The 133,938-nt window shown below is 37.8% G+C and overlaps 1 protein-coding gene across 6 annotated transcripts; it reads right to left on the bottom strand.

Annotated features, from left to right (window-relative positions):
- Nucleotides 1-6,625: 6,625 nt before the first annotated feature.
- On the bottom strand, nt 6,626-114,767 carry CENPC (centromere protein C). Of its 6 annotated transcripts, XR_004959958.1 has the most exons (20): nt 114,709-114,767; nt 113,534-113,604; nt 112,768-112,862; nt 110,698-110,803; nt 100,079-100,364; nt 98,750-98,965; nt 97,121-97,728; nt 89,789-89,980; nt 81,414-81,705; nt 72,248-72,394; nt 71,004-71,086; nt 64,976-65,035; nt 60,217-60,321; nt 58,851-58,979; nt 44,650-44,745; nt 42,964-43,118; nt 32,739-32,829; nt 12,936-13,091; nt 7,845-8,038; nt 6,626-6,738 (listed from the first exon to the last, which is right to left on the bottom strand). XR_004959958.1 is itself a non-coding variant. In XM_036264618.1 (18 exons), the coding sequence occupies exons 2-18, from the start codon at nt 113,586-113,588 to the stop codon at nt 13,076-13,078; spliced, it is 2,754 nt and encodes a 917-aa protein (XP_036120511.1). In that variant the 5' UTR covers nt 113,589-113,604; nt 114,709-114,767; the 3' UTR covers nt 13,002-13,075. The 6 variants fall into 6 exon arrangements, 3 of the variants coding, with proteins under 3 accessions (XP_036120511.1, XP_036120526.1, XP_036120501.1); XR_004959960.1 differs by lacking the exon at nt 12,936-13,091 and having other exon boundaries at nt 7,845-8,041; XR_004959959.1 differs by lacking the exon at nt 7,845-8,038.
- Nucleotides 114,768-133,938: the final 19,171 nt, after the last annotated feature.

Below are 133,938 nucleotides of genomic sequence, written 5' to 3' on the forward strand. Positions count from 1 at the left end.
AGTCATTTTTAAAAGAACAATAAAAACTATGGATCAAACAACCCGAAGTTCAAGTTGGAAACCTTGTTTTTATCTGTTTCTTCATCTGTAGAATTAACAACTAAAATTAGAACTAGGAAGTCTAATTCGTGGGTTGGACGAAAGACATAATTCATATAAAGTACGAATTAACATGGTACACATGGTGGGTGGCTATTAAATATCAGTTGTCAGTATCAGTATGATTCGGTTCACTTTCTGTTTGCCTCAAAGTACTGAAAAGTCTACTCTATGATTTTTTTCATGCATCATCCTTTATTTTTCATGTAAATTTTAAATTATATTTCAACAGGAGTATCGATAAGTGGTTTAAACCTTGTACTTTGAAGTATATGCTGAAAACTTTAGAAAATAAGGTGAGGGAAACTCAGAACAATCTGAAATTCTAGAAAGTTCCTAACCATGACAGTGCAGAGATGTATCCTACCCCTCCACACCAATGATTACATAGTAAGACTCGGCCACTGTGGAAATCTCAAAATCACATGAAGCACTCTGGCACTATTTTAAAAATTGAGACCTGCCCTGGCCAGTTTGCTAAGTGGTTAGAGCATTGGCCCTTAAACTGAAGGGTCTTGGGTTCGATGTATAGTCAAGGGCACATATGTTGATTACAGGCTCCGGGGGTTGTGCAGGAGTCTCTCACATCAATGTTTCTCTCTCTCTCTTTCTCCCCCTCCCTCCCTTCCACTCTATCTAAAAATCAATGGAAAAATATCTTTGAGTGAGGATTAATAAAACAAACAAACAAACAAAGGAACCTGCGATTACAAGTATCCCCCTTTCCAAAAGTGGGAGATACTCTTCACTTTGTGCCATCTTGGCTTATGAAAAGTCTCATAGGAATTCTCCACTCTCAAATAGCAGGGGAAACCTGTGTTGTAGATAAAATTAGGGTAAATCACCCTATACAGTAGTATATGTTGTTCATGAAATCCTGAAGGCTGATTACATGAAATTACTATTCAATCTCTGAAGGCAAAATACTAGAATCCTTTGTTGTCTAAGAAAATTCAACTCTTGGCAGAACAATTTAGTGAAAAGTACAGTACAATCAAACAAGCACACACAAAACAGTTTGAAGTGTGGGACTGGGGAATGGAAGATGGATGTTTTGTAACCTTGTGTTAAGCACTCTCACCTGACCTGGGGGAGGGGCACCTGGCCCACCCAGGTGTACTGGGTAAAAATAAGGGTTTGTGATCTGGTGGCTTCAAGAAAATGATATAGGACGGCGTCCAGAGTTCGAGAGGCTCCCTCTCACTCCAACCAGAGTGTGGCTGTAGGTTCATTACGATTGCACGAATCCCGCAGGCCGAGAGACGGCACTGAAGTTCACTTCAGTTGGAAGGTGAAGTGAGATTATAGCAGTAGTAGGCTTAGAAAGTTCAGCTGTTCTGGGTCAGAAAATTGCTGACCTGTTAAAATGGCTAAACAGTGTGATGGTGCAGCTCATGCCTGCTCCTAATATAAACAACTGAGTTGCTTTTTTAACCATATTTTCATGTTCTTATAGTTTCTTAACATATTGCACCAAAGTTCATCTTTAAATGCAGAAAAAGTAAATTGTACTTTTTGGGTAGTTGGGGAGGTATAGCTCAATCTTGCCCACCAATAGGTCAAAATTTTCTTAGCAATTTAAGTTTTTGCTTCGACAATTTACTTGAATTTTTCCTTCTATATCTCTGTGTAATTTTAAATAATGTTCTACATATTAACAGGGAACAACTTGTATCTTATTGGTTACTAAGCAAGATAATTGTTTATCAATTCTGACGAAACTGGTACAAAATGAAGAGAGCAGACGCTACATTCAGGTGTTTTCTCTGTCTTGATTTTGCAAGCATTGTCAGTTTTTGTGTTTTTAAGGACATATTAACGTGGCCAAAATATTTTACCATGTCAGTGTAATCACTACCAAGAGACACTCAGATGGTCTGGGCGTGGCCCCAACTAGCATTTTCAGGCATACCAACTCTTTCTATTGCGGCTGTAACAAAAATTCTACAAACTCGGGACTTGAAACAACAGAAATGTGTGGTCTTACTGTTCTGGAGGCTAAAAGGTTGAAATTAAGATGTCAGCAGGGCCACATTCCCATGGAAGGCTCTCGCAAGGACCTTTCCTTGCCCGTTCTGGTTTCTGGTGGCTGCATCCTTCTTTGGCTTGTGGCAGCGTAACTCGAGTCTCTGCCTCCATTTCACATGGCCTTCTCTGTGTGTCCCTGGGCGTACTTTTCTCTTTGATGAGAATGATCTCATCTTAATCCTTACCTTAATCACATCTGCAAAGACCCTGTTACCAATAAAGTCACATTGTGAGGTTCCAAGTGAACATGAATTTTAGGGAACCCTATTCAACCGAGTACACCAATGACGAGAATAGGCCTTGCCATCAGATTCGGATTCAAAGTGCCAGCTTTGCCCGTCTGACCCTCTGGCCTTAGCAAGTCATGCATCTGGGTCTCAGTGTGGATCCTCATAGATAAAGTTTAATTAGGTTGCATTCAACTCTGGGAATATTAATTATATGTGTTGAAGTATTTGGATATGGCTTTAAGTATATCTAATAACATACTTTAAAACTGAGAAAAACCAAGTAGTGGGAAATGGACAACTCTTCATGATTGATTCTTTTTTAGATATTCTGAACAGTTTAATATTAAAAGTTGTGATATTCTGCCCTGGCCGGTTAGGCTCAGCGGTTAGAGCATTGGCCTGCGGACCAATGAGTCATGGATTCAATTCCGGTCAAGGGCACGTACCTCGTTTGCAGTTCGTCCCCAGCCCTGGTTGGGGTCATGAGGGAGGCAGCCACTCAATGTGCCCCTTTCACGTCAATGTTTTTTTTCTCTCTCTCTCTTTCTCTCTCTCCCTCCCACTCTACCTGAACAAAAATGGAAAGGTGTCCTCAGGTGAGGATAAAAAAATTTTTTTAAATGTGATATTCTGGTCCTGCGGTAATACAGATAGGCTACGAAAGACAGTGAATGTACTGCTGAAATACATCACTTGGAGTCAATTGGGATAATAAAATTAAAAAGAATAAATGACATTATCAGGGTCATCAAAACTGTTTTCAGCTAATCTCTCATTTCAAATCTTGTTGTGAATATATTTCCTCTAAATAATAACCAGTGTGTGCCCGCCTGTGTCCAGGGGCTGTGACCCTCAGCAGCAAGAGGACGGGTGTTGAAGGAACTCAGTGTGGATGTGAGGGGCATGTCCGAGACTTGGCCTGGTTTCAGATGGAACATTCGTTCCCATCTCAACTCACAAGCTCCCAGAGAAGCATTTGGCCCTCTTGGAATTTCTCATAACAATTCCAGCTATTCCAACTGTCACTTCCAAGCCCTGCTATTTTTCTAACAAGGGTCAGAACGCCTGGGGTACTCCTTCACTCTGAGCCCACTCCTCTGTAAAATAATAAAATAGAAAATAACCAGTGTGGAATGGTAGTGTTTTATAGTCACTTTTGTGAGCTGAATTGTGTCCCTGAAAAATTCATATGTTAAAACTCTAACCCCCAGTACCTCAGAATGTGGCCGTATTTGGAGATAAAGCCTTTAAAGAGGTAATTAAGTTAAACTGAGGTCATTAGAGTGAGCCCCCAGTATAACTGGTATCCTTATAAGAGGAGGACATTTGTATACAAACACACACACAGGCAAGACCAGGTGAAGACACAGGGAGGAGATGGCCATCTACAAGACAAGAGACCTCAAATGAAGTCAACCCTGCCAACACCTTGACCTTGGACTTTTAGTTTCTAGAATTGAGAAAATTTATCTTGTTTAAGCCACCTAGTCCGTGTTACTTCGTTATAGCAGTCCTAGCAAACTAATACATTCACCATTTATTTTTTGTGCATCACACTGAAATCTGATCACATTCAGAATTTTTTTTTTTAAGATCAAGAAGCAGCATATCGCCCTAGCTGGTTTGGCTCAGCGGTCAGAGCGTCGGCCTGCGGTCTGGAGAGACCCGGGTTTGGTTCCTGCTAAGGGCACGTACCTCGGTTCAGTTTGTCCCCAGCCCTGGCAACCACTCAATGTGTCCCCTTCATGTGGATGTTTCTCTCTCTCTCCCTCTTCCTCTCTCCCCCTCCCACTCTATCTGAACAAAATATTGAAAAAATGTCCTCGGGTGAGGATAAAAAAAAAAAAGCATATCATTGTCCACCAACTCCACTCTGAATAAACAGTGTGGATGGTAATGTAAGCACCATCTGCATACACAGCTGGTGCTTCATTGAGCCTACCTTGTTTCCCAGAACAAAGGGAACTTTGCCATAAATATAAATCTAAGTCTTTAGGAGATAGATATAACACTAGCCTTGACATTACTTTCTTTTTTTTTTTACCCGTCTTTCTTACTAAGACTCTAAGAAATTCCCTAGGTCTTATCTTACGCAGGGTCACGGGGGTTCAGAAGAAGGAGGACTAACATCTGGTCAGGGGATGGGGAATGTTCTATTTAAGGGGTGGCATTCAAACCAGACCCCTAAAGACAAGAGAGATAGGCAGCAGTTAATAGGCAGTGTACCCTAGTTGGAAATAAAAGATTAGAAAAATCAATCAAGTTTAGAAAATTTGGCATTTAGAGAACTTGGAATGACCTCACTTCATTAAAGAATGTGTAAGTGTAGGAAGGTGGTGAGTAGACTTTTAAAAAAAGTATTCTAGAAACCAATTATAGAAAATTATTATAATGCTAAAGAATTTGGACATTAGCCCAAAGGACAAGAGTATTTCAACAACTCACCTGGGGTGTTTGTTAAAAATGGTTTCCTGAGTCCTATTTATGAATAAATAAATCAGAATATCTGCCAAGTGACCTCCAGAACGTGCATTTGTAGCTAGCCCCCCATGTGCTGTTTATCACACTAAAATTTGAGAACGACTGCAATTGGTGGTAGGCAACTATTAAATGGCTCTTAAATTTTTTGAGCAATGGAATAACCAAGTTATGCCTATACCTTGGCATGATTAATCATGATTAATCTAACAACAATAGGTGGTGTGGATATAATAAAGGAGAAATTATAGGCAAGGCCAGAGGTAGACTTAGGAGGCTGATGCAAAGTCAAGGCAAGAAACAATAGATGGGTAAGAGTGGATACAAAGTGGTCTATTTTGTCATGTATTTTACATGACAAAAGTAAGAGTATAGGATCTGATAACAATCATACACAAGAGGATGAAAAAAAGGCAAGCAACTAGGAACACTAAGCTTGCAAGCCTAAGTAGTTTAGCGTTAATTAGAAGTACTGTAGTCATAAGGAAAAATTTGTTGGGATTTAACCTGAAGTACATGATGGATTAAGACTAGAACATGTTGCGTTTGAGATTCTGGTAGGACACCCAGAGCAAGACATTCAACTGGCAGTTTGAAATGTAAACAAGTCCAAGAGGAAAGTAAGAGCTCAAAATACAGATTAAATATGTATCTGGATAGAGATGATAGCTGAAGCAATCTGGGTGGATAGCACTTGGCTGTTGTCTAGCCAACACAGGCCCTAGGGGGAACACACACAGCAAGTTTAATGAGAATTTGAAGTTATAAATTGAAATTGTATTACTAATGATATCATTTCTTGCATTGTTAAGTTTATGCGAGTTTACATTATGATCTGTAACTAAAATTACATCTCTGGGCCCTCTACATAAATTTATTTTAAAACTAAAACAGCCCTCATAATGTAATTATAATGAATATTATAATAATTTTCACTGTAGAATCAAGTAGAGAAACAGTCAAAAAAAGTGTCACTTGAGACATTTTGATCCTTACTATTTATAGTACCTTGTGTTCATCTTTGCGATTTTTTTTTCTGCAATAGTCTCGATTTTCTTCATATACTGTTCATCAGTCCTAAACTTTTTGAATAACTTCATTTTGACCATCTATCTTATGCTTGATGGTGTGGCTATGTATACATTCTAAGTTCAAAATCATTTTATCTCAGATTTGTCTTATCCCACTCAGTACTGTCAATGAGCTGTCTGAGGCTGTTTCTCGTTCCTTTGTAAGGATCTCATTCTATTTGTCTGAAAGCTTTTAGGATTTCCTTTTTATTCTTAGACGTTCAGAAAGCATTATCAAAATGTTTCTAAATGTACCTTTTTAAATTTTTTTCTTCTTGGCTCTTAGGGGATTCTTTCGATGTAAAGTCTCTTTCTTCAGCTCAAGAAAACTGTCTTCTATTATTTCTTTTCTCCTTCCCACTGTCCCTGTTCTGTCCTTAATACCTATGAATGTTGTACCCACTAAATCTACTGTGTCCCTCAACTTTTTCAACTCTTTAATTTCTCTCTTTCTTTCAGATTGCCAATTGATTTTTCACCATGTCCTTTCTAGTATTTAGCATGCCTACTGAATATTTAAATTTCTAAAAACTGTCTTATCCCATGAGCTTCTTTTTTTGTTTTTGGTTGTTGCTGCTTTTGTTTTTGTTTTGTTTTGTTTTTATCAATAGTCATGCTTATTTTATGGATCAAATTTCTTCTTTTGTACTTCTAAAGACAGTAATTAAAATTTTTATTGTTTACATTTTTTGTTGTTGTTGTTACATTTTCTTCTCTTACCTGAATTGTTTCTGTCGTTTTCAGTATGGTTGTATGCCAATTCACTGTGATCTTTTTCATTCTATTTCTTTTCTCCCAGTGTGAGTTTCCTCTGCAGTGTGGTGTTCTTTCATCTGAAGGGGAGAATGGGTTTGAGGTAAGGGCATGACCCTTGTCAATAGGCAGGCTTCCCGATGGGGTAGAAAGCCTGGGAACCAGCCAACATGCAGCCAAGGCTGCCTTTTGACAAAATAAGGATACAAAGTATTTTAACATTTTATACCCATGGATGCAGCTGCCTATCCTTTTAATTTTCCTCTTCATCTATTTTTGAGGACTCAAGTTCTGTTCTACTTCTTTCTCAGGATCCAATATCCAAACCAGGAATCTTTTCATGGATGTACTCCAATTCATTGCAAAAAAATGGTGCATAGTCTATTCTCTTGAACTCAAAATCTCTGAATTAGTTTCTTAAACTTTTAGCTAGCAGGCACAATTAACGTTAAATAATATTGAGAAACTGTGCTTTGCATTTAATAGAAACAACAAAATTATCTTGCTGCTGCTGCTGCTGATGATGATGATGAAGAAACTTTAGAGTAGTTTTGGGTTTACAGAAAAATTAAGGGGAAAGTACAGAAAATCCCCATATGCTTCCTCCCCTCCTTACATATCACAGTTTCCTCCCTATTAATATCTTGCATTAGTGTGGTACACTTTTTACAACTGATAAGCCATTACCTTTTTATTGAGGTATAATTGACATATAACATTATATTACTTTTAGGTGTACAATATTTATATGTTGCAAAATGATCACTACAACAAGTCTAGTTAACATCTGGCATGATACATAGCACAACATTTTTTTTCTTGTGATGAGAACTTTTAAGATTTACCCTGTTAGTAACTTTCAAGTATGCAATACAGTATTATTAACTATAGTTACCACACTGTACATTACATTCACAGGACCTACTTATTCTATAACTGGAAGTTTAGCTTATACCTTTTGAACAACTTCACCCATTCTGCCTATCCCTCCCCCCACCTCTGGCAACCATTCATTTGTTCTCTGCATGTATGAATTCAATATTTTTAGATCCTATATACAAGTAAGATCATACAATATTTGTCTTTCTCTGACTGACTGGTTTCACTTAGCATAAAAATTACCTGTCTTAATAGTAGCAACAAAAACAAAGTTAAATAGCATATGGTAAATTGCTAAATTATTTACCTCTTTGCCATGTGACTTTGCAGTTCCTCTTACCAAAGAAATAGAGGGAATCTTTTTCCGCCGTAAATCTGGACTTCCTTTTGGTGACTTGCTTTGGCTGATAGAACAAGTCTAGGGGTTTTGGAAATCTTGAATGTTATGGCTTGCTTGCTTTTTTCCTTTTGCCACTGTCTAAAGAACAGGCCTGGGATATCCTGCTTGAGGCGGAAGGACATATAGGATCGTCAAGTTGTCCCAGTCCCCCAGGCAAAGCAATCCTAGACCAGATAACGGACATCTGACCCTCAATGAGCCCAGCCAAGATCAGCAGTCTCCTAGCCAACCAGCAACTGATCACAGACAAGCCAAACCAGTCAAGATCATTCAATCCAAGTCCAAATTAGCCAATCCCTATTGACTCACATAAGCTAACTCTCTTGAGATTCTGACCATGTGTCCCTAAGGAAGAGTATTGAGAGTATTCTTGCCTCTTGGGACTGTTGCCAAGAAGAGCCATCCCAAGAAGAACATCTTTGGACTTTGACCAAAACTTAACTTTTACTGTATTGTTACTGATATTTTTGGGTTGTTTGTTATCGAAGATAGTCTATCCTAAATAATATAATATCTAAGACCAAAATGACATTCCACAATCTTCTGCCTGTTTACTTAAATTTAAAGACAAAGCACTCAGAACTTTATTATTCCTTGACTTACATATATTCATCATGCCTCCTGACTTAGACCTTTCAATACATACCACTTTTTATATACAATATACAGATTATATAGACCTGTTATGTATTATAGATATATATTCTTTGAAAATAATTTATATATTGAATTTATATTGTATAATAATAACATGATAATAATGAGTCCTTGAGCTTATACATTCTAATGTACTACTTACTCACAACAAAGAGTTAGTAAATCATTAAGTCCTTGGGCTCAAAGGGCTTGGTAAGTGCCAAGTTAAGACAAGAGAGTGGGTGTAATAGGCTAAATCAAAAATAAATTCTCAGAGCAAGCAGTTATTGTGCACTTACTAGATGCCTAGTCATAAGATGGATAATTGGAAGATTCCAAGAACTGTAAGAAATAGTCCTTACATTGGCATATGTATAAGTTATTTTCCTAATTAAATTTAAGCTTCTTATAGGAGGTAACTGAGTTTTATATATCATTTGTATTTTGTAGTTCTAATCATCAGGCAATAAACCACTAAGCCGCCGTGTCTGTACACAGTTTTCCATTAGAAATGATATGTTCTACAAGTCCTGCAACGGCATTCATTACTTGTAAATCAACTACAAATAATCACAACACATTTGAAATTTAAACTAGGACTACTCATGAAAAAGAAAGTAAATTGAAAAGAAATGTGGACAGCAATTTATAACATGCAAAATTCAAAATCAAGGTAAGTAGAAAAAAGAATCTGTTACTCTTTTGACATTGGTCTTGGGGATTATTTCTTGGATGACACCAAAAGTGTATGTAATAAAAGCAAAAATAAGGACATCTGTAATACTTTCAACAATAAAAAATAAATAAAAATTAAAAAGTGGGGCTACATCAAACTAAAAAGCTTCTGTATATCTATGGAAATAATCAACAGAACAAAAAATGAGAGAAAATATTTTCAAACCACATAACTGATAAAAGGTTAATATTCAAAATATATAAGAAACTCACACAACAAAACAAAACAAACAAAAAATGGGCGAAGAACTTGAACAGACATTTCTTCAAAGAAGACATAACAGGTATGTGAGAAGGCCAACAGGTATGTGAAAAGATGCTCAACATCATAAATTATCAAGGAAATACAAATCAAAGCCATAATGGACTATCACCTGTCATCTGTTGGGATGGCTATTACCAAAACACAAAAGACAAATGTTGACAAGAATGTGGAGACATTGGAACTCTTATGCACCATTAGTAGGAAGGTAAAATGGTGTAGTTCCTATGAAAAACAATCTAAAAGTTCCTCAAAAAACTTTAAAAATAGAACTAGCATATGATCCAGCTATCCCACCTCAAGAAATATTTCCTAAGGAAATAAAATTAGGATCTCAAAAAGATATCTGCATTACTATGTTCACTACAGCATTATTTACAATAACCAAGATATGGAAACACACAAATGTCCATCAATGGATAAATGGCTAAAAAAGATATGGTATATACAATCAGTGGAATATTACTCAACTTTTAAAAAGAAGGAATCTTGCCATATATGACAAGATGGATGAACCTAGAAGACATTACACTAAGTGAAATAAGCCATCACAAAAGGTCACATTTTGCATGATTCCATTTGTATGAAGTATATAAAATAGTCAATTCATAAAATCAAAGATTGCAATGGTAGTTGCCAAGGTCTTAGGGGTGGTGAAAATAGGGAGTTGCTGTTCAATTTACCAATAATATATCAGATTCCTCTTTTTTCCCTTTATCCACCCAGTCTCACTTTATCTGTCTAGATTGTCAGACCATGCTCTACTGCCCATCCATGCCATTTTAATTGTGCGAGATAAATCCACTCTAGAGATCTGCTGTACAACATAATGCCTATAGTTAACAATACTATATTGCACACTTAAAATCTGTTAATAGAATAGATCTCACGTTAAATGCTCAGAAACAAAATCTACCAACCAAACTAACCTGAGTGTCTTTATCAACCTATGGTCATTCAAACTTAAGAAGCAGGGCTCTGCAACACCTGATAAGTGCTAGGTTATTCAATTATCAAATAAATTCATTATAACCTATTGTCATGTGGCAGAGAAAAATATGAAGAAAAAAGAAATGTAAAAGACTGTAAAAGTTATCACAGAGCCAAAGGAGAATATATTTGCAAGGGGTGTGAAAACAACATTAAGACAAAGAGTGAGAAGATAAAGGGAATAATACTCGAAAGTTGTTTTTTTTTTTTCTTTATTAATTTTTAGAGAGAGAGGGAGAGGGAGAGAGAAACACCGATGACAGAGAACATTAACTGGCTGCCTCCTGCATGCCCCCCCATTGGGGATTGGGCCCATAACCAGGGCATGTGCCAACAGGGAATCAAACAGGTGACCTCGTAGTTCATGGGTTGATGCTCAACCACTGAGCCACACTGGCTGGGCGAAAGTTGTTTTTACATCGCAAATAATGGAAACTCAGTGTGAAGTATATGGAACTCTCTATTATCATTATAACTTTCCTGTAAGTCAAAATTGTTCTAAAACTTTAAAAGTTCATTGAAAAACAGTTAATAGAACACTTTTTCAAATTCCATCAGGCTGTAGTACAAAAATCTCATATTCTTCTCACATGAAAGTTTGATTCCTTACACTAAACAAAGAATTCTGAGCTTCTGAGAGACTGAAGGCAAAGATAATATGGCATGGCTAGTGGAGGGGAAAAAAAATCAGTTGTATCGTAATCTCCAGTTGTAGAAACAAGGCCAGTAGAATATTTTTTCCTTTATGTATTATGTATGAATTTTATTTCCACTGCCACTCTCTCTCTTTGTGCTCGTTACCTTTACAGCACATATATTTGGTAGACTATTGGTAATTAACTTTACCATTTAACCCTTGAATTGCAGAATATTGAGATAGGGTCATTATAGCACTCAAGGAAGAATTGAGATTACCTAATTAGATTGTGGTCCTTTGGATAGAAAGAATGTATTTGTAATATTATGAATAATCACATTGATTGGAATAATCTTGTAAGTTTACAACTGGAAAGATGGATTTATGTACCTATCAGAGAGCCAGAGTTTGGTTGTGTGCTATACTTGAGCTTTAGGAGCTGGCTATTTCCTTGATTTCCAAAAGCTCAAATTTTGGTCCTTCTGCCACTGAGTATGGTCTTGGCAGTTTTAAGTACTCAATGCAAGGTCCTGAGAATTGAAGGTAAGACCAATGGAGTAGCAGCAATGGCAGTAGTGGTGGTGGGATTACTAGAAGCATCAGTAGTAGCAAAGATTTTACTGTTTAGCTCTGTGTCTAGAACAGGTATTATTCTTTATTGAGCCTAGTTCACCGGGTTTCTTATTTCTAAGCACTACTACGTACCTACTACCCTTATAATGAACTCCTCTTCTGTAATATGAGAGTTGTTTCTTTTATTTTAATTTTTTAAATATGTTTTATTGATTTTTTAGAGAAAGAGGAATGGAGAGATAGAAACATTGATGTGAGAGAGAAACATCAATAGGCTGCCTCCTGCACACGCCTACTGGGCATGTGCCCTGACCAGTAATCAAACCGGGATCTCTCAGTCCATGGGATGACACTCAATCCACTGAGACACACCAGCTAAGCAATTCTATTTCTTTTAACAAAAAATCTATTTAATGCCGTAATGAACATAGGTGTGCATATATTGCAGTGTTATTTACAATAGCCAAGATCTGGAAGCAGCCCAAGTGTCCATCAGTAGATGAGTGGATAAAACAGCTATGGTACATTTACACAATGGAATACTATAGGGCTAAAAAGAAAAATTTTACCCATTGTGACAGTTTGGATGGACTTGGAGAACATTATGCTAAGCGAAATAAGACAGAGAGAGACAAGTACCATATGATTTCACTCAAATGTGGAATTTAATGAATTGAATAAGCAAAATATAGACAGATTCATAGAGAGCAGGTAGACAGCTCTGGTGAAGGGGGTGTTGCGGGGGAGGGTGGAGGGATTGAGTGAAAAAGAAAAAAAGAAGAGAAAGAACTCATGGACACAGACAATAGTATGGTGATTGCAGGGTAGAGGGGTGGGGGGAGGTGGAAAAGGGTATGGGGGATAAATGTTGATGGAAAAAAATAAAATAATTAAAAATCTATTTATGGTGTTGTAAAATAAATAAAAATAGATGCTAGATACAGATGTATATTATATATGTCTCATATAGACATATTTGGAATATATATTTATTTATATATGTGGAAAACGAATGTATGTCATGCACAAAAAACAAGGGAAGTTATTTAGCTTCAATATGGGTTTCACATGTGAATGTCTTGCAATTTTCCCTAAACCCTAAATATATGTAGTTATCATATAGCAGATTCTTCTTTCTCACCTTTATCCACCCAGTCTCACTTACCTGTCTGGATTGTCAGCCAATGCTCTACAGACTATCCATGCCAGAAAGATATTTGCAGATGTATAAGTTGTCAGTTCTTGGTGGCCCCGAGTATTTGGCTTTGCTCTAAAGTTTCTATTTTCAGTTGATAATATAGCACTTCATCTTGCTTCCTTTCTGAATTGAAGGGGGGAAAGACCTGGATAACCGTCAGTTGACATGAACTGTGCTGTATGACAAATTAGCTCTCAGGAAAATTAATGATCCTTTCACACATAAGCAATTTGATTCCCCTTCTTCTACAATGATAAAATGAATGAACAATGATATTTTCGAAGCAGTAGTTGACAAATGCATCTGTGTTTGCAGGACAGACTTTAAAACTTATTCACAAGGTCTCACTTCCAATGTTACTACCCATATCAACATAGATTAATCAAGGTTCAACTAGTTTAATATTCACAGAGAAGACAGTTCATTCACACATACCATGGTAGTTGTTAACACCAAGAAATTAGTTACAACTAATTTCTTATATCTAAAACAAGCATCATGTTCTCTCAAATAAAGCATGGCACTGGTAGTAGTCTCCTTCAAAATGTCCCAATAAAAATACAAAAAAATAGTGAAAATAATGCATCAGCATCTTTTTTTTCTAATATTTCTTTCCTTTCCTTTCTTTTCCTTTCCTTCCTCCTTTATATTAGTTAAAGAATTATATTGTTTACTTAAATTATGTATATGATAGCCCTGGCCAGTTTGGCTCAGCGGTTAGAGCATCGGCCCACAGACCGGAAAGTCCTGGGTTCGGTTCCCGCTAAAGGCATGTACCTCGGTTGCCGTTTGTCCCTGGCCTCAGTTGGGGTCATGTGGGTGGCGACCAGTCGATATGTCTCTCTCACATCAATGTTTCTCTCTCTGTCTTCCCCCCTTCTCCCTCCCACTCTATCTGAAGATAAATGCAAAAAAGAAAAGTCATTATCTTCCTCTAAAAGGGAAAGATTTTTAAAAATTTTTTTAAAATTATGTATATTATAGGCTGCATTTCTTATGAAATTTTGTTTCAAGGTATTAAAGGAATATAATATTTTGTTATAAAAATGGGGCTTTTGGTGTTATGAACACTTAAGGTCTACTCTCTCAGCAAATTTCAATACAGTATGGCTAACCATAGCCACCATACTTAGTCACACCGATGTTAGATCTCCAGGAGGAAGGAAAGGACAGAAAGGCAGGAGTGGGGAGACCGTGTGTGCTCCACAAAAGCCTAAAATGTTTACCATCTGGCCTTTTGTTTCTGATCTTTTAATAAAGCAGTTTCTAGACTACTTTTACTTCTACTCAGAACCTTCCTTTTATAATCTTGGAACTTCCTGAAGCCATTTATTTTCATTTAGTCTGGTACATTTCATGAAAGTTATGGGTAAAAATTGATAGAACATACTCTGTCCTGAGAGATAAGATATTTTCATTAATGTAAAATCTTAGAGAAATAATTGAAAAAAGATGGTGGTAGGCAGGACCAGAGGGAATGTGTGTGAGTGAGCAAGTGTGAGAGAGACTGAGTGGACATGAGTGTGGATGAGTAACCTCAAGCAGTGCAGAAACACGGGGCAGGAGATTCCTGTGCTGTGGACAGAGCAGCCGGCTACCACGGTAAGCAGCTCATCAGGGCGCTTCTGCCTGTGCGGCCAGGAGGCCCCGCCATTTTGGAAGATCCAGGTCTTCCCTGGGAGGAGGCAATGGGAGCAGCGAGGGCCCAGCAACCTGAGCCCACCAGTGCTCCTTGCACCTTCGGATCAGTGGACCCTGTTATGTCAACACAGACCAGTGCACAGTAACGGCGCTGTCAAGGTGCCTGCTGTGGAAGCCACAAGTGACCGGGAGCCCACCACCATCCCTCACAGCAGCAGCCTGTTCAGAGCCAAGACACACATCCAGCAACAGAGGCTCGGGAGCAGACATCCATCCCCAGACAGCAGCTGCACAAAACGGCAGCTAAGACCCATCCCCAACAGCATCAGAGGAGGCTGAGCCCCACAAGGCAGCAGCACCCTCCAGCCACCAGCGGCCGGACCAGGGCTCTAGGCAGCCCTCACGATACAACTGCCTGTGGCACCAGCAGAGACTGTGATTTCAGTGGAGCCTGTGCGATATAGCTGCCTGTGGCACAGGAGGGGCCCATGACTCCAGTGGGGTCCACGCGATCCAGGAGCAGCACCTACCAGGAAAAAACCAATACCAGCCGCCAGTAGTGAATCCTCCAGAACCCACAGCAGGCAAGAGGTGCCACATACCAGAACAGTCTGGGAGACACAGCAGCCTTATTTGATACACAATGACCTGCCTACACATCCCGACATCCCTCACTGGGTCTAGAACTACCAAACGGCTAAAGTGGGGAGACAAAGAAACAACACCCAAATGAAAGAAAAGGAGGAATCACCAGAAAAAGAACTACATGAAATGGAAGAAAGCAACTGGTCAGATAAAGAATTCAAAGAAATGATTTTAAGGGTGCTCAAAAAATTCAGTAAGAACTACAAGTGAGAATTATAGAGAGCTCAGCGGGAACTACACCAGCTTTGAAAAAGAGGTAGAAGCTATGGATAAAAATCAAGAGAAAATAAAGAATGCCATAGCTGATACAAAAAAATACTTTAGAAGAATTCAGTAGTCGATTAGAAGAAGCTGAAGACCAAATCAGTGAGTTAGAAGACAAGGTAGAAAAAACTCCCAAATAGGGCAGCAAATGGGGACAAATATTAAAAAACAGGAGAGTTTAAGGGAGCTTTGAGACAATACAAAGTGTAACAACATTCACATCATAGGGGTACCAGAAGGAGAAGAATCAGAGAAAGGAATAGAGAACCTGTCTGAAGAAATAATGACAGAAAACTTTCCTAATTTGGCTAAGGAAAGTCACACAAGTCCAGGAAACGCACAGAGTCCCAAGCAATATGAAATCATAAAGACCCACAGCAAGACACATCATAATTAAAATGGCAAACATTAAAGACAAAGAATCCTAAAGCAAGCAAGAGACAGAAAGTTACCTACAAGGGAGCTCCCATTAGCCTGTCAGCTGATTTCTCAATAGAAACAATGCAGGCCAGAAGGGAGTGCCATGAAGTGTAAAAAGTAATGTAAGGCAAGGGTCTGAATCCAAAACTACTCTATCCAGCAAGGTTATCATTTAAAATTGAAAGTGAAATAAACAGCTTCACAGACAAAAACAAAAAACAAAAACTAAAGGAATTGATCACCACCAAAACAGCACTGCAAGAAATGCTAAAGGGACTGCTGCAAGAAGAAGAAATATATAAAGAGGGAGGAACACAGGCATAAAATAAAAATGTCAACTAATAAGTACCTTATCAATAATAACCTTAAATGTAAATGGTTTAAATGCTCCAATCAAAAGAGACAGAGTAGCTGATTAGATAAGAAAACATGACCCATATATATGGTGTCTACAAGAGACCCGCCTCACAACAAAAGATTCACACAGAATTAAAGTGAAGGGATGAAAAAAAATTTTCTAGGCAAATGGAAATAAAAAAAAAGGCTGGAGTAGCAATACTCATATCTGATAAGATAGACTTGAAAACGAGGGCCATAATAAGAGACAAAGAAGTTCACTATATAATATTAAAAGTAACAATCCAACAAAAGGATATAACCCTGTAAAGATATATGCAGCAAGCACAGGAGCACCAAAATATATTTTAAAACTTCTGGAGGACTTCAAAGGATGGATCAGATCCAATGACACCACTGGTTAGATCTTCTACACAAAAAATTAACAGGGAAACACAGTCCTTAAATGACTGACAAGATCAGCTGGACTTCACTGATATTTACACAACATTTTACCCCAACACTGCAGAATATACATTCTTCCCAAATGTACATGGAGCATTCTCAAAGACAGACCACATGTTAGGACACAAAGTGAATCTCTACAAATTCAAGAAGACTGAAATCATATCAAGCATCTTCTCAAATCACAATGGCATAAATCTAGAAAGCAATTACAGCAAAAACACTCAAACACATGGGGGCTAAATAGCATGTTATTAAACAACAAATAGGTTACCAAGGAGATCAAGGAAGGAATAAAAATCTTCCTGAAAACCAATGAAAATGAACACACAGCAACACAAAATCGATGGGACACAGCTAAAGCAGTCCTGAGAGGGAAGTTCATAGCACTACAGGCCTACCTCAAGAAATAAGAAAAATTCCTAGTTGACTTTCTAACCCGATAACTCAAACAACTAGAGGGTAAACAAAAAGAAAAGCCGAGAGCAAGTAGAAAGAAATAGTGAAGGTCAGAGCAAAAATAACATAGAAACTGTAAAAACAATTCAAAAGATCAATGAAACCAAGAGCTGGTTCTTTGAAAAGATAAAAAAGATTGATGGACCCTTAGCCAGATTCATCAAGAAAGAAAAAGAGAAGACCCAAATAAACAAAATCAGAAATGAAGGAAGAGAAGTAACAACTAACACCACAGAAATACATAAGATCATTAAAACATATTATTTATTTTTTATTTTTGTGGTGGTACATGCCCCTAGCATTAACCGAAGCCGGGACTCTCTGGTCCACAGGCTGACGCTCAACCACTGAACCAAACTGGCCAGAGCTATATCATTAAAACATATTATGAACAATTATATGCCAACAAATAGGATAATCTAGGCAAACTGAACAAATTTCTAGAAACATAGTCTCCCAAAACTAAACCGGGAAGAGACAGAAAACTTGAATAGTCCAATAACAACTAAGAAAATTGAAGATGTAATCAAGAAACTCCAAGCAAACAAAAGCCCAGGCCCAGGCGGCTTCAAGGGGGAGTTTTACTGAACATTCAAAGATGATCCAATACCCATTCTCCTCAAACTATTCCAAAAAATCCAAGATGACGAAAGACTTCCAAACACATTTTATGAGGCCAACATAATTCTAATTCCAAAACCAGATAAAGGCACTGCAAAGAAAAAAAACTACAGGCCAATATCCCTGATGAACACAGATGCCAAAATCCTTAACAAAATACTAGCAAATCAGATTCAGCAATACATCAAAAAAACTATTCATCATGACCAAGTGGGATTCATCCCAAGGATGCAAGGCTGGTACAATATTCGCAAATCAATAAAGGTGATACACCACATAAAGAAAATGAAGAATAAAAACCACACGATCAAATCAATAGATGCTGAAAAAGCATTCGTCAAAATCCAACACCCATTTTTGAGACAAACTCTCAGCAATGTAGGAATAGAGGGATCGTATCTCGACATAATAAAGGTCATATATAAAAAACCTATAGCCAACATCATACTTAATGGACAAAAACTACAAGCATTTCCCTTAAGAACAGGAACAAGACAGGAATGTCCACTCTCACCACTTTATTTGACATTGTACTGGAAGTCTTAGCCTTAGCTATTAAACACGAGGAAAACATGAAGGAATCCAAATTGTAAAGGAGGAAGTGAAACTGTCATTTGCAGATGACATGATACTGTACATAGAAAACCCTAAAGACTCCATCAAAAATTTACTAGATTTGCCCTGGCCGGTTTGGCTCAGCGGTTAGAGCATCGGCCTGCGGTCCAGAGGGACCCGGGTTTTGGTTCCCGCTAAGGGCACGTACCTCGGTTGCAGTTTGTCCCTGGACCTGGTTGGTCATGCGGGTGGCAGCCACTCGATGTGTCCCTTTCACATCGATGTTTCTCTCTCTCTCTGTTCCTCTCTCTCCCTCCCACTTTACCTGAACAAAAAATGGAAACATGTCCTCGGGTAAGGATAAAAAAAAAAAAAAAATTTACTAGATTTGCACTGGCCGGTTTGGCTCAGCGATTGGAGCATCAGCGTGCAGACCAGACAGTCCAGGATTCAGTTCCCGCTAGGGACGCGTACCAAAAAATTTTAAATAAAATAATAAAATAAAATAAATGTTTGAAAAATTAAACATGTTAAAAAAAAAAAAAAAAAGAGGAACCTGAAGACCAAATCAGCAAATTAGAAGACAGTGTAGAAAAAATCAACCAATCAGAAAACCAAAAGGAAAAAAAAAGATTAAAAAACAAGAAGACAGCTTAAGAGAACTGTGGGACAACTGGAAACATAATAATATTTGCATCATAGGAGTCCCCGAAGAAGAAGAAAATGAGCAAGGATTAGAGAATATATTCAAAGAAATAGTGACAGAAAACTTCCCTAATTTGGTGAAGGAAGAAGTCATTCAAGTTCAAGAAGCATAGAGAGCCCCAAGTAAGAAGAACCCAAACAGGCCCACACCAAGACACATAGTAATTAAAATGCCACAAATTAAAGACAAAGAGAGAATCCTAAAAGCAGCAAGAGATAAGCAACAGGTTACCTACAAAGGAAACCCCATAAGGCTCTCAGCTGACTTCTCACAAGAAACACTACAGGCCAGAAGGGAATGGCATGAAGTACAGTGATACCTCGGTTCTCGAACGCCTCGGTTTTCGACCAAATCGGGATTCGAGAAACTTTTGTCTCGGAATCCGAACAAATATTTGGAACTTGAACTTCCGAGATGAGCCGAGTTGAGCCGAATGGCGTTCATTCGGCCCAGCGTGCCTTGCTTGCGTCATCAGTGTGAGTGCAGAGAGAGAGTCACGCTTTGTGGAGTCACGCTTTCCTATTGGGTTTCATTGCTTCGGTTCTCGAACAATTCGGTTCTCAACCGTCCTCCTGGAACGAATTATGTTCAAGAACCGAGGTATCACTGTAATCAAGGTCATGAAAACAAGGATCTGAATCCAAGACTACGCTACCCAGCAAGGCTGTCATTCAAAATGGAAGGTCAAACAAAGAGCTTCCCCAACGAAAAAAGGTTAAAGGAATACATCAGCACCAAAACAGCACTACAAGAAATGTTAAGCCCTGGCCGGTTTGGCTCAGCGGTTAGAGTGTCAGCCTGCGGTGTACAGAGACCCGGGTTCAGTTCCCGCTAAGGGTGTGTACCTTGGTTGCAGTTTGTCCCCAGCCCTGGTTGGTCGTGCAGGTGGCAGCCACTCGATGTATCACTTTCACGTCGATGTTTCTCTCTCCCTCTCTCTCTCTCTTGCTCTCTCTCCCTCCCACTCCATCTTGACAAAAAATGAAAAAATGTCCTCGGGTGAGGATAAAAAAAAAAAATAAAGATATGTTAAAAGGACTGCTGTAATTAGAAGTAGGAAGAAAAATATAACCAAACTAAACAAAAATGGCAATAAATAAGTACATATCAATAATCACCTTAAATGTAAATGGTTTGAATGCTCCACTAAAAAGACACAGAGTAGTTGATTGGATAAGAAAGCATGACTCATCTATATGTTGCTTACAAGAGACCCACACCTCACAACAAAAGACTCACATAGGTTGAAAGTGAAGGTATGGAAAAAATTGTCCAAGCAAATGGAAAGCAAAAAAAAAGCTGGGGTAGAAATACTCATATCTGATTAAATGATTTCAAAATGAAGACCATAACTAGAGACAAAGAAGGCCACTACATAACATTGAAAGGATCTATCCAACAGGAAGATATAACCTTGATAAACATTTATGCACCCAATATAGGAGTACCAAAATATATTAAAAATCTTCTGGAAGACTTCAAAGGAGAAATTGACAGCAATACAATGATAGCAGGGGACGTTGACACCACTGGAGATCCTCTAGACAAAAAAATAGCAAGGAAACAGACACTCTAAATGAAGCACTAGACCAAATGGATTTAATAGATATTTACAGAGAATTACACACCATAACTACAAAACTCACATTCTTCTCAGGTGCACATGGGACATTCTCAAAGACAAACCACATGATAGAACACAAACTAAGTCTCTACAAGTTCAAAATGATTGAAATTATATCAAGCATCTTCTATGGTCACACTTGCATGAAACTAGAAATCAATTGCAACAAGAACATGCAAAGGCATTTGAACACATGGAGGCTAAATAGCATGTTATTAAACAATAAATGGGTTACCAAGGAGATCAAGGAAGAAATTTAAAACTTCCTGGAAACCAATGAAAATGAACACACAACAATACAAAATCTGTGGGATGCAGTAAAAGCAGTTCTGAGAGGGAAGTTCATAGCACTACAGGCCTACTTCAAGAAACAAGAAAAATTTCTAATTGACTGTCTAACCTACCTCACAACTTAATTAAAAAGCAAACAAAAAGAAAACCCCAGAGCAAGTAGAAGGAAGGAAATAGTAAAGATCAGAGCAGAAATAAATGACATAGAGACCAAAAAAACAATTCAAAGGATCAATGAAACAAAGAGCTGGTTTTTCAAAAAGATAAACAAGATTGAGTGACCCTTAGCTAGACTCACCAAGAAACAAAGAGAACCCAAATACACAGAATGAGAAATGAAAGAGGAGAAGTAACAACGGACACCACAAAAATACAAAAGATCATTAACAGCTACTATGAACAATTATATGGCAACAAATTCGACAATCTAAGCAAAATGGACAAATTTCTAGAAACACACAGTTTCCCAAAACTGGACCAGGAAGAGATAGAAAACATGAACAGACCAATAACAACTAAGAAAATTGAAGAGGTAAACAAGACTCTCCCAGCAAACAAAAGCCCAGGCCCGAATGACTTCACGGGGGAGTTTTACCTAACATTCAAAAAAGAACTAACACCCATTCTCCTCAAACTATTTCAAAAAATTCAAGAAGAAGGAAGACTTCTAAACTCGTTTTATGAGGCCAGCATAATTCTAATTCCAAAACCAGAAAAAGACACTACAACGAAGAAAAACTACAGGCCAATATCCCTGATGAACATAGATGCCAAAATCCTTAACAAAATACTAGCAAATCGGATCCAGGAATACATCAAAAAAATTATTCATCATGACCAAGTGAGATTCATCCCAGGGATGCAATGCTGGTACAATATTCACAAATCAATAAATGTGATACACCACATAAATAAAATGAAGAATAAAAACCACATGATCATATCAATAAACGCTGAAAAGGCATTCGACAAAATCCAGCATCCATTTCTGATCAAAATGCTCAGCAATGTAGGAATAGAGGGATCATATCTCGACATAATAAAGGCCATATATGAAGGACCTACAGCCAATATCATACTCAATGGGCAGAAACTAAAAGCATTTCCCTTAAGAACAGGAACAAGACAGGGATGTCCATTTTCGCCACTCTTATTTAACATTGTGTTGGAAGTCTTAGCCACAGCAATCAGACATGAGGAAAAAATAAAAGGGGTCCAAATTGAAAGGAGGAAGTAAAACTGTCATTATTTGCAGATGACATGATATTATACATGGAAAACCCTAAAGACTACATCAAAAATCTACTAGACTTAATAAATGAACTTGGCCAAGTAGCAGGAAACAAAACTAACGTCAAGAAATTGACAGCACTCTTATACACCAATGATGAACTCACAGAAAGAGAAACTGAAAAAACAATCCCATTTACCATCGCAGCAAAAAAATTAAGATACCTAGGAATAAACTTAACCAAAGAAGTAAAGGACCTATTTCCAGAAAACTACAGGACATTGAAAAAAGAAATAGAGAAAGATATAAAAAAGTGGAAGCACATACCTTGTTCATGGATTGGAAGAATTAACATCATTAAAATGTCCATATTACCCAAAGCAATCTATAGATTCAATGCAATCACCATCAAAATACCAACGACACATTTCACAAAACTAGAACAAATACTTCAAAAGTTCATATGGAACCAAAAAAGACCCCGAATAGCCACAGAAATCTTGAAAAAGAACAAAGTAGGACCGATCACAATACGAAATATCAGGCTATACTACAAAGCTATAGTAATAAAACAATCTGGTACTGGCACAAGAACAGGCATATAGATAAACAGAATAGAGAACCCAGAAATTGTCCCAAGACATTATGCTCAATTAATATTTGACAAAGGTGGCAAGAGCATACAATGGAGTAAAGACAGCCTCTTTAATAAATGGTGTTGGGAAAATTGAACAGCTACATGCAAAAAAATGAAACTACACGATCAATTTACACCATACACAGGAATAAGCTCAAAACAGATAAAAAACTTAAATGCGATTCATGAATTCAAAAATATCCTGAAAGAAAATGTAGGCAACAAAACTTCAGATATCATACTCAGCAGAATTTTCACCAATACAACACCTAAAGCAAGGGAAACAAAGGAAAAAATGAATAAATGGGACTACATGAAACTAAAAAGCTTCTGCACAGTGGGAAAAAAAAAAAGTATTAAAATGGAAAGAGAACCTACTATATGGGAGAGCATAATTGCCAACAAAACATCAGCTAAGGGGCTAATTTCCAAAATACAGAGTACTCATACAACAACAAACGGAAGACAAGGAACCCAATTTAAAAATGGGGAGAGGCCCTGGCCGGTTTGGCTCAGCGGTTAAAGCATCGGCCTGTGGTCCTGAGAGACCCGGGTTCGGTTCCCGCTAAGGGTGCGTACCTCGGTTGCGGTTTGTCCCCGGCTCTGGTCAGTCGTGCGGATGGCAGCCACTAGATGTGTCCCTTCACGTCGATGTTTCTCTCTCTCTCTCCCTTCCTCTTTCTCCCTCCCACTCTACGTGAACAAAAAATGGAAAAATGTCCTTGGGTGAGGATTAAAAAATAAAAAATAAATAAAAATAAAATAAAAAAAAATAGGGAAAGGACCTAAATAGACACCTCTCCAAAAAGGACCTACAAATGGTCAAGAGCCATATGAAAAAATGCTCAATGTCACTAAGCATCACAGAGATGCAAATTAAAATGATTATGAGGTATCACCTGACACCTGCCAGAATAGCTGCAACCTACAAATCATCAAACAACAAGTGCTGGTGAGGGTGTGGAGAAAAGGGACTCTAGTACACTCTTGGTGGGAATGCAGACTAGTGCAACCACTATGGAAAACAATATGGTGTTACTTCAAAAAATTAAGAATCGAACTGCCATTTGACCCAGTGATCCCACTTCTAGGAATATATCCTAAGAAGACTGAAACATCAATCAGAATGATTATATGTACCCCTATGTTCATAGCAGCACTATTTACAATTGCTAAGATCTGGAAACACACCAAATGTCCATCAACAGATGAGTGGATAAAAAAGCTGTGGTACATATACACAATGGAACACTATGCAGCTGTAAGAAAGAGATCTCTTATCTTTTGAGATGATGTGGAGGGACCTGGAGAGTATTATCCTAAGTGAAATAAGCCAATCAGAGAAAGACAAATATTGCATGATCTCACTTATTTGTAAAATATAATTAATGCAAGCTAATGAACAAAATAGATCCAAAGACACAGAAGTATGATACAGACTGACAAACCTCAGAAGAGGGGGACGGGGTGGGGGTGGGGGGTGGGCAAGGGAGGGAAGAGATAAAAACCATAGAACTTATATGCATGTATGCATAACAATGGACATAGACAACAATGCTGGCGGGGGGGGGGGGATGAGGAGGAGGGTGTCAATGGGGGGGAGAAATATCTGTAACAAAAATAAATTCATAAAATAAGAAAAAAAAACCTTAGATATAAAACATAATCCAGTATTTAAAATATATTCCCTAAAATGTCCAGTTTTCAACCAAAAATTATTAGACATGCAAAGAACAGAAAAGTATAAATAAAACATTCTAAAGGAAAAATGTGGCAGTGAATAGGAACAATTTGTTTGGGCTTAGATGTTAGTTTAGCGAAGATTTCAAAAAGATATGAATAAACATGGTCAAAGAATTAAAGGTAAATATGTTAAAAATAAGTCAACACAAAAAGGAATCGCTAGCCCTGGCCGGTTTGGCTCAGCGGTTAGAGCGTCCGCCTGCGGTCTGGAGAGACCCGGGTTCGGTTCCCGCTAAGGGCACGTACCTCGGTTGCAGTTTGTCCCCGGCCCTGGTTGGTCATGAGAGTGGCAGCCACTCGATGTGTCCCTTTCACATTGATGTTTCCCTCTCTCTCTCTTTCTCTCTCTCCCTCCCACTCTGTCTGTACAAAAAATGGATAAATGTCCTCGGATGAGGATAAAAAAAAAAAAAAAAAAAAAGGAATCGCTATAAAAAATATAAACTATGAAAAAGGACCACGTTTATATTCTAGACTTAAAAATCATAACTTAAATTTAAAATATTTCCTATCCACATCGAGTTGAATCAGACACACAAAACTTAATCCACCTCATTAAATTTTGTATATCAAGTTTTATTTTTTAGTTTTCTTTATTGATTTTTAGAGAAAGAGGAAGAGAGAGGGAGAGAGAGAAACATCAATGAGAGAGAACATTGAATGGCCACCTCCTGCATGCCTCCCACTGGGAATCTGGTCAAGTTGTGGGCCTAATCCCCAGTTGGGGGGCATGCAGGAGGCGGCCAATCGATGTTCTCTCCCATTGAGGTCCTCTCCCTCTCACTTCCTCTCTCTCTCTAAAATCAATAAAGGAAAAAAAGGCTATTAAAAAAAAAAAAAAAAAAAGACTTCCCTGTCAAGATGGCGGCATAGGTAAAAGCGGTATCACATCCTCCCACAACCACATCAGAGTTACAACTAAACTACAGAACCACCATCATTCAAAACTGCCTGAAATCAAGCTGAATGGAAGTCCTACAACTACGGAATTAAAGAAGCAGCCACATCCAGACTGGTAGGAGGGGCGGAGGCACGATGGGCTGGTCCCACATCCACGTGTGGCAGGTAAAAATTAGGAGGATACCTCAGGTGGGAAGGTCCTCCCTGAGGACAGAGTGGTCCCCATCCCACACCAGGCGCCCCACTCAGGGTTCCAGTGCCCGGAAAAGAAGTCCCCATCACTTCTAGCTGGAAAACCAGCAGCAACTGAGGCTCAGGGAGGCTGAGGCGGCTGGAGCCCCAGGCAGATCCTCTTAAAGGGCCCACGCATGGACTTATTGTACTCACTCCCTTTAAGCTTAGAGGGGAGGCAGCTCAAGGGGAACCAGAGACATACAGGAAAGAACTGAGTTGTTTGGCCTTTGTTCCTTTGGTGAGCCCTTCCCTAGGGCCGCAGACAGCTACCATATCTGGGACTCCAGCAATCTGGCTCACACTGGTTGTCCTGCCCTGGTGATTCCCAGAGGCCCTGCCCCACCCAACTTTCAGCCCACCCAAGCTGTTGCCACTTGCTTAACTATAGGATTGGCCTGTCTTGGATCCTGCTTCAGGTTTTCCTAAATTCTTTCAAACAAGCAGCATCTGGTCTCAGCTAGCTCCATACCTCTCATTAAGTAATACACAGAAACAAACACAGGGAGGCAGCCAAAATGAGGAGACAAAGAAACAAGTCCCAAATGAAAGAACAGAACAAAACCCCAGGAAAAGACAGATGCTGAGTTCAAAACACTGCCTGTAGGGATGCTCAATGAACTTAGTGAGAACCGCAGTGAACTTAGTGAGGGCCTCGAGCATAAAAAAGGACCAGTCAGAAATGAAGGATGCACAGTCAGAAATGAAGAAGGCACTAACTGAAACAAAGAATAATTTACACAGATTTAATAGTAGAGTAGGTAAAGCCAAGAAGCAAACCATGGACTTGGAATATAAGGAAGCAAAAAACACCCAATCAGAACAGCAAAAAGAAAAAAGAATCCAAAAGAATGAGGATAGTGTAAGGAGCCTCTGGGATAACTTCAAGCATGCCAACATTCGCATTTTGGGGGTGCCAGAAGGTGAAGAGAGAGAACAAGAAATCGAAAACCTATTTTAAACAATAATGGCAGAAAACTTCCCTAACTTGGTGAAGGAAACAAACATATACATCCGATAAGCACAGAGAGTCCCAAACAAGATGAACCAAAGAGGCCCACACCAAGACACATCATCATCAAAATGCAAAAGGTTCAAGACAGAGAGAATCATAAAAGCAGCAAGAGAAAAGCAGTTAGTTACCTACAAGGGAATTCCCATAAGCCTGTCTGCTGACTTCTCAAAAGAAACTTTGCAGGCCAGAAGGGAGTGGCAAGAAATATTCAGAGTGATGAAAAGCAAGAACCTACAACCAAGATTACTCTATCCTGCAAACCTGTCATTTAGAATCGATGGCCATATAAAGAGTTTCCCAGACAAGGAAAAGCTAAAGGAGTTCATCACCACCAAACCATTATTAAATGAAATGTTGACCGGTCTTCTTGAAGAAAAACATAAAAAATATGAACAAACAGCCCTCGCCGGTTTGGCTCAGTGGTTAGAGCATCATCCTGTGATCCAGAGAGACCCTGGTTCGGTTCCTGCTGGGGGCACGTACTTCGGTTGCAGTTTGTCCCCGACCCTGGTTGGGTTGTGCGGGTGGCAGCCACTCGATGTGTCCCTTTCGCATAGATGTTTCTCTCTCTCTCTCTCCCTCCCACTCTATCTGAACAAAATATGGAGGGGTGTCCTCGGGTAAGGATAAAAATATATATATATATATGAACAAACAAAATGGAAATGAATACATATCTATCAACAATTGAATCTACAAACAAAATGAAGCAGAACAGAAACATTCTCATAGATACAGTGAACATTTTGTTGGTTGCCAGATGGGAGGGGGGATGGGGGAATGGGTGAAAAGCGTTAAGGGATTAAGAAGTACAAATTGGTTGCTAGACTGACAAACCTCAGAGAGAAGGGGGGGTTAGGGAGTGGGAAGAGATAAACCAAGGAACTTGTGTGCATTCATGCATAACCAATAGACACAGACAACTGTGTGGGGAAAGGCAGGAGCGGGAGCAGGAGAGGGGAGGAGGGCGTAATGGGGGGAAAATGAGGAACATCTGTAATATATTCGGAAGGAAGGAAGGAAGGAAGGAAGGAAGGAAGGAAGGAAGGAAGGAAGGAAGGAAGGAAGGAAGGAAGGAAGGAAGGAAGGAAGGAAGGAAAAATAATCTAATCATCTACCTTAAGAAGCTAGGAAAAAAGGAACAAATCAAGCCCAAGTATTATGCAGTAAACTATAATCAAAATCAATGAAATAGAAATAGAAGACAACAGAGAAATATCAATGAAAAAAAGTTAATTATTTTGGATGAGCAACAAAATTGATAAAAGTTTAGCAAAACTAACCAAGAAAAAAACAAAACAATTATATAGAATAATTTGTGTTCTAGATGTTTATATCAATTTGGACATATCATAAGACTAAGTCAAATCTAAAGAAAGCTGTTGAAAATATTATAAAATATATGCAAATCAAGTGGAAAATTTAGATATAGGCAAATTCTTCAAAAAAACAAATTTACCAAAACTAAAGAGACAAGAAATCTGAATACTCTGATACTTACTAAATACATTAAAGTCAAAATTTAAAATCTTCCCATAAAGAAAACTCAAGGCCTGGATAGTTTTACTGGTAATTCTTTCTAACATTTGAGCAGGAAATATTACTGATATTGTATAAACTCTACCAGAGATTACAAAAGGAAGAAATCATTCCTAATTCATTTTATAATGCCCGTAACCCTTGACACCAACACTTGACAAGTCATTCATAACAACTATTACCTCAAGGACTGAGACACATACACACACACACACACACACACACCCTTTACAAAATAGGAAGAAATTGAATACAGGAAGAAATAAAACAGTATATCATATCCAAGTGGGCTGTATCCCCAAAATGAAAGGGGAAATCAAAATTTCAAAAAAGGAAAAAATGTAATTCACCAAGTGGTTCATTACAAATGAGAAAACCATACGATCATTTCAATAGACACAGACAGATTCTGGATTTATAAATAAAATCTCAGCAAACTAGAAATGCAAAGAACTTTCTCAATCTAATTTTTAAAAATATATAAAATGTTTATAGCCAACATTATACTTTAGGATGAAATATTGAATGCCATTTAGATTGGGCACAAGACAGGATGGTTGTTCTTTCTAATCGACACTTTGCGGGAGAGGTCCTAGCCAGTATAGCAAGTTAAGAAAAGAAAACATAAGGCACAAAGATTGAAAAGAAATAAAAACGTCTTTATCTATAGATGTGACGGTATATATAGAATAAATTCATAGAAAATCCTAAGCAATCTTTAAAAACCCTGATAATAGCCCAGCTGGTGTGGCTCAGTAGATTGAGCGTCATCCCATGGACTAAGAGGTGCTGGTTCAATTCCCGGTCAGGGTGCATGCCAGGGTTGCGCGCTTGATCCCCAGATGGGGGACATGCAGGAGGCAGCTGACTGAGTGTCTCTCTCACACCAATGTTTCTGTCTCTCTCTCCCTTCCACTCTTTCTAAAATCAATAAAAATCTTGACAGAACACAAAACATGTATCCACATGTATCCTCCTGTCCTGACTGGTGGGGCTCAATTAGTTGGAGTGCTGTCCCAAGCACTGAAGGGTCATGAGTTCAATTCCTGGTCAGGGAACATATCCAGGTTGAGGGTTCAATTCCCGATCAGGGTGTATATGGAAGGCAACCTATTGATGTTTCTCTCCCTTCCTCTCTCTTTAAAAACAATAAAAACTTATCCTTGGGTGAGGATTTCAAAAAACAAAAACAACTTGTATCTTCCTAAAGAGATCTCATTTCAAACCTACTGGAATGGCTAAAATTAAAGACCGATAACATCAAATATTGGCAATGATGTGAAGCAACTGCAATTTGCATAATTTGCTGGTGGGAGTATAAAAATGATACAATCACTTTGGAAAAGTGTTGGGCAGTTTCTCATAACATTAACCATACGCATATCCTACAACCTAGCAATTCCATCATAGGTATCAATCCAAACGAAGCAAAAATATATGTCCATTACATAACTTGACAAGAATATCCATAGCAGCTTTATTCATAATAGTTCAAAACAGGAAACCACCCAAATGTCCATCAAGAGAAAAATAAAGTGGTATATTCATATGGAATTCCACTCAGCAATAAAACATAAATTACTAATATACACACCACAGTGGATGAATCTTAGATATTTGCTGAATAAAGTATATTTTATGAGTCCATTTCTATAAAGCTCTAGAAGAAGTAAAACCTACCGATAGAGATAAAGAGAATAGTGTCCCAAGAGGTAAAAGTGGGGTTAGCAGGAACTGACTTAGATACAAGAGAAAGGAACTTCCTGGAGTGACAGAAATTTTGTGAGTTATTTAGGTATAAGATGTTCTCATCAAAAACCCATTAAGCTGTAATTAAGATTTATGCATTTGACTATATGTAAATTATAGCAATAAAATAAATGCTTCCCTCAAAATAAATAAATAAATAAATTCATTAGAGGTGACTGACAAAATTTTGGCCGGTCTAGGTAAACGTGGACATGCATCTAGTCACATAACTCTTGAATGAGAAAGCCAGATGGGAAGTTTATTCATATATCAAACTCTGAACCTTCTTATGGAGACACTAGAAAAAATAACAGTAAAAATATTCTAGCAAGCTTCACATAAAAAGTGATACAGCTACACCAATTTTAATTTTTTTTAATAAAAGCAAAAGTTAAAGCATACTGTTGAATTATAATTCTGACAAATGGAACCAAGATTTTCAGATTAGTATGGGAATACTTAAAATAAATTCAGGAATAGCAGCCAGTAATTTGTTTCTGACATTTAACCATTTCCCCCCCTAAATCTCTTTAGTTTTCTACATATCTCTAGTGCTTGGCAATATTAAGAAGAAAGCCTGAGTCATTCTGTAACAATCTTTCACACTGACTCTCCTGTTAATAGAAAGATAGGTTCTAAGCAGAAGCATTACTGTGAAACCCACAGGTTTCAGAGAGAGCATGGCCCTGCCAACACATCAATTTCAAACTTCTAGTCTCCTAAACTATAAGACAATAATATTTTATTTTAAGCCACCCAGTTTGCACTATTTTGTTATAACAGTCCAAGGAATTTAATGCAGATGTACCATTTACCACAGTCCTGTATTACTGGATTATTTTGAGTAGTGACTTAAAACTAGTATTTGGAAAAGATTTTTAAATGAATGGACACATTAATCAGATCTCTTCTGACAAAGAAAAATGTTCTACATTTCACTGTGGGAACAGTGACTTTGGTAATCTTCTTATATTATTAAAATACTAAGAATATGGGCATCACTAGAGGCTTTGTATATATTTGTGGATAAATTAGAAAATACATATAGGATTTTGAATTGATCAGATACAAGTACACACAAAACTAAATAAAATTTTTATTTTAAAACTTCACAAATAATTACACGTTAAATGTCCCAACTACACAAACTATTACATATGTATATGCATGTATGCACATATATATATATACACGTAGTTAAAGTTTGGTTCATCTTTCATCTTTTTATCTGAGTAAAAAGAAGAACACTTTCCTCATTCAGGAGATTTTTGATGTTGTAATAATTACCTAGAAGCAAGTTGATAAGAAAATAAAATTAAAAATTATTTCCATAAGATTATTTCCTTTTGATTAAATGTTTAGCCATCACTAAGGCAATTAAAGTATATAGTACCAAAAATCAATTCATCCAATCCAAAGTTATATCTTATTTAATTCCATTAATTGAAAAATCCAAGAGTTTACCACCACCTGTGATTCATATAAGGCTTGAATGAATGTAAATTCCACATCATTTTGATAATGAACACAAAGATAAATTAGACAAGGATGAATGCAGGAAAAAAATCTCTCTGAACCCAATGGTTATTAGGGACTTTGGAACTGCTGTGGATTCCCTTAAACTAGAACACAGTAAGTATAAAAAGTAAAATATTACGTAAAATAAAATCTCAAAGTTCAAAAATGGCAAATGCCCCCTGGCTGGTTTGGCTCAGCAGTTATAGCACTGGTTCGATTCCTGCTCAAGGGCATGTACCTGGGTTGCAGATATAATCCCTGGCCCTGGTAAGGGTCATACGGGGGGGAGGGGGGGGTAACCAGTCAATGTATCTCTCGCACATCAATGTTTCTCTCTCTCTCTCTCTCTCTCTCTCTCTTTCTCTCTCTCTCCCCCCCACCCCCCTTCACTCTATCTAAAGAGCAATAAAAAATATCCTCAGGAGAGGATTTAAAAAAAAAAGGCAAATGCTACTCTTGAATAAATTAATAACAGCAAAAGTGAGATACAGACTAACAGTACACAAGGCAGATTTATAGAACTGCATACCATGCTGTGACTTTCTATATATTAGAAATTGATACATATTAAAATTAGCTGAGTTAATAAAAGCAAAGTGTTCATAACTGCTGACACACAAAAGACTACACAAACACAGCTACTATTGTTGTCTCCTTTCATTAGAATGTAACCTTGATAAGGGCAGGGATTTTTGCCTGTTTTGTTATATACCCCACATTCTTAGAGCAATGCTTGATAGACTCTTAATCTCATTTGTTGAATGAATGAATTAATTAATTAATTAATTAATTAATTAAAATCCCTATTTCCAAAGACTTCTGTTCTTCAATAGCTGATGAAGCATACTATATTATATTACCTACTAAAAATTGTTTGACTATATAATGTCTTAGAGATAACACAAGGGAAACAATTTTCCCTCTACTGTGGATACAAATTTTCTAACTAAATATTTTTATATTCAGCAATAAACTAAACAACTCTTGTTCAATTTTCATGTATCAGAACACTAATATACTTACCTAATGACAAAATTTTAAAAAATATATATGTACCAAACTTTGGCATCAGTCACATCCCACTTCATTTTGACCACTGTAGCTTCCATTTATATGATGCTCATGAGCAACTATATAAATATTTAACCATGTGAAAGAAAATTACTTTAATTATTCTTACCTGAAGGAACATAGAATGAATCCCCAGTTGTTATTACATAAGGTGTTTCGTGTAAGGTACATAAAAGGTCACCAAAGTTAACATAAAAAACCTGTAAAATTAAAAATTAAAATGTCATTTCAAATTGAACGATCACAACTATACTCCAAAGAAACTTTCAAAAAATGTAGTAGGCAGAATAACTGCTTTCAAAATATGTCCATGTGCTAGTCTCTGTAATTTGTTAAAGTATATGGCAAAAGGGACCTCAAAATGGGGAAATTATCCTGGATTATCTATGGGTCCCATCTAATAACATAAGCCCTTAAAAATGGAGAATTTCTCCTGCTGGAAGCAAAAGAGAGATGAAGCCGAGGAGAAGTCAAAGAAATTCAAAACATGAGGAGATCTGTGGTGTTTCCAGCACATAAGAAAAGAGGTTCATGAGCCAAGGAAGGTAGCCTACTTCTAAAAGCTGAGAATATTTTGGCCAATAGCCAGTGAGAAAAAGGAAACCACAGTCCCACAACCACATGGAACCAAACTCTGCCAGCAACCTGAGTGAACTTAAAAGAAGATTCATCCTAAGAGCCTCCAGAGAGAAATACAGATCTCTCAACAACTTGGTTCCAGCCTTGTGACACGCTACACAGAGTACTCAGCCAAGCCCACCAAACTTCTACATTTTGAGTCACTAGATTTGTGGTAATTTGTTAAAGTGGCAAAAAAAAAAACCACAGTAAAAATGTCATTCTCCCTTATTTACTGGCTTATGAAAATTTAAAACTCCTATAAAGAATACCACTGAGCTATACTAGAAAAATAGGTATTATGTAACTTCTTTTAAAGTTACACGCTTGGGACATGTAACTAATCTGACTAATAAATCAAAGAGAGAACAAAAAGCAAAAAATAAAAATAAATAAAATCATACATTTAAACAAGCATTAACATTAAGAAAATTAAAAAGAAAATCTAACTCTTGGTCATACAGACTTCCATATTCAAACAGGCAAATTTTATATTTCAGACACAGAAAGTACCTAGCAATGATCTGTTTTGGGGGGGAAATAAATAAAAAGTATAAGGCCTTCAAACATTGAGACTCAAATTTTAAGACCCAGCCATCAAGTATATTTTGCCATAGAAAATTATTCCTCCTCCTCCCTCCTTCTTCTTTTCCTTCTTCCTATTTTTTTCTTACCATTTTGGGAAATGAACCTAAAATACCAGAAAAACAATAGCAGGTAGTAGCTAGCACCTATATAGCCGATACATTACACCAGCCACTGTTCTGAGCACTTTATTTTTATTCCTTTAATGTTTGTACCTACCAGTGAGACCAGTACTATTTTAATAGCTTTTCACAGATGAGGTAAATGAGGCTCAAAGTGGTGTAACTTTCCAAGATCACAATGTAAATGGCAGAGTTGGATTTGAACTCAGGCACTGAAGATTCCTAAAGTCATGTTCTTAACGACTACATATACTAATTCTTTAAGTGGGAAAAAAAAAACTCTTGAAGTGGTTCTCAAGGTACTTTTATAATTTAATAAAAAAGTATTTTTTATTTTCTCTAAAAATACTCTGCCTCAATTTAAAAGACAAAGGTAACAAACAACATGATCTTGAAAGTCAAGCATATATTTCTAGGTGTTTTTTCCTTCTTTTTTTTTTTTTTATCCTCACCCGAGGACATTTTTTGTTCAGGTAGAGTGGGAGGGAGAGAGAGGGAGAGAGAGAGAGAGAGAGAGAGAGAGAAACATCGATGTGAAAGGGACACATCGAGTGGCTGCCATCCGCACGACCGACCAGGGCCGGGGACAAACTGCAACCAAGGTACATGCCCTTAGCGGAAACCGAACCCGGGTCTCTCAGGACCGCAGGCTGATGCTCTAACCGCTGAGCCAAACCGGCCAGGGCTGTTTTTTCCTTCTTTATTCACTTTGGCTCTCTAAGCACACCACTCCTCATTTTTGCAAACAGTTTACTAAGAAGGCTTTTGAAAAACATAGAATAATGGACTCCCATGAATATCTAATACCAACACCAACCCTACTCAGTCTACTTTCTCCATTCTATATTATTTTGAAATGCCCAGCCTTATAAATCATTCATAAATATTTTGTGATTTTATAAAATATGACCACAACACTGCCATCATACCTAAAAATAAATATTTCATATCAAATACCCAGTCAGTATTCAAATTTCCAATTATCTCTTAAATGTTATATTTTTAAGGTTTTGTTTACACTGGGATCCAAGTGTCTTAAATTATTCAATCTATAGTAGTTCTCAATTTGGGCATGATTTGCCCCTAAAGGAACAATTGGCAATTTCTGGGGACACTTTTGATACTCACAGCTAGAAGGGTACTACTGGAATCAATTGGGTAGAGGCCAGGGATGCTTCTAAACATCCTACAATGCACAGGATAGCAACCCCCCCCCACCCCCCCCCCCACACACACACACTCTCCAAAGAATTATCCAGTCCAAATGTGAATAATGGTTGAGGGAACCTGGATTATAGGTTTCTCCTGGTTCTTTTTTAATCCTTGCAGCTTACTTATTAAAGAAATAAAACAGCAAACTGTGTTATAAAAAAATCTTTGCAGAGCTGATTTTGCTGATTACAACCTCAGAGTGTCATTTGAAAGGTCCACCATACTTTATTTCCTGTAAATGAGTAGATCTAGAGACTTACCAAATTCAGATTTTGTTTGTTTGTTTGTTAAGGAGGTGGGGCAAGCAAGACTACTTCATAGATATTGTATTCTTCCACCAGAAAGCACATACATCTCGTGTATTCTTTTGAGATGTTAGCAGACATTGATGATCAATGACTAAATCCAACAGTTTCTCAGGGGTGGCAAATTGGTACTATTTCTTTCTAACATTCCATCTTCATTTATTACTTGAAATGTTTCTAACAAGGACAAACTTCCCCTCATTAATTTGGTTAACTAATAGTACAGTTTATATGAGAAAGGCAAAATAAATGTTTAATTATTTCCCTTTATTTTTCTTTTTTTCATATGTGGGATATAAAACTGAAAGTCATAAACACATACAGCAGTGTGGTGGTTGCAGAAGGAAGGGGTTTGGGGATGGGGGATGAAGGGGGTCCTAATACATGGTGACTCTGGGTGGTGGGCATACAGTGCAATATACAGATCTTGTAACATAAAAATCCACACCTGAAACCTTTATGATCCTATTAACCAACAAAATTTAATAAATTTAAAAACATAAAAAAAAATTGTTTTAATTTTAAATAGATTTTTAGAGAGACAGGAAGAGGAGGAGAGAAAGAGGGAGAGAGAGAGAAACATCAATTGGCTGCCTCCTGCACGCCCCCTACCAGGGATCAAGCCCGCAATCCAGGCATGTACCCTGACTGGAAATTGAACCAACAACCTGTTTTTGGTGCATGGGACAATGCCCAAACAACTGAGCCAAAGCAACCAGGGCTATTTCCCCTTTATTTACCATACTTGTCAAAAAGAGTTGCCCTGGCTGGTTTGGCTCAGTGATTAGAGTGCCAGCCCACAGACCAGAGAGACCCGGGTTTGGTTCCCACTAGAAGCAGTTTGTCCCCGGCCCCGGCTGGGGTTGTGTGGGTGGCTGCCAGTCGATGTGTCTCTCACATCAACGTTTCTCTCTCTCTCTTCCTCCCTCTGTCCCTCCCACTCTATTTGAAGATAAATGCGCCCTGGCCGGTTTGGCTCAGCGGTTAGAGCGTCGGCCTGAGGTCCTGAGAGACCCGGGTTCGGTTCCCGCTAAGGGCGCGTACCTCAGTTGCAGTTTGTCCTTGGCCCTGGTCGGTCGTGCGGGTGGCAGCCACTTGATGTGTTCCTTTCACATCGATGTTTCTCTCTCTCTCTCTCTGTTCCTCTCTCTTCCTCCCACTCTACCTGAACAAAAAAAATGGGAAAATGTCCTCGGGTGAGGATAAAAAAAAGAAGATAAATGCAAAAACATGTACCGAGTGAGGATGAAAATAAAAAAAAAAGGAATTGGATTCCTAGATGTCTCCAACAGTGAAATCACCTCTACCCACTCAATTCCAGTAGTATCCCTCTAGTTTTTCTTTTTGTGGTAGCTTTACAAATTCATGGATTTGGATAATTGATGTGTATCAATCCACTGAAGTTATTGGTGTTTTGGGGTTTTTTTTTATTTATTTCATTTTTTATTTTTCAATAACAGTTGACATACATTATTATATTCGTTTCAGGTGTACACCCCAGTGATTATACATTACATAACTAAGTGATCATCCTGATAAATCTTGCACCCATCTGACACATACATAATTATTAGAATATTATTGAGTATATTCTCTATGCTGTACTTGACATCCCCATGACTATAACTACCAATTTGTACTTCTTAATCCCTTCACCTTTTTCACCCATTCCCCTATCCCCCTCCCATCAGGCTACTGTCAAAATATACTCTGTTATCCATGAGTCTGTTTCTGTTCTCTTGTTCATTTATGTTGTTTTTAGACTCAAATGATGATAGATATGCATTTATTGTTCTTATTTTTTATCTTTTTTTTCCCTTCTTCTACTTAAAGAAGGCCTTCTGACATTTCAAAGAATACTGGTTTGGTGATGATGAACTCCTTTCACTTTTTCTTGTTTGAGAAGCTCTTTATTTGTCCTTTGATTCTAAATGGCAGCTTTGCTGAGTAGAGTAATCTTGATAGTAGGTCCTTGCTTTTCTCTTACTGCTTTTAAAATTCTTTGTCTGTAACCTTTTGCAATTTAATTATGATGTGTCTTGGTGTGGGCCTCGTTGGATTCATATTGTTTGGGACTCTCTGCATTTCCTAAACTTGTATGTCTATTTCTTTCACCAGGTGAGAAAGTTTTCCATCATAAATTTTTCAAATAGGTTTTCAATTTCTTGTTCTCTCTCTCTTCTCCTTGCACAATCATAATGCAAATGTTGGTACAGTTGAAGTTCTTCCAGAGTCTCCTTATGTTATCCTTGTTTTTTTATCCTTTTTTTCTTTCTGCTTTCCTGATAGTGTTTTTTGCTTCCTTATATTCCAAATTATTGATTTGATTCTCAACGTCATCTACTCTACTGCTGATTCCTGTAATTTATTCTTCATTTCAGTTAATGTATCCTTCATTTTTAACTGGTCCTTTTTTATGTTGTTCAAGTTCTAAATTCATTTAGTATCCTTATAACCAGTGTTTTGAACTGTGTATCTAACAGATTGCTTGTCTCCATTGTGTTTAGTTCTTTTTATGGAGTTTTGTTCTGATCTTTCATTTGGGATATTTGTCTTCTGATTTGGGTGGCTTCCCTGTGTTTGTTTCTATGTATTAGGTAGAGCTACAACATCTCCCAGGCTTGGTGGAATGGTCTAATGTAGATGTTCTGTAGGGTCCAGTGGCATAGCCTTGCCCATCACCCAAGCTGGGCACTCAAGGTGCAACACCATAAGATGTATACACCTTCCTCTAATAGTTGTGCCTTGATTGCTATTGGCATATCAATGAGAGGCATTTACCCCCATGCCAATCAACTGCAAAGACTGGCTGTGATCACTGACTACCGACCTCCAACTACCATGGAGAATAAGCTGTACAGGGGCCCACTCCACAGAGCAGGACTTACTTAGCAGGGCTTTGGTGCCCATTGAGTCCACCCCTTGAGTGTGTGGCTTATGGAAGTGGTTAGATGGTGATATGCTTCAACATGGTATGCAGCTGTCCAAAGGGTACACTGGCTCTAGGGCCTCCCAGGAGGTACAAGCCAAGGTCAGCTGCCACCTGTGTTCTTCCCAGGGTTACCAGGCATGGCTGCTACTTGTGCTGGGATTGGAGGTGCCCAGGCAAGGCCGAGCTGCAAACCAAGGCCAGTTGCTGCTAGTGCTGGGCCTGCAGCCACTTAAACAAGAGGTACGAGGCATGCTGAGGCCAGATGCTCCAGTCACAATGTCAAAATTAAAACTAAAATACAAAACAATCATTCACAGAATTGCCTGAAATCTGGCTGAATAGAAATCCTACAACTAGAAAATTAAAGAAGCAGCCATGTCATGACTGGTAGGAGGGACAAAGATGTACTGCAGGGCTATTCTCATACCCATGTGTGGTGGATAAAAACTGGGAGGTATATCTCGATTGCAGAGGTCCTCCCACAACAGGTCCCCCAGTCCAGAATTCTAGTGCCAGGAAGAGAAGTCCCCATAACTTCTGGCTATAAAAACCAGTGGGGATTTCAGGTGAGAGAGATGGAAGTCTTCTGAAGTCCCAGGCAGTTCATCTTAAATGGCCCACACGCTGTCTTACTCTGACTAATTCTCTCTGAGTTCCAGCACTGTGGCAGCAGCTTGAAAGGTACCAGAGATATACAGGGAGGAACTGAAGGTCCAGGATCAAGGTGAGAACTGAAGGGCAGCTTTCTCCCAGGCAGAAGTGCTAATAGAGGTCACTGTTCCTTTGATGAATCCTCCTGCCAGAGCTGGCAGGCAGGCATCATATCTGAGACTTCATCCACCTGGCTCACATTGTTTGCCCCACCTTGGTGATTCCGATTCCCTGCCCCACCCAACTTTCAGGCCCACCCAAGCTATTTCCAGTGGCTTTTCCATCAAATAACCTGTCTCAGCTCATGCTTCAGAGTTTTCTGAAATCTCTCAAACAAGCAGCATTTGGCCTTAGTGTGCTCTGTACCTCCCAATTTTTATCCACCACATATGGGTGTGGGACCAGTTCGGTGTCTCCATTTAGCCAGATTTCAGGCAATTCTGAATGGGTGTTCTGTAGTTTAGATGTAATTTTGATGTAATCGATATTCAAGTTTCCGTATCTTTGTCCAGTGAAAACATCTTCAAGTTGTATCCTGAGACCTTATGACCCAATCATAAAGGTCTTTCACAGTTTGCTACCAGGTATGATAAAAATATGCAAGCTTAGCCCAGAACTGGAATCAGACATCTAAGAAACTGGCTGCTGTCACTTTGTTATTTGTTTTGTTTTATTTTATTTTTAGCTATGGAAATATTTATAGTCTAGTTTTCAAATATTTCTACCCTTTGTTCATTTGCTTTTTTTCTCTCTTTTTTTTTTTTTTTTTTTTTTCCTATTCTTCACATATCACTTAACTTTTATATTTTTCTACTTCTGAATCTCCTCTTCTGGAAAAGCTCCCATAGTTAATTTGTTAGTTCTTGTGTGAATTAATTTTAATAAATCTACTACTGCTTCCCTCTCTCTATCATACAGATTCTCTAAGACTAAATTTGAAGGAAAAGTTAATTATCTATACTAGTTTTTCATCTTGTCCTTCTATTTGTTTCTCAAAAACCTATATGTAGGCGTTGGCCAGGTGGCTCCAGTGGCTGGAGCATCATCCTGTACATCGAAAGGTTGTGGGTTCGATTCCCAGTCAGGGTACATACCTAGGTTGAAAGTTTGATCCCCAGTTGGGGAACATGCAAGAGACAACCAATCAATGTTTCTCCTTCACACCAATGTTTCTCTCTCTCTTTCCCTTTCTCTCTCTAAAAATCAATAAACATATCCTCACAAGAGGATAAAACGAAACAAAACCCCTATATTTAATAGTTTAAAAATGTAAAATTACTCCCCATTTTATTAAAACAAACTTCAACTAATTTTCATTATAAAAAGTTAAAGGCACTACAGTCGGCCCTTGTTTATCACAGTTAATCAGTTCCAGACTCAATCGCGATAAATGAATTTCCGCGAAGTAGGATTCTTTATTTATATACAGTCATCCCTCGCCACTTTGTGCTTCGACTTTCGTGGCTTCTGCTCTATCATGGTTTTTTCAAATATAGTATAGTATAGTATTTGAAAAAACCACGATAGAGTGAAGCCGCGAGAAGTGCAATGTGGCAAGGGACGACTGTATTTAGGAGAAATAAAAATCAACTACAGCCCTGGCCAGTTTGGCTCAGTGGTTAGAGTATCGGCCTGCGGACCAGAGAGTCCCAGGTTCAGTTCCCACTAAGGACATGTACCTCAGCTGCACTTTGTCCCCAGCCCCGGCTGGGGTCGTGTGGGTGGCAGCCACTCGATGTGTCTCTGTCACACTGATGTTTCTCTCTCTCTCTTCCCTCCTTTCTCCCTCCTGCTCTGACGATAAATGCAAAAATGTCCTCAGATGAGGATGAAAAAGAAAAAAAAGAACAACTATAATCACCTAATAACATGTTACTTTTCTACAGTTACTTCAAGTTCTTCAAGTTTCTGTCATTCAATTTTTAAATTGTAATCAGAAAAAAATGGAGAGAATATTTTATCTTGCAGTTTGCTTAAACTGTGCAGCTGTAAAAAAGAAGGATCTCTTACCCTTTGAGAGAGCATGGAGGGACATGGAGAGTATTACGCCAAGCGAAATAAGCCAGTCATAGAAAAACAAGTACCACATGATCTCACTTATATGTGGAATCTAATGAACAATTAAAATGACAAAATAGATCCAAAGACATGAAAGCATGGAAAAGACTAATGAATCTCAGAGGGAAGGAGGGAGGTGGGAGGCAAGAAGAGATTAACTGAAGAACTTATATGCATATATGCATAACCCATGGGCACAGACAATAGTGAGGTGAAGGCCTGAGGTGGGAGTGGGGTAGAGGGGGTCAATAAGGAGAAAAGGGGTGGGGAACATCTGTAATACTTTGAACAATAAAGATAAATTTTTAAAAATGTTTATTCTTAAGGTCTTCTTATATGGCTATTCTTCAAAATAATATATACTTAAATTCATATAAAAATGCTTAGTACAGTACCTGGAACATGTAAGTGCTAAGTAACTGCTTATTATCAAATAATGGTTTAACTCCTTACTAAGTCAAAATGTAAATATAAATATTTTCTTCCTGCAGCACAATTCAATAGTTTCTAATTATTGCAATTGCTCTCAACGTTACAATGAATAACCACGTATGTTCAGCTTCCCTGACTTATCATTTATTTTCCTTGGAAAAATTGTTGACCTGAGATTCATAGGTCAAATATTTTTCCAACAATTTCTACTAATTCTGTAATTATAAAGTATCCTTTGTTTTTAACATGGATTCCTTTGAATATTAGATATGTTAAAAGACTCTCAAGCACTTACTATTCAAATTTCCTTTTGTATAATAAAAGCATTACAATTTAATAGGTAACTGCTATTAATTCAATGATTACATTTCATAATGTTTTATCTTCATTAATTGTTCCTTAATGATTACACAGGGGTCATCTATTACTTTAGTTAAATGTGTTATTTTTACTTTTTTAATTAAAACGCTTGGAGATCTCTAATATTTTAAGTTTGGATTAAAGAATATTTTTAAATATTTTAAATCTGGACTCTAGTTATAGTGATGTAGTAATAAATTACTCTTTGACTCTCATGTGTACTTTTTCCTTTTCTTGCCTCAATTTGCCTTTCATTGTTAATATAAACCCAAAGAGTCCTGATGCTCTTTTTCTCCTTTTCCAATTTAATTTTTTCGGTAAAAAGAATTGTTCTGAATATGATACCCTTAGTAATCCATGATTTCATAAGTTTCTGAGATGTTACTTATGAAAAATATGCCTCAGATGTAGTATTTTTAAAATGCTGATATAATATTAAACATTCTTAAAACTTGGCAATTTTCAAATTCTATAAAATTCCAAATTCAAAATGCAGAAATATCATATATATATATCTGACCAATGTTGCAGGTGTGTGTATTTCTAATGAGAGACTCAGAGAGAGACTCACTCACCTTGAATCTCATTATAACTTCAGCCAGTAATACTACTATATATAGTAATATATTATTTAATAGTTATTGAAGCAACTAGCTCCCAATTCTTAGTCTGCTGCTAACTACTTACATGATTTGGAAGAAGTCTTTTAACCTCTTAATTGCTAAAACACACAATCGAAGAAGTGAGATTTAGACTAAATCTTAATAACCCCCTCCAGCTCTGAAATTCTAATGATTTCTGTGCAAACCAGTAGTCTAAGATACCTTTAAGGAAAGACCATTCCTTAAACTTCTGAATCTCAAGGCAACACTGCTACACACTGAAAAGGAACTTTAAAATAACCATTGATTGACTAACTCTAAACAGATGTATAACAAGAAATTATCTGTACACTATAAGATCATTTCTGAGGAAACAGCATTTTTAACACCTTATCATGTCCAATAAAATAGGAATGCACCAATAGCAAAACATAAATATATGGAGAAAAATACTCACCAATGTATCCAGGCCAACATGCTGCCTTCCTTTCTCTTGATGTGGCCCTAATATCAATTTTCCAGTAGAAAAAAGGGGTGTATCCAATGTTTTATATACTTTCAACTCATCATTTTCAACTGAAAATTTATATGTATTTCGTGGCCTTAAAAGATCTAAGGGAAAAATATTAATATAAATATAAAGCAATAGCAATGACATTGCTCAATAATATAACATATACACACATAATTACAATAGTCATTTCTAGATATAAACCTTCCTTAGAAAGACATAAAATGATTAAGATCACTGACTCTGGAACTAGAATGCCAGATGTCAAATTCTGTCTGTCTTACAAGGTATGTAACCTTAACCAAGTTACTTACATTCTCTATCTGTGCCTATGTTTCCTTTTCTATAAAATAATTATAGTTGACCTATATTAAACTTGTAAATATCAAATGAATTAATTTGAATAAAGTATTTATAACACTGGCACAAAGTAAACATCAAAGTCTTAGCTATTAATCATAATAATGGAAGTGTTATTATTTCCATTACAGCTCAAATGAAAAATAAAAGTAGCGAAGAGACAAGAAAGACTTCCATATATTTAAAAAGTTTAACACAGCCCACAATACAAATGTATCATTATCATGCCAATAAATTCCTTTGCATTTGCAAGATTGTTATTTCTCAGGTACAGGCTCTAAGGAACCAAAGTTCCAACTGTTGCTCACTGATTACTATCTCCCTTCTGAATTTATTTTTTACTTATAAAACTTTCCAGTTCTATACTTAATACATTCTTCTATCATCAGCTTCTGGCTGTTTCCTTGAATATTTGGGAATGTTACTAATCCCACCTGACAAGATATAGGAAATACACAGATTCAAGAAACAGATCAAAAATGATGAACTCCTAACAACACTCAACTTTTCTAATCTGGTACAGTACAGCCATGTTTTTAATTAATACACTACACTAAACAAAATTCTCTGTACTCCTACCTCTGCTACCAAATAAACAATCTGAATATAGAAATAACTTCACTGCTTAAGAAGTCGAATGGAACCTATTTCACAGCCAAATTTTTAAGTGTGAATAGCACTGCAGCCTCTCTAGTTTGACATAAATAGTCCCTGGTACTACTGAGACAGACACAACAGTTGTTAAGACATTAAAATATTTCCTATATATAAATACTGACTGCTTGGTAAAAATACCTTAGTGTCCCCTGCTTACTCCCACCACACTATGCACATCCCTTGGGACCTCCCATCGTCATCCAAGACACTAATGTCTATTTAATACAGTAGGAGGTCTCTACGACCTTGTGTCAACCCTGTTTGTTTGGCTGATTGATGCACTCACCAGTCATCCCCACAAAGGTTTTGTGCCCGGGTACCATTACTGGAATCTCACTGCGAAAAAGGCTATCTAAATCCTGCCCACAATCCCTTTCAGCCTAACAGTAAGAGTGTATCCTGGTGCTATATGCCCCCTAAAAGTTGTCTGCCATCAATACTCTCCCAGAATACTCCTCATATGGGCTGCTTATTGGAATCAGACCCTCTACTGGATGTTGGCTCTGAAAGAGCTAGGAAGACAGAGAAAGCGGACAGGCCAGTCATCAATCAAGCCAACAGTTTGTCCTCATCAGCTATTAAATTAAGCATTTTCAATATCATCCCTGACCTTACCCAGGAGAATAATCTTTCTTGTTTCCGGATCCTTTACGCTTGTTGGCTGCAAAGGATCTCCCAGAGGTATATTCAGATTTATGACTAATTCTTTTTCTGCAAAAAAAAAAAAAAAATACAATTAAAATACAAACTACTTAATAAAATTCTTTTCAATTTAAAAAAATCTAGAATAAAATATAGCTATGGACAATTTGCAAAGGAAAATTGTCAGAAGCATACAGATATCTTTCCATGTATAACTGAATAATCTGATAAACAATAACTCCACGCCCAGGCCAGTTTGGCTCAGTGGTTGGAGTGTAAGCCTGCGGATCAGAGAGTTCCAGGTTCGGTTCCCGCTGAGGGCACATACCTTGGTTGTAGTTTGTCCTCGGCCCTGGTTGGGGTCGTGTGGGTAGCAACCACTCAATGTGTCTCTCTCACATTGATGTTTCTCTCTCTCTCTCTCTCTCTCTCTCTCTCTCTCTTTTCCTCCCTCTCGCCCTCCTGCTCTATCTGGGGATAAATGTAAAAATGTCCTCAGGTGAAGATAAAAAATTAAAATTAAAAAACAAACAAACAAAAAAAAAACAATAACTCCAAAACAATGACTTAATGCAGAAGAAAATATCTAAATTTCTTATTTTCTGTATACCTGTTGTAACATAACTTTTGAACTCTTGCATCAAGAAGTTAAATGGTTTTGCATATTCTCTAAGAGAGCTGGAAGTATGCAATATACCTTAGAAAGAATTCATCATAAAGTCTATTTTAACCATTCCTGGGCATGAAAAAGGTAAGGTTCATTTGATAAGGCTATTTACTAACAGGGAAATGTTTTATACTATTCTATGAATAAGTTTTGTTTTTAAGAATAAAATCAGTTTGGATTTCCAGTCAAGATAGCAAAGAAGGTAAGTGCTACGCTCTCCACCTCTCATTAACACATTATAGAACAACCACCCTGGAGGACTACCTGAAGACAAGCTGAACAGAAATTCCAATAACTAAGAATATAAAAAGCAGCCACAGGGAGACTGGTAGAAGTGGAGACATGAAACAGGCTGGTCCCATACACACATGTGGTGGTTATGAATGGGGAGGTAGCCCTGGCTGGTTTGGCTAAGCAGTTAGAGCATTGGCCCGTGGACCAAAGAGTCCTGGGTTCGGTTCCCGCTAAGGGCACATACCTCAGTTGCAGTTTGTCCCTGGCCCTGGTTGGGTCATGTGGGTCAGTGGCAACCACTTGATGTGTCCCTTTCATGTCGATATTTCTCTCTCTCTCTCCCCCTCTCTTCCTCCTCCTCTGTCTGAAGATAAATGCAAAATATGTCCTCGGGTAAGGGAAAAAAAAAGAAAGAATGGGGAGGTAGCCCTGGTCAGTTGGACTCAGTGGTTAGAGTGTCATCCTGTGGACTGAAGGGTTGCGGGTTCAATTCCTGGTAAAGGGTATGTACCTGGGTTTCAGGTTTGATCCCCACCTGACCCAGGTCAGGGGTCGTGCAGGAGACAACCAATCAATGTGTCTCTCTCACATCGATGTTTCTCACTCTCTCTCTCACTCCCTCCTTTCCACTTGATCTAAGAATCAATGGAACAAATATCCTCGGGTGAGGATTAACAACAACAACAACAAAAGAATGGGAAAGTATATCTCTGTAGAGGTTCCCCTGAGGAGTGAGCAGTCGTAGACATATAGTAGGCTTGCCAGTCTAGAACACCAGTGCCAGGAAAATTGAGTCTCTAGCCCTGGCCAGTTTGGCTCAGTGGTTGGAGCATAGGCCTGCGGTCCAGAGAGACCCAGGTTTGGTTCCCGATAAGGGCTCATGCCTCTGTTGCAGTTTGTCCCCGGCCCTGGTTGGGTCATGCTGGTGGTGCCCACTCGGAGTGTCCCTTTCACCTCTCTCTCTCTCTCTCTCTCTCTCTCTCTCCCCCTCCCTCCCTCCCTCCCTCCCACTCTATCTGAACAAAATATCGAAAAATGTTAAGTCTCCATAGTATCTACCTGTGGACATCAATGGGGATTCTGTCCAGGTGAGACAAGGGGCTACTGGAGACCCATGTGAACCCAAGCAGACAGACTCATTCACAAACACTTGCACTAAGCTCCAGAGTAAAGAGAGCAACTCAAAAAGTGACCAGGACATGAGAGGAAAAAAAAGAATTGTCTGGCTTCAGGGCAAGGGCTGGGCAGGGGAGAGGGAGTGCCATGGTTCCTTTGTTGAGCTCACCCCACACATAGCCCACAAGAGCAGGTGGACACCAAGTCTGAGTCTCCATTAACCTGGTTAACACCACTCAACCCACACTAGTGATTCCCTGGGAACTCCTCTGCCAGGCCTGAACCTCTTTCAGTGGTTGTTCCATGAAAGTAACTAGCCTTGGTCAGTGCTGGGGACTTCCCTAAAATCTCTCAAAGGTCCACACACCACAAACAAGCAGTGGCTGGCCTCGGCATGCCCTGCACCATTGACAGCTGGCCTGTTTGTAGCACAGCCTTTCCTTGGTGCCTCCAAGCTCATCACAAGCAGCTACTAATCACAGTTCACACTGTAGCTCTTACCAGGTGGCCCCGGGCAGGGCACAGGTAACGAGTGACCTGGGCCTGCACCAAAGTGCCTCCCAAGAGGCTCCAGAACAAACACACCCAATGGCTGACTTCAGACAACACTAGAGCACCACATAATTAGTTCCATAAACAACACACTGAAAGGGTGGGTTCAGCAGGCACTAGAGCCTTGCAACAGTGAATCCCAGTTTGTAGGGTCAGACCTCACATAACATCTCATTAGCTACAGTCAAGGCCATTCCTCACAGCCAGTCAGCCAGAGGGTCAATCCCACCAACTGACGTACCAACAGCAATCTAGGCTCAACTATTACAGGAAGACACACACACAACCCACACAAGGGACAAGCCTGGAGCAACTAGCTAAGATAATCTGGGAGACTGTACCACTGGGCCTCACAGAATACATACTACATAATGACCTAGCCAAGAAAAGGAGACTTAGAGGATCCACCTAATGCATAGAAAAAAAAAAAAAAAAGAGAGAAGGAGGCTGCCAGAATGAGCAGACAAAGAAACATGTCCTAAATGAATAGGACAAAACTCCAGAAAAAGAACTAACTGAAAGAACGGCAAGCAATTTACTAGTTAGAGTTCAAAACACTAATTATAAGGATGCTAAAAAGAATTTAGGGGGAAATAGATAAAATCAGTGAGAACTTACATAAAGAGATACAAACCATAAAAAAGAATCAGTCAGAAATAAAAAATACACTAAATAAAATGAAGAATACATTTTATTTTGATGGAATCAACAACAGATTAGATGAAGCAGAGGATCAAATCAGTGATTTGGAACACAAAGTAGTAGAAAATACCTAATCAGAACAGCAAAAAGGAAAAATAAATTTTAAAAAATGGGAATGGAGAAATACCGGCCTCTAGTCAAGATGGCAGCTTAGGTAAATGCAGTACTCACTTCCTCCCACAACCACATGAAAATTACAACTAAACTACAAAACAACCATCATTCACAACCACCTGAAATCAAGCTGAATGGAAGTCCTACAACTACAAAATTAAAGAAGCAACCAAAGCAAGACTGGTAGGAGGGATGGAGGTACAGATGGGTTGGTCCCACACCCACATGTGGCAGATAAAACTCAGGAGGGAATCCTCAGCTGTGAAGGTCCTCTGTGAGGAGCGAAGGGTCCCCATCCACACCAGGCCCCAAAACTCAGAGTTCCAGTGCCAGGAAGAGAAGTCTCCATAACTTCTGGCTGTAAAAACCAGCAGGAACTAAGGCTGACAGAGACTGAGGCTTCTGGAGTCCCAGGCAGCAACTCTTAAAGGGACAAAGCACAGACTTAGTTGGACTCACCCCTCTAGGCTCCAGCAACGGGGAGGCAGCATGAAAGGCACCAGAGACATACAGGAAAAAACTGGGTTGTTTAGCACTGGGGCAAAAGCTATAGGACAGCTTTCTCCCAGACAGACGTACAGGTGGAGGCCACTGCTCCTTTGGTGAGACCTTCCACAACAGGGCTGCAGAAGGACGCCATATATGGACACTCCAGCGACCTGGCTCATTCTGTTTACTCCACCCTGGTGATTCCCTGAGGCCCTACCCAACCCAAATTTCAGGTCCACCCAAGCTATTTCCAGTGGCTTACTATAGGAATGGCCTGTCTTGGCTCCTGTTTCAGATTTTCCTAAATTCTCTCAAAAAAGCAGCTCTGGCCTCAGCGAGTCCATACCTCTCACTAAGTGACCCCAGGCCTGGCACTAGGAGCATCCAACATTGGTTCACAAATTGGCTTTGCCTGGGCTCCTCCAAGCCCAGCACTAGCAGCCATCTGTAGATTGCCTCGACTGTTATGCCTGGTGGCCCTGGGTAGAACACAGGCAGTAACTAATCTTGCCCCAGAGCCAGCACACCCAGGAACACCTTCAGACCATGGCAAAACACCACCACCCAGCCACCTCCACAAGCAACACACTCAAGGAGTAGACTCAACAGGGACCAAAATAAATGAAATCAGAAATCAAAGCAAAGTGACAATTGACACCACAAAAATAGAAAGGGTTATAAGAAAATACTATGAACAATTATATGCCAACAAACTGGACAACCTGGAAGAAATGTATAAATTCCTAGAAACATACAATCTGCCAAATACTAAATCAAGAACTACCAATGAATCAAATAAGTAATAAAAAACCTCCCAACAAACAAAAGTCCTGAACCAGATGCCTTCACAGGTAAATTTTACCAGATATTCAACAAAGAATTAACACCTATCCTCGAACTTCCATAAAATTCGAAGAGAAAAGGTTCAAAAGCTCATTTAACAAGGCCAGTATTACCGTGATACCAAAACCAGAAAATTACAAAAAAAGCCAATATCCATGATGAACATAGATTTTTTAAAATCCTCAACAAAATGTTAGCAAACTAAATTCAGAAATATATTAAAAAGATCATATACCTTGATCAAGTGGGCTTATTCTTGGGATGCTAGCTTGATTCAATATCTGCAACTCAATTAATGTTATACATCACATAAACAAAAATATAGGATAAAAATCATATGATCATATGAACAGATGCAGAACAAGCATTTGACAAATCCAGCATTCATCTATGACAAAAACTCTCATTAAAGTGATAATAAAGGAAATATATACTCCAACACAATAAAGGCCATATATGAAAACCCATAGCTAATATCATATTCAACAGTGAAAAGCTGTAAGTATTTTCCTTAAAATTAGGAACAAGATAAGAATGTCCACTTTCACTTATATTCAATATAGCATTAAAAGTCCTAAGCACAGCATTCAAACAAGAAATAAAAGCCATACATATTTTTTAAAAAAGTAAAACTACCATAATTTGAAGATAACATGGTACTATATATACAGAACCCTATATATTCTACCAAAAAATTTTAGAACTGATAAAGGAATTCAGTAAATTAGAAGGATACAAAATTAATATTCAGAAATCAATTGCACATTTAGACTCCAAAAATGAAATATTAGAAAGAGAAATTTTAAAAAACTACAATGTATTATTACATCAAAAAAATAAAATAGGAATAAATTTAACAATGGAGTTAAAGGAACTGGACTAGAAAAACTGTGAGACATTGAAGAAAAAAATGAAAACCCATACAAATAAATGGAAGCATATACCATACTCATGAATCCTATCCTTTGTGAAGTACAGCATAGGGAATATAGTCAATAATATTGTAGTAAGTATGTATGGTGTCAGAAGGGTTCTAGAATTATCAGTGAGATCACTTCTTAAGTTATATAAATGTCTAATCACTATACTGTAGACCTGAAACCAATATAATATTAAATGTCAACTGTAATTGAAAAATACATTAAAGAATCTAAACACTAAAAAATAATAAAATCAGTTTACTTTCAAAATTTGGGTGAGGAACAGTGGCTCAGAAGATGGCAGCAGGCAGGACCACAGGGAGGGTGAGTGTGTGAGAGAGTGAGCTAGTGTATGAGAGAGTATGAGTAGACATGAAGGCGAGGACCAGAAGGTTCCTGTGCTGTGGACGGGAGCAGCCAACTACCGGCTGCCGTGGTAGGCGGCTCTTCAGGACGCTTCTCCCTACGCTGCGGGGAGGTCCCACCATTCTGAAAGACCCCGGGTCTTCCCTGGGAGGAGGCAGTGGGAGCGGCTAGGGCCCAGCAACCTGAGCCCACCAGCACATCTGGCACCATCGGACCAGTGAACACTCTGTGTCAACACAGACCGGTGCATGGTAGTGGAGATCCCAGGGTGCCAGTCATGGAAGCCGTGGACAGCTGGGAGCCCAACACCATCCCTCACAGTAGCAGCCTGATCAGAGTCGAGATATATCCCCAGCAACAGAGGCTGGGGAGCAGACATCTATTCCCAGGCAACAGAAGCACAGACCAGCACCCGAGACCCATCTCTAAAAACTACAGCAAAAGCTGAGCAGGAGTTGAGCCCCACGGGGCAGCAGCACTCCCCAGCTGCCAGCGGCAAGACCTGGGGCTCCATAGAGGCCTGTGTGGTCCAGCAGCTCACAAGAGCAGTGGGGAGCCAGAGCCCAAGAGAGACTGGTACCTGCCCATGGGACCTGCAGGGTGCAGGGGCACCACAGAGGCCTGTGCGTCCCAGTAGGGATTGTGCAATCCAGTTACTCGTGGGACCTACGGGGTGCTGAAACACCAGAGAGGCCTGTGCAACCGAGCAGGGACTGTGCCATCTAGTTACCAGCAGGACCTGCAGGGTGCTGAAGCACCAGAGAGGCCTGTGTGACCCAGCAGGCACTGTGCCATCCACTTACCCCTGGGACCTGCGGGGTGCTGAAGCACCAGAGAAGCCTGTGCGCCCAGCTGTGCACAAGATAGGCGTAAATTATGTGAAAATAGAGGCAGAGTAAATAGAAGCTACACAGACGATCTCCCAGGACCAAACAGGAATTACAACTAAAATAAAGACAAATCCTCGGAAAAAAGCAGCAGGACAGGAACCAGTGACATTGGTAGGATCTGCAGAGGCATGAGAAGGTGGTGGGCTGGGAGCCAAGGGACAGCAGCACTCTTAGCTGCGAGCAGTGCCCTTGGGGAATAAAGAATAAGCCCGCTTCACAGCTCAGAGAGCCAGGACAGAGCGGTAAAATAGCCACAGCCACTCAACTGGGGGCTATGACAGAGGGAGGGCAGACTGGGCTGGAAGTCTATGAGGACAACTGGGATTTGTAGGGCACTCAGAGTTTTTGCTGAGTTGTAGCCACAAAAGGACGGTGGCCAGTGTGCTCCTTCCCAGAGCTGTGGGGAAAAGCAGCAGCCTTTCCCAAGTGAGGCAAAAAAATGCAAATTGAGGCTCATTAACAACCAGCATCTATCTCACCCTCTGTAAATCCTCTTATGCAAAACACTAGGGCTACATTCCAAGGCACTAAATACCTGAGACTACTAGCCTCCACGAAAAAGTCAGAAAACAACTGAACCTTTCCTGGGCTTGCAAATCTATCCAGGAAAGTAAGACTTCACAGTGGTGTTTAAAGTGGGCCCACCCAGGCCCATCCAACCCCAGTAGAGGGAGCCACAAACAGCAGAACACCAATACCCACAGGGAAAATTTGGGAGGCTCCAAAACCCACTGAGATAGCCAAAATGGTGAAACAAAGAAACAAATCCCAAATGAAAGAACATGAGAACTCTATCGAATATGGGATAAATGAAATGCAGTAAAGCAACTTATCAGAGGTAGAGTTCATAATCTTGAGGAAGCACAACAGCATGAGTAAGGACATCAGCACCATGAGTAAAGATACAGAAACATTGAAAACCAACCAAGTGGAAATGTACAATGACATAGCAGAAATTAAGAACACATTGGAAGGACTAACCAGCAGAGTAGAGGAAACTGAGGAATGAATCAGTGAATTGGAAGACAGGGTAGAAAAAAATCAACCAATCAGAAAACCAAAAGGAAAAAACAATTTAAAAACAGGAAGACAGCTTAAGAGAACTGTGAAACAACTGGAAACGTAATTAACATTCACATCATACCAGTCCCCAAAGGGGAAGAAAATGAGCAAGGTTTAGAGAATATATTTGAAGAAATAGTGACAGAAAACTTTCCTAACTAGGTGAAGGAAGAAGGCATTCAAGTTTAAGATGCACAGAGAGCCCCAAGTAAGAAGAACCCAAACAGGCCCCCCACCAAGACACATAGCAATTAAAATGCCAAAAATAAAGACAAAGAGAGAATCCTAAAGGCAGCAAAAGATAAGCAACAGGTTACCTACAAAGGAAACCCCATAAGGCTCTCAGCTGACTTCTCAACAAAAACACTACAGGCCAGAAGGGAGTGGCATGACGTAATCAAGGTCATGAAAAACAAGAATCTGAATCCAAGACTACTCTACCCAGCAAGGATGTCATTCAAAATTGAAGGACAAATAAAGAGCTTCCCAGACAAAAAAAGGCTAAGGGAATTATTAACACCAAACCAGCACTGCAAGATATGATAAAAAGACTGCTGTAATTAGTAGAAGAAATAGGAAGAAAAATAGAAGCACACTAAACAAAAATGGCAATAAATAAGTACATATCAATTATCACCTTGAATATGAATGGTTTGAATGATGATAAAAAGACACAGAGTAGCTGACTGGATAAGGAAACATAACTCACATATATGTTGTTTGCAAAAGACCCAACTCACAACATAAGACTCACACAGGTTGAAAGTGAAGGGATGGAAAAAAATCCTTCAAGCAAATGGAAAGGTAAAAATGCTGGGGTAGCAATACTCATATCTGATAAAGTAGACTTCAAAATAAAGGCCATAACTAGACACAAAGAAGGCCACAACATAATATTGAAAGATTCCACCCAACAGGAAGATATAACCTTGGTAAACATATATGCACCCAATATAGCAGCACCAACATATATTAAAAATCTTTTAGAGGACTTCAAAGGAGACATCAACAGCAATACAATCATTGCAGCAGACTTCAATACCCTGCTGACATCACTGGATAAATCTTCTAGACAAAAAAATTAACAAGGAAACAGATTCTAAATGAAGCACTAGATCAAATGGATTTCATAGATATCTACAGAGAATTACACCCCCAAAACTGCAGAATTCACATTCTTCTCAAGTGCACATGGGACATTTTCAAAGATAGAGCACATATTAGGGCACAAACTAATTCTCTACAAGTTCAAGAAGACTGAAATCATATCAAGCATCTTCTCAGATCACAATGGCATGTGACTAGAAATCAATTTCAACAAGAACATGCAAAGAAATTTGAAAACATGGAGGGTAAACAGTATGTTTGAACAATGAATGGGTTACCATGGAGATCAAGGAAGAAATTAAAAACTTTCTGGAAACCAATGAAAATGAACACACAAAATCTACGGGATGCAGTAAAAGAGTTCTGAGAGGGAAGTTCATAGCACTACAGGCCTACCTCAAGAAACAAAAAAAATTTCTAATAGACTATCTAACCTCACAACTAAAAGACCTAGAAAGCAAACAATAAGAAAACCCCAGAGCAAGTAGAAGGAAGAAAATAGTAAAGATCACAGCAGAAATAAATGACATGGAAACCAAAAAACAATTCAAAGGATCAATGAAACAAAGAGCTGGTTCTTTGAAAAGATAAACAAGATTGATGGACCCTTGGCTAGACTCACCAAGAAACAAAGAGAGAGAACCCAAATAAACAAAATCAGAAATGAAAGAGAAGTAATAACTGACACCACAGAAATACAAACGGTCGTTAACAAATATTATGAACAATTATACGGCAACAAATTCGACAATCCAAGCAAAATGGACAAATTTCTAGAAACACATAGTCTCCCAAAACTAAACCGGGAAGAGATAGAAAACTTGAGCAGACCAATAACAACAAAAGAAATTGAAGATATAATCAAGACTCTCCCAGCAAACAAAAGCCCAGGCCCAGATGGCTTCACAGGGGAATTTTACCAAACATTTGAAGAACTAATACCCATTCTCCTCAAACTATTTCAAAAAATTCAAGAAGAAAGAAAACTTCCAAACTCGTTTTATAAGGCCAGCATAATTCTAATTCCAAAACCAAGAAAAGACACTACAAAGAAAGAAAACTACAAGCCAATATCCCTGATGAATATGGAGGCCAAAATCCTGAACAAAATACTAGCAAATCGAATCCAGCAATACATCAAAAAAATTATTTCCCATGACCAGGTGGGATTCATCACAGGGATGCAAGGCTGGTACAATATTCGCATGTCAATAAATGAGACACAACACATAAACAAAAATGAAAGATAAAAATCATATGATCATATCAATAGATGCTGAAAAAACATTCGACAAAATCCAGCACCCATTTCTGATAAAAATGCTCAGCAATGTGGGAATAGAGGGATCATATCTCGACATAATAAAGGCCATATATGAAAGACCTACAGCCAACATCATACTCAATGGGCAAAACTAAAACCATTTCCCTTAAGAACAGGAACAAGACAAGGATGCCTACTTTCGCCACTCTTATTTAACATAGTACTGGAAGTCTTAGCCACAGCGATCAGACAGGAAGAAAATATAAAAGGGATCCAAATTGGAAAGGAGGAAGTAAAACTGTCATTATTCGCAGATGACATGATACTATACGTAGAAAACCCCAAAGACTCCATCAAAAATTTACTAGACTTAATAAATGAAGTTGGCAAAGTAGCAAGATACAACATTAACATCAGGAAATCGATGGCATTCTTATACACCAATGATGAACTCACAGAAAGAGAAACTGAAAAAACAATCCCATTTACCACTGTGGCAAAAAAAAAAGTAAGATACCTAGGAATAAACTTAACCAAAAAAGTAAAGGACCTATTTTCAGAAAACTACAGGACACTGAAAAAAGAAATAGAGGAAGATATAAAAAAGTGAAAGAACATACCTTGTTCATGGATTGGAAGAATTAACATCATTAAAATGTCCATACTACCCAAAGCAATCTATAGATTCAACGCAATCCCCATCAACATACCAATGACATACTTCACAGAACTAGGTCAAATACTTCAAAAGTTCATATGGAACCAAAAAAGATCCCAAATAGACACACTAATCTTGAAAAAGAAGAACAAAGTTGGAGGGATCACATTACCAGATTTCAGGTTATACTACAAAGCCACTGTAATCAAAACAGCCTGGTACTGGCACAAGAACAGGCATATAGACCAGTGGAACAGAACAGAGGACCCAGAAATGGACCCAAGACATTATGCTCAATTAATATTTGACAAAGGAGGCAAGAGCATACAATAGAGTAAAGACAGCCTCTTTAATAAATGGTGTTCGAAAAATTGGACAGCTACTTGCAAAAAAATGAAACTAGACCATCAGTTTACACCATACACAAGAATAAATTCAAAATGGATAAAAGACTTAAATGTGACTCATGAATCCATAAAAATCCTAGAAGAAAATGTAGGCAACAAAATTCCAGACATCATAGGCAGCAGAATTTCAACTGATACATCACCTGAAGCAACAGAAACAAAGGAGAAAATGAACACATGGGACATCAAACTCAAAATCTACTGTACAGCAAAAGATACAATCATCAAAATGGAAAGGCAACCCACTCTATGGGAGAGCATAATTGCCAATGATATATCAGATAAGGGGTTAATTTCCAATATATACAGAGTACTCATACAACTCAACAAAAGGAAGACAAAGAACCCAATTAAAAAATGGGCAGAGGAAGTAAATAGACCCCTCTCCAAATAGGACATACAAATGGCCAAGAGACATATGAAGAAATGCTCAACATCACTAATAACCAGAGACACACAAATTAAAACAATGAGGTATCACCTCACACATGTCAGAATGGCCACCATCAACAAATCATCAAACAACAAGTGTTGGCAAAGGTGTGGGGAAAATGGGTCTCTAGTACACTGCTGGTGGGAATGTAGACTGGTATAGCCACTATGGAAAACAATACAGTGATTCCTCAAAAAATTAACAGTTGAATTGCCACTTGGCCCAGTGATCCCACTTCTAGGAATATACCCTAAGAAGCTTGTAACACCAATCAGAAAGAATATATGTACCCACATGTTCATAGCAGCACTATTTACAATAGCTAAGATCTGGAAACAGACCAAATTCCATCAGTAGACGAAAGGATAAAAAAGGAGTGGTACATATACACAATGGAGTAATATGCAGCTGTAAGAAAGAAAGAAAGATCTCTTATCCTTTGAGACGACATGGAGGGACCTGGTGAGTATTATCCATATGAAACAAGCCAAGCAGAGAAAGACAAATATCACATGATCTCACTTATTTGTGAAATATAATGAACATAACAGTCTGAGGAACAGGGTAGTCCCAGAGATGTGGAAGTGGGGCACAGCCTGACAATCCCCAGAAGAGGGGTGGAGGGGAGAGGTAAACCACAGAACTTATATGCATGTATGCATGAACAATAGACATAAACAACAAAGCTGGGGACAGGGCGGGGAGGAAGGTGAGGAGGCAGTCAGCGGGGGGAAAAGGAGAAACGACTGTAACATAAATTAATTAAATAAAAATAATAATAAAATAGTAACAGTAAAAAAAAATTGGGGCAAGAGTGTGGAGAAAAGGGGACTCTAGTATACTGCTGGTGGGAATGAGACTGATGCAGACACTATGGAAAACATTATGATGTTTCCTCAAAAATTAAAAATTGAACTGCCATTTGACCCAGTGATCCCACTTCTAGGAATATACCCTAAGAAGCCTGTAACCCAATCAGAAAGTATATATGTACCCCCATGTTCATAGCAGCACTATTTACAATAGCTAAGATTTGGAAACAGCCCAAATGTCCATCAGTAAACAAATGGATAAAAAAGCTGTGGTACATATACATAATGGAGTACTATGCAGCTGTAAGAAAGATTGATCTGTTGCCCTGGCGGGTTTTGCTCAGAGGTTAGAGCGTCGGCCTGTGGTCCAGAGAGACCCAGGTTCAGTTCCTGCTAAGGACATGTATCTCGGTTGCAGTTTGTCCCCGGCCCTGGTTGGGTTGTGCGAGTGGCAATCACTCAATGTGTCCCTTTCACGTCGATGTTTTTCCCTTTCTCTCTCCCTCCCACTCTATCTAAACAAAATATCGAAAAATGTCCTCGGGTGAGGAGAAAAAAAAAGAAAGAAAGATGTCTTATCCTTTGAGACAACATGGAGGGACCTAGTGAGTATTATCCTAAGCAAAACAAGCCAAGCGGAGAAAGACAAATATCACATGACCTCACTTATTTGTAAAATATAATGAACATAACAGTCTGAGGAATGGGGTAGTCCCAGAGACGTGGGAGTGCGGTTCAGACTAACAATCCCCAGAAGTGGGGGTTGGGGGAGAGATAAACCACAGAACTTATATGCATGTATGCATGAACAATAGACATGGACAACAAAGCTGGGGACAGGGCGGGGAGGGAGGGGGAGGGGGTATCAGTGGGGGGAAACGGAGAAACATTTGTAACAAAAATAAATTAACTAAATAATAAATAAAATAAAATAAAATAAAAGTTCAAAAAAAAAACTGAATTCCTATTTTACCCCGTGATCGTACTTGTAGGTATATATCCTAAGACGCCTGAAATACCAATCAGAAAGAATATATGTACCCCTATATTCATAGCAGCACTATTTACAATAGGTAAGTTCGGGAAACAGCCCAAGTGTCCATCAATAGATGAGTGGATAAAAAAGCTGTGGTACATATATACAATGGAATACTATGCAGCTATAAGAAAGAAGGATCTCTTATCCCTTGAGACAACATGGAGGGTCCTTGAGAGTATTATGCTAAGAGAAATAAGCCAATGAGAGAAAGAGAAATACCACATGATCTCACTTATTTGTGGAACATAATAAACAAGGTGGGCTGATGAACGAAACAGACCCTGAGACATAGAATGGAGTATGGTTCAGACTGACAAACCTTAGAGGAGGGGGGCAGAGAGGAAGAAAAATATAAACCAAAGAAGTTACATGCATGTATGTATAATCAGTGGACATAGAAAACAGTGCTGTGAGGAGGGAGCAGGATTGGGAGGAGGGTGTCTATGGGGGAAAAAGGAGAAACATCTGTAACAAAAATAAATTTTAAAAAAGTTCATACTTCTTTCATTGTTATCCAGACAGATCCTTTTCCTATTAACTATTTGGTTGACTTTTTTCTTTTCTCTTTTTGCCTTCCTTTTAGATGATACTGTTTCTGGGGACAGTATTCCTCCAATCACAAATCCTCCTGAAATTTAACAACAAAAAAGATAGAGTATCATACCTGAAAAAGTGAAAACTCTGAAACAGAACTCTTTAAATTATTACAGTAATTTCCTTACAAAGTACAAAAGAACACATTATTATTACTGCATTCTACAGCTAGTACTTCAAATAACAAAAATACCAACCCATTTCACTAATGTCTCTACTATCCTAAATCTAGAAGCACTGATCAAATGTTTAAATGAAAAAAAAGATTACATGACCTCTGTTGCTTGAAAGCAACAGTCATCGGTGGAGGTTTATAACAAAGGACCAGCAATAAAATAGTTATAGTAATCCACATACATGAGTTTAGTCCTCTGACTTAGATTTAGCCATCAAAGAGAATAACGTCAAGATAACACTGACTATACTTTCTTGCCCACCCTCTACCATTTATGTAGCAATATATGACAAAGTGGAATGAAACTAATAATAAGGAATACTTAATCTTTGCCAGTTATAACTTTCTCATATTCTGATTTATGTTTAATATTATGCAATTAGAAACCTTGTTACACACTATATAAATAATAATATCCTATAAAGCCAGACAACCTCACTTTGCTACCAAAAAGAAACCAGTCCTGGCTGATTAGGCTCAGTATTAGAGCTTCAGCCCAAGGATCTAAGGGTCTCAGGTTCGATTCCTAGTCAAGGGCACATACCTGGGTTGCAGGTTTTTGTTTTTTTTTGGGTTGCAGGTTTGATCCCCAGCTCAGTTGGGGTTGTGCGAGAGGCAACCAATCAATGTGTCCCTCTCACATAGATGTTTCTCTCTCTCCCTCCTTCCCTCCCACTCTTTCTTAAAAATAAATAAATAAATAAATAAATAAATAAATCAGCATCTCTATAGTAATTAGAAAAATCTGGATTTCAATGTATTCTCATCTCATCACATTTCAGGGAAATGATTAAGTTAGATAATGTATGCAAATATGTAGGACATTGATCAGCACATAATATATACAAATAAACTGTTGCAATCGTCATAATTTAAAAAAAATTTTTTTCTTTTATTGATTTTTAGAGAGAGAGATAGAAACACTGAAGAATGAGAATATGGACTGGCTGCCTCCTACATGCCCCCAACTGGGGATCAGGCCCACAAAGGCCCACAACCTGGGCATGTGCACTGACCGAGAATCGAACTGGTGACTTCTTGGTGTATGGGTCGATGCTCAACCCAATGCTCTCCCACATTAAAGCATAAATTTTACCTGATTTCCTTTCTTGATAATCTACTCGCTCCCCCCGCCAGTATTCCAAAGGTTTTAATCGTGTTCTCTTGGTCCTGCGCACATTTGGTGTGTTGGAGGGCAATACTGAATAAAGATATTAGATAAAAATGTAGACATATAAATATTTGAGTGATACTTTGCAGGGAAAAGATTGATCATTACCTTCTATAACACTAACAATGCTTCTAGATAAAACACTAGAAAAACAAAATGTTAAGACATATTTGTGCTAATAATTAAAGAAATTCCAATGAAAAATGAGGATACTAGATTGGCAAAAATTTAAACACTTGACAATACCCAGGGTTGATGATGTTAAAGGTACACAGTAACTCTCATATATTTAGGTAGAAATGTCTAGTGACTGAAGACAATTTCACAATACCTACAATTATAATACTCTTTGATTCAAATTTCATTTCTAGAAAATGAGTTTGTTCACAAAAATGGACAAAGCTATAGGTAAAAGAATATTTATGGTAGTGCTGTTTATAATAGAAATAGAAAACAAAAAATTAATTTGAAAACCATCTAACTGCTCCATAATAGAAAATGTGTACATCGGGATAGTCGTGTGTGTATATGTTTGTGTGTATAACACACATATCCACTTGCTTTATTTGAACAATGCAAAGTTCTATATACTAAGTTGGCTATACAATCAAATTCCTATATTCTTATTTATTTTTTGTTTGCTAGAGCTGTCCAATTCTAAAAATGGTTTATCAAAATTTCCCAGTCGAACAGTATTGCTTAAATGAAAATCTCCTTGCTTTTTCTTAGTTTTTTCTTTATATATTTTAGTTGCTAGGTTTTTTATTTTTCCATCTTCTTCATTAATTAATTGTTCATGTTATCATTGTATGTTCTTCTATACCCTGTTCAGCACTTTTGTTTTAACCTTCAATTGTACTTTGCCTAATATCAAACTTACACTACTATTTTTTTTTTGTTTATATTAGCTACCTAAATATTTGACAACCTTTTATTCCTTTAAGTGTTTCTTATAAACATATATAGGTGTATCTGTATTATTTAACCAAATCTGATAATCTCTATCTTATTAGAGGAATCCAGTTCATTCATATTTATTTAGTGTAACAAGCTTCCTTTTATTCCTTCCATCTTACTTTATAAGTTATATTAATGATTCTTATAATTTTTATTGGTTTGATCAAGTGACCATTTCTTTTCTCCCCTCTCCCCTTGGTCACTTCAAAGTTGTACTGTACTTTTTCACTCTAATATGGGCTACTAAAAAATCAAACTCTTATTTTTTTCACCACTATATGAAAAACTGTAATCCTTATGAAGACATGCTATCTTCTCTTTTTTCTTATTTGGTAAAATGAAACTTTTAGACTACAGTAGTTCCTCCTTTTCCACCAGGGATATGTTCCAAGACCCCAGTGGATGTCTGAAACCTCAAATAGTACCAAACATTACATGATTTTACCTATACATACATACCTTTTCTCTTAAAGAAAGCCCTTTTATGGCTTCTCATTGGCATATCCAAATTGCCAACATCACTATTCTTGCACTTTGGGGCCATTATGTAAAATAAGGGTTACTTGAACAGAAGCACTGCAAAGCCACAACAGTAAGATCTGATAACCCAGACAGCTACTAAGTGACTAACCAGCAGGGTAAGGTATACAACGTGGATAAGCTGAACAAAGGGACGATTTACATCCCAGACAGGGATAAAGTTGGACAGTGAGAGATTTCATCACATTACTAAGAATAGCAGGCAATTTAAAACTTAACGAATTGTTTATTTCTGAAATTTTCCATGTAATATTTTCAGACCATGGTTGACCACAGATAACTCAAACCCTGGATAAGAATGGAGTACTGTACTTTTATTACCCCTTTTCTACCCCTATTTTCCTCCCCACCATACCAACTTTTAACATAGTTTGGATTTTAAAGTATAACTACAAAAATCCTTACTTAGCATTTATAAATTCCAAAATACATTAGCATTAAGTAGTAGACACACCCTAAGGTAATCAGCATTGAGTTAGGCCCTTGTAAATCCCTTCCCCTAGGATGCATGTGATTTTCTTCTCATCAACAGCGTATGACAAAGGTGATGGGAAGTCACTCTGTGATCACATTAAGATTATATATGTGATAATGTATATTATACATATAAGATACTATCTAGCAGAAGCAGAGAAAGTCTTCCTTGGTGACTTTGAAGAAGCAAGCTGCCATACTGTGAGGGGGCCTATGAAGAGTCATGTGGCAGGTGGCCTCGAGAAGCTGAAAATAGTAACCCATGGCTGACAGCCAACAAGAAAACAGGTACCTCAGTCCTACAATTTCAAAGAACTAAATTGTGCTAACAAGCATGTGAGATTGGAAAAGGACTCCAAACCTCAAAGGAGACTATAGCCAGGCTGATAGTTTTTTTTGTTGTTAATCCTCCCCCAAGAATATTTTTCCATTGAGTTTTTTAGAGAGACACATCCATTGTTTGCCTCCTACACAATTCCCACTGGGGCTGGGGATCAAACTGCAACCCAGGTATGTGCCTTTGACCAGGAATCGAACCTGAGACCCTTCGGTCCACAGGCCAACACCCTAACCACTGACCCACCCCAGCCAGGACCCAGGCTGACACTTTTGATTAGTCTATGCAACCCTTGAACAGAGGACCCAGCTAATCTGTACCTGGGCTCCTCGTCCAAGGGAATCATGGGATAATAAATGTGTTGTCTAAGTCACTAAATTTGTTGTAATTAAGTACACCGCAATAGAAAACAAATATACATTATTTAAATTTAACCACATATATTTCAAGAATCACTCCTCACCACTGTTTTCTCTCTTTAGACTCAACCCTGATTTATATGATACTTGGTTAGAATATCTAACAAGGGTATCTCACGTGGAGGATACTAAACTCAGTCTTGTAGTATCTGGAAAATAAATTCAACTATCAGAAAGAAAGATATCTTGGGTAGTTATAAAGTTAAATGGATTGTAATATATTTCTGAAAGTAAACGATACATGTTACTTTATTCTTCCACTGTTACACAGATGGGCAAATCTAGTCATTTAACTTTTTCTTTCTGTATGTACACTTTCCTATCCTTAAAATTTAGAAATTGTATTCACTTATGTATAGAGGTGCATATTTTTCAATAATTCTGCCAGTTAGTAAACTCATTCAAATAGAAGATTCAGGCTTTCATTTCTTTATTTATGTATATATGTATGTGTTTATTTATTTCTCAGCCCTATGCCTGGTTTTAGTCTTTTTCTTAATCTGCATTTGTTGAAAGTATTACAGATGTCCCTCCTTTTATTCCCCCACAGACCCCCTTTCTCCCCCTTCTTACCCCGCCTCCTGCCTCTCCCACATTATTGTCTGTGTCCACTGGTTATGGATATATGCATATAAGTTCTTTAGTTTATCTCTAAATCAAGCTTATATTTAATCCAGGGAAGTTTAAACCATTTCTCCCCCCACTCCCCTCCTGGAGATACTATTATTTGCATGTCTTGTCTGTTGTCTCCAATGTTATTTCCATTGGATATCTGTTTTCCTCATGGTTTCTATCTTCTGTATTTCTGCTTTGAGAAATTTTTCCCTGTCAACACTAGCTACTAACTGAGCTCTCAAAGGTAACTATCTTTACATTCAGTTCATCTGCTGAACTTTTTAAACTGAAATATTATATTTTAGTACCAAAAAGTCTTCTATGCTATAACTGAATCTCTGAAAGTGCTCATATTTCTTTTGTTAACTGTTGTTCATCTACTACAAAAGTTCTAGCTCACCAAAAGTTGCATACTGTTCTTAGGGATAATGCTTATTGTCCAATCTGGTTGCTGATTGGACATTTTTTCTTCTGTTTGCCTATTCCTGACTCTAGTCATCATCCCACTCCAAGACAAGTATTAAGCATGGCAAGGTATAAAAGTCTCTCTTTAGGACTTGCAAAATACTAACTGAGATGTAAGTTTGTGGTTAGAGAAAGCTTCATTCCTATTGGTTCTCTTCAGGTACAATGCAGGAGCATTCACAGCCTCAAGCATAAAAAAATATATATAAAAAGCAATCCACAAAGGTGGGAGGTCCCATGAATCTCAACTGGTAAATATCTCTTTGGGGAAGAATCAGGGAGTTTTAATCCTCACATAAGCTGGATGCCCCAGCTCCCAGCCTGATACTTAGCTATCCCAGCTACCACTTTGTTTAGGAGTGAAATGGATAAAAATGGGAGGTGAAGTTGTCAGAGTTCCACCTAGCAGCTATAATTTACAGAATTCCCTATCCTAGATTCTTAGCTTAGGTAGGATCATGTTCCTTACTCTGACACAAAGAATGAGAACTACAAGATATACATATTGACAATAAAGAAACTCAGATGGCCTGTTATGATTTACTATGAAATCCATAAAAACTAAATATGCCCTGGCTGGTTTGGCTCAGCAGTTGGAGCAGTGGCCCTCAGACCAAAGGGTCATAGGTTCAATTCTCATTCAACAGCACATACCTGAGATTCAGATTCCATCCCCATCCCCAGTTGGGGTCTACAGGAGGCAACCAATAAATGTGTCCCTCTCACATCAATGTTTAAAAACAAAACCCTAAAACATGTAGTTTTAATTAATCTGCCAATTAATCCACATAATATTTCCCCCTACTTGAGAAAAATTAAGTTATATTTACAAACAGAGGTTTCATAATATGACATTAAAAGACAAAAATAATCTTACCTAATTTGTGATGTACTTTGTTCTCTTGTGTTACTTTAGATCTTTTTACTCTTGAGTCACCTGCAAAATGCAAAAGATAATTTCATAAACAATGGCATTAATTTCATGTTGAGTTAAAGTATATTACTTGTTTAACTTCAATATAAGTATTTTAAATAAAATTTGACCTGAAAATGCATTTTATTACTGTTAAGGAATAAATACTAATGAAAGACAGTGTAATACTTTTCTAGATTTTGGTACAATGAATATATCTAAACAGCATAGGAGTTAAAAATAAAAGACAGGCCCAGCTGGTGTGGCTCAGTGGATTGAGCATCGTCCTATAGACTGAGAGGTCCCAGTTTGATTCCTGACCAGGGCACATGCCCAGGTTGTGGGCCCGATCTCCAGTGAGGGGCATGCAGGAGGCAGCGGATCAATGTTTCTCTCTCACATCAATGTTTCTCTCTCTCTCCCTTCTTCTCTCTCTCTCTAAAAAAAAAAAAAAAAAAAAAAAAAAAAAAAAAATCAATAAAAAACATATTATAAAAAATAAATAAATATATAAATAAAAATAAACAAGTTTTCTATTGCTCATAGTATTAATTTCCTGAAAAGTATATCTAAGCTTTCATTATATTCTCAGATGAGTCCATGATGGCAAAAAATTATTAAGAATGACTGAATTATGCCTGGTGAGCGTGGCTTAGGGATTGAGCATCGACCCATGCACTAATAGGGCACTGGTTCGATTCCTGGTCTCAGGGCACATGCCCAGGTTGTGAACCCGATTCCCAGTGGGGGGGGGGGGCATACAGGAGGCAGCCAATTGATGTTCTTTCTCATCAATGTTTCTATCTGTCTTTCCCTCTCTCTCTCTAAAATCAATAAAGAAAAAGAAATTAAAAAAAAAAAAGAATGACTGAATTAGATATTTTATAAAACTGCTAGTTTGGAAGAAACTTTATTGATCATAAAATTAAATTTCTCTGTCTAGACCAGCCAAATTTATAGAGATCAAAGCAGATTAGTGAATGCTTAAGGTGGTAGTGGGGGGATGAAAGGTGCCTGCTAAAGAGTATGCAGTTTCTTTTTGGGTAGTAATAAAAATGTTCTAAAATTTATTGTGGTGATGGCTGCACCCCATTGAATTATAAACTATAAATAGGTTAACTGTAAAGTATATCTCAATAAAGCTGTTATAAAAAATTAAAATGTTTTTTAAAAATCTAATTTCCCATGCAATCCCCTAGTATCTGCTTGAAAATTTCCCCACAGGAGTGAGCCTTGGAGGCAGCTGGTGGGGTCAGAGAAGAAACAAAGCAGATAATAGGAGCCTGATTTTTCACTACCTGAGAAAGGATTTATAAAAATGAACTGGGATCAGATGTACTGATATAAACTCATAATTTCTAAATATAAATACAGACATAAATGTAGATGCTTGTGTACAGAGTTTAGATACATACGTGTGTGTATCTATTTTGTTCCTCAGGCCACTAAAAACCTAGAAGCAATGATATCCCAGTAACAATGAGCACACCCAGGGCCCAGATCTGAGCTTCTAAAGCCCTCCTCCACTAAAAAGAAACTGGTTCCTTAGGAGAAATAACATTCCAGAGTTGAGGAAAGGGTCCTAGAACACCCTATGCCAAAAAAATAAGACAGTATTCAAAACATGATAGAAATATGACAAAAGGCCATAGGGACCAACTGAAATAAGGACATAGGGACCAACCAAATATGGCATAATTCGAGTATTACAAATGATAAAGATTACAGCCCATCAAATAAAATAGGAACTCTGTAGTATAGTCCATAATAATATAAATAAATAAATAAATGGGGAAGGAGTAAAAAAAAAAGTAGTCCTTATGGAATGATAGCTAAATAATAGAGAAGGAATTAGGGAAACAGAAAATAATTTGGGATCACTAGTGGCTGATGATTTAGTGGGAGTCTTAATAAATGCTAAGACCGGTGTGGAGGTTTGAAAAGAAACAAAATAGTGCCCTGGCCAGTTTGGCTCAGCGGTTAGAGTGTCAGCCTGCGGTCCAGAGAGACCCGGGTTTGGTTCCCACTAAGGGCACGTACCTCGGTTGCAGTTTGTCCCCAGCTCTGGTTGGGTTGTGTGGGTGGCAGCCACTCGATGTGTCCCTTTCACATCGATGTTTCTCTCTCTCTTCCTCTCTCTCCCTCCCACTCCATCTGAACAAAAAAAAATGGAAAAATGTCCTCAGGTGAGGCAAAAAGAAAAAAGAAACAAAATAGTATCAGGACATCACTCCACAAAACACTTATCAATTATGAAAGAGGCACCTGTACCTCGGTTGCAGTTTTAGAGCGAGAAATCTGGCAATAACTTGAACAGGTGATCAAAAGCAACATCACCAATAGGAAATGAGTCAACACGGTGCACCTCCTAACATGATGCACAAAGAACACAGCATCGTTTCTGTCACATATGCATGGTTGGCATCTGATCATGAGCAAACATCAGAGAGACCCGGGTTGATGGTCATTCTAAAGAATGAAAAGCTTGTACTTTCTCAGGAAAGTTAGAAAAAGCCTAAGGAAATGTTCCTTATTGAAGGAAACTGAAGGGACAGAACTAAATGCAATACTGGATCCTGAATCAGGGAAAAAAGAGAACAATGATGGAACTGCTGGTGAAATGTGCATGAAGTCAGTGAAGAAATACAGTAAATCCTCACTTACTGTTATCAATAGAGTCTTGAAAACTGTGGCTTTTAAGCAAAACAGCATTTAAGGAAACCAATTTTACCACAGGCTAATTGATAATAAATAAGATTTAAGTTCCTATGGCATATTTCTGATCACAAAAGTCAAATCCCCAAACTTCTAAATTAAGTCCCAAAACACTTCTACTAGTAAACCTTGATAAATGTGAGCTCTACATACATTTAATAAAAACAAAGATTAATAAAAACAAAGATTATTCTTTCATAACTCGCTTATTCCAGTTCAGGGCCGAGGGTGGTTGGAGCCTATCATGGACATTCAGGCCACAAGATGAAAACCAATCCTGGTCAAAATGCCCTGCCCTTCTGTCACAGGGGGACCTCACAAATACCCACACTCACTCAGATTGGAACAATTTAGACATGCCAATTCACCTAATGTGTGCATCTTTAAGATGTCAGAGGAAACTAGAGCACCTGGAGAAAACCAATGCAGACATGAGGAGAACATGCTAACTCCACACAGACAATAGCCCTAATGGAGAATCAATTTTTTTTTCTCATAAACATTACAACAAAACAATATTACACAAGGACCCGCTGTACTAGTGTTATATTAATGCTGATTTCCTGACTTGGATATTTGAAGGGTAATTCCGTTCTTGTCTTGCATTATGTCTACATATACTCACACATAACATGCCTGCAACTTGCTCTCAAAAGTTCAGAAGAGGTCAATGACAATTAATATGTATGACCATATGTGTAAGGAAGACAGGGAAGAAGAAGAAAAAAATGCTGTAAAATGCTGAAAACTGTAGAATCTAAATGAAGGGAATATGGGATTTCTAGATAAGTTTACAATTACTTCATTAAAAAAAAGGCAACACGGCCCTTGCCAGTTTTGCTCAGCTGTTAAGAGAGTTGGCCCGCAGTCCAGAGAGACCCGGGTTCGGTTCCCGCTAAGGGCACGTACCTCGGTTGCAGTTTGTCCTCAGCCCTGGCTAGGGTTGTGTGGGAGGCAGCCCTTTCATGGAATCGTGTGTCCCTTTCATGTCGATGTTTCTCTCTCTCTCTCTTTCTTCCTCTCTCTCCCTCCCACTCTATCTGAGCAAAAATGAAAAATTGTCCTCAGGTGAGGATAAAAAAAAAAAAAAGCAACACAGACACACTTCCTGAATTTCAAAGATTAAAGAATCCTAATAATCATGGAGATGAAAGAAAACAAGTTATCTACAAAGGAAGAAAGAAACAGGCTGCTTTCAAATTTCTACTCAAAGGCATTAACTATGATGAGGCAAAAGAGAAACAGCCGATAGTTTAAAGGATAAAAGATTATGAGTCAATTTTATTTATACTACTCGACTAGTTGTTCATTGTGTTAAAAAAAATTCCTGAGTTCTTCCTAGCATATGTGAGAATATCTACCAACTTTACAAAGAAATAACCAGCATGTTTTGAGAATAAGTATAAATGTGTTAAACATTAAAGAAAAAAATACTGACAAAGCAAGTTAAAAAAAAAAATTCAATCATGTGCTATTTCTAAGCCAGTTTGTTTTAGTTCTCTAAGAAAGTTTAAGTAAAAGAATGAACAAAAATATAAGAAACAACAAACCAAAGAAAGCAAGGATCACAATATTAATATCAGACAAAACAGATTATGAGGTAAAAGCATTGTAAGAGGACCAAGAAGATAAATTTGGCCAAAGCATATACATTCCATATAAAGGTGTACATGCTGAATAACAGCAATGAAACATGTATAGCAAATGCTGCAGTAAATACATGGAGAAAGAAACAGACCATTGCAGACTGTGGCAGATCTTGACAGACTTTACAAATAGAATATAAGTACACAAAGGTTCGGAATAATGTAAAATGTAACACATCCAAATTTAAGAGCCTATTCTTTTTCTGAAATCTGATCCTTCCCTAGTAGTCTCTAAATCAAGCAATGAAATCACCATTCTTTCAGGTGCTCAGGTCAAAAACCTTAACATAATCCCTGATACCTCTCTTTCTCTTTTCCTCCAAATCCCATCCATCAGGAAATCCTGTTGACTCTACCTTCAAAAATACCTATAATCCTACTACTGCTCTCCACCTTTCCACTGCTACCACTCTACAGTCCAAGCCACCACATCTCAGTGGGAGTACTAATGTCTCACCAACTGATCTCACTGCTTCCAACCTTACACCAACCCTCTCAAACTCATCAGTCCATTTTACAGATAAAGAAGCTGAAGCTTCAGATAAGAACACTGAAATTTCTTACTCAAGAAAACATAGCTAATAAATGGTAGAACCAGATTCTTTTGACTAATTTACTCCTAAATAAATACTAGGTCAAAGAAAAATCACTAAAATATAGAGTATAATAAAATAAGAAACTATTTTTTAAAAACACCTACAAAATTAAGCCAAAACTATACTCAGGAAAATTCAGTTTTTTCTTTATCAAATAAAAAGTAGAAAAATAAATATGGAAAGCATTCAACTTAGGAGAAAAATAACAAAATAAATCTAAACACAGGGAGAGAAAAAATTTTTAAAGAAAAAGGATTTAGTGAATTAAGAAAAAAAAACAGTGTAACAGATTATATTCTAAGCACACATTCTTTAGAGGCATAAAAACTTTATAAAACTCTTCATTAGGAGGCATTTTAAAATCTTCATTATGGAACATTTCAAACATATTCAAAATAAAGAAAGTAGTATAATGAACCTGATATACCCCTCATTAGCTCCAGAAATAATCAAACCTTGCTTCATTTATACACCCTTATCAACCTAACATTTTTAAATAATGAAGTAGATATCTTAAGTGTCAATTGCTTCATTATGTCCTACTTCAAAGAAAGGAAAGACTGTCACTCACCTCTATCATTCTCTGTCTCTTTTATCTCCCTCCCTCTCTAACCTAGATATAAGGTCTCAGAATCTCTAAACATAAAAGGCTCATAAGAGTAAGTACTCAAGCCCTGGACGGTTTGGCTCAGCGGTTAGAGCATCAGCCTGTGGTCCAGAGAGACCTGGGTTTGGTTCCCACTAAGGGCATGTACCTCAGTTGCAGTTTGTCCCCGGCCCTGGTTGGTCGTGCGGGTGGCAGCCACTCAATGTGTCCCTTTCACATCGATGTTTCTCTCTCTCTCTTCCTCTCTCTCCCTCCCACTCTATCTGAACAAAAAATGGAAAAATGTCCTCGGGTGAGGATTAAAAAAAAAGAGTAAGTACTCAATACACATTTGCCATTGGTGTTACTTTAAAAAAAACAAAGCACACCCAATTCTATATGCATGATGCCGTAAAAATCAAGACAGTAGAAAATAAACAGTAACTTACCTGAAATTTCCTGAACTTCCTCATCATCTGCATCTGAATTATTCTTTCCAGACATTAAATAATTCTTGAGCCTAAAAGGTCCACTTAAGAAAAAAGAAAAAGCAAATCATAAAAATCTGTACTTTTAGAAAGCATATATCAAATTATCTACCTTAAAGGTTGTTTTTCTTCTAAAACTGACAAAGGTTTCTTTCTTATAAAACCAATAGCAATGTTATAGGTCATCAAGAATATACTTACTTGCTGCATAAAACAAAGAATCTACAATTTAATTCTATAACTGACTGTCAAACAAAATAAATTCTGAATTTTATAGCCTTTTAAAGTAACTCATGGACCACAGTTATAAATTTAACTAATATCAAATATTCTTCAATAAAAATCAAATTATAAGAAATAAAATTAGATATAAATCAGATTAATATTTTTTTAAAAACTGCTACCGAAAAATGAAATTTAAAATATAGTCTAGAAATTATTCAGAGATGATCTAGCTTATCTCAGTTCTAGATCCCTTTCCTCCTGTTATGAGCCTATTATAGAACTAGTAGTCAAACCCACCAAATAGTAAAAAAATCTTAGCCATCCCTTAAGCCTGAGAATTTGCTATAACTTACCACTCGTTCAAAAAGGGTATATAACTTTAGATATTAGAAGAGTAGTTCACTGGTTTGTTCATTGAGTGTGCCATATCTAATAATTCCACAAATTCTTATATATTCTTATAAATTCTTATATATTCCTCCTTTCAAGAGGCAGGGCTTAATTCTCCTCTCCTTGAATATGGTTTGGACTTAGTGCCTTGTTTCTAACAAACAGAATAAACTGAAAATGACAGTGTGCAACTTCAGAGACATTAAAAGGCACTCTGACCTCCATTACAGTCATACTTTCTCTTAGCTCACTTGCTTTGTGAGGAGCTAGCTGCCATATTAAACAGCCCTATGGAGAGGACCAAATTACAAGAAACTGAGGCCTCCAGGTAACAGTCATGTGAGGAAGCCACCCTGTAAGTAAATCTCCCGGTTCCAGGAAAGTACTCAAAGGACTGCACATCAAACAGACATCTTGAATGCAGAATCCCTAAACCAGAAATAGCCAGCTAGCCTCTCCCAGATTTCTGACCCACAGAAACCATGAAACAATAAATGTTTGCAAGCTACTATTAACCTTTGAGATAATTTGTTACACTGCAATGAGTAACATAGTGAGTAAAACCTATGATCCTTAGAACATATGCATACCTTCCTTCCAAATCTAAAGTTTTAGGCTCTCCAGAATCAGAGTCAGACTCTGCAGGTGTCTTACATGAATGTTCACTGTTCTGAGGCTTTGGATGAACATTGTCTGCAGTCATAATACTATCTTCAGCTTTGGGACTTCCTGTAACTCTAAAAAAATGAAGTTTGTAACTTTACATTTCTTCATAAAGTATTTCTTCCAGAAACAACACACAGGTGGGTAGACAATATAATATTGTTAACAACAGCTAACTCTGTTCAGGTTCTAGGACATACAACTGTCCAAGAAGGAAATTTGATTCTAGAACCTACCAAGAGATTTCTAATTTGAGAAATGACACATACCTGGCCTAACATGGAAATGACAGGACAACACTTGAAGACATTATCTATAGGCAGTTTACAATGTATATATTATATAGTTAATCTATCACAGTTTTTTAGAAAATCCTACTGAGGAATAGTAGGGTGTTCAAAGGGATCCAGTCTCATCTCTTTGGTAGCTACCAGCTAATTAGTTTATCCCCAATACATGCAAACAAGATATACTATTCCTAGATTGCATAATTTTTTTTCAACTCCCTTACAAGTGGTAGTTTTTTCTGGGTTTTTTTAATATTTAGATTGATTTTGAGAGAGAGAGAAAGGGAGAGGGAGAGAGAGATAGAAACAAAAATGAGTTAGAAACATGAATCAGTTGCCTCCTGCACACCCTCCACTGGGGATCAAGCCTGCAACCCAGGCATGTGCCCTGACTGGGAATGGAACCAGCAACCTCTTTGTGCATGGGTTGACATCAACCATTGAGCCACACCAGCCAGGCTCTCTTTCAAGTCTTATACTTTAATTTTATTCTTGACTCTGTTTATCAGCTGGCTCTTATCATATGTGAGAAAACAATTTGCATGCAACATAACTAAAGAGCATGCAAACTCCTGAGTATTTTTTGATAGTTTATTTTTAGAGGTTATACTATCCCTGAGGGTCCTACCATCACATTCAAAAGAAATAAAAGGAATTGTAAGAAAATACTATGAACAATTATATGCCAACAAATTAGATAATCTAAGTATAATAGACAAATTCTTAGAAACATACAAATCACAAGAACTGATTCAAGAAGAAAAAAACAATCTCAAAAGACCTATAACAAGAGAACCAATCATTAATCACAAAACTATCTAGAAAAAGAAGCCCCAGCCCAGAGGGCTTCACTGCTGAATTCTACCAACATTGAAAGAATACAAATACTTCAATACAAAAACTCTTAAAAATTGAAGAGTATTTTCCAAAGCAGTTTATGAAGCCAGTAGTATCCTGATACTAAAACTAGACAAAGACATCACAAGACAACTACAGATCAAAAAGAAGAAAGAAAAAAAATCCACAATATACCAGCAAACCAAATCTAGCAACATATAAATAGAATTATACATCATGACTAAATGGGGTTTATATCAGGGATGAAGTTTGGTTTAATATCCAAAAACCAATTAATATAGTACATCATATCAGTAACAAAATCACATAATCACCTCAACAGATGCAAAAAATGTATTTTAGAACTCCAAAAACTTTAAATGATAAAAACACTCAACAAACCAGTAATAGAAGGAACTCCCTCAACCTGATAAAGGGCATCCCAAAAATAATCCACAGCTACCAGCATACCAAATTGTGAAAGACTAGATGCTTTCCCCCTAAGATTGGGAACAAGACAAGGAAGTCTGGTATTGCCACTGCTATTAAACATTGTACTGAAGATTTTAGCCAGGGCAATTAGACAAGAAAAAGATATAAAAAGCATTCGGTCTGGCTGGTGTGGCTCAGTGGTCGAGCATTGACCCATGCACCAAGAAGTCACCAGTTCGATTCCCGTTCAGGGCACATGCCCAGGTTGTGGGCCTAATCCCCAGTGGGTGGCATGCAGGAGGCGGCCAGTTCTCTCTCATCAATGTTTCTATCTCTCTCTCCCTCTCTAAAATCAATAAATAAAAAATAAAAATTTTAAATTAAAAAAAAGCATTCATATTAGAAAGGAATAAGTATAACTATCTCTATTCACAAATGACATGATATTACACTTACAAAATCCTATGAAATCCACTGGAAAACTATCAGAACTAATAAATCAATTTAACATGGTTGTAGGATACAGATCAATATACAAAAATCAACTGTATTTCTATACAGTTGCAATGAACAATCCAAAAATAATATTTAAAAAACAGTATCATTCAAAATAGCATCAAAAGGAATAAAATACTCAGAAATACATTTTTTAAAGGAGTTCAAACTTAAGCTCTGAAAACAGTGTCAAGATAAATTAAAGACCTAAATAAATGGAAAAACACCCCATGTTCACGGATCAATACTTATTGTTAAGATGGCAATATTCCCCAAATTGATAAATAGATTCAATGCAATCCCTATCAGAATCCCAATTGACATCTTGGTAGAAATAGACATACTGATTCTGAAATTTATATGAAATTGCCAAATCAATCCTAAAAAGGAAAAAAAAAAGAGGACTCACACTTTTGACATGAGAGAGACACATCGATTGGTTGCCTCCTGCACAACCCTGACCAGGGCCAGGGACCAAACCGCAACCAAATCGAACCGATGACTCTTTGGTCCGCAGGCTGACCCTCTAACCGCTGAGCCAAACCAGCCAGGGTTAAGATCAGTTTTTGAACAGCTTGTCAACAATAAAGAACAAAAGCATTATAGAAGATAGATCTCTTAATATATCTTTTAGGCACCTCTGTCATGCTTTAAACCATTTTTTTTAATCCTCACCCAAGGACACTTTTCCTTTTTTTGTTCAGATAGAGTGGGAGGGAGAGAGAGAGAGAGAGAAACATTGACGTGAAAGGGACACATCGAGTGTCTGACACCCGCACAACCCAACCAGGGCCGGGGACAAACTGCAACTGAGGTACGTGGCCTTAGCAGGAACCGAACCCAGGTCTCTCTGGACCGCAGGCCCACACTCTAACCGCTGAGCCAAACCGGCCAGGGTGCTTTAAACCATTTTTAACACAAGCTCCTCACTTCTAAAAGAGCTCATTGTTACTGATGCCTGTTTTAAATATCATCACTATGAAAAAAACTATAATAATTTGCTTGCCTTTAGGCACCTATGACATATTCCTATTTTAATGTAATAAGCAAGTTTTCTCTAACAACTTTTTGTTTTGTTTTCTGCCTTTCCTAAGTATAGGACAGTAAAACTGTAAATAGGCCTTTTATATCTAAATTATCTTCATGTTTTCCATGAGAACCACTTTGTAACCATAAAGATTTATCTTTTAACCTTATGAAAGGTAAAATACCAAATCAATTACATATATTTGCTCTTCCATTCATATTAAATAGCTTAATGACTGTACAGCCTGACTAAACAAAAGTCTCAAAGATATTTCTATGAATCCAGGTACCTATTAGGCTTTCTTAAGCAGACATTGTAGCAACTATCAACTTTAAATATTTTAATCTCACTGTATAAAAGATTTGTTTTAGGGATATGAGCTCAAATTTAGAAATTCAACCTAAGTCAAATTTTTAGCTCAACATTTCTCTCAACACATAAGTAAGGAAGGCTTATCTGCTTTATTTAATAAAACATCAATTTATTTTATTACTAATACATTCAAGTAAATAAAAACAATGAGACTACTAGTCTGAAGACTTAGATATCCAATGAAATACTAATCTTTATGGACCTTCCTCATGTGTAAAAATTAGGCTAATAGCCCTGGCCTGTTTGGTTCAGCAGTTAGAGCATCAGCCCACGGTCCAGAGAGACCTGGGTTCAATTCCCGCTAAGGGCGCGTACCTTGGTTGCAGTTTGTCCCCGGCCCCAGTTGGGGTTGTGCGGGAGGCAGCCACTCGATGTGTCCCTTTCATGTCAATGTTTCTCTCTCTCCCTCTCTTCCTCTCTCCCCCTCTCTTCCTCTCTCTCCCTCCCACTCTATCTGAAAAAAAAAAAGGAAAAATGTCCTCGGGTGAGGATAAAAATAATAATAATAATAAAATAATAAAAAAATTAGGCTAATACCCGTCCTATCCACCTATCAAGAGTCTTATGGAAATTAACTAAGAAATAAGCTGATATAAATATGAAAATCTGATATAAAACAGAGGGCATTAAAAATCAGTGTGGGAAAAAGCACTACTTAATAACTTATTAGACAACTGATCTACATGGAGAAAAAAAAAACTTAGATTTCTTATTCCACATCAAATACAAAAATAAAATACAGATGGTTTAAATAAATAAATGTAAAAAGGCAAGTTAAAGTTAGTTTTTATTGATCTGAGAGAGAGGAAGGGAGACAGAGGGAGGGGGAAAGAGAGAAACATCAGTGTGAGAAAGAAACATCCATCTGTTGCCTTCTGTATGCACTCCAACCAGGGATCGAACCCGAAATCTGGGTATGTGCCCTGACCAGGAATCGAACCAGCGACCTTCAGTGTGAGGGACAATGCTCAACCAACTGAGCCACACTGGCCAGGGCATAAACTAGAGGTTTTAGAAGTATAGAAAATAGATCTTTATGACCTTAGAGTCAATAAAACAACTGTTTAAAACATTAAAAGGATGATAAATTCAACATTAAAATTGTATCAGCTGTCTGAAAGACACTACAGACATCCTTCAAAAGTAAAAAGGCAGGACACTGACTCAAAGATGATGTTTATAATACATGTGACCCATTAAGGACTAGAAGTCTAAGTATATAATGTTCCTAAAAATCAATGCTAAAAAAAAAAAGGAAAAATGAGCAAAAGGTATTAACAAGCAATTTACAAAGAGGCCATCTATTTAAAAATGGGCAAGAAACAAATGAAAAAATGTTTAACTGTTTAATCTCAATAATAATTAGGGAAACAAGTTAAATCCAGAAATACACCCCATTAGATTGACAAATAGAGTTGACCCTTAAACAACAAGGATTTGAACTGCACTGGTTTACTCACACACAAAATTTTTTTTCAATAAATACATTTAGTACTCTAAATGATTTTTTCTTCCTTATGATTTTCTTAATAACATTTTATTTCCCCTAGCTTACTTTATTGTAAGAATACAGTAAATACTATATATAACATATAAAATGTGATAAATGATTACTGGTATTTATGCTTTCAGTAAAGCTCCCAGTCAACAGTAAACAATTAAGTTTTTGAGGCGTAAAGTCAAAACACTAATTTTCAACTGCACTGGGGGTTGGCATCCCTCTCTGATGTCGTTCAAGGGTCAAGTGTAATCACAATTCTAACACCAACACATATTAGAACATGGAGCAATGAGAATTCTTCACATTGCTGTGGGACTGTAAAATGGCTCAACCTACTTGGAGAGCATTTAGGCAAGTTATACATATACATATCCTAAAATCTAGCAATTCTACTTCTAGGAGATATAATACTATAAGAAATCTCTTGTACATGTACACAAGGAAACATATATAAAATGGCCACTGAAAACTTGTTTTTAATAGTGAAAAATAAGAAAACCTTATCAAGAGACTAGATTAATATATTTTCATCATATACTCATATAAAATGAAACTATAAATTCAGCCAGCCACTTGTTTTTTTAAGTCCCAAGAGCTAAGAATAATTTTTACATTTTTAAAAAGTTACATTTTAAATGGTTATTTCAGTATCTACATAATAGACCTGATTTTGTCTCTTGGACTGCAAAGCCTAAAATATATACTATTATCTGGCCCTTTAAGGAAAGTTTGCCAACCTCCACTATAATGGAATAAAAATAAATCATTTATCAATATGAATAATCTCAAAAGTATATAATAAACAATGGAAAAAACAAGACAGAGCAGGATATATATAATCTGAAACCATTTTTACAAAGTTTTAAAACAATACAGCATCTATTATATAAACATGCACATGTAGGAAAAGTATAAAAACATCCATAATAATGATACCTACCAAATTCTGTGTAGTGGCTACCTCTAACAAGGGAGAAAAAATAATGGGCTTGGCAAAAGTACATGTGAGATTTCAATGGTCATAATGATGTTTTATTTCTTAAATGAGATTATGGGAAATAGGGTGTTACTTGTTTTTGTATATCCAAAACATTTTTTTTTCTATATTGATTTTAGAGAGAGAGGAAGGGAGAGGGAAAGAGAGACAGAAACATCGATGAGAGAGAACATCGACTGGCCTACTCTGCATGCCCCATACTGGGGATCAGGTCCACAACCTGGGCCCATGCTCTGACCGAGAATCGAACTGGCAGTCTCTTGGTGCATGGGTCTATGCTCAACCACTGGTAAGGCTACCCGAAATACTTCATTTAAAGAAACTGAGCCCTGGCCGGTTTGGCTCAGCGGTTAGAGCGTCGGCCTGCGGTCCGGAGAGACCCGGGTTCGGTTCCCGCTAGGGGCACGTACTTCGGTTGCAGTTTGTCCCCGGCCCTGGTTGGTCGTGCGGGTAGCAGCCACTCGATGTGTCCCTTTCACATCGATGTTTCTCTCTCTCTCTCTCTTGCTCTCTCTCCCTCCCACTCTATCTGTACAAAAAATGGAAAAATGTCCTCGGGTAAGGATTAAAAAAAAAAAAAAAAAAAGAAACTGAATGACAAAGAAGATATGAGAATGGTGTGAAAAAGATAAATAGCATATGTATGGGACTTGATTATGTACCATAATGACATACACTAATATATTTTAGGGCACTCTATCATATATTTCAGTACATCCCCATCATCTTGCAGTTTCTCCTTCATAATATGTATTACAGCAAACCCTCGATTTTGCAGACCTCGATTTAACTAAGGATTTAATGAACAAAATTTCCAGTTTGTATGTCAGGTTATTTTTTGTTCTTAATTCACTGTTATTTTCAACAAATTTTAGCAAATAGGCCATATGTTGGAAAAAACACTGTAGTAATTTTGCTGACATAAATAAATATTACATATCTACATCTATAGTCTATATATTTAAATCCAAGAGTCATCACTCCTAAACAACGTTCAGGGAATGATTAGCACATGATCACACCACATTGCATGTGGTAACTGATTCTGTTGTCCAGTGGCATGACTTTCTGCAGCAGTTTTAAGAAGTGCTAAAGTTCCGAAGTGCACTAAGCCACACCCCAGCCGTGTGCATTTGTTTACTCGCGGTGACTGGTGAATGCATGCATTTACTAGACCTATTCAGTATAAATTTAAAATTACAGTAATACATATAGAAAACGCTTCTGTGAAATTTATCTTCTCATATATACTTAATTTTAAATATACAAACGTGTCTACCTAAGTAAAAACAGGTAAACTAATTTGCTGATTTTTTAACATACACATATGGAAAAGCTACTTTATCATATATCAGACTTTCAACTTTAACGAACATACCCTCACCCAAATTAACCCGTTATATCGAGGTTTTACTGTATTTGTTCAATAAAAGAATGCTATATCATAAGCAAAAACATAAGAATAGCCAGAACAAAGTAAAAGTAAGAACAAAGGCCAGAAGCTTAGAGTTATGACCTGTTTTAAAAAACAGTACCTTGGCCCTGGCTGGTTTGGCTCAGCAGTTAGAGCATCGGCCCGTGGACCAGAGTCCCAGGTTTGGTTCCCGCTAAGGGCATGCATCTTGGTTGCAGTTCGTCCCCAGCCCCGGTTGAGGTTGTGCAGTGGCAACCAGTTGATGTGTCTCTCTCATATCGATGTTTCTCTCTCTCCTCCTCCCTCTCTCCCTCCCTCTGTATCTGAAGATAAATGCAAAATTGTCCTCAGGTGAGGATAAAAAAACAAAACAAAACAGTGCTTATAAGGATGCTCAATGACCTAAGTGAGATCTTCAATGAGCTTAGCGAGGACCTTAAGAGCATAAAAAAGGACCAGTCAAAAATGAATGAGGCACTAACTGAAATAAAGAAAAATTTACAAAGATTCTATAGTAGAGTAGGTAAAGCCAAGAAGCAACGCATTGATTTGGAATATAAGGAAGCAAAAACACCCAACCAGAAAAGAAAAAAGAAAAAAGAATCCAAAAAAAAATAGTACCTTGGCCCTGTCCAGTTTGGCTCAGCAGTTAGAGCATTGGCCTGTGGACCAGAGAGTCACAGGTTCGATTCTGATCAAGGGCATGTACCTCAGTTGCAGTTCGGTCCGGCCCGGGTTGGGGTCATGCAGGAGGCAACCAATCGATGTGTCTCTCTCACATCGATGTTTCTTTCTCTCCCCTCCACCCCCACTCTATCTGAAGATAAATGGAAGAATATCCTAGGGTGAAGCCTTAAAAATAAAGTACCTTGAAAATTAAAAAAAAGAACAATACTTAACTCTCTAAGTTGTTAGGACTGATAAGAATTCATTGAAAGCACCTAGCAGGTACTTGGTACATGATAAGCACTCAAAATACATTGACTTTTATCATCCTAAGAGAAGTATGATGTATTCCTAATTATGAACATCACATTCACTCCATTTAAAAGGAAGCAAATTAGCCCTGGCCGGTTTGGCTCAGCAGTTAGAGCATCGGCCTGCGGTCCAGAGAGACCCGAGTTCAGTTCCCGCTAAGGGCACGTACCTCAGTTGCAGTTTGTCCCTGGCCCTGGTTGGCTGTGCAGGTGGCAACAACTCGATGTGTCCCTTTCACGTCGATGTTTCTCTCTCTCTCTGTTCCTCTCTCTCCCTCCCACTCTACCTGAACAAAAAATGGAAAAATGTCCTCGGGTGAGGATGATGAAAAAAAATTAAAAATAAAAATAAATAAATAAATAAATAAATAAATAAATAAATAAATAAATAAAAGGAAGCAAATTAAACTGTATACTTAAAAATGATTAAGATGATAAATTTTATGTGTTTTTACCACAATTGAAAAAAAAAAAAAGGAAGCAACTCTCAGACGATACCACTTACCTTATTAAATGTATCATTCATCTCCCATATGCCATACATTAATCTCCATTTTAATATAAGCAAACAAATTCAGAGTACTAATTTGCCTGGGGTGTCACCCAGCTAATGGCAGAGACTGGCTACCAGGTCTGTCAGGCTGCAGAGCCCTTTAAGCTAAAACTGCTTCTCTATAAATGATCAAACAACATAGACAAACTATTAAATGCTGAACAACAAAGATAACTATATTGTAAACATAACAAACATTACCCAGAATGATCAAGATTATTCTTCTTAGCCATGTCTGCCTCCTCACATTCCAAAGACTCATTCGGGGAAGAACCAGAAATTTCATCATGGTCAGTAATTCCTCTAGAATCTTTTACATTTAAAATCTTCTGTGCTCTGGAGCGGCCTGGATTAGCTCTCTTCTGCCCTTTAAATGGAATACTTTTTTTTCCAGTATTCTTAGATGATTGATTTGTTTTTTCAGCAGGTTTTCGCCCACTGCTGTGAGGCACTGACAATTCATTTCTTATTGAAGAACTGCTATAAAAAAGACCTAAAAGAATCCATGATAATTTAAAGTTAACATTTATTCAGATGTTCTGGCTCACTGAAATATTACCATTAATTATATTTACATATAAACACACACACACACACACACACACACACACACACCAATCCCATAGGCTACATTTGTTTTCAAATTTCATAAACTATGCTGTTCTTCCATTTTTTGATCCATGCAAAAAACTTTAAATTTGCCCTGGCCAGTTTGGCTCAGCGGTTAGAGCGTCGGCCTGTGGTCCTGAGAGACCCGGGTTCGGTTCCCACTAAGGGCACGTACCTCGGTTGCAGTTTGTCCCCGGCCCTGGTTGGTCGTGTGGGTGGCAGCCACTCGATGTGTCCCTTTCACATCGATGTTTCTCTCTCTCTCTCTCCCTCCTGCTCTATCTGAACAAAGAATGAAAAAGTGTCCTCGGGTGAGAATTAAAAAAAAAAAAAAAAACTTTAAATTTATCACAAGCTTCCAAAACCACCCTCTCTGGCTCTGCCCACTACTCTTCCAGCCACACTTAATATCCTGGTATTCTCCAAGGTTCAAGCTTCATCTTCTCACTCTATGTACTTTCTTTGAGGGTTCTCTGTACCCATAACTTCAATTACTATCTACATGCTGATATCTTCACCTACCCTTTTCCCCTAAATCTGCCCCCCTGGTTTTCATTCCTATCTTAATGAAAAGTACAACTTTCTACCCCGAAGCAGATACCTAAATCAGAAATCCAAGTCATCCATGACTCTGGCCCCTATCCACAATCAATCCCTAAACCTTCTCTGCTCTTTCTTAATGCCTCTCAGATCTGCTTCTTTCAACCTCTCTTGCTTGTCAATAGCAGGGATCCTCATCATTTCTTATCTGGATTATTAAAACAGCCTCTTAACTAATCTCCTTTTCTATAGTCTTACTTTTCTTCAATCCATTTTTCAAAATGCTTCAAGACATCCCTGGAAAACACAAGTTGGAACAGTACAACCCTGCTTAAAATCTTTTAGTGATTATCTATAGCTTAAGAATTAAGTCCATATATTTTCAATACTAACTTATTTCTATATCTAAAGTGCTTATTTTATTAACCACAAAACTCAACACATCTCTCCAAACAAACAAAAGCCAACAATACTGAACTATTTGCATTTCTCTAAAGCACTGGTTCTTAAGGGTGGTCCCTAAACCAGCAGGATCAGCACTGCCTAGAAATTTATTTGAAATGCAAATTCTCAGGCCTCCTCTCAGAATTACTAAATCAGAATTCAACTAAATCAGAATTCTTAGAGTAGGACCTAGTTTGTGTTTTAGCAAGCACTCCAAATAATTCTGATAAAATAATTTTTTAAAGGTCAACCTCTTGCTCGGCCGTGTGACTCAGAGGTTGAGCATCAATCCATGCACCAGGTCACCGGTTTGATTCTGGGTCAAGGGCACATGCCCAGGCTGTGGGCCTGATCCCCAGTGGGGGACATGCAGGAGGCAGCCACTCGATGTTCTCTCTCATAGATGTTTCTATCTCTCCCTCTCCCTTCCTCTCTCTCTAAAATTTTTTCTCTAAAAAGAAAAAATATTTGAAAATTAAAAAAAGGTTGAACTCTTAGCTTCCAATTTCTGAAATGCTACTTCTGCTTGAAACATTCCATCCTTCCTCCTCACCTCACTTAGCTGACTCCTAATTCATCCTTCAGGAAGCTTTCCCTAATTCCCAAGCCTAAATTTAATAACTCTCTCAATCCTCTGATAATGTTTATCATACATCTAACTGTTTCTTATCTCTCCAGCAGACTGACAATTCCTGAGACTAAGACTGGTCTTTTACCTATCTTTACATTCCCCATGCCTAACCCAGGGGCAGGACTGTGGTAAAATAGGAGCAGCCTAGGATTAAAAAAAAAAAAATCATTTTTCCTCCAGATTTATTGAGATATAAGTGATATATAACACTGTACAAGTTTAAGATGCACAACATAACAATTTGATATATGTGTATATTGTGAAATGATTACCAAAGAGTAGATCTTAAAAGTACTCATTATAAGGAAAAGAAAATTGTTAACTAGGGTGGAAAATTTAACAAGGTGCTCATTCTCAGTCATGCAAATACCTATCCTGAACTCAAACAACCCTGAAACAAAGTGCCTCCTTAAATTTCCCATTTTAAGTTCCTCACTTGCTTCACTCTAGACCTGGCACAACGCCATTCCAGCCTCACAGTGAGCACTCAATGTTTCTTGATAGATATGAAAAAACAACAAGGCCACATGTACTCTATAAGAAGCTGGGCTGCTTGATTAGTGAAATAAGCAAGAGACTGAGAGTCAAGAAATCTGGGTTGTATTGTTTTCCAGTTCTACCACCAAGGTCTATGACCTCAGGGGTAAGTCATGTTGCTTTTCCTGGACTTCAGACTGTTTCTTCTTCCAACAGATGAAGAAGTTTGAACTATATGATCTGTTCCTCCATTCTTGTGACTCCCTGCTTGATCAGAAACCCAACATCTGTTTCAGGACAGCTACATAAGTCTTTTTTGGTAAGTTTCAGAGTTCTAGAGCACTTATCCAAGCTCTATAAGACTTTTTTTTTTTTTGCATTTATCTTCAGTTAGAGCAGGAGGGAGGGAGGGGTGAAGAGAGAGAGAGAATCATCGATGCGAGAGAGACACATCAAGTGGCTGCCACCCACACGACCCCAACCGGGGCGGGGGAGAATCCGAAACTGAGGTACATGCCCTCAGAAGGAATCCAACCCAGAACTCTCTGGTCCACGGGCAAAAGCTCCAACCACTGAGCCAAACTGGCCAGGACTCTATAAGACTTTTATCTGCCCACATATTTACACACTCAGTTACTATAGTTAGTATAGTTTCAGGCAACCTGGGACAGAAAGATGAGTTCTCCAAAGCAGTAACAGCAGTATTTAACATTTTAATTCTAACTATAAGCCATTTAATCCTTATAATGACTTAATGAGATAGAAGTACTGTCAATCATAGGTTACAGAGTGAGAAACTGAACAAAGTAATCTACCCAAAGTAGAGAAATCATAATTTGAACTCACATAACTCCAAAATCCAAAGAAAGCTGCAGCAGAATAAATATTTCTTGCTGCTGTCAATCAAGGATCCAGTGATTCAAAAATTCACAGCAATAAGGCCTCACAGATGCAGCACATTTGTACTAGTCTCTCACTTGTTGATCTAAATGTGCCACTGTCAACAGTATCTGCATATGTAAATGTTACCTTATCATCTATCAATCTTTACATGACTATCTCCTTTAAAATAAAATATTTTTCCAAAACAAAAAGTGTTTCATATGGTACAGAAAAGAACTGGCACTGCAGGCCTAAGAATCTTAACCTTAGAAAGCCCTGCTTGCAAAGTAAGCCCTTGGCTAACATGTCAGAACTTGAATGTCAGAAGGGTTCCCATCACTTCCTAACAGATAAGTATGGGTTAGCATGCCTAAATTATTTGTGCAAAACATACAATTTAAGTGAAATACTTGCTTTCCTTCAGGGAGCCTGAGATTTTAGTACTTGCTAGGCAGATGGTGCCTAGGTGACCACCCCCAAGAAAATCCTACGCACTCAATCTCTAATTTTCTTTCCAATCTCTAATGAACAACATTTCACACATCTGTCACAACTCATTACTGGAGGAATTAAATGCCTCCTGTACCTATCCACTGGGAAAAGACTCTTGAAAGATTGAACTGAATTTCCTTCAGACTTTGCCTATGCACTTTTTCTTTGCTGGTTTTGCTTTGTATCCTTTCCCTGTAAGGAAACTTCAAAATTCCATCATCGCCTTTCCCATTTCACTTTTACCTGATGACCTTGCTTACCATTTCACTGAGAAAACAAATATGATCAGAAGAGTATCTTCCACCATCAACTCTACCAGCCTACTTCCATTTGGCCCCATATACTCTGCCTTTCCTCTTTTAGATGATATACTATCCTTGCTCCTGTCTAGAAATAACCCCTGAACTGTGCACTAGATCACATCTGCACCTTGCCTACTCAAGGACTGTGATCCTGTATTTATCCTCTACCTTCCTACAAGGTCATTTTAAATGAATAAACTGATATAGTTTAAATATTAAAAAGAAAAAGAACCTTCCCTTGACTCCACATTTGTTATGACTCCTCATCTTATTGTCTCTCCTTCCTCACCTCCTACTCTCTCTTGGACTCCACTGCAATTAGGCTTTTGATCTCATCATTCCACAATAACCATTTTTATATAGGTGACCAACCACATCCATGTTGCCAAAACCAGACTGTTCATTTTTAACTCTCATCTAACGCAGACTATCAGCAGTATGTAAAACAGTTCATCACTCAATCCTTAAAATGACTTCCATTACCCTAAATTCTCCTCATTTTCCTCTAATCTCACTAATTGCTTCTTTTCAGTCTCATTTAAAAGATCTTCCTATCCCTTCCTGACTCCTAACACTTAAGTACCCCAGGAATCAATCTTAAGCTTTACTTCTTCACTAGGTATATTACTAGGTGATTTCAAGCAGTCTCAGTTTTAAATATCATTCATATATTGATAACTTCCTAATTATATGTCCTCCTATATCTTTCCCCCTACCTTTAGGCTCATTTATCAGGCTATCTCCTCAACATATCTGTTTTGACATCTAATTGATATATTACAACCTGAAATCTTGATATTCTTCCCAAAGCTGCTTCTCTCACACCTTTCCTCATTTCAGTAAATAACAGAGCTCCATTCTTCTACTTGTTCCAGAAAAAAAAAAAGTCATTCTAGACTCCTCCCTCTTAACTCTTTTTTTTTTTTTTTTTTATCCTCACCCGAGGACATTTTTCCATTTTTTGTACAGATAGAGTGGGAGGGAGAGAGAGGAAGAGATAGAGAGAGAGAAACATCGATGTGAAAGGGACACATCGAGTGGCCGCCACTGCACGACCAACCAGGGCCAGGGACAAACTGCAACCGAAGTACGTGCCCTTAGCGGGAACCGAACCCGGGTCTCTCCGGACCGCAGGCCAATGCTCTAACCGCTGAGCAAAACCGGCCAGGGCTCCTCCCTCCTAACTCTAATCCTTCAGTCGTTCCTGTGAGTTACTTTGTAAAATATGGATCCAATCACCCTTCATTTCTTCCCTCCAACAATCTAACTAGGTTCGTTTCCATTTTTACCCTGGCCAGTTTGCTCTCTACATACCAATAAAAATACAGTTAAACTTCGGTTCTTAAATGTCTCCCATCTCAAAAAACTTGGTTCTTGACCAAGTGGTCCGTGGAAAAAAATGTCTCAGTTGTGGAACAAAACTTCGGTTTTTGACCTGACAAACCCTTCCTGTTGATGCCTCAGCAAGACAAAAAGTGTCTCTCAGGCAACAAAGGAGAGAATGCTTTTGTTGCTGGCTAAATCAATGATTAGCACAATTTTAAAACATTAAGAGGCCATCAAGAATGCTAGTGTCCACAAAAATAAACTCAAAATGGATAAAAGACTTAAATGTGACCCGTGAATCCATAAAAATTCTAGAAGAAAATGTAGGCAACAAAATTTCAGACATCATACACAGCAGAATTTTCACTGATACATCACCTAAGACAACAGAAACAAAAGAAAAAATGAACACATGGGACTACATCAAACTAAAAAGCTTCTGCACAGCAAAAAAAAAAACAATCATCAAAATGGAAAGACAACCCCCTGTATGGGAGAACATCATTGCCAATGATTTATCAGAAAAGGGGTTAATTTCCAATATATATAGAGTGCTCATACAACTCAACAAAAGGAAGACAAAGAACCCAATTAAAAAATGGGAAGAGGGCCCTGGCCGGTTTGGCTCAGCGGTTGGAGCATCGGCCTGCGGTACAGAGAGACCCGGGTTCGGTTCCCGCTAAGGGCATGTACCTCGGTTGCAGTTTGTCCCCAGCCCTGGTTGGTTGTGCGGGTGGCAGCCCCTCGATGCGTCCCTTCACATCGATGTTTCTCTCTCTGTCTCTTCCTCTCTCTCCCTCCCGCTCTATCTGAACAAAAAATGGAAAAATGTCCTCGGGTGAGGATAAAAAAAATAAAAATAAATTAAAAAAAAATGGGAAGAGGAGCTGAATAGACACCTCTCCAAACAGGACATACAAATGGCCAAGAGACATATGAAGAAATGCTCAACATCACTAATCATCAGAGAGATGCAAATTAAAACAACAATGAGGTATCACCTCACACCTGTCAGAATGGCCGCATCAACAAATCATCAAACAACAAGTGTTGGCGAGGGTGTGGAGAAAAGGGGACTCTAGTACACTGCTGGCGGAAATGCAGACTGGTGCAGCCACTATGGAAAACAATATGGTGTTACCTCAAAAAATTAAAAATTGATCTTCCATTTGACCCAGTGATCCCACTTCTAGGAATATACCCTAAGAACACCAATCAGGAAGAATATATGTACCCCCATGTTCACAGCAGCACTATTACAATAGCTAAGATCTGGAAACAGCCCAAGTGTCCATCAGTAGACGAATGGATAAAAAAGCTGTGGTACATATACACAATGGAGTACTATGCAGCTGTAAGAAAGAAAGCGCTCTTATCCTTTGAGACGACATGGAGGGACCTGGAAAGTATTATCCTAAATGAAATAAACCAAGCAGAAAAAGACAAATACCACATGATCTCACTGATATACGGAATATAATGAACATAACAGTCTGAGGAATACGATAGACCAAGAAACATGGAAGTAGGGCACAGACTGACATCCCTCAGAAAAGGGGGTGGGGGGGTGGAAAGAGATCACAGAACTTATATGCATGTATGCATAACCAATGGACATGAACAACAAACCTGGGGGCGGGGGGGGGGGGTTGGGGAGGAGGGTGTCAATGGGGTAAAAAAGGAGAAACATCTGTAACAAAAAAAAAATTTTTTTTTAAAAGAATGCTAGTGTTACTAAGGGTGTGAAGTGCTCACAAGACAATATAGGCAATTGAGGCAGAAAAAGTGTTGTTGGTTTGGATAAAGGAAAAGCAGTTAGCCAGTGACAGCGTTTCGGTGGAAGTAATATGTGAAAAAGCAAAGGAGCTGCATACTGACTTCCTGAAAGACACCCTTGGAATGAGTGCTGTAAGTGAAGGCCAGTAAGGAGTGGTTTGATAAATTTAAGAAAAGAAGTGCTTATTTATAGATTAAACAGTACATTAGACATGTACTACATGTAAGAAAAGTTAAAATGGGGAATCATTTGTGGGTTGGGAATGGATTAATTCTATTCACATTATTTCTAAGGGGAAAAAATGATTTGGTTTACTAACGAATCACTTCTTGAACAGCCTTCTGGAAAAAATTAAGTTCAAGAACTGAGGTTCTACTATAATCATTATAAATGATGACTCAATCAAGTTACTTTATTGCTTAAAATCCTCCAGTAGCCTCCTAATACATCTCATCTAAATTGATCATAGCCTGCCTCTCTGACTTCATCTCCCTTGGCTTACTCTTCTTCAACCATGCTGGCCTTCTTAATGTTCCTCAAACATGCCGAGCATGCCTGACTGGCAACTATACAGATCCTGTTCCCTTCCTTGGTCTGAAACACTTCACAAAAAGTTATTTGTGGAGCCCTCCTTTACTTTTTTCTTTTATGTGCTCTAAGAGATCATAATGGACTCTCGTCACTACCTTTCATAAAACAGTATTCTGCTCTATCCTCTTATGTGCCCCTACCCTTGCCATCTATTTCCCATCTCTACCCTTTATCTGCTTTATTTTTCTTTATTACCCTGTCACTTCATGAATTACTTATCTATATTGTTGGTCTTCTCCCACTAGACTGTAAGTTCACAGAAAGCTAGAATATTTGGGGTTTTTTTTTGTTTTTCCATAGCCATATCCCTATATCTAGAATACTGTATATGATAGAGTTTCAATGAATATCTTTATAATTCAATGATTTAATATTTCTATTGATGACCCAATTTAATTCTGTCAATAGATTTTCTCTGAAGAATGAAAGTATATATAAATCAACATAAAGCTTCTTACAGAATGATTTTTGGGGAGTTCCTAATAATTTAAATCAAAATACTTACTCTGCTCTGATTTTACCATCCACCAATTAGACGGACGTCTGGAAATTCTTTGACTTCTCGTGACAGTCAAAGACACTTCTTCAGGTACAAGATTGTTTTTCTTGGATTCATTTGAAAAATCCTTCTTTTCATATTCCCTATTTTTTCTCTGCTTTGCTGTATGAGTAACATTGGTGCTACTTTTCTTACTTCCTAAATTAAAGAAAACCATAAAAACAATTCATTATCTACTGAACCAAAGTGTTTACAGAAAACCACAACAGATTTTAAAAAACACCTCTCAATTATAGAAACTTCTTAAATTTACCCCGCGGGCTTCTTTTCATTTCTACTTTTTAAAAGTTACATGTTCTCACTAAGATCTCTAACTTTCTGTCAGTTAAATACAAACTTTTCACATTGCTTGATAACTAACATATACTCCTGAGCCAAAAATATAAGTATATTCTGAAAAGGAAAAAGAAAAGATATGGTTCTTTCCAACTACTTACTAATGCCCCAAGTGAAAAAAGGTAACTACTGCGTTTCTGTTTTGAAATAAAAATTCATGATTTTGTCAATCTAATTTTTTGGAAGAGGAGATTTAAAATGAATTTTCAATAAAGAGATATTTCATATACAAAAGAAAGATTGTGAACAGAATTTAAAAAGAGGAAACAGAATTTTAAAAAAACACTGAATATAGCAAGCTAAATAGATAATTGAAAAGATTTGGCATCATAGTAATTTTATTTCACTACAAAGGCAAATAGGTAAAAAAAATTTTTAAAAGAATCTAACAGAAGGGACAGATAAATTCTAGTTTTATTTTTGTGACTAACAACCAGGAAAAAGGGGAAATCGGGGAAATACAGGCTAATTTAATATAAATATTGCAACTGAGATGGGCAAACCACCAATAGGTTTAATAATGGAGAATTTCATTTATTCAGAAATAGGCTTAAAACATTAAATGTTAGTAGACAAAATGAAATTTTTTCTTGCATGAAATAAATGAAAACATCAGCATTTATTAAGCATCTGAAACAAAGATTATTACTATGGAGCCAAAGAAAGAATTATCCTATCAAGTAAAAAAAAAAAAAAAAATACATAGAGTTAAGTAAACTGCACAAAGGCATGTAAGACCAACAGAGCAGGCACTACATATAATCACATAATTAGTTATTAAATTACATGGACTAAAAAGAGAATATAATAGGAGTTGAAATCTGAAAACTGAAGACCAGAGCTTCTACTAAAAAAGGTAAATTTGGGGATATAACTCAAACAGAGATGCTACCTAATGCAAAGGAGTCCTTTTCTCAGTCTAAATGTAAAAGGAGTACAAAGAACAAACTATTCAACTTGGGGAATATGGAGACAGTCACAAAAATTTACAGGTGAAATAAGGGAAAGTAATCAGTAAAGACAGAAGGAAATCAAACTACAAAATGGGGGGGAGGAGGGGGACCGGAATATTACAGAATCAGAAATTAGCTCTATTAGGCTAGAATGAAACTGCATCTTAGTCATCCTTAGTATCTACAGCATATAACGGTGTGTTTGGCACATAGTCTCTCAATAAATAGATCGTGAAATAATAAATTCAGCCCTGGCCAGTTTGGCTCAGCGGTTAGAGTGTCGGCCTGCAGTCCTGAGAGACCCGGGTTCGGTTCCCGCTAAGGGCGCGTACCTCGGTTGCAGTTTGTCCCCGGCCCTGGTCGGTTGTGCGGGTGGCAGCTACTCGATGTGTTCCTTTCACATCGATGTTTCTCTCTCTCTCTCTGTTCCTCTCTCTCCCTCTCACTCTACCTGAACAAAAAATGTCCTCGGGTGAGGAATGAATGAATGAATGAATGAATGAATGAATGAATGAATTAATTAATTAATTAATTAATTCAGATTGAAGCCAGTGTTTTCACCAGGCAATGAGATTGGCAAAAGTACTACCCAGCATGAGCTATTTTAGATACTATCTAGGTTTTTGATACTTAAAGTACAGTTCACAAACCAGCCATACCAGAATCACCTGGGAAGACTGTTTAGACATATAGAATTTTGGGTCTACCCCCGACCTACTAAATCAGTTTTAATCAGTATTTTAACAAGATCCACAGGGAATTCAAAAGCACATCCAAGTTTGAAAGCACTGTTCTAAGGGATTCAGCCATTCTCCCATTTAAACTTGACTGGGGAGTACAGAAATAGAAAAAATGAGCCAAATTATATCAAGATCCCTTACAGCAGTATCACTCTGATTCTATTTTGATAGTTATAGAATTTGGCAGTTCTTTGAAATTTGGGATAAAGAAAATGATTAACACTTACAAAAGGAATAAGAGAAATTATTAGCCTTGATACTGAATAAGGCACAAAAATGTTGATGAGAAAGTAAAGAATCTACTTTATCAATACTGTACATAATAGTATCAACAATACTTTGGAAGTAATGACAACAGGAGATACTAGAAGAACTACCACATACAATGTAAAAATTCAACAATAAAGATCTTTCAGGGAGTGAAAATAGAAAATAATAAAGGGCTAATTTACAAAACACTAAAGCAAAAATACAGAATTGTCAACATGGTTGCCACTGATTTTTAATTTAAGAAAGTATCTGTGTAACTGCAAGAATCCTCATCGATGAACATCATTTTCCTGCACCCTATTTTCCACCTTCATCTCTCTTCTCTAACTCCTTTCTTCTATTTCCCCCCTTCTCCCCCTTCCCTTATGTTTGTCAAAATATCCTCAGGAACTGCTCTAACAAATGAAAGGTGCTCATGATGACAGAAATTACTGCCCATGTTCATGAATCAACTTAAAAAGAAGAAAAAAAAATCAATGTGAACAATGATTGTGGGGGAAAGAATCTGAGGGGGGAAAAACCGATAAGCAAAGACTTATTTGACAGTGATACAGAAAAAAAAATATATCATACAAAGTCAAAAACAAACCTATTAAGAACATCATTTCAGAAACTGGTTCAAGATCAGGAAAGATTAGGAAATGAATGACTAAGAATTTAGAAAACTAATAAATGAGAACACATACAGAAGATACAACTTATACATGAACAGTTGGTAATGTGAAGAAAGTTAACTTAGAACTGAGAGAACATGTCAAAAGGTAGGGCAATAGCTAGAAGAAGAGGTGACTTGTAAGAGTGATACATTTTTACTACTGCAGAAAATTTTACATATTTACATGTAAAGAAGTAGGATTCTGAAGATGGGTTATATTTTATTTACTTTAAAAATTTTTGTTTTCTTTATTGATTTTAGAGATAGAGGAAGGAAGAGGGAGAGATGGAAACATCACTGAGAGAGAACATCAGTTGGCCTGGCCACCTCCTGCATACCACTCCCGGAGGATTGGGCCCACAACCTGGGCATGTGCCCTGACTGGGAATCAAACCAGCAACCTCTTGGTGCATGGGTTGATGCTCAACCACTGAGCCACACCAGCCAGGCAAGGTGGGTTATATTTTAATAAACAGAGCAAAATTATTCATCCAAAATAGAGCCATACTTCTGTCACTGATGACAATGTATTCCAATGACCCACAGATATGATAACTGCTAACTGCTAAGGCAAATAAGATCTGGGGAATATTTAAGGAATGGGATTAGGGAAACTTTCAATCTAGACTCTAAAGAAAAATACAGAAATTTAGCAACTAATTATGTGTGATATAATAAAAAGGGTGTTCTTGGAGGCACATATATTGGAATATATTAGTGTGGAATAATAATCAAATGAAGTGATATTTAAACTGAGTACAAAGCTTGGTAGGAAACAAGGTATATTTAGGAAAATTTTTCTAAGCAAAAGGAACAGTATATTAAAAGACCCCCAGTTGAGAAAGTGCTTTGTTTATGGGACTAGAAGAAAGTCATTATAAAGCAACCCAGGAGATGAATTTGAAGAGGTAGAGAGAAGCCAGCAGCTATGTGCATAAACTGCTACAACAAACCAGAAACAAATGACTCTAGCTTGACTGAGTAGCAGGAGAAAATGGAGAGAAGTAACATATCAAAAACTACTTAGGAGGAAGTCAAAGACTTACTGACTTCACATGGGTTGCTATGTAAAGAGTTAAAGATGATTCGGTTTCTTTCTTGAGCTATTAAATTTATTATGGGTCCATTTATGAAGATAGGAAAACTAGAGGAGAAGCAAGTCTGCAGAATTTAGTTTCCAATATGTTCTACTTGAAAAGCCTATCAGACATCAAAGTGAAAAAGTCAACTGGCTGAACCCAAGTCATTAATTTAGGCATTACAAATTTGTCGAGTGCCTTTTGTTTTGTTTTGTTTTGTTTCCTTTATTGATTTTAGAAAGAGACACACACACACACACAGAAACATGGATGAGAGAGAACACTGACTGTCTGCCTCCTGCATGCCCCCCACTGGGGATTTGTCCCACAACCTGGGCATGTGCCCTGCTGGGAATCGAACCTGTGATATCTTGGTACATGGGTCGATGCTCAAACCACTAAGCCACACCGCAGGGCAAGTGCCTTTTGAATGAAAGACAAAGTATCTTTAGAGTAAAAATATCTTTGGAATTAACCTAGCTTCATATTATCCATCTTTGAAAACTGATATGGTTGGCAGAATGCCTCCCAAAAATGTCTTTACCCTAATACACAAAATCTGTGAAAATGCTACTCTACATGGCAAGAGACTTTGCAAATGTGATTAAGGTTATAAACCTTAAAATAGGGAGAGTATACTGAATTATCCAGGTTGGCCCAATTTCATTACATGTGTCCTGAAAAGTAGTGGTCAGCAAGAGAGATAGGTTGATGGAATAAAAAGCAATTGAAAATTTGAAATGTGAGAAGGCTAGCACTGCTGGCTTTGAAGATGCAAGAGGGGAGCAATGGTTCAAATATAGGTGACATCAAGGGGCTGAAAGGCAGTTGCTCCTAGAATCACCTGAAAGGAATGCAACCATGTCAACACCTATGCCAGTGAGATCCATCTCACACCTCTGACCCACAGAACTGCAAGATAATAAATGTGTGTTGCTTTAAGTTTCTAAGTATGTAATAATTTGTTATGACAGCAATAGAAAATGAATACAATTGGTATGGTAACTAATCATATTTTGTATTTCCTGACCAGTCTAGATAAAATGAAATTCAATATATCTGAAAATTAGTGTGCAAAATATAGTAGGTACACAATAAATGTTTAACATTTTTAATTAAAGAGAGTATCCTTCAGTATACTTTCTTGATATATTTCTTCCTAAGAAATTATGGATAAATCAAAATCTTGTGTCTTCAAATTTTGTGAATTCATACTCTACTTAAGGGACTGGTAAGAAAACAAACTTTCACCCAGCCAGTGTGGCTCAGTGGATTGAGCATCATCCCATGGACTGAGAGGTCCCAATTCAATTCCTGGTCAGGGCACATGCCCGGGTTACAGGCTCAGTCCCTGGTGAGGGGTGTGCAGGAGGCAGCCGATCAATGCTTCCATCTCTCTCTCCCTTCCTCTCTCTCTAAAAATATCAATTAAAAAAACATATTAAAAAACAAACTTTCATGTAATATAACTATCAGCCTCACTGTAGTCAGATTCTTTTTTTTTTTTATCCTCACCCGAGGACATTTTTTCCATTTTTTGTTCAGATAGAGCGGGAGGGAGAGAGAGGAACAGAGAGAGAGAGAGAAACATCGATGCGAAGGGACACATCGAGTGGCTGCCACCCACACAACCAACCAGGGCTGGGGACAAACTGCAACCGAGGTACGTGCCCTTAGCGGGAACCGAACCCAGGTCTCTCAGTACCGCAGGCCGACGCTCCAACCGCTGAGCCAAACTGGCCAGGGCTGTAGTCAGATTCTTTATGTTGCATTTTCTTAAAATGGTCAACTGCTAATTAGAAACTGAAGGAAGCCAAAAAATTAAGAACAATTCAATAAAAATATAGCACACGTCTAACATTTACAAAAGGGGTTCTCAATACAGAAAAGGTTTCTTTTTTTCCTCTACTTCAAGCAGAAGTTTTCAAATACACAAAGGTACACACAGACAAAATTGAAATCTAACAACTATTATTTCTGGTGATATAAAATCTATATTATAAAATATATTTTAAAAAGCTAAAATAATGAGTAATTATGCAATAATATTAAACCAGAATTTTTTATAAAAACTAGCTTAAATATTGCAACTTAATATGATCTTTCTCCCCTCTAAATCAGCAATACAGTATAGTCATCTGGAGCCTTCAAACACATAAGCAATTCTGGTCAAGAGAGTTTTCTGGTTTGCTAACAGTTTTTCCAATGTGAGCATCAAAAACACATTTCACTTATTTTAAAACTTCTTAATAAAGCTGAAAAAATATAGGCTCTAGAATGGGACAGGTCCTGGGCCAGTGTTTTAGCCTCCTCTGTTATCTCCTATCTTATAGAATTGTCAAGAAAAATTAAATTATATTACATAAAGTATTTAATACATTTGATAAGTGTTTTCCATTCTACTAATTATTCTGGAGAAAATTCTTTCTGTTAAAAAAACTACCTTTTCTATTACTTATAAAATAGTATACAGAACGTACACTGACCTATTCTTCATGAGGGTGTCATCATTAAAAACCTCAATCACTATACAATAATGACATGAGGGTGGCCATACTCCAGATTTATCTGGGACAATCGCATTTATGCCTACTGTCCTTGACATACCCTCTCATGCTCAAGTGTCCCAATTTGGATGATAAATGATATAGTGACCCAAGATTTAAAAGATCTACTGAGATATTAGTAAGATAATTATCCTCTGTGCTTCCATTATCATCCTGTGAACATATGTGTATCTGTTGGTAAATGACTCCACCAGAGTGATCTTTTATAATGGTGAAAATTATGTCTTAGTAATCTTTGTTATTTCAGTGTTTAATACCTTGTTTGGCATTTTATAACTGTTAGATGAGTGAATAATGGACTAGAAGAGTATAAATTTTTATCCTACAAGAAACAGCCCCACACCATCCTGTGTTTTTCCTCCAATTTATATTTAAATAAACCTCAAGAATATATGACGCTGTCTTATTTGAGTTCTTGTACCTACGTGGTTTACTAGCCCTTCCCTCTCACTTCTCTCTTCATATGTCCTTGCCATGTTAGAAGTTACCAAAAAAATCAAGTGACCTGGAACTGAATTACATGTAAAATAAACAGATTCTAGAAAACAACCTATGGGCTTCTGAGGCTCTTTGTAGATTTAGGTTTACTTCCATATTTCCAAAAGCTAAACAGAAATATTACAAAAACCTAAGAGTAGTAGAATAATGTTTGTAGTTATATTTAATATAAACACTTACCCACAGGTGGTATCTGTTTTTTAGAAATATGAACTTTTCTCTTCTCTTCACACACTTCCACACTTCTGTCTGAATTTCTCTGTGACTTGTCTTGGGCAATATGTGACACATTTATATTTTTATCTTTAGCTTGTTCCACATCAACCTCTTCTTCAACTACACTGGGCTTAACTTTTCTTTTCTGTTTTTGTTTTATAATCCTTTTGTTTCCAGATGATTTTTCTGCATTCTTAGAATACATCTCATTTTTTGTAGATCTACAATTATTTTTCATTTCATCTGTCAAAGCACAATTTCTACCCACATTTCTTTGATCAGAGGGCTGAGATTTCTGTACTGGGGGAGCTTTGCCAGAATGTTTGTCATTTGTCAAAGTTGTAGGTGTTACACTGTGATGTTTTTCTCTTGATTTCTTACTTTGAAGGACCACAGTACTCTCAGTAGGGGATACTGCGCATTGTTTCTGAGGCACAGCCTTTCTTGGTATAGTAATCCAAGACCGACCAGCAAAACTATCTGATTCATCAATTATAAATTCATCCTCTAAATTCTTATCATTTGCAAGAGATGACTGAGGTGGAGCAGTTGCTATATACCTAAAAACAGGACTAAAAAAAGATGTTACAATAAATATAGCTCAAAAAATAGCTTTTACCTTTACTTACTGAAGAAAATAATCTACATAGTATTATATATATAGTAAAATAATCTACACGAATAAAATATACGTATCTTTTACACAGCAGTTTGCATGTCTCCTCAATTTTCCTTTACCCTTAAAAAGCCTTTCCTCTTTTATATTTCTATAGTCTGATCACAATCATTTATAACACTAATGGGATCACAAAAATTTAAAGCTGAAAGAAAATCTAAATATCAACTAATTTGATACCCACCCCTGCCCTCAACTGTATATTTATTAAAAAGTTGAAACTCAAGGATGTGTAAATACAGCCCAGATACACTGACAGATAGTCCAAAAATGCATGTCATTATTACATATAGTTATATTAACTTATATGTTTGCATAGATGTCTCTTTAGATTTCTTCTCATTTAAATTGGGTTTCCAGACCCAATTCTAATATAGTAGAGGAGTTCAGAGACATCAGTAGCATATGTGAGAACCCAACTCAATTATGACACTATCTACCCCATGACAGGGTTAGATGCCACAGGTTAAGGATTCAGTCCTACAAGACTACCACTCCCCGACACACACACACATACACTCACTTCAGATGCTAGCCACAGTACCATACTACCTGTGCTTTTGACCAATAAGCTACAGACTGTAGGTTCTCAACAACCCCCTCCAAGTCTGAATGCCAATAGTTAAGTCCAGATTGTTACCTGTACTTCTGACTAACTGGCTATACATGAGATTCCCAAAATGCCCTCCTTGGGTTTGATTAATTTGCTAGAACAACTCACAGAACTCAGAAAAACATGCTACAAGACCACTGGTTTATTGTAAAAGAATATAACTGGGAAAGAGCCAGAGGCAAGAGATGTATAAAGCAATTAAGATTCACTTCTAGTTAAAAATAGCATTCAGAATCCTGAGATATTGTTGTTCATAGAATGTGAAAGAAAAAATGTCTCAAAGGACAGTTTCTCAATAACTTACCTGGATTCACTTTTTCTTTTTAAAGTTTCTAAAAACAATGTTGAAAAACTCTTTTTAGCTTGTGATTGAATTTCATATTCTGAATTTTGTATTATTTTCTGAGATGTTTCTGATGGTTTTCTCTCTGGTGGTCTTTCTGATACTTCATCCACTATATCTGATATTTTATTCTCTATTTCTGCTTTCTTCAAAATGTTTTTATCTTCAAAGTCTAACCTGAAAGGTTAAAAAGAAGACAAGCTGAATGCTCCGTCTGTTAAGTTATAAGTTTTCCTGAACTCCCTTATAGTAACAACACAGACCACTTACAAAAATTTCCACTGAGCCTTTATTTAAAATTTATAAATACTGATTTGCTATCTCTTATACTAAATATACAAGGCAAATCACTCAGTAAAAATAAGTTTTGTATTTGCCAATAGAAAACAAATTAAAAAGATAAATCATACACCAAGAAAATGTATACCTTAGAGCACTAGTTCTCAAACATTTAATATGAATTTGAATCATTTGGAGAATCTTATTCAAATGCTAGTTTCTGATTTAGTAGGTCTAGGACACAGTTTTAGATTTTGTACAGCAGATTCTTAAATAATGCTGTTTCATTCATCTTAGTTGCATCATCACTAACAATGAAATGCCAAAAGAATTTAACTCCTATTTATATCAATTAGCCTATGGTAAATAGGTTTCGTTACACTTCATTTCACTTAAAGTCACACAACCTATTAATGATATTTAGTGATGACTTCCTGTATTATTAACAAGCTTCCAGATAATGCCATTCATTGCTCAGATCCTTAGCCACAGACCACACTTTAAATAGCAAAATCTTAAAATGTACTTAACTCCTTGGCTCCAAAAATCACATAAGACCCTAGACAGAAATTACATTCATTGTACAGGTCCCCTTGCTTCCTAAAGGCCAAAGGGAAAGTCCCCCAAAATGGAAATGCGTTTACCATAAGTCACCTTTAATTATCCTTATCCTTTGCTATGCTAGAAATGATCTGATACATACCTACCCTTATAATCACAAATAACACAAAGAAAATACAAATTGTTTCTCTTAGGAAATTAGAAAAAACTTAATCAGAAAAAAAAATTTTTTGCCACAGACAATAGAAAAGCTATCCCCAGCTTCTCTGAAGTACACTTTAAGACCTTCCTTATTAAATATAAACAGGATATATACTGAATATGTTATACTCTTCTCATAACATGCTAATATTCCTCAATACTTACTATAAAAATACATAGAAGAGTGAATTACATATTTTAATATAAAAAGTAAAACTTTTATAGAATATTTAAATTTTACAAATTCACCTTTTTTTGGTTTTAAGAGAAATATCTGTACTTGAAGACAGCATATTGACTGAATCTTCAAAAGTGTAGGTCTCTCTCTTTTGGCCAATAGATGAAATAGCATTTTGTGGTACAGATGTTTTTGCATCCAAAAGAACAAAAGGAGAACCAACAGGTAAGTATAATTCTTCATTGGCGTCATTGTGATGATTTTTGAATTTTGTACTTGACATTTTTCTTGAATCAGCTGTATTTTTAGAACCAACATCAGCTGCCAAAATTTTCTGATAAACTTCATGGACCTGAACTAGAAGAAAATTATATGAAGATATTTAAAAATTTTTAAATAATATTAGAACCTTTTTAAAATTTCATTAAAAATAATTTTCAGGAGACTCACAGATCATTAAGTTTATAATCAAAGATCTACAATTAAAATACATTAAGCACATAGTTTAAAGGTTGTAATTTATTAAATTAATGAACTGAAATATGTATTTGGTTCACACTCTGAATTTTAAAATGACAGGAATCCTAAAACAGAAAATTCACAAGTTTACTGATAGTCAACTTACTCAAAATCAGAATAAATTTATACTTGGCTAAAACAAATTAAGTAATCTTAAAGAAATTATGAGATTCAATCTTTAGATTAAGAGTCAGTAAACTAGGGCAGCTTGATGAGCACATATTTATACATATACATACACATATACAGAATAACATACAGAAATATATATAGTATACAGATATAGAGATATATAATAGATATGTGTGTATATAAAGAGTAAATATTTATATATATATCTTTATATATAAAAAGAATATGTAGAGAAGGGATGGGGGTGGGGCTGGGTGGAGGAGGGCAAAGGAGGGGGAGAATGGGGAAATCTGTAAAAAAATTCAAAAAAAAAAAAAAAAAGGCAAAAAGAATATGTACATTCTCTTTACCCTCAACCTTAAAATATAAAAGAAAAAGTAGAATGGCTGGGTAATATTTATAGTAATTCATACTCTTAAGAAACAAAGATTAAAAATTAAAAATACAGCCCAGCCCTGGCCAGTTTTGCTCAGTGGTTAGAGCATTGCCTGCGGACCATAGAGTCCCGGGTTCGTTTCCCACTAAGGGCACGGTACCTTGGTTACAGTTTGTCTCTGGCCCAGTTGGGGTTGTGTGGGTGGCAACCACTCGATGTGTCTCTCTCACATCGATGTTTCTCTCTCCCCCCCCCCCTTTCTCCCTCCCACTTTATCTGAAGATAAATGCAAAGATGTCCTCGGGTGAGGATAAAAAAATAAAAAGAAATAAAAACACAGCCCAGCTGGTGTGGCTCAGTGGATTGAGCGTAGTCCCATGCACCAAGAGGTTGCCAGTTATATTCCTGGTCAGGGCACATGCCCAGGGTGCAGGCTCAATCCCCAGTAAGGGCATGCAGGAGGCAGCCAATCGATTTCTCTCTCACATCTGTTTCCATCTCTCTCTCCCTCTACCTTCCTCCCTCTCTAAAAAATCAATGAAAACATATGTTAAAAAATTTAAATACAGCCCTGGCCGGTTTGGCTTAGCGATTAGAGCATCGGCCTGGGGTCCGGAGAAACCTGGGTTCGGTTCCCGCTAAGGGCAGGTACCTCAGTTGCAGTTTGTCCCCGGCCCTGGCAACCACTCGATGTGTCCCTTCCACGTCGATGTTTCTCTCTCTCTCCCTCCCGCTCTATCTGAACAAAATATCAAAAATTGTCCTTACATGAGGATAAAATAATAAATAAGATTTAAAAAATAAAAATTTAAATACAAGCGAAAATAGCTTTTGATTCTCAAATAAGATGGCATAAACTCACTTTTTCCTGCTTTTCACTCTAAATACAATTAAATTCCCTGGTAATCATCCATCAAACAACAATAACATAACTCTGAAAGCTGGAAGGAAGAGGATAGTTTGCTAGAAACCTCAAGCCTTAAGCAACAACAGACAATGTGGTTAATCCCCTGGGTTTCCTTTAAAATATATAAATACTCCCATTCTGGGCTCTAGAGAGGCCTGCTACCCAGAATGACCAATAATAAGGGGGGCGGGGGGAGGACCTGCATTCTCTGGCCAAAAAATTTAGAGAAGGGAAACACTCAGAGACTTTGTGGAAAACTCCCACTGCCACTCCACAACCCAATCCTTGGAGCTCTCCATTCTGCATCAGTAGCAGAGCAGCAAACCCTTAAGCAGTGCCAGGCCCCATTCCATAAGTACTATGGGACAGCAGCAGCAGAGTAGCAAGGCCCCGTGCCAACCCTGTCCCCTCTTTAAGTCACAGATGGTAGGACATATGATCCACAGGAAGCTCCAGAGTACTGGAGCCTCTGACCTTTGCAGCCACTGCTTCACAGAACAAGGTGAAATTTTGATCCACTGATAGTATTGACGCGCCAGGTCATCCCAGATTCTGCTTCCAACAAGGGTACCAATGCAGATCCATTCCCAGCAGCTTCTGACCCCAACTTCCTTGAGTAAGTAAGGACATCAGGATTCTTAAGAAAGTACCTCCTACCCTGGCCAGTTTGGCTCAGCGGTTAGGGCGTCGGCCTATGGGCCAAGGAGTCCCAGGTTCGATTCCAACAAAGGGCATGTACCTCAGTTGTGGTTCATCCATATGGGTGGCAACCAATCGATGTGTCTCTCTCACATTGATGTTTCTCCCCCACCCCACTGTTTGAAGATAAATGTAAAAATATCCTCGGGAGGGAGGGAGGGAGGGAGGGAGGGAGAGAGGGAGGGAGGGAGGGAGGGGAGACGGACCTCCCATCCACCCACATAATACCAACAAAAACTGAGCTGGAATCCTAGAATTATGAGAAAATTAGACCAAAATACCACTGCTAGGATTCTAAACACTTAACTGTCATTGAAAACAAAATTCTCAAAAGTAGGCAAAAACCACCACATTAAAGCAAAACAGGGCAACTATGTGCTACTAGAAAAGATTTAAATACAATTAAGAGTCTCCTAGTAACCAAAATGTCAAGGATATATTCAAAATGACTCATCATACCAAAAACGAGAAAAAAAAGCACAACCTGATCAAGAAAATATAATCAGTGGACACAAATGGACAAAGATGAATCAGATGTTATAATTGTTTAACAAGAATTTTAAAACAGCCATCATAAAAAATATTTTAATAATCAATTATCAATTATATTGAAACAAAAGAAAACAGAGGAACTACTAAAGGTATAAGAGTCACAAAAGAGAGCCAGTGTTTTGGATTTTCACCATTTTATAGGTGTGCAGTAGTATCTAATTATTGTTTTAATTTGAAATTCCCTAATGACAAGAATGATGAACAAATGAAAACCACAATGAGATACTACTTTACACACATTAAAATGGCTGTTGTCAACAATAAAAGAAATCAACCAGTGTCGGTAAGGATGTAGAGAAATTGGAATACTTGTGCACTGCTGGTGGGAATGTAAAATGATGCAGCTGCTAAAGAAATAAACAGTTTGGTGGTTCCTCAATAAAGTACCATATAATCCAAAAACATCTTTTTTTGGGGTGTACATCCAAAGGGACTGAAAGATGTATTTATATACCCCCGTTCACAGCAGCATTACTGACAATAGACAAAACATAAAAATGACCCAAATGTCCATCAGTGGATACATAGATAAAACATGTTATGTATATACATATAATGGCATATTAGTTAGCCTTAAAAAGACAGAAAAATCTGACACATGCTACAACCTAGATGAACCTTGAAGACATTAGCTAAGTGGAACAAGCCAGCTGCAAAACAACAAATATTGATTCCTCTCATATGAATTTACAGTAGTCAAATTCAGAAACAGAAAGTAGAAAGGTGGTTACCAGGGGCTATGAGTGTGGTACGGGGTGACTGCTTTACGTGGTATGGAGGTTTGATTTAGAAGATGAAAAAGCTCTGTAGATGGATCGTGGTGATGGTTGCACAACAATGTGAATATATGTAATGCAAATAAACTGTACACTTAAAATTGGTTAAAATGGGTCCAGCTGTTGTGGCTCAGTGGTTGAGCATCGACCCATGTACCAAGAGGTTGCCAGTTCGATTCTCAGTCAGAGCACATGCCCAGGTTGTGGGCTCAATCTCCAGTGGGGGGCATGCGGGAGGCGGTCAGTCAGTGTTCTCTCTCATTGATATATCTCTCTCTCCCTCTCTTTTCCTCTCTCTCTAAAAATCAATAGAAAAAAAAAAACAACTTTTTTTTAACTGGTTAAAATGGTAAATTTTGTTATATTATTTTACCATAATTTTTTTAAATCCTCACCAGAGAATATTTTTCCATTGATTTTTAGATATAGTGGGAGGGGAGAAGGGATACAGAAGTAGGTAGAGAGAGAGAGACATCGATGTGAGAAAGACACATCAGTTGGTTGCCTCCTTGCATGGCCCTGACAGAGCTGGGGATCAAACCTGCAACCGAGGTATGTCCCCTTGACCAGGAATTGAACCCGAGAACCTTCGATCCACAAGTCAACTCTCTAACCATTGAACTAACCAGGTAGGGCAATTTTACCATAATTTTTAAAAATTATTTTTTAAAAGGAATAAAGAACAAAGAACATGATGTATGTTTAAATATAAGCAAATATTGTGTAAACAAAAATAAGGTTTAATTGAGTTGAAAGATGTCAAAATACGTAAGTTTTATAATACAAACTAAAAGGAATAAAATATATAACAACAGCATGTCAGTTGGGAATTAGAGTTGTTCTAGTTACTATGTCTACATAATAAATAACTCCATAATTTGTTGTAGAAAACAACCATTATTATGTTCGTAGATACTATAGGACAGGAATTTGGCAGGGCACAGTAGGGATGGCTTAGCTCTATTCCATGAAGTCTGGGGCCTAGAATCATCTAAAAGCTTGCTTACTCATATGACTGACATCTGAGGCTGGCTATAGGCTGAAGGACTATTTCTGTCTATGTATATTTCTCTACAACTGGACTAGTTTGGGCTTCCTCATAGCATGGTGTTTAGATCCCAAAGGAGCAGAGGGGGAGGAGAGGATCATATCCTAAGAGAAAAATGAGGGAGCCAAGCAGAAGCCATATACTTTTTATGACCTAACCTTGGAAAGTAACACAGTATTGCATATGCCACATTCTATGATATATGATATGATATAATATGTAAAAGCAACCTCTCTGAAGGAATGGGGGAAAAGATGCTGACCTAAGATCACATATTACCTTGCTCTGTCAGTAACAAAATCCCAGGAGCAACAACACACCTATCATCCAGATCTTGGTTACTAATACAGTTCTCCAGTAAAAGGAACCACTGGCTACTTGGAAAAATGCCTTGATTCTAGCACAGGGAGAGGAAATACATAAGATGAGCCTGGAGCATCTCGTAGTTCTACAGGGTAAGAAAGTGTTCAAAAACAAAAATGAGAAGCTGGGTCGGCCCAAGACCTGGGTTGCAGGTTTAATTCCTGGCCCTGGTCGGGGTCCTGTGGGAAGCAACCAATCAATGTGTCACTCTCACATCAATACTTCTCTCTCTCTCCCTCCCTCCCTTCCTCTCTATCTAAAAAAACAATGGAAAAATATTCTTCGGTGAGGATTAACGAAAAACAAAAATGCAACATGTCAAAGGGGCATAGAGCTCTGAGCAGTTTGGCTCAGCAGTTAGAGTGTCAGCCCGCGGACCAGAGAGTCCCGTGTTTGGTTCTGCTAAGAGCATGTACCTTGGTTGCAATTCACCCCCAGCCCCAGTTGGGGTTGTGCTGGTGGCAGCTAGTCGATGTGTCTCTCTCGCTCTGATGTTTCTCTCTCTCTTCCTCCCTCTCTCCCTCCTGCTCTACCTGAAGATAAATGCAAAAAAAAAAAAAAGTCCTCAGGTGAGGATAAAAAAAAAGGGGCATAGAAGCCAAGGAAATAACTCTTAATGGCTAAAACTTGAACAATCTAAGTCACAAAAGTAATAAAATAGTATTAGATTACAAGCCAAAGTATAAAATAAAGTTCCTACCTCAAACTCTAGAAAAAGAAGACCAAAATAAACCTAAATCAAGAAGAATAAAAAAAACTAGAGCAGAAATCAATGAAACTGAAAACAGGAAAAGAATATGGAAAATTACTGAAAGAAGCTAATTCTTTGAAAAAGTGAATAAAGATGATAAGCCTCTAGCAAAACTGACTAAGATAAAAAGACATAAATCACCAATATCCAGAATTTAACAGTGTTTACCACAACAGTGTTTACCACAACAGATCCTGCAGCCATTAAAAGGACCATAAGGAAATACTACAAACAACTTTATGCTCATAAACTCAACAACTTAGAAGAAATGAAGCAATTCCTCAAGAAGCACAAACTATTGAAATTCTGTTAAGACTAAATAAATAACCTAAATAGTCCTGTAACTATTAAAAAATTTAATTTTGATCTTAAAACCTCTTAAAAAAGAAATCTTATAGACCACATGAGATTACTGGAAAATGTTACACCAAACATTCAAAGAAGAATTAAAACCAACTTTATTCAATCCCTTCCAGAAATTAGAACAGGGAATAATTTCTAATTCTTTTGATATAATGTGAACATTACCTTCATACCAAAACCATACAAATATAGCATAAAAAAACTACAGATGAGTAATCCTCATTCACTTATGTGCAAAAAACTCTCAATAAAATGTAGGCAAATCACATCTAACAATATATAAAAATTAGTAATACGTCAGAATAGACATTTATAGACAAGCACATGCAACAACAGAATCTATTTTTTCAAGTGTCCATGAAACACCCATAAAGATATAAAATCTCCCAGGTCATAAAATAAATTTCCACAAATTTTACATTGTTGAAATCATGTAGTGTATGCTATGCCATAAGGAATCAAGATTAGAAATAATAAGAGAAAGAAAACAGGACAACTACTAAACACTTGGATTAGCAAACTCCTAAATAATCAATATGTTAAAGAGAAAGATTCAAAGTATATTTAAAAACACACAGAACTAAATTAAAATGAACAGAAAACACAGCACATCAAAGTCTATGCCATGCAGCTATAGCAAGGCTGAGGGGAAATTTGTACCATTAAATGAATATACTTGAAAAGTGTATTCACTTAGCATGTTTCCAAGGTTCTTCCACATTATAGCATGCATCAGAACTTCATTTCTTTTTATAGGTGAATAATATCCAAATCCACTCTACATATATACCACATCATTTATCAATCCATCTGTTGATGGACACTTGTTTCCACCTGGTATTGTGAATAATGCTACTAAAAAGACTGGTGTACAAGTATCTGTTTGAGTCCCTATTTTCAGTTATTTTGAGTATAAACCTAAGTGTAGAATTAGAATTGCTGGGTCACATAACAATTCTAGATTCAATTTTTTTAGGATCTACCAAACTATTTTCCACAGTGGCTGCACCATCTTACATCAGCACCTCCACCACCATCCCTGGCCCAGCAATACACAAGGATTCTACTTTATCCACATCTTCATCAATAACTGTTTTCCTATTTTAAAAAATTAACAATAACAGCCACCCTAGTACGTATAAAGTTGTATCTCGCTGAAATTTTGATTTGCAGTTCTCTTATGACTAGTAATGTTGAGCACCTTTTCAAGCATTCATTGGCAATTAGAGAAATGGCTAAGTCCTTTGGTCATTTTTTAGTTGGGTTATTTTTGTTGTTGTTGAACTGCAGGAATTCTTTATATATTCAGGATGTAAATCCCTTATTAGATAAATTATTGGCAAATATTTTCTCCCATTCTGTGGGTTATCCTTTCACACCATGGACAGTGTCCTTCAGACTAACACTTTTGAAGGACATAAATATGTAAGACCATGTTCTCATGAAGAATACTTAATAACATAAAAATGTAAATTCTCACAAAATTACTATACAAATTAAATGCAATTCTAGTTAGAATCCCAACAAAATTCTGTTGGAAACTTAATAAAACTAAAACTTCATAGAAAGAAAAAAGGCCTGAGAATGGCAAGAGAATAGTAAATATAAAGAAACATAAGTGCCTTTATATCAGCATACATTATAAAATTACTATTAGTAAAACAGTATTATGTTGACATTAAGAATAAACAAACAGCCCTGGCCGGTTTGGCTCAGCGGTTAGAGCGTCCGCCTGCGGTCCTGAGAGACCCGGGTTCGGTTCCCGCTAAGGGCGCGTGCCTCGGTTGCAGTTTGTCCCCGGCCCTGGTCGGTTGTGCGGGTGGCAACCACTCGATGTGTCCCTTCACATCGATGTTCTCTCTCTCTGTTCCTCTCTCTCCCTCCCACTCTACCTGAACAAAAAATGGAAAAATGTCCTCGGGTGAGGATTAAAAAAAAATAATAATTAAAAAAAAAAAAAAAGAATAAACAAACAGCCCAGCCAGTGTGGCTCAGTGGACTGAGTGTCGACCCATGGACTGAGAGGTCCCAGTTCAATTCCTGGTCAGGGCACATGCCTGGGATAGGGGCTCAATCCCCAATAGGGAGCACGTAAGAGGCAGCTGATCAATCTTTCTCTCTCATATCAATGTTCTGTCTCTCTCTCCCTTCCTCTCTCTCTAAAAAAAATCAATAAAAACATATTAAAAAAAAGAATAAACAAAATTTATAAGTGCACTGAATGGGGACAAACTGCAACCGAGGTACGTGCCCTTAGCGGGAACCGAACCCGGGACTCTCCAGTCCATGGGCCGACGCTCTAACCGCTGAGCCAAACCGGCCAGGGAGAATGATGTGAGATTTAACATATGATAAAAGTAGTACATTCAGAAGGAAATGAATTATTTAATGAATAAATGGACCCGGCACAATTGACTATTTGGAAGAAAATAAAATTACAGCATCATTTCTCATTATATACCAAAACAGATTGTAGATAAATTAAAATTTTTTTTCTTTATTGATTTTAGAGAAAGGAAGAAAGAGGGAGAGATAGAACATTGATAACAGAGAACATTGATTGGCTACCTCCTGCATGCGCCCACTGGGAATTTGGCCCACAACCCGGGCATGTACCCTGATCAGGAAATCGAACCAATGACCTCTTGGTGCATAGGTCGATGCTCAACCACTGAGCCACACCGGCCGGGCATAGAGGAATTAAAAATTTTTAATTAAAAAAAAGATGGTAAAATGAGAATCTAACATATTATGCATACTATTAGATAAGACATACTTTTTAACAGGAAACCCAAAAGCTATAAAAGTTACATATTTGACAATGAAAATAAAAAATTTACCCATCATATGGTTAAAGATACTATAAACAAAATCTGTAATAGTCAAGGGATCATTTGGAAAAATGTCTGTCATACAATTTACTAATAAATGATTACAGATATTCAATTCAAAGAGCTCTCATAAACAAGAGAAAAAATAAATGGACAAAGGATATGAATAGACAACTCAGATAAAAGCAAATTCAATAGCCAATAAACTTATAAAAAAGTATTCCGTCATAATCATGGAAACAGATGCTGAAGTAACAATGAGATAATTTAATACTGATCAAACTGACAAAAAAAGTAGAATAGCAAATAATCAGGTAAAAGGTACTTTCTTACATTGTTGGTATAAAAAAAAATTGTAAAAGTCTCTTCTCAAAGTGTGTGCATGTTCAAAACACACATTTATATGTTTTCATTTAGGTACACCAATGAAGGTATGAAAGGATTCACAAGTTACCTCAGTAGGATGACAGGAGTAATAATTAGAAGCTTTTTCTTTTAAATCTTTGAATCTTAACCTCAAATGAAAGACTTTTCTAATTTGAAAAATGTAAACAAAGAAAACTTAAGAACAGCGACTATGTTTATACATAGAGCAAATGATTATGATGTACATCTGAAACTAATATAAGGTTACAGGTCAAAAATTTTTTTTTTTAATGCTCAAGAAGCCCAGGGAAAGGCTCACATTGAAAGCAATTAAGTCTTGCCCTGGCCGGTTTGGCTCAGTGGTTGGAGCGTCGGCCTGCAGTACAGAGAAACCCAGGTTCGGTTCCCGCTAAGGGCATGTACCTCGGTTGCAGTTTGTCCTCGGCCCTGGTTGGTCGTGTGGGTGGCAACCACTCAATGTGTCTCTTTCACGTCAATGTTTCTCTCCCTCTCTCTCACTCCCACTCTATCTGAACAAAAAATGGGAAAATGTCCTCAGGTGAGGATTAAAAATAAAAAAATTTTAAAAAGTACTAAAGCTATATAGTCCCTATAATAGTTCTTATTTAGATAATGTCTTTTACCACACCCTAGTAATCAATGTTTCTACCACTAAAACAAAGAAACAATAATCACATAAAACTTAGTATTATTCATGTTTTAAAAAAACACACCAAAAATAAACTTGAGAGGGAATCAAAACAATTTTATTTCACAGTTCTGCCTAGACTGACCATGGCCTTATCATTTCAAGTCAACACATGCACCACCTACAGCATTTCTAACTTTTTAAATATATCTAATGTATTACAGAATTGTACACCTGTAACCTATATAACTTTATTAACAAATGTCACCCCAATAAATTCAATGAAAAAGATAAATAAGTAAGTAAATAGATAAATAAATAAATCTAGTCAAATAACACCCATGGGCATGCCTCCAACCTGATTTGTTGACATCTTCATTTGGTTCTACAGTCAACTGCAGAGAGGTTCCTTTCTTTCTTGAAGAAACCGGAGATGACTTTGAATGTGATATCTGGCACTGAGCCTAAAAGATATACAACATTAGATCTACTCTATTAATTACCAATTCTGATTAAACACCTTTGTTTTTAAATTGGAAAAAAATTAAGTATTTAAAAAGAATAAACCAGCTGATAGAGTTATGTACTTAAATAACTACTTTAGAAAACAATTCTGTATTATCCAGTAAAGTTGAAATTTCATATAACCTATTACAGAAACAATGCTGCTCTGAATAGCAAAAAACTATTCTGATAGAAGAATGACTAAATAAATTATAGTAGTCATATAACAAAATATCACATATATAACAGTGCAATGAATAAACTGCAGCAACATGAATAAATGACTGTGTTAATCAAAAAAGCAACTGGAGAAGTGTATAACAATCCCATTTATGTAAAGTTCAAAACAGAAGCAAAAGCATGTGATATATGTATATGGTGTTTAGAGACTGACTTTATGCAAGAAACAGTTAACATAGCAGGCCCAATCATTTAAAGGGCCTGCTTATAGGACTAACCCCTGGTTGACACCTGGGCACTTTGGCTTTCAGAATGTTTCTTCCATTGCCAACTGATAGGGTGGTGTGTAACTATGCCAGCCTGTCTAGACTGTTGTATAAACAATTTATGATGAACACCTTTTTACTTCAGGGAGTTTAAAATTTTAGTGGGGAGAAATACCTATGTAATCTGTTCCCAATAAAAATGGGCTAAGTTTCAAAGGCTCCCCTAGGCAAAAAGACTGTACACCTTTTAGTACATTTATTACTGAAAGCAATCAGCATGCCGATGCTCTAACCGCTAAGCCAAACCGGCCAGGGCCTTACAAATGTTCTTTATGAAAAAGTGGCTATCATTTGGGGTGCCTCTGCATTCCAATTTGTCATGCCAGCCCTGAACAACTGACAAAAACTCTGCTTTCTCACAGTAGACTCCATTTTTCTGGACCAAGCTAAAACCCTCAGCTTTTGCCCAAAATTAGCAAACACTCTCAGGGAAAAAACTAACAATTGTCAACTCATCTTTTAAGGATTCTTCTCTCTTTGGAATTTTAGTTCATCTATTCCTTGTTCCTTCCATTGCTGCCCATGTCTCTAAAAATATTATTTGCTTGCATTTTATTCTTTTTTATACTAGCCACTGCAGCAAAAGTGCTGGCCTATTACAATCTGTTACATGCTACCCAAAAGAGGAACCTCTAGCACAACCCTGATAACAAAGCCCTAGAGGAGTTTCAGGAAAGAAAAAAAGAAAAAGAAAAAAGACTGTATTATTCATGAGCATAAATGCAAAAATCTTAAATATTAGCGAAGCAAATAAAAAAACAGTTAATACTTTGTGACCAAGTCAAGGAAATTTAAAATTCATTTAACTTTCAAAAATTAATATATCACATTGAAAAAGGTCTCTCCATTCTGAAAGAAATGGATGTGTTCATTTCCTGCAACCAAAGGCTATATTTTTTGTTTATTTGTTTACACAGGTTTGTAGTATATATTATTTCTAGCTTATATAATTATCTTCAATCATATTATACTTTTGAATAGTTTCTCTTAAATCTTTAGTTTCAAAAACTCTATTTGAAAGTCTGCCATTTTGTAGAGTTAAATCAACCTGTCCTCTTAAGATATATAGTCAATAAAATATTGGTTTCCCCATATAGCAATAGATAGCTTCGGTTTTCAGAAAACAACCAAACTTGCTAACCTAGATTAGGAACTTCAAGTTGTCCACTTTCCTGAAAACCAAGTATTATTTCAGAAGTGAAAAATAACTGTGTTATAATTTGATAATACAAATTCCCAAATATCCAATTTCAAATACAAGAAATGTCACATCAAATCACAAATACCTCCAAATGTTATAGAAAATCAATGGGAATATAAAATTCCCTTTAAATAATAAGACTTAAAAACAACTAAAATGTACCTAACTGCACTCATTAAAATATTAAGCTATGTACCAGCTTTTCTTTTTTACTTACCTCTCTGCTTGGTGACTGAAAACAAGACTCTTTTATTTTAGGTGTTGAATAAAGCACTGATTTTGTAGAATTTGTGCTAAAGTCATTGACAAGGCCTAAGAAAAAGTAAGAAAAATGTTTAAATGAAAAAGAGTATAAAATCTTTTGGTTACAATTAAAAGAAGCCTTACATGATACACAATTAGCTTAAATGAAGTACAGACATCAATTCAATATTCAAATGTTCCTAAAAGGCATCAGGAACTAAAGACGACACACAAGTTACTGAAGAAATATGTGACACATTTTTCAGAGCTTGTACAGAAGATACCTGCCATGATCTGTGTTTATTTCTTTGATTGGCCTATTTTCTTATTCCAGTACCTTCTGATGCTGACCAGTACTTAGAAAAGTTTTTGCCATAATTCACCATTTCTTTAGAAACTGATACAAATAAACATTATTTCAAGCTCTCCAGTGACCCCAAGAATTCTACACATTTATTTCTATTACGTGAAATACTTTCTTTTGTGTATAATTATTTATGAATTTCCAGACCACAGGAATCTACTCTAAAGAGAATGACAATTGTTCTCATTTTTGCCAGTATTATCCTCAAGATACCAGAAGATACATGAAGAACTGCACATGTACTAAAACTTCCTGGGAAAACATTTTATACTATTTAAATGCTGAAATATATTTGCTGCATTTGACATTAATATGACATATATTTATATCTTCAACCATCCAGACCCTCAAAGTCCATTCGGAAATGAAGCCTTACTTTTTTCTTCAAAGCAGTCTTGTAAGATTACCAGTATATTCTTGTTTTGCCTCATATTAATGTCAGGTGCCCTAATAAGAAGGAAAGAAGGAAAAATGTCAATATATCATTTCCAAAAGATAAGTTATTTAAGTTACCATCTACTTTGAAAATTCCCTATCTCCTCATTATAAATGGTTAATTTACTTAATGTGGAAAATATTACCTTTACCCTCTGAGGACAAAACAAATACTTGAGAGTCCCAAGAGTTCCCAGAAAAGTATGTGAAGTAGTATGTCATTATGTACATTGATAATACTCTTTGATCAAACAGCTACATCTAAAGCTGTTTTAGGCTACTGCTGTATCAAAGCAAGAACATAAACTTTTGTGAACAAATCCATTCAGTCCTAAAATGCTTTTTTAATAAAGACTCTATGGTCACAAGTCATAACAGCTCCAAGTAACATAGTCTTCTCCACAAGTTCCCAAATGCACTTTTGATTCAATATCATTAGTCTTAACAGTAGCTTATGAATCAGTATAAAATTGTATTGAGGTCATTGTAAATTCACATGTAGTTGTAACAAATAATATAGATAAGATACCTTGTTCACTTTATTGTTTCCCCCAAATTTCAAAACATTTTGCAAAATTTTAGTTTACTATCACAATCAGGATACTGATATTGATACACTCCACCAATCTTCATCAGATTTCTCAAGTTCTACATGTACTTGTTTGAGTGTATATATTTAGTTCTATGTAATTTATCATATCTGTAGGTTCAGACATCACCACAGTCAAGAACAGTTCCATCAACACAAGGATCCATCTACTGCCCTTTTATAACCATACCCACCTTATCTTTTAGCCTCACAGAACAAGCTGTATCTTTCTATTACCATTTAATCCATTCCATAGAATGCTTTCTTTTCCCGTGGCTGTCGTCAGTCATAACTGAGACTGCCTCTTCCGGGTCCATCATTCATCAGATGAATTTCATTTCTCATTGCCACTAAGTCATTGCATTGCTTGCATTACTATTTAATATAAAATAACTAAGATGACTATATTTAGTGGACATAGAAATCATTTTAGTCAGAGGTAACAATTTTTCCTTTCTTCATTTGAAAATTCTACTTTCTGAAGATGGGAAAAGCCATCTTAAACTATATATAAGTACATAAATCACCTGGGAGGTTGACAAAATCTTCTTCTGTAGCCATTTTTGAGATGATCCTAAAAATAAAGTAAATCATCAATTTGGTTTCTTTGTTTAAAATGTATTCAAATACAACTTATCTTTAAAGTATTTTCACTTCCCAACGTGAGCATGCCAGAAAATTGGTTATTTTATAAATAAATATTCATTGAGCAAATACATGTTAATTGCCTATTATAATACTGTAAAGAGAAATTCTTCTCTACTATTTCCAAACCTTTGCTTGTTCTATTTCCTCACCCTGGGATTTATTCCATCTTCTTCCTCCTCTTCTTTCACATCCCCCCATACCTTTTCCATCAACAAAATCCTAAGTATTGGGGCTCCCAATAATTAAACTTGGTTGACTAACAATATCTACTTATCTCCTTTCCCTGCAGGGAGATCCCTCTAAAATAATAGTGAAGAACTAAAATGGCATAAAACAACAATGAAAAAGAGAATGAAAGAGAAGAACTTCTACGACACACAAATTTAACAACTTTCTGGAAGATGGAAAATAAATGAAGCATGATAACTGAAGAAACAGAATGAAAATAGTAGTAGCCTAAAGAAGCTCAGCGAATACTGTCCTTGATAAGGAATGAAGCTGATATGTCCTTCAGTAGATGAATGGATAAACTACGTACATCCAGACAATGGAATATTATTCAGCACTAAAAAGAAATGAGCTATCAAACTATGAAAAGACACAAAGGAATGCATACTACTAAGTGAAAGAAGCCAGTCTAAAAGGGTACATACTGTATGATTCCAACTATATGACATTCTGGAAAAGGCAGAATACGGAGACAGTAAAAAGATCACTGGTTACCTGGGTTGGGGGTATGAAAAGGAAGCACAGAGAATGTATAGGGCAGTGAAAATACTCTGAATGATACCATAATAGATACATGTCATCCATTAAACATTTGTCCAGACCGATAGCATGTACACCAGCAAGAGCGAACCCTAATGAAAACTATGTATTCTGAGGGATAATGTGTCAGTGTAGGTTCATCAATTGTAAAAAAAAATAAAAAAATGCATTACCCTGGTGGGGGTTGTTGATAATGGAGGTGGCTATGTACGTGTGGAGGCAAGGGGCATATAAGAAATCTCTCTGAACCTCCCTTTCTAGTTTGCTGTAAACCTAAAACAAAATTAAGTTGTATTTATTTATAATCCTCACAGAGGCTATTTTTCCACTGATTTTTAGACAGAATGGGAGGGAGGAAGTGCGGGAGAGCGGGAGAAAGAGACATCCACTGGTCTACCAGGGCTGGGGATCGAACCTGCAACCCTTGGTCAGCCAGCCCACACTCTAAACACTGAGCCAAACCAGCCAAGGCAAAATTAACTTGTTTTTATTTTTTGGTATATTTTGTATATTTTTTTAATATTTTTTTGTATATAATTTTTTCTTTTATTGATTTTAGAGAGAGATGAGGGAGAGAGAGATAGAAACATCCATGAGAGAGAACACTGATCAGCTGCCTCCTGCATGCCCCGCACTGGGCATGTGCCCTGACCAGGAATTGAACCAGTGACCTCTTGGTGCAGGGGTTGACGTTCAAGCACTGAGCCACACCGTTCAGGCAAAATTAAGTTGTTTTTAAATGGCAAATTTTATTCCCCTTCTCTTCCCACCATATCCCCTTTTTTATTATGTAATGTAAATAATGGATGTGTTCGCAGAAAAAAGTACACACTTTCATACATCTTCTTGTGCACACCATTTATATAACTTTATATAAATGGCAGTGCATCGATGCTGAAGATTTTCTTAAAAAGGTAAATAACGTAGAAATACAAATTCAGGATAAGGGGTGATACGGTTGTGTCATACACGGTAAGGACAAGTGGAGTTTGAAATGTCTAAGGCTGAATACCGACGGAGTTCAGGAGCCCGTCAACAAAAACAGCCCTGTCCCCCGTCCTTCACAACTGCCTTCGGAAAACATCCTCAGTAACAGATTCTCCACAAACAAGCTGCTTCTCCAGGCCAGCGTGTTAGAAGCACAGACACACTTTTAAGACGTTTCAATCGTTCTACGGACAGATTATTTGGGAGCATTAGGAGCCAGATGACAAGATTCCCTGAAGAGAAAGATGTCATCAGAGCCGAAATTACAAGAAACCAAACAATACCAGTAAATAAACTCTGGCTACCCACAATCACGCCAGATCTCAAAAAATGCGCGCGGCTTTCTCACTGAAATCCCCAAAAGTCACAGGCTGGGCTCCAAGTTTCGTTCTCCCCCGCCCTGGGCGCCAGGGCCGGAGGGCCGCACTCCCGCTCGCCGGAAGCGGCGGGGACCCGCACTTACCAGACCCGATGCAGCCATGTTCAGGCTTCCGCTTCAACCGCGCTGGGCGTCTGAGGTGAGAGCCGAACCGGGCCGCGGCTCGAGGAAGCCCAGCACTGATAGAGTCGCGGCTGGAGCAGCTACGCGGCGAACTAGGGGCGCGGGTGCAGGAGGCGGCGGCAGGAGCAAGGGAACGTCAAGCCCACCGGGTCGCGCTCACGGCTCCCCTTACCCATTGGCTCCGACGTTCATCAACACCGGCGCTTAGCGGTCTCCGCAGTTTGAAATGAGCTGCACATGCGCAAAGCGGGCCGCGCAACTCAATAGGAGGAGAGCCGTTATGGGCCGGCCCCCTTATCGTACCCTCCCACAGTTCCGCCTTTCGCCGCCCCGCCCCACCTTCTTCCTGTAGCCCCGCCCCCTCAGCCTGTTCTCGGTCCTCCCTCCCCCTTCGCGGAGGCGGGGCATAAAGCTGGGCGTTTACTGGACTGCCGCGGTGTTTGGGACCACCTTGGCACCTGGAGCGATTCTATTATAGAGTAAGAAGTAATACTTTTTACTTTGTATTAAATGTGTTTCAAAATTTATTGCCCACAAAATGACATGTAAATAAAGATAATGTGCGCATGATGTCGTCCTAAAAGGGGTACGAGATCAGGAGTCTTGAAACCTGCTCAGGCCACTCAGCTGTGTCATCTGAGAGGAAATGTGGCACCGTTCTGGATGTTTTCGTCATTATAAAATGGGAAAGCTAAATTAGATGCTCTTATTGCTACCTGACCACGTTATGATTCTGACACGGTGTCCTATTCTTACGATTTAATGAAAGCTTGCAAGATAATTTTAATCAGAAAAGAATTACTTGTTGAATAAATTCATTAATCAAAAGTTGAGCGAAAGCCATTTTTTCTTTTTTCTGTGTGTGTGTGTGTGTGTGTGTGTGTGTAGGGAAGAGGGGTTATATGAAATAACTCTGAAATCCGACAAACCTGAGTTCCACTATACCGCCACTAATTCTGCCATAATGAGCAACTTAAACTTAATTCTTTTGTCCGTTAGTGGAAATAATATTAAAGTTTTGAGATATTGGGTTAATTCCTTTTAAAATCTAGGTGAAATGCCTGGAACATAGGAAGAATTCAATAATAAGTCATGCCATTGATGTTGTCATGGTGATTATTAAACTTGGTCTAGCAGAAGTTTTGGGAATCAGGCTACATTATATAACTTGGTGCTGTTACATTTGGTATAGATAATAATAAAAATTATCATTTATTGAGTAGTATGTACTATATAACAAGGTTCTATTTTAAATGCTCTCCATGCAGTAATTTAATTCTTGGAATATTTCTATGAGAGAAGACAACTGATATTCCCATTTTGTATACAACAGAACTGAGACAGGATTTAAGTAACTTGCTCAAGATCACACTACCTTTAAAGGTCAGAGCTCGGGGTGAACCCTGGTCTTCTGACTCCAGAACTGAGTACTTAATCGCCACACTTTTTAGCTCTCAAGGGAAATTTTCCACAAGCTCAATCATAGATGTAAAGTTTCAGATGGAAAACGATATTTCTCTGCGTCCACCAGAAACAATAACTCTCAGAGGTATTTTGAGAAACTTGAAATGCAGTGACATGCTGGTGTAGAGTACAGGGCACAAAAAGTGTCAGGCATTAACTGCTCTTTTCTTGAAAGAATAAGGAACAGCACCCTTATGAAAACAGAAAGTTATGGACATGCCATAGTTCCCAAACCAACTTTTCAGTTCCCTTTAGGCGCACCATAGTTTTAACATTCCAAAATAGGGTAGCTTGCCCTGGCCGGTTTGGCTCAGCGGTTAGAGCGTCGGCCTGCGGTCCTGAGAGGCCCGGGTTCGGTTCCCGCTAAGGGCACGTACCTTGGTTGCAGTTTGTCCCTGGCCCTGGTCGGTTGTGCAGGTGGCAGCCACTCGATGTGTTCCTTTCACATCGATGTTTCTCTCTCTCTCTCTCTGTTCCTCTCTCTCCCTCCCACTCTACCTGAACAAAAAATGGAAAAATGTCCTAGGGTGAGGATAAAAAAAAAAAAAAAATAGGGTAGCTTGCCCGGCTGGTGTGGCTCAGTGGTTGAGCATGGACCCATGCACCAAGAGGTCTCCAGTTCGATTCCCAGTCAGGACACATGCCCAGGTGATGGGCCCAATCCCCAGTGCAGGGCATGCAGGAGATGACCAATTGATGTTCTCTCTCACGGATGTTTCTCTCTCTCTCTCTCTCTCTCTCTCCCTTCCTCTCTCTAAAGTATGTGAATTAGATGTGTATATGGGAAATAAAGTACCAGAAATTTAACTTGAAAGAGAAGTAGAAACTTTTACTCATGATTTTGTGTAGGTAAATTAAATTTTGCAATTGTTAAAACTACATTAAAGAATATTTTAGCCCTGCTCTGGCTGGTTTGGCTCAGCGGTTAGAGCGTTGGCCTGCGGTCCAGAGAGACCTGGGTTCGGTTTCCGCTAATGGCACGTACCTCGGTTGCAATTTGTCCCCGGCCCTGGATGGGGTCATGTGTGTGGCAACCAGTCAATGTGTCTCTCTCACATGGATGTTTCTCTCTCTCTCTTTCCTCCTTTCTTCCTCCCCTTCTATCTGAAGATAAATGCAAAAATGTCCTCGAGTGAGGATATTAAAAAAAGAATTTTTTGGCCTTAAAAATTACACTCCAAAAATCAATTTGCTCTAGAAATTATAACACAGTTGTAATTATAACTTAAAGTTTGCTAAAGTGAAATAAGTTTATTTGTATAATTTTGAATTTTGCAATAAAAAAAAATCAGTTATTTTCTTTTTACTCTTTATTGCCAAATATTAGTCCCTCTGTTAAGTAGATTCACTTTAAGTAGCCTTTTAGACAAAATTAGATAGAAAGGCTGCATTAGACTATAATAGCCTAGTTAATAAAAGTGTGCTTGCAACATGCAGGTAGGTGGCAGCAATGTTCACACACGCACTCAGTTACTTTGGGACCTATTGGTCTTTAAGGTCTGCAGAGTCCTTAATTCCAAAGTGCTATATAAGTTGACTACCCTTTATGTTTCGTGTTCCTCTGATTTCCACCAAATAATTATGCTATGGGTACTTATAAAAAAAAAAATATTCTGAGATGTTCTAAATTAAATTACACTGACCAGACTGAGAGAGACAGAACAGTTAGTTTGCTAATGGCTGCAGGCCAGCTAACAAAAGACTTCTCACATTCCAGTTTTGCCTGTTGGGATTTTGAATTTATTTCCACAGATTATTTTAGCCAGGCACAATCTAATACCAGGGGTCTCCTTTTGTTGTTTTCACAAGGTATTCCCAAACTCTGCACCCAGCCAATCCACAATTCGTTATGTAGACTCTTATCCCAGAGCCGGCTCCACTTCACCTTCTCTCACCCCTTTACCTATAGCTCATGTAAATTCTTTCAGACTACCTCTTTCTCCTCGACCCTTCTCCCTACTTAATGTATAAAAATGCTTGAAAAACTCTTGGATGATAGACATGCTATCTTTTCTACGTAGCCATGTTGCTGGTGGTTTAGACTCCATACTCCAAGAAGGATCTTCTGGCTATCATTTTTGGCTCAATCAATTTTTACTTAAAAAAAAGAGTTCAGTCATGGAAGTTAAAGATTTTTAGTTTAACAGTACTTATCAACAAAATTACTGTCTCTTCCCTTACAAGGTTGCATGGAGAAACAGAAGTCATAACAGAAAAATATTCACAATTGAACTGACCCCCTTAAAAATTAGTCCAGCCCGGTCTGTGTGGCTCAGTGGATTGAGCATCCTCCCATGGACTGAGAGGTCCAGGTTCAATCACAGTCAGGGCACATACCCAGGTTGTGGGCTTGATCCCCAGTAGGGGGTGTGCAGGAGGCAGCCGATCCATATTACTCTCTCACATTGATGTTTCTCTCTCTCTCTCTCTCTCTCTCTCTCTCTCTCTCTCTCTCTCCCTTCCTCTCTCTCTAAAAAATCAATAAAAATATATTTTAAAAAATTAGTCCATATTCAACCCCACTCCCACAACTTAACATGAGCATGTATCCTAGCCCATCATTCCATTGGATCACCATTATTTTAGGATCAGTCTCACACTGGTTGTCAGATATTTTTTTTTTTTAAATACATTGTTAATTGATTGCAAAATGAAAATCTTGCAAAAGACAAATGGCTTCATAATATTGAGCATGCTACTCAAAAAATCCTCAAATTAAATGCAAAGCCAGAGACAAATACAATTAGACAAGCTGGATGATATTCAAGAGACGCTTGAAACATCAAAGGTTAACACCATTAGCCAGCAGGGAAATGCAAACCAAAACCACCATATGAACAAAATTTTCACTGAGAAAAAAAGTCACATCCAATGTTTAAAATGGACAAAAAATTGAGTAGACATGTCATCAAACACATTCAGGTGGCAAATAAGCACAGGAAACAATATTCAACACCATTATCACTAGGAAATGCAAACTAAATTAAAATGACACAACCATACACACTTACTAGTATGGCAAAAAATATATTTTTTAACTGACTATACAAAGAGTCAGTAAAGAGGAGCAGCAACTGGAAATCTCATATATTAGTAGTAGGAATGCAAAATGGTACAAATACTGCAAAACAGTTTAGCTATTTCTTATAAAGTCTAACATATACTTAACATATGACGCAGCAATTCCACACTTGGGTATTTACTCAAAAGAAACAAAAACACATATCTACACAAAGAATTGCATACAAATGTTTATAGCAGTTTTATTAATAATGGACCCAAACTGGCAATATGCTCATCAACTGGTGAATGAATAAACAAGTTGCAATACAGTCAATGGAATACTCCTCAGTAATAAAAACAAAACTGATTAAATGCAACAACACAGATGAATCTCAAAAGCATTCTACTAAGTGAAAGAAGCCAGACCTCAAAAGCTATCTGCTGTGTGATTCCATGTATGTGACTACATAAAACTATATGAACAGAAGTGAGATCTTGGTTGCTGGGGATGAGGAGGGATGGATGGAAGAGAAGACACTGACCACGAAAGGCCAAGAGGGAACTTTTTGCAGTGATGGAAATAGTCTAGGTCTTGATTTTGGTAGTGGTTACATGGTTATATCTTTTTGTCAAAATTCTTAGAACTGTGCTCCTAAAAAAAGGGGTGACTTTTGGGATGAATTATACCTCAATAATTATACAATCAATAAACCTGATTTGAAAAATTAGGAATGTTGGAGTTAGAGGAGAGAGCGAAACATAATCAAATATAATGTGAATTTTGATCAATCTGATTCAGAACAGAGAAGGTATAAAAAGCATTAAGCAACAGTGGAAAACTAAAATATTAATTGATTATTCAATGATATTAGGGAATTGTGAAATGTGTGTAGGCATTATAATGTTATTGTGTTTATATAAAAGAATGTCCTTACTCTTATGCCCTTATTCTTAGGATATACATATTAAAGCACGGAGGGGTAAAGTGTGATGTTTGTAAGTACTTTGAAACAATACAGTAAGAGAAAGAGACACAATTAAAGCAAATATGACAAAATGTTAACAATTGTTGAACCTAGGTGGTAGATGTGTAATAGTCTATGAATACTACTCTTTGAGCTTCTCTGTATGTGTGAATGGTTTCCTAGTAAAATGATGGTGCAAATGTAACTGACCAAAGAGTTGGTCTAGCCAGCACGGTTGATAGCCAATTAGGCTGAAATGGGGGTGCAGTGAAAGAAATTGGCTTTTATTTTATATACATTGTTTCTACACAATGGAGAACGGGCAGACTGTGCTGGAAAAAACAGAACTCTCGCATGGTTTACAAACAAGAAGTGTAATAGAGAAAAAAAATGAGCCATCATGGGTAAGGGGGTTGGGGTCCCAGGTCTTGCTAACGAGTCAAGGACAGTAAATCATTATTTCAGGCCTTGAAGTCAACTTCTGGGTCCCTCAATCTGGTTTTGTGGGGAGGTGACCATAAGGTCATTCAACTTCAGGGCTCAGGAGCTGAAACACAATTTAGAATGTGATGTTATCTTTAGCTTAACGAAACCCATACTTGTGACCATTTTAGGGCATGGCCATCATTTCTTCTTTAGCTAATAAATGTAAAGGAGGCCCTGGCCAGGTAGCTCAGTTGGTTAGAGCATTGTCCCTATATTCCAAAGCAAGGGTTCCATCCCTGGTCAGAGAACATATAAGAAACAACCAATGGCCCTGGCCGGTTTGGCTCAGCGGTTAGAGCGTCGACCTGCGGTCCTGAGAGACCCAGGTTCGGTTCCCGCTAAGGGCACGTACCTCGGTTGCAGTTTGTCCCCGGCCCTGGTCGGTTGTGCGGGTGGCAGCCACTCGATGTGTTCCTTTCACATCGATGTTTCTCTCTCTCTCTCTGTTCCTCTCTCTCCCTCCCACTCTACCTGAACAAAAAAATGGGAAAATGTCCTCTGGTGAGGATAAAAAAAAAGAATAAAAAAAAAAACAAAAACAACCAATGAATACTTAAATAAGTGGAACAAGTCAATCTCTCTCTCTCTCTCTCTCTTCTCTCTCTCTCTCTCTCTCTCTCTCTCTCTCTCTCTCTCAAATAAATAAATAAATAAAATTTAAAAATGTAAGGGAAGGGAATGAAGCTTACCAGGCTAGCTGTGAAGAAACCGAATTGAGTTCTAGGGGTACATATTAAATCAAAATCATAAGTTAAATAAAGCCTCTCAATTTCACAAAGTGATATTAATAAAGTTGCCAAAGTTCTCAAATATTTTTTAAAAAATATTATTCTTCAAAAGTTAAAAATGAAAATCTTGCCCTGGCCAGTTTGGCTCAGCGGTTAGAGCGTCAGCCTGTGGTCCGGAGAGACCCGGGTTCAGTTCCCGCTAAGGGCACATACAGTGTACTTCGGTTGCAGTTTGTCCCCGGCCCTGGTTGGTCGTGCGGGTGGCAGCCACTCGATGTGTCCCTTCACGTCGATGTTTCTCACTCTCTCTCCCTTCCTCTCTCTCCCTCCCACTCTATCTGTACAAAAAATGGAAAAAATATCCTCGGGTGAGGATTGAAAAAAAAAAAATGAAAATCTTAGCAAATTACTATCAAAGAATTTTGTCAGAAAAATTACACTTCAGAAATCAGTTTATTCCACAAATGATAACATAGCAATTATAACCTAAATTTTGCTGAAGTGAAATAAACTTATTTGTAAAATTTTGAGTTTTATCTTTTAATATAACATTTCATTATATTTTTTTACTCATTACTGCCAAATATTGGTTCATTTGTTAAGTATATTCACTTGAAGCATCCTTTTCTTACAAAATTATCCCCAGAAAGAAAGGCTCTACCTGACTGTAAAGTGCACTTGCAATATGCCGATAGGTGGCAGCAGCAATCACAAAAAAAAAAGCAATTTTGCTATGCAATGGGTCCCCAAATCCTTCATTTTAAAGTACTATATAAATTGACCAACCTTGACCTTTTCTAAGTTACTTCTGTGTCTATCATTTGATTCTTAGTTGTAATTATATTCTGTTATATATGCATTGTTTCTCTTAACAAGAACACAACAAATACACTATTTTCTGGGTCTCCTTTCTGTATCTCATACTTTACTTCTAGTCAATGTAATTCTTACCTCATAAAAAGGTGGCTTTGTAATTTAAAACAATGTAATATACAGATCATATGTCATAGAAATCTATACTTGAAACCTACATAATCGTATTAACCAATGTCACCCCAATAAATGTAATTAAAATAAATAAGCCTAAAGATATATACAAAAAATAAACAAATTTAGATTTTCAAAAGCTTAAAATATGGCCCTGCATTATAATTTTACCCTTTCAAATACTTAAATTACTTTGATGCTACTAAGCAGAAATGTAAATAATGTACATTTACATTTACTGACATAGAAATGTGTTCTAGACAGATTATATAAAAAATGTGGTTTATGGCCCTGGCCTGTGTGGCTCAGTTGGTTGAGTGTCATCTCATGCACCAAAAGGTCTCTGGTTTGATTCCTGGTCAGGGCACACATCTAGGTTTTGGTTGAAGCCCTGGTTGGGGTGCCTGTGGGAGGCAACCAATTGATCTTTCTCCCTCTCATTGATGTTTCTTTCCCCACCCCAAGCCCCACCTTTCCTCTTTCTCTGTAATCAATAAAAACATATTTTTATTTTATTTTTTCAAACAATTTTTTTGTTTTATTTAAAAACACACCACAGGATATCTTATTGTAATTAAAGATTTTTTTTTAATTGAGGTTTTTCTTGGATACTTTTCTCATTGCTTTGTATTTTAATGGCTTTAAATTTGTTCTATGATATTTATAATATTCTCCTCAGAGTTGCATGAATTGTAATTCTTTTTAAAAATATTTATTTATTTACTATTGTTACAGATGTTTCTCCTTTTTCCCCCAGTAACACCCTCCTCCCACTCCTGTCCCCCTACCCCAGCATTATTGTCTATGTCCTTATTTACACATACATGCATATACGTTCTGTGGTTTATCTTTTCCCACGCCCCCCCCATCCAACTGTTCTGAGTTTGTCAGTCTGCACCCCACTTCCATGTCTACGGGTCTGTTTTGTTCCTCAGCATGTTTTGTTCATTATATTCCACAAATCAGTGAGATCATGTAATATTTGGCTTGTTTCGCTTAGGATAATACTCTCCAGGTCCCTCCAGGTCATCTCAAAGGAGAAGAGATTTTTCTTTCTTATAGCTGCATAGTATTCCGTTGTGTATATGTACCATGGCTTTTTTATCCACTCATCTATTGATGGACACTTGGGCTGTTTCCAGATCTTAGCGATTGTAAATAGTGCTGCTATGAATATAGGGGTACATATATTCTTTCTGATTGCTGTTTCTGGCTTCTTGGGGTATATTCCTAGAAGTGAGGTCACTGGGTCAAATGGCAGTTCAACTTTTAATTTTTTGAGGTAACACCATATTGTTTTCCATAGTGGCTGCACCAGTGTACATTCCCACCAGCAGTGTGCTAGAGTCCCCTTTTCTCCACACCCTCACCAGCACTTGTTGTTTGATGATTTGTTGATGGCAGCCATTGTGGCAGGTATGAGGTGATACCTCATAGTTGTTTTAATTTGCATGGTTAGTGATGGTGAGCATTTTTTCATATGTCTCTTAGCCATTTGTATGTGGTGTTTGGAGAGTTGTCTATTTAGATCCTGTACCCTTTTTTTTTTTTAATTTTTTTTTTTATCCTCAACCGAGGACATTTTTTGATATTTTGTTCAGATTGAGTGGAAGGGAGGGAAGGAGGGAGGGAGGGAGGGAGAGAGAGAGAGAGAGAGAGAGAGAGAGAGAGAGAGAGAGAGAGAGACATCAATGTGAAGGGGACAGATTGAGTAGCTGTCACCCACACAACCAAACCAGGGCCAGGGACAAACTGCAACTGAGGTACCTGCCCTTGGCGGGAACCCAACCCAGGTCTCTTGGGACCGCAGGCCGATGCTCTAACTGCTGAGCCAAACCAGCCAGGGCCCTGTGCCCATTTTTAATTGGATTCTCTATCTTCCTTTTGTTGAGCTGTATGAGTACTCTATATATTTTGGAAATTAGCCCCTTATCTGATGTATCATTGGCAATTATGCTCTCCCATATAGTGGGGTCCCTTTCCATTTTGATGCTTGTTTCTTTTGCTGTGCAGAAGCTTTAGTTTGATGTAGTCTCATGTGTTCATTTTTTCCTTTGTTTCTCTTGCCTTAGGCGTTTAAAAGCATTTTTTTTTTTTTTTTTTTTTATCCTCACCCGAGGACATTTTTCCATTTTTTTTTGTTCAGGTAGAGTGGGAGGGAGAGAGAGGAACAGAGAGAGAGAGAGAGAAACATCGATGTGAAAGGAACACATCGAGTGGCTGCCACCCGCACAACCAACCAGGGCCGGGGACAAACTGCAACCGAGGTACGTGCCCTTAGCGGGAACCGAACCCGGGTCTCTCAGGACCGCAGGCCGACGCTCTAACCGCTGAGCCAAACCAGCCAGGGCAAGCATTTTTTTTTTTTTAAGGTAAAATTTTCTTGAAAACCTTTAAAGATATCTAGAAGGGGGGCAAAGAAAGAGATCAGTCCTCTGGAAGACCTCGGGATCCTCCGTGGAGCTAGGCCTCTTGGCTGCACGCTGCTCAGAGTGGGAGGGAGCCCCAGGTAGGTTCTGCAGGGAGGGGTGCAGGCAGATCCCCGAAGTCCTCGGTTTCCTGGGAGGTTAAGGCGGCAGTCTCTCTGGTTGTTCCACTCACGTCCTTTGCAGCGCCAGCGGCTGCCTGGGGGTCCCTCTGGGTCCAGGCTGTGGGCTGAGGCTCAGGACACTCTGGGCGGAGGTTACAGCTTTCCTTGAGCAGAAGTCCACACCCGGAGCAGCTCGGACACCACAACCCGCAAAAACAGTGGAGTGAGTCCAAGAAGTCAGGGCTGTGCCGAAAGGGGTCGCCCAGCCTGGGGTAGAAAGACAGCGCCCAGGGCCCAAAGGGTTCCTGGAGTAGAACTAAGGACTCCCCAGACTCTGCCTCCTGGGCTACAGAATCCCAAGCCTGCTTTCTGCAGGAAAAGCATGGGTGTGACATCACTTCCAGTGAAGTTTGCTCTGGGCCTCTTGGTGTGTCAGAAATCAAAACAGGGCAGAATGCTGGGTGTTGGCTTTGAACTTTGGAAAACTGGATGCTATTTTTCAAAGTTGGGTTGATTGTAGTGTGGGTTGGAGCAGAAGCAGAGTTCGACAGACTTCAGTAGAGGACACAGCTGGGCTGAGGCTGAGAGATTTCTGATAGAACACTTCTGCTGGGGTGGGAGATGATCAGGGAGACCCACCTACAGGGTGATGTGGTCCTGATGACACAGCCGTAAAGATCTTCTCTCCTGGGTAGGTGCGAATACTGAAGAACTAGGTATATCCCAATTCAGGCATATCATTCCTCTGAATCCATGGGAGGGAGAAGCTGGGGATCCGAAAGGGATGGCTGTGAGGATGACCAGGGATGGATACCCAGTGCTGACCCAGCTCCCAACTTGCTCTGGCGTCTCTGCTCAGTCTCCCACCTGCTCCTTGATGGAGGAAATAAACTCTAAAAGCATACTTTTTATTTTTATTTTATTTATTATTATTTTTTTTTATCCTCACCTGAGGACAATTTTCCATTTTTTGTTCAAATAGAATGGGGAGGGAGAGAGAGAGAGAGAGAGAAACATCGATGTGAAAGGGACACATCGAGTGGTTGCCACCCACACGACCCAACCAGGGCCAGGAACAAACTGCAACCGAGGTACATGCCTTTAGCGGGAACAGAATCCGGGCCTCCCTGGACCTCAGGCTGACGCTCTACCACTGAGCCAAACCAGCCAGGGCTAAAAGCATACTTTTAAAATTGTGGTTTATGAAACTGGGTATTGTATTAACTTGATTACATAAATATATACAAATAGAGAAAAAGTGATGGCACCTATCTAAACAGTGCTAATGGCAGATGGTAGAGTAGTATGTGATTTTCATTTTCTTCTTTATGCCTTTCTGTTTTGTCTAAAATATGTATAAGTAACTTTCCCATTTACAATAAGAAAAACAAAAAATATTTTAATTTAAGTATATATAGGACATGATATGTGAGGTGTTTATAAATTTAAATGTCTGTAAAAATATATATATATACAAACAATAAAATGCCAAAATTGTAACTTGCAGGAAATCCCTAACAAGAAGAGATTTACAAGGTGAAGGAAATAGGAAAATAAACTACAAGCTAAGATATGAGGCAGAAATGATGTACAGGTGACATAGAAAAAAATTTGACACATATTGTAGTGTTCACGTTTGCAAAATGGAACTAGATTATGGAGAACCTTCAATATCAGGATAACTTTTCACTTATTCCTATAGACACTAGAGAACTATTGTGATTAGAGGTCAGTTACATAGAAAGAATTCATGATAGCTAATCTAGATAAAAAGGGATCTACTATTAGGCATTTATCAGCTTACAAAATTATTGGGAGGGATTGGGAAATAATGTATTTTGGGCATTCAAGAATGATTCCCAAAGACACACTACAAAACTGATCCACCAAGAGTCAGCTGCTGCAAGCACAGTCAGGAATCAAATTGAAAAATTGGGAAGCTGATGCTAATGCTGAAATTTCTAGAACCATACTGACACTTGCACAGTCAGGAAGCCATCACAATGACAAAACTGCCCTGTCAAGGAAACCACCACAAATCAGAAGCCTTAATAACCAGGAAGCCACCTTATTACTTCTGGTTCCAGAAGCACACCATACCTGCCAAGACAGGTATTAGAAAACTGAGGTTCCAGGCCTTGACTATCAACATCCATGAACCTGGTGATCACACACTGGGACTTCTGATAACATTGCCACAGAAAAGAAGTGCCTACAGATTATTCTTTCTTCTAGAAAAACCAAAGGCAGCCTGAGAATGAATTCTGTCTCATCTCTGCCTTGCTAATATTAAAAGCATCCTAACTCCAGCTGCAAAAATATCTGGGAAATTGAGTTTTTAGCTTTTCAGCCTCTGCAGTAAAGAAAAGCACACTAGCCCTGGCCAGTTTGGCTCAGCGGTCAGAGCGTTGGCCTGCGGTCTAGAGAGACCTGGGTTCGTTTCCCACTAAGGGCACGTACTTCGGTTGCAGTTTGTCCCCTGCCCTGGTTGGGTTGCGCGGGTGGCAGCCACTCGATGTGTCCCTTTCGCATTGATGTTTCTCTCTCTCTCTCCCTCCCACTCTATCTGAACAAAAAAAATTTAAAAATGTCCTTAAGTGAGGATTAAAAAAAAAAAAAAGAATAGCACATTAGAAGGGGAATGAATGTTAAGCATCAAGCTGTTTTATGCCCTAAAGTAACACTAATGGATCTTGAATGAAGTGAAGGGGAAGAAAAATGTAGAGCTAATCCTCATATATATTGAGTTTGAAGTGGTTAAAACTGAATTCATTATTGCTCTACCCTCCAAACTATCTCCTTATCTGGAATTACCAACTTCTATTAAAACTGCCACAATTCTATTATTTATCTCATTTAGAAATCTGTATGAGTCCTGTATCTATGTGGCATCCAAGAAATATTTCTCAATAATATAAATGTTTTCCTACATTACAAAAATAGTATAAACATATAATTAGAAAAACTATTTGTCATCTTAGAAAAAACTCTGTACTGAAATGAAAATTATAAGGTTAGCAAATGAAATCATTCTGACAGAGCTACTAATATCACTTCTATAGCAGTGAATTGTCACCATTGTTTTCTGTCCCAAAAGACATACATCATAGGAGTAACTAAAGTTACTAGAGAAGAGAGTATTTTTTTATGGAGTTTTCATTTTTAAAAGGGCTCTATTATAAAAGACCCAGTGATCCTGCTTCTAGGAATATACCCTAAGAAGCCTGAAACACCAATCAGAAAGAATATATATACCCCCATGTTTGTAGCAGCACTATTTACAATAGCTAAGATCTGGAAACAGCCCAAGTGTCCATCAGTAGACGAATGGATAAAAAAGCTGTGGTACATATACACAATGGAGTACTACGCAGCTATAAGAAAGAAAGATCTCTTATCCTTTGAGACTACATGGAGGGACCTGGAAAGTATCATCCTAAGTGAAACAAGCCAAACAGAGAAAGACAAGTTTCATATGATCTCACTTATTTGTGGAATATAATGAACATAACAGACTGAGGAAGGGGGTAGTCCCAGAGACGCGGAAATGGGATACAGACTGACAATCCCCTAAATAGGGGTGGGTGTAAGGAAGAAATAAACCACAGAACTTATATGCATATATGCATGAACAGTGGACATGGACAACAAACTGGGGAAAGGGCAGGGAGGGAGGGGGAGGGGGGAATCAGTGGGGGGAAAAGGAGAAACATCTGTAACAAAAATTAATTAATAATAATAATAATAATAAAAAAAAGACCCTTGTTCCATGCTTGAATACCTTGCTGGTGCTCAATAAATATTTAGTGTTGAATGAAAACATGTACCTCAAAAGCAAAGAGAATTTTTAAAGTGTTTTAAGCAAGAGAATGACTTAAAGAGATTGATTTTAAATGAATCAGAGAAGAAAAAGAGTGGTAAATAGACTGCTTAGAAGCCTGTTTTAACTCCAGCTCAGAAGTCACTTAGCCCATCCCCTCATTTCATAGGTTAGGAATCTGTGACCCCAGAGAAGTTAAGTGGTTTGTTCAAGGTCTCAGAGCTGGTTAGTGCAAAACCTGGCTTTTCTCCCTATGCCCAAACACTTTTCCTACTACATTTCCTAACCTACAAATTCATTATTCAACACCTAAAACTTGAGCTATCTGTAAGAGGACTTCCATTGTAATGGCACAGAGGTACAATGACACTAGAAATTGTGGACAGATCTAACTGATTAATAATGTTTCATGAGGATTTTTGCATTGTGAAAATTTTTGTTTTTTTCTTTTTGATTGTTGCTTTGCGGGTTTTTTTGTGGATTTTTTGGAGACAGTATTTGAACTTTGGTATATTAAGGATTAATTTGAATTGCAAATCAGCAAACCAAAGGAACTTAACAGAGGTTGATGAACTGGCTTTTCTTTAATTTTGCTTTTTATTGCTAAAAATAAGAAAAATATTAATTAGATCATTATTTCTCAAAATATTCCCATTTTTACATTTTTTTTCCTGTCATACAACTCTCTGGCCATAAAGCCAGTGACTGCTTTTCTCATATTCCAACCACTAATGATTCCCAGCATCCCACCTCCCTCACTGCTGCTGCTTCTTTTTTTTTAATCCTCACCCGAGGACATTTCTCCATTTTTTGTTCAGATAGAGTGGGAGGGAGAGAGAGGGAGAGAGAGAGAGAGCGAGAAACATCGACATGAAAGGGACACATCAAGTGGCTGCCACCCACACAACCAACCAAGGCCGGGGACTAACCGCAACCGAGGTACGTGCCCTTAGCGGGAACCAAACCCGGGTCTCTGTGGGCCACAGGCCGACGCTCTAGCCGCTGAGCCAAATCAGCCAGGGCTGCTGCTGCTGCTGCTTCTTATTTCTCTGTTCTCAGCCCTCCTTGTACTTCCTTTGAGTGCTACACCAGCTACCAGCTGCCAAGAGGTAGATTTGGTCACTTATCAAAAGGTTTTCTTTTGGCATTTAACTCATTTTTTATTACATTGAAACTAAAAAAAATAGTAGTTTTATCTAAAAAAATTAAGTTGGACTTAGGTTTTATCATTTGAAGATTTGAGTAACAGGAAGAAGATTGAATATAACATAAAGACAAGGCAGTAATTTTGAATCTTCAACTCCCTATTTCTGTTTTAAACTGTATTCATTTTGATAGTACACTTGAACGCTCTTCCCTGGTTTAGTAATAATCAGTCTGTATCATTGTACTTCACCCTGTAGACCATTTGGCTTCCCATATCTATGGCTGCAAATGCAATGGAAACTCCTGCTGGTGGGGGAAACCATGTAGTCTCTCCATTAGAAAGGGAGGATCAGCCTGTAGGTGCCTGGCTTGTTTTGATTCCTGAGAATAGGCTGGTTTAATTGTGGAGAATGCTGAGGCCCAGACTACTAAATCAAGAGTTTTTCTGAAATACTGAGTGTGAAATAGTAAATAGTGTAATATCTCAAGACCCCTGCAAAACAAAGCAGAATTTCTCCCAATGTTCCCTTCCTCCATTATTCTTTTTACAGGATTGAGCTAAATCCAGTCTCTCAAGGACCATTTCCCACATGGAACTATTAATTGCAGTATGGCCCTAGTGTAGCTCTAGAAATCGTACTAGAAAACTGTAGCATCAGTGATCCAGAGCTCAGAAAGGATAAAAGAACAAAATTAAAGTTTAAAATGTATAGCTTTCTCTGCCAAACTTATTTTGCCAAACAGCCCCTGGTAACACGTGGATCAAATGCTGAGTTTTATGCTTAGTGGGCCTTCAAAATGGACATGGGATAAAGAACTCCATTTTTCTTAAAGTTTAAACAAAGCTCGATCCTGAAATACAACAGAAATAGTCCGAATAAAAGTATACTATGGCCCTGGTCGGTTTGGCTCAGCCGTTAGAGCGTAGGCCTGCAGACCGAAGCGTCCTAGGTTCGGTTCAAACTAAGGGCACGGGCCTCGGTTGCGGTTTGTCCCTGCCCTGGTTGGGGTCGTGTGGGTGGCAACCATTCAATGTGTCTCTCTTACGTTGATGTTTCTCTCTCTCTCTTTCCCCCTCTCTCCCTCGAGCTCTATATGAAGATAAAAGCAAAAAAGAAAAATTTCTATAGAGAATGGCAGCATAGGTAAACGCGGTATTGCATCCTCCAAATACCACATCCAAATTACAGCTAAACTACAGAACAATCATCATTCAAAACCACCTGACATCAAGCTGAACGGAAGTCCTACAACTACGGAATTAAAGAAGCCACATCGAGACTGGTAGGAGGGGTGGAGGCGCAATGGGCTGGTCCCACACCCATGTGTGGCAGATAAAAATCAGGAAGACACCACGGTGGGAAGGTCCTCCCTGAGGACTGAGGTGTCCCCGTCCCACACCAGGCGTCCCACTCAGATTTCCAGTGCCAGGAAGAGGAGTCCCCATAACTTCTGGCTGGAAAAACCAGCAGGAACTGAGGCTCAGGGAGGCTGAGGCGGCTGGAGCCCCAGGCAGCTCCTCTTAAAGGGCCCGTGCACAGACTTATTGGACTCACTCCCTCTAAGCTCAGAGGGGAGGCAGCTCGAGGGGCACCAGAGACATACAGGGAAGAACTGAGCTGTTTGGCATTGGAGCGAGGGCTGGAGAGGGGGCTTTCTCAGGGACAAACGTGCTGTCAGAGGCCTTTGTTCCTTTGGTGAGCCCTTCCCTGGGGCGGCAAAC

The sequence above is a fragment of the Molossus molossus genome, unplaced genomic scaffold (assembly GCF_014108415.1).
Source record: "Molossus molossus isolate mMolMol1 unplaced genomic scaffold, mMolMol1.p scaffold_m16_p_1, whole genome shotgun sequence".
NCBI lineage: Eukaryota > Metazoa > Chordata > Mammalia > Chiroptera > Molossidae > Molossus > Molossus molossus.

What these genes read in the sequence shown, in the direction of transcription:
- CENPC (XM_036264608.1), bottom strand. Translation starts at nt 113,588, where the DNA reads ATGAGGCAAAACAAGAATATACTGGTAATCTTACAAGACTGCTTTGAA. An exon ending in GATGGTAAAATCAGAGCAGA is followed by an intron (nt 81,706 to 89,788) that starts GTAAGTATTTTG and finishes GGATTCTTTTAG; the next exon opens with GTCTTTTTTATAGCAGTTCT. An exon ending in ATGTTGGCCTGGATACATTG is followed by an intron (nt 32,830 to 42,963) that starts GTGAGTATTTTT and finishes TTAATTTTACAG; the next exon opens with GTTTTTTATGTTAACTTTGG.